This window comes from Lonchura striata, chromosome 12 (assembly GCF_050655825.1).
Source record: "Lonchura striata isolate lonStrDom1 chromosome 12, ASM5065582v1, whole genome shotgun sequence".
NCBI lineage: Eukaryota > Metazoa > Chordata > Aves > Passeriformes > Estrildidae > Lonchura > Lonchura striata.
In genome coordinates this window covers 19,134,174-19,260,441 of record NC_140714.1, presented here as the reverse complement: position 1 = coordinate 19,260,441, position 126,268 = coordinate 19,134,174, and the positions used below count along the sequence as shown (strand labels likewise).

General features: G+C 42.6%; 2 protein-coding genes across 6 annotated transcripts; both read left to right on the top strand.

Annotated features, from left to right (window-relative positions):
• The first annotated feature begins 18,716 nt into the window (after positions 1-18,716).
• On the top strand, positions 18,717-46,327 carry TAMM41 (TAM41 mitochondrial translocator assembly and maintenance homolog). 3 transcript variants are annotated; one of them, XM_085590767.1, is made up of 9 exons: positions 18,717-18,881; positions 19,911-20,090; positions 21,367-21,459; positions 23,774-23,924; positions 26,034-26,179; positions 28,223-28,388; positions 30,391-30,453; positions 36,698-36,795; positions 38,840-46,327. In XM_085590767.1, exons 1-8 carry the CDS (start codon positions 18,744-18,746, stop codon positions 36,772-36,774), a joined length of 1,014 nt encoding a protein of 337 aa, XP_085446893.1. In that variant the 5' UTR covers positions 18,717-18,743; the 3' UTR covers positions 36,775-36,795; positions 38,840-46,327. The 3 variants fall into 3 exon arrangements, with proteins under 3 accessions (XP_085446893.1, XP_021386136.1, XP_021386135.1); XM_021530461.4 differs by having other exon boundaries at positions 38,837-46,327; XM_021530460.4 differs by lacking the exon at positions 38,840-46,327 and having other exon boundaries at positions 36,698-37,915.
• A 1,890-nt stretch (positions 46,328-48,217) lies between these two features.
• On the top strand, positions 48,218-125,860 carry VGLL4 (vestigial like family member 4). 3 transcript variants are annotated; one of them, XM_021530466.3, is made up of 6 exons: positions 48,218-48,296; positions 55,222-55,298; positions 101,206-101,392; positions 116,745-116,967; positions 119,986-120,100; positions 123,018-125,860. In XM_021530466.3, the coding sequence occupies exons 2-6, from the start codon at positions 55,235-55,237 to the stop codon at positions 123,284-123,286; spliced, it is 858 nt and encodes a 285-aa protein (XP_021386141.1). In that variant the 5' UTR covers positions 48,218-48,296; positions 55,222-55,234; the 3' UTR covers positions 123,287-125,860. The 3 variants fall into 3 exon arrangements, with proteins under 3 accessions (XP_021386141.1, XP_021386139.1, XP_077642176.1); XM_021530464.3 differs by having other exon boundaries at positions 48,276-48,334; XM_077786050.2 differs by lacking the exons at positions 48,218-48,296; positions 55,222-55,298 and adding an exon at positions 81,085-81,462.
• Positions 125,861-126,268: the final 408 nt, after the last annotated feature.

Genomic DNA, 126,268 nt, shown 5'->3' with positions numbered 1-126,268 from the left:
CTAAAAAAGCCCTGTGCAATGGACATGGCTCAGCATTCATTGATATCCAAGTTAAAGTCATCCAAGCCAGGCTGACCGAGTTGGTGTCAAACCAATCAAAGCCATCCATGGTGATTGTCCCACTCATCATCGTTAGCTGAGCTGTCCTCATCATCATCATCCTCATCATTCAAGATAAGGTAACCCTTATCTGAGCTGCCCTCAGCCAGGAGAGATCCAAGCCAGCCTCTGAGTCAGCACTGGCGTGTGCAGCTCCCCATTTCTGCCATCCAAGTGATTGTTGTCCTCTCAGTCATCGTTGTCCTCATCGTGGACACCTGAGTCATTCCCTCATTTACTGTAACACTCCTCCTATTTGGAGGAATTTACATGCTAGTAAATTTAAATTAATATTACAGATTAATTGTATTTAATAAATTCAAATTTTCCTAACCCAAGTTCTTTTCTAACTTAGCCCTCTAATGGGTGTTTCCAGTATTAAAAAAAAAAAAAATGTGGCCTTTAAAGTTTGGTTTTGTGTTTTGGCTTTTCTTTCCCACAAAGTTCTAGCTGGGGACAGAGAACGTTTTATATTTATATAAGCTGCATATACTACCAGGATGAATAACCAGAAAGTTCTCTCCAAGTATTTTTAAAAGTAAATTATTGAGTCTAGCTGTTAATAATACAATAAGATTAAAGGACAAATAGAAGAATGAAAAATGAATTTTTATTAGAAAATCTGACTTCATTGTTGCATTCTAAGGAGAAAAAAGAGAGAAAAACAACTTCTGGATTAATCAACAAGAGACAGAGATTTTCCTTCTAACTTGAATACACAATGTTAAAGTTGTACTGCATTTCTTAAATGTTAACATGCAAGTTTAAACTAATTGTTTTAAGACAGACAACACTAATTTGATTCTCAAAGTACTGAATTAGCTCAATCACAAATTTCATTAAAATGCAGATCATTGTCAGTTAGGGAAAGGTACTGGAAGTAAAAAGGACACAGAAGAAAAAACTTCACTGTAACAAATAGCAACAGATTTCATAATTATATATTTCATCCTTATCTATTTCATACTTCCATTCTCCAAATTTCTTTATCCTCACCACTCATAAATGATAAGAAAGCTCAAAATAAAGACTATTTTAACAATAACATATGTTATTCAGCTATTGTGGGTAGTCATAAATTATGTTCCTTAAATATGCAAGCAAATAATTTAACTGTCAGGATCACAGTAAAAGCAGTCAAGTACACATTTCAAACAACAAGAAGTTTTCTGAGTAACTCTTAAAGAGCTGTGCAAGAACTCAGAAAAAAACCCCTGTGGATTTTTATTGTGTTGTTCAGATTTATAAATTTATTTTTAAAAATAAATAAGAAATTATGTATACATTTATTAGCAAACATTGGAGTCTTTTTAAGATCAAGACTGTTACAGACATAAAAGAAACTCTAGATGAATTCCAATTTATCTTCTGGATTAAGCAAGAACTCCTGGCTGCTGACCTGAAAGAGGAATATTTTGTTATTGCCTCCCATGTCCCACATTCAGGCACTGCCTGCCTGAGGCTGCCTGGTGTTTGTCCCAGCCCAACTCAGAGCAGAATTTGCAGGTCCTGGAGCTGGCCCAGCCTAAACCTGCAGACAACCCCAGCAACTGGGCAGGATCATAGTGAGGAACAAATGAGGATGAAGAAATCACAAGATTTTTTCCTTCAGTAAGGTCCAGTGCATCTCCATCACTAAATTACAGCCCTCTTTAGTGTTAAACTTCAGCTTTCCCCCACACTGAAATTTGGATCTTATTATATATTTTTTAATCATGTGTGTATCAAACTGGAGGTTTTCAGCTGCTAGAAACCTTGTCTTTTCTGTTTCATACTTTTTTTCTCATCTTGGACATATTGTACTGATGAAATTGTTAATACAGACTTTCAAGACAAACTATAATTTGGCAGCTGTGAATTGCACTGCAGCATTTACATTTAATTTTAGAAATGTTATTAAGAAAAGAACATAATTTTTTCATTTATCAGATGTTCGTGTGTTTCCATTTATTTCTATTTGCAGTTCGGACTTTTTCCTCTCTCCAAGTGAGAGCCCTTCCAATGCTTTTGGCTTTAGCAGGTTCATTCTCCACTGCTGTTCTACAATGATGCCCATGAGAAAAGGCAGTTTTTCCTTGGGTGTTTTGTTGTACAGGACAGGACAGCTGAGCATTCACAAGAATTTTGATTTGTCTTTCAACAAGGAGGAATTTCTTCTCCCAGCTATAAAATTAGAAGAAGCAAATGAAGAGACCACCTTGGAATACCAGGGTTCAACAAACAAATAAACACAACGGTAAGTATGACTTGTCAAGGAAAAATCTCAGACAACCAATAATTTTCTAATGCTGCACAAAGAACCTCTTGCCAGCACCTCAGTGTTTAAACACATGGCTCATGCTGTAACCTCCCCGAGCCAGGCACGCTGCCACCGCCACCGTCAGCTGCTTGGCAAAGCCAGCAGTGAGGTCAGGCAAGAGCTGCAATTCCTGAAACTCCTGCCAAAAGCAGGCAAAGGCACCTGAATAAAGGGCATTCTAACGCCTGACACAAGCTGTGTCCTCCTACAGCTCATCAGAGATGGGCTGGCTCAGAATCCATACTCCTTGTTTTTATCTGGTGGGGTTTTCTGAGGTTCAAGATCATCTCTACGCCGTGGAAGCTCCTCCAGACTCTCTGTGTTGCTATAGGAACAGATTATTTCACTTAGGCTGCTCTTTTAAGTGGTCAAATTGGGTAAATGCAGAAATCATCAGCTGCAAAACTGAACTGATTACTCTTTTCAAGTTCCTTCTGAGTATACCAAATTTTAAGAGAAGTGAATCAGCAAGACATTTGGCAACTGAAAGCAAAATCAGAGCTGAAGACAACTTTAATGGGTATCTTTAAAATATCTTTAAATAAACTACATAACATATTCTCTTAAATGAAAATGAAATTCTCTTTAATTTCTCTTGAAGTATGCTTGCTACTCACTATCTCATAATTTCTCATCTGTTTGTATAAATCTAGACTGGAAGAACACACATTCCCACCCCCTCTTACTGCTCAATGTATTTGATCACCCCTGATTTCCTGTTAAAATTCAGCAAGGAAAGGAAACTTTAGGAGAGGAAGCATTTTAATTATTAAATCATGCTGTAATAAGGATTGCATGGACTGACCACAAGGAAAAAGGCCCAAATTATATTTCGGTTGTAGTGAACAAAACAACTTCATATAGTCATCATTTGTGATATTGTTCATATATGATAAATAGAGTATGGACACTAAAATTGAGTAGGGGTGGAGGGAGAATTATGGTCATTATTCCACAGTCAAAAAGTTAAAACAATCTGGAATGCCACAGAAAACTTCATCTGCAAGCAAATCAACATTTGGGTTTTTGTGATGATAAAGGTTATAGACATTTTTTTTAATGGAGAGGATCCATAAAACTGGTATTAAAAAAAAATAAGGAAACAATATGTTTCTATAACACAGACAATCACCTTGACTGTCTTCATACATTGGACTTACTTTATGTTATCACTGGTATATCTGGATAATAGTGTGGTACATTTTTTTTTTTCTTAAAAGAACTTTTGACCCCTGAGTATTTTTTCATTGTGCAAGGGTTACTCAAATATTAAATGGCTTTCTGCTCTCATTTAAGAGCCACATTGCTGAAATCGTCCTGACAGAAGGAATGAGAAACCTCAGGAATATTCTATTTGGGCTTCGTATCTCACCTTTCTTCTTGGAAAGAAGAGTGCAGTAATTCTTTCAGAGCACAGAGCAGGTGGAGAACACCAAAGGATTGTTTTCATGCACACAACAACCCTGACCATTTCTTCTGCCTCACCCTGTGCATTAGCAAAACGTCCAGAGGGGATGGGGCCAGCAGATGGTGATGCTGCATCCCAGGGAACGCCAGACTCACCACCCTGCAGGGAGCCCTGGGTCAATGCCTTAGGATTTCAGCTTTTCTATTTTCCATCTATTTGCAATCCTGCAGCTCTTCAGTGTGTAACTCCAAACCCCACACACGGTGCCAGCTGCAGCTTTCCCAACAATTCCTCTCCAGGCCTGGCACTCAAGGACACCTCACTGCCTCAGCCCCAGGGATGGGAACAAAAGGGACTTGGGGAGCAAACCTGGGCTCAATGACTGCATTACCTGCAGCTGGAACTGGAAGATTAACCCCAATGTGCAAATGGACCAAACTTATAAAAGGATAAAAACCCAAAATGACCATGGTCCATTTTGGGTGTAGGCCCTGGGGAGCTTTTTCTGCCCAAAATGTACCTGGAGGCCCTTCAATAAATAGAACTGTTTTTTATTCCCTTAATTCTGTCTGGCCTCTGGTTTTAGTTAGTCACACCAAGGCATCAGGGCAGTGCAGGAGGCCCTCAAGGCATGTGGAGCAGCTCCAGGTGAATGTTGACAAAATGTGCAGGGCAAGATGTGAGAGAGGGAGCCAAGGCTGGGCTCAGCAGAGCTTGGAGAAAAGGCAAAAATATGGAATGTAACATTCTTGGGGGGAAAGTGAAGCTTGTGATAAACTCTGGAGATGAAGGGTAGGTGATGGTACATTGAGGGAAGAGATGGGAAAAATTAAAGTCCTGAAATAAAACATTGGAAACCTGATGTAATGAGAAATGCCCCAAGAAAAATCTGTACATGAACAATCTCAGACATTTGATTGAATTAAAGATGGACATTCGTCCATGAGTAAATTTGACAGGTATGTTCTTTATGTCAGTCTGAATCCCTGATCAATATTTACTACCTGCAGAAAACACTAGACTTGCATTGACTTGATGCTCACTACACTTGAATTTTTGATGCTCAACTGAAAAATAAATCTGTGCCTGCATTTAAAATTCTGGCTGCGCTGTAGATGCTCAAGTTCTTCTGAAACACTTTGACTAATTCACCTTCCTTTCAGAATAACACAAGTCCTTTCTTACACATTAGTTTATTATTCTTAATCCTACAGCTGTGTTAAAGATATGACTCACTAAATAATGAGCGGTTTCTCACATTTTAGTAATTTTCTAGCAGGTTAGATTTTAACTGTGTGTCCACAGATGTCACAGGCAGGAGAGGTTTGCTTTGCACACCCAGAGGCAGTGCAGACATTTGAATTATCCCTCTCTGCTCCCCAGCAGGTCTCATTATTGCAGGCAGGATGAGCTCCTGGTTCCCTGGAATTGATGGGCTGCATCTGTCCAGATCAGAGCTCCAGAAAAGCCACACTGTGAGCCAGCAGAAATTTCTACAGTCCATTAACAGTCTTCTACTGAGCAAGACCCTAATAATACTTCTCTCTGTTTATCCTGTGGGAAAAATCTTCTGGTATTTTGCAGTTCTATTTTTCTCCAGTGCTCTCTGTAAAGAGAAAAAAAATCATTTGCTCATGATTCATTTTTGTCTGAGAAGCTCTGCACATGTCACCATGTAAAAGAAAGCACTCAGTGCCAAGCTGTGAAGTATCCTGCATTGCCAATGTGCTTTTATTATTTGGTTACTTGAGATATATAGGGTTTTAGAATAAAAAATGAAATCCTTGCTTTGAATTCCAATCCTAAGATTGTCAGAAGGATCAGTCTGTTGTTATTAGGGAAGGAAGCAGGGCTGGTTTTTTTTAATAATTCCCAGAATGTCAACAGAAACACTTGACATTGATTCTTGCTCTGGAATGGAAGAGTCTTAAAGAAATGAGATCTGAGCCAGCTTAATTGGCTTGGATTCTTTACAAATCTGGCTTAAAGTGGGTGAACTACTCAGTCAATAGAGTATTTTGGGAGGCTGTGCATTTTAGTCTGAAAACACGAGCGGTGACATTTCAATTCTCTTAGAAGACAGCAGAAAAATAGATCTGAGAATTCAACCTCCTACGTGGCCAGAGACCAGCAACAGAAAGCACCAAGTGGCTGCTCCAACTTCTCCTGTGCTTCTGCCAAAGAACTGAGAGTCCACCTTCAGAACTGCCTCCTGTGCTGCCTGGTCATTATTCAGAATATAACAACAACCTACACATTTTATGGGGATATTCTTCCTTTGGATACGCACAAACAGCAGGAACTAGTCAGGAACTGGGCAGGTTCCACCTGGCCGAAGTTGGTCACCTGCCACGTGCAATGTGTTCCAGTCACTGCTCAAACAGGAGCACTGGCAGCTCCCTTGAACGACCCAGTTTATGTTCTACTCCTTAAATTCAGGCTACTTCTAAAGGTGAGGATATCTTTTATTTAACTAACACAGAAATCTTTTTCTCCTCAGGAATGTGTAATTAAATCTGCCAAACAGTGCTAAAAAATTGTTAGCTGCCTACTGAAATCAAAACCTTAAAGCACTTCCCATTCAGCAACTTGTAATACATGGGGAGAAGCGAATCTAGCACTGACCAAATCTCTAAAAACTGCTGTGCAAATTTCAAGAATATCAGAATTTAACTTTAAATTTGTGCATATATTGACTATATAATCATTATACTGAAGAAGGAGTTAACAGTAACATCCCACAGTCTGGGCTCAAAATGCATCCAAGGTTTCCAGCCCAGCTATACATAGAACAATTAGGTCACTGGTGTTAATGAAGGCAGCTACTCCTGAATTCTGTGGTGAAAGGCAAGCAGAGCTCTACGTCCTCTCCCGAAGGCTACAGGAGCAGCTCAAACACACACCTAAACCCTGACATCATCAGAGCAGAGAGTGACCCTTCCAGGAGCTGCTGTTATAAGCTATTTATCTTTACAGAAGCTGACCTGCATTGTTAGCCCAGACTGTTTCCAACAGGGCACTCAAACACATTTGAGCATTTTTACTTAGAAACAGTTGTTATTCTCATTTACTATGAAGATAAACAGCCAGTCCAGAATTCATCTGAATTTTCACTGTGTTTTAAGATGCTGCTAATTAGAACCTAAGGAAAGAACTAAAAATACCCAGAGATGCAGCTGACATCTCCCTGAGTCAACGTGAGAACCTTCTGTGCTAGCTGAGAGCAGTGACTAACACAACTGCTTCACTGTGTGCTCTGCCATCAACACTGGCACTCACTTTTGCCTAAATAAGATGGATAATTTAGGTGGGAAAAGTTTTTTTCCCCTGCTGTAATTATTAAGCTATTCAGGATTTCAGTGAACAGAGCAAACAGCCAAAATTTAATATATTCTGAAAGAAGTAGATACAAGTTGCTGGGAAAAACAGCTCCTGATCTGTATCTAAGTCCATCAAATGTAAATGATATTTTAAGCAAAAATTTTTTAGCATTTCCCAGACTTCTGGTAAAAGTCTGTGGTTTTGCTCTGACAAAACAGCAAATGAAAGGAGCAATAGTTCAAGGAGCAAACAAACAAATTCCAGATAATATCATTAATACTACCAGGTCAGAAACCATGGAACTTTTTGTTCTATGTTTCATAAAGCCCTTCAATATCATTGTGGCTTCAGATTAAACTGAAATATTATCTCAACACTTCTAGAGTTTTAGCCTGATTAGCATGGGATGACACCAATTTCCCAATTTTTACTAAAACAACAAAGAAGGGAATCAGAATAGAATCCCAAATTACTGAGCAAAATTCAGACACTCAAATATGTAGCCCAAATAAAGAGATACACTAGAAAAAGAATTAATTACAAGTTACTGGGCAAAATTAAAGCAAGGTCCCACTCCAGCAGAAGAAAAGTGCCTAATATTCTTGCCAAAAATTCACTTATATTATTAAATATATTTATTTATTAAATCTAATTTATTAAATAAAATAATCTAATTTATTAAATCTTATTTATTAAATCTAACAAGAGTAGTTCTAAAAGCAGTCCAAAAAGGAATAGGTAAAGTATTTGCATGACATGAGTCTAAGCAATACAGTCTATATTTGTCTGTTTAACAACCATGTATTTAAGTAAATATGATTTTTGTTACAGAAAGTATCAGAGCATTTTACATGCCTCTCAACAGACCAAGGTGATTTGCATCTTCATCTTTCATAGGTGTCAAAATTCCAGATTCTCTGATGACAAGTAGAAATAGTTTCCTACTAACCCTAAACATCAGGTAGAGAGAGCACCATATAACTGGTACTCAAATTCAAGTTATCCAATTCAAAAGTTGGCTTGGAGCGCAGAAAAAAAAATTAAATTTAAAACCATTTCAAGCTCCTTTAATAATCTCTTATTTTGGGTTGAGATTATTGCTTATCTGCAGTTTGCTTTTTTTTACTGGATGTATTAAGTAGTTCTCAGCCTTTGGAAGACAGAATTTTTGCAAAATAAATAAGAATTTAAGAACTAGAAGTAAGCAACACTTCTCTGAAATTCACCTTTATGTGCCTCCATCTCTGCAGTAGCTCAGTGCAGTTTGCACTGAATACGAGCCCTTCAGAGAAAATCTAACAATCAGAAATTACTTTTCTCTGGTTTATTATGAAAAAATAATTGATTTTGTGTTGCTTTCTCCGTGGCTGCACACTTGCATTCAAACAGGTTAACCTGAAGAAAAGTGGACAGTGATTTTCCTCCCTAGTTATACACAAGGTATATCAGGCCAAATTTCAGATTTTTGTATTTCTCTCCCAAGAAATTCTTGCTTCCTCTTGCTCCTCTCCCACCTTGTCTGAGAAAATTCTAAATCTGTGAAACAAAACTCCTTTTCCTGTTTCCTTGGGGAAGTTGTTAGGCCTGTAATAAATCATTTATCCTGAAATGCATTCACCTCTCTTCCTTTTTTAATTTCAGTTCAGCAATACTAAATCCCCCAACCACCTACCTGAATAAAAATTATATCTATCCATACTGTTTGATACTGTTTCCACCACAAAACACTTCAGAGGTTTTGTGAAACATCCTGATTTTAAAACATCATGCCTGATAATTTAATGCTTCCATCTAGACATCTCAAAGATTTGGGATCGATTCTGAAAGCGAAGTTTCCTAGGGAATTCTCTTTTTTCCTGTAATAAAAAGGTTTCTCCAGATTTAACTACCTATGATTAGTGTTACTTTGGACACAAAACAATTAAGATGAATTGTACAGATCCGTACTATTAATTTCTGGCTTCAGTGCTATGTGCAAGACTTTCATCAGCTTATCACAAATTCTTTAAAGAAACTCAACAGCAATTTTCTGTTTTATTTGGAATCTAAAGCAGACTCGAAATCCAGAGAATATTTTACAGAAACATATGTACAAACAGAGACAGACAGCAAAGTGTTTTTTGAGAATCGCAGAGTATTAACAAGGCTGAGAACATCTAAAAGCTTCCCCTTTGGCAACAACAAACCTTACACAGCTCTAAATCCCAATCTGCTTTATTGGCCACACTGGGATGTTCATGGTCTGCATGTGAAAGCTACTGTTTAGATCCTAAATGAATTAAAAGGCAAATGAATTCCAATAATTAATAGAAATGTGAGACTTCTAGAAAAATAGCAATAGTCTGATTGAGTTTTGATAACTGATACAGGGGATTTTTTCAGCACTGAAATGTCACCTACTTGCAGCTAATTAACCTGGACTGATGGAATGAGCAAAGCCAGGCTTCTCAGAGGATTTGAACTGCATTGCAGAGCAGCACTTACACACTAAATCTTTTTTTGTGGCATTTTTTTTAGTCTTGGACTTAGGAAATATTCAAAGTCCTGTGTTCAGCAAACATCTCCAAACCTCAATGCACTCATAACTGCATAAATGCAAAAGAGAACTTATTGAATTTTAACATCTGTTGAAAAGGTTTCTCTTTCCTTTTATGCAGAGGTTCAAAATTGTTGCAGAAATACCAGTGATGTGCTTATTTCCAGGCTGCCTTGTTTGTTTGTCTTATAGGATATCTTTATGATTGACTAATTATCTTAATTCTATATTGTGCTTTTTATAAGTCTAATTAACTCTGAGATTAATGTAATTTGTAACACGGAGTCAGGTAGCTCCACCACCCCAAGAAAAAGTTATATTCTTACAGAAGTTTAACAAAAGTTAAACTATATTCTTCTTATGTATTATCTATGGATGACACAATATATCCTATAAGACACACATACAAGGCAGCCTGCAAAGCTGTGGCAAAATAAACACACCACTGGGATTTCTGCAACAGTTTTGAACCTCTGCATAAAAGGAAAGAGAAACCTTTTCAACAGATGTTAAAATTCAATAAGTTCTCTTTTGCATTTATGCAGCTATGAGGATGAGAAAATTTGGAGATGTTTGCTAAACACAGTGTCTTGAAGATTTCCTAACTGCAAGGGAGACCAAAAGAAAAAGTATTCACCACAATAAAGATTTAGTGTGTAACTGTTGCTCTGCAATGCAGTTCAAATCCTCTGAGTTTCTCCTAAATAGGGAAAACAAAGCCTTATGCAATTAAATGCAGAAAAGGAAATAAAAGCACAGCTCAGGTGAAGTGCACATGTGGACTGCAAGCATTTCAGACAGAGCTACATAGGCACTTGAAGGAGCCTGAAAAGAAAAAAAAAAAAAAAGAAACATAAACAGAACTGATTAGCTATGTGAAAATGGCATTTTGAATATTTTTCATTTCCATTAGAGATAATAAAGTTTATGTGAAATGCAGATAAGCATGGTCATTTCTAAATGATTACAAAATGTCAAAAGATGCATATTCTCATTTTTCATGATCCCCATGCATTATTACCATGACATTATAAACTGCATTCAGTATTAAAAGCTCCAATTTTCACAGAATATGAATTCCATTGATGGCATCTTGCACTGCAACAGTTTCAAATAAATCAGCTTAAGTAATGGAAGAACAGCTAGGACTGCACTGATTGTATAATACAAGTGAATATTTTCATAAATGAGGAACTAGAATGGCAATTTTTTCTTTCATCTATGGAATGAGGCTGTTTATACCAACACAGAGCCTCTGGTTGGACTAAAACCTAGAAAGGATAAAGAACATAAAATAACACATTTTGAAGGACAAAAACTTCCTCCTTATTACAACCAGCCTATTTATAAAAATGAAAGTTTTTCAAAATGACATTTGGAAGAAATGGTTACCAGCTGTGTACCAGCCATTTTCTAGATCAACACCTTCCCTCATCTTTATCTCATTTTGCAGCGCTGTCACCTTCTCATCCTCCCTGTCTTGCCTGAAGGGCCTTGCCCAGCCCAGCCAGGCAAAGGGAAGCAGCAGAACAAACCCCTTGTTTGGCAGCAGAACTGCAGAAATGATTGGAGGAGGTAAACTCTTTGTGCTTTTGCACAGCCCACACAAGCATTAGCTTAAAATATCACTGTAATGTATTTTTCAGTGTCACTTGCTGTTTATTCTGCTTAATGATCCTTCTTATTCTTTCTCGTGTGTGCACAGAATTTCAATTCTGCTTTGGTAACTCATCATGGTGGAGAATATGCAGTTTGGTGGCTACAATTATTAGGCTAATAAATAATGTCCTGTATTGAAGCTGTATAACTGCCTTCCTTAGGATTTAAATATATTAGCATATTAATAATAACATGGGCAGTTAAATCCACTTTAATTCAGACACTTGAATTCAAACCGTTGTCCAATAAAGTTCCTACAACACACAAATTGTACAAGCTAACTCCTAGATCTCACTTCCATGAATATGCAATCATATGTGGTTAAGCTATAATTAACAGCTGATCAATTAAAATACACAGGAATACCACTGCAGAATCCATGGGGATCATTCAGCAACTTAAACGATCACACCCTCAGTCTAACACCCTTGACATGAATTATCACCATCTACACATATTACAGGAATGAACAAACATCATGGTTAATCACCCAATTACGTTTAGAAATACTCATAAAATTGATGTAAAAAATAAAACAAGGAAAAAATAAAGTAAGGAAGTATCCTGTCACAGTCAGTGCCCTGGAAAGCATTGCTGTTGTAGTAAAGTAGAAAAATCATAAAGAAAGGATTCATAAAATCAAGCCTGCTCTCCTAGAATCAGTGGCTGGCCTTGCCAAAGCCAGCATTTTGCAAGTTCCTGTGTGAAACCAATCCTGGTGTGAGCAGTTCATTAACATAACGATCTATTTCTGGGTGAAAAACAACTTACACCTGTATAAACTGGTTTTACACTGTTAGATAAAAATGAAAACTATCTCTCACAAGGAACTGTCCCTGCACGTACACCCGAGGGTTTGAGTGACCAATCAATTCAGAATAACAACTTGTTAATAACCAATAAAGTAATTGGCAAAAAGCTGCTGACCAACTGGAGTTATGAGGTCTGTAAAACTGTATAAAAAGGAGTTATGTGAATAAAGAATGGGTTTTCCCACCATGAATAAAATGGAGCCCGTGTGATTTATTCCCATACATTGCCTTCACTGAAATGATTTCTTTCTGGAGTCGCCTTCAGCTGGTGGCATCACTTGTCTCACAGAGCCATTGAAGAGCCACCATCTGGTGTAGCTCTAGGTTAATGCTGCTGGGAATGCAGGCGGAGCTCTGTTACCATTCCAGAGGCAGGGCTGTGAATAATTCAGGAGTACAGAGCTGAAATAGAAAGTATTGAACTAGGGATAACCTACCGCTTCTATTTGTTCCATCTAATAAGGGAACACCCTCATTTGTTGCTGCTTGATGTCTCCACGGAGAAGGAAAAAAACCATAAAATGTGGGTTTTTTTCTTATTTCTTATAAAAACTAAGATGTAACCCTAAAAGCTGGGAGGTGGGATATTGGTTTAAGGCATTCAGGAAGAAGAATGAGTGCTATTGATCACTTCTGCAAAACAGGAGCTCCCAGCTCCCAGGAGATTTCAGGTGCTCCCATAGAGAGAGGTCAGTTTTCCAGAGCTCAGAAGTTGCTGGGGACAAAATAAATCTCCCTGGCCCAGAATGGAGCAGCCTGCAGTGCACCACCTGCAAGGACACAGCACGATTTTCATCTCCCAGTGCTTCACTGCATCCCACAGAAGGGTGTGTTGCTGTGTAAAAATATGCTCTCTCACATGTTGCCAGTCTGTCACAGAAATCCCTTCCTGACTAGAGCAAGCAAAAAGATAGGACCAAGGCAAGAAGAAAACACAAAAATTTCAGTATTTAACCAACTTTTATATCATTTTTATTTCAATTATCTTGACTGCTATTCTAGCAAAAATCCATTTGTAGATTGATACTAACAGCCCCTGCTAATAAACTCTGGGTAAGAGCAGGAAGAGCTTGTGGTGATGGCTGAGCTGCTTTCAGCAACAGGTATGGAAGAGACACCTGGAAATACTCATCTATTTCTCTGTCCTTGCTGAAGGAAATACCCAGCTGTTTCTCTGTCCTTGCTGGAAAACAGTCCCTTGGACACTGATGAGCCATGGGGTCACAAATAATGCTTGTGGGGGCAAGGGGGAAAGAGCTGTGTTGCCAAAATGTAACATACAGAGCAAATCCCCTAATGCTCCCAAGTGGCTGCACACCACACCTTCAAAGCTGAGGAAAAGGCTTGTGTGCCACCCCTCACCCCTGGGGTTTGTTTAAAATGAGTATTTTCCAATCCAGAGGAGGATCTCCAGGAGGTAATTCAGATTTGGTACAGAAACAGAGGACACCTGGTGGTGTTTAGCTGTTAGCATATAAAAACAGCAATCCAAGTCAGATGTGTGTACAGCTGCACCAGTGACAATTACCAGAACCCATGCTTTAAATAAATAAAAGATGGAGTGATGGAGAATTTCAAATAGTGTAATCACAGAAACACACAGAAATTTCAAACAAACAACATGAGTTGTTGATTGCAGATGCTGCCACTACTTTACAAAAATGAATTTTTTAACAGTTACAGGCAAGAAGCAGCAACTCTACGCTCACAGGAGTCTGCCACCTCCACCAAACAGACACATGCTATGGAAAAGTAGAACAGATTCCCCACCACTGCAAAACCCAAGGGCACAACGTTGTCTGTTTTGCTGGAGGAAGATCCACAGAGGTAAGAGCAGAGGAAGAAGCAATTGAGCAGACCCCGAGACAGTAAAATCACCACAAGTGAGGTACCCAGCACCTCCCAAACCACAGCACTCCCCAGCAGCAGAGAGGAGCCACACAGCAGAGCTGAGCACAGCTCCAGACTGCCACCAACTCATGGGCTGACAGACTGTGAGTACTCAGATTCCCACACTAAGTTAGTGAAACTATTATTTTAATTGAAGATGCTGTTATTAAGATAAATCTGTAAAGACCCAAACTGGAATTTTCTGTCGCAGCAAATTACAAGCCCCCAGTCAGGCAATAATTAGCATCAACTCCATCATTCACAGAAGGCTGATCAATTTCTTTATTCAATTATTATTATTAAGAAACCCATTGGTTTATAGACAGTTACAATACAAGTAGACCTAATTGGTCCTCCAGTCCAAACGCCATCACCATTGGCTAATTAAGAAACCACCCCCTGGGTAAACAAATCTCCATAACGCATTCCACATGCTCACAGCAACAGGTGCAGCAGGTTAAGGTAACAATTGTTTCTCATTTTTTTCTCTGATCTTCTCACAGAGTTTTCCCATAAAGGCCTGGGAAAGTTGTCTGCTGCTCTCTGTGGCCAGAGAGCTGCTTCCATAATTTTCTATTGCACAATAGATACAGTGAGCTGCAAATATCTCTTTTTAGAGATATTCAGACACTGAACAGAGTCAACATCTTTGAGACTCCACTCTAAGGTGCTGGAGAGCACAGGGGTGGCAAGGCAGGGAAAAAGCTGCACATGCATTTATGTGGGAGCTAATCAAAGTGTGCATTTTATTGCCAAAAAACGAAATAAAGGCTCAAGGTCACACTCCTGTCACGCTCTCTGTAGCAAGTATTAGAACTTGGCTGGAAAGGAATGAATAAAAGCAAAAGACTGTGCAACATACATAATGTTGTTCCCTTCCTTATACAACTTTAATGCATGGATCAATCACAGCCAAGATTTTAAGTGCAAAAATTCTGTCAAAAAAACCCCAAACAAGTACTTTTCTGTTTTGAACCAGCATTGTCAACAGAGGAAGAGATCTTCTCATCTCTCCTGCTTATACCAACACAAACATGTGTGGTGAAGCACACCCGTGACCTGGTTAAAACTAGACTGGTTTACAAAGCCCCAACAACCCCAAACAGTTGGTTTTAACCCACATCAGCTCCCAAGTCTGTTCTGATCTGCAGCCACGCAAACACCTACACTGATAGAAGCCGGGAGAAGAAAACTGCTCCCTTTATCAGCAGTGCTGGCTGAGAGTGAAAATCAGACTGAAGACCTTCTGGTGCTTGTAGGCTTTCTTACCAAAGTTAGCAAAGCAAAACTTCCACTGAAAAACTGATTAGAGGCCAAGCTCAGAATCAGTATGAGACAAAATATAGCTTTACAGAAACTTTCCGATGAGCTCTGGGTTTTATCCCAGAGGACAATTAATCTCGACACTGCCTGTGCTGCTGGAAACAAAATCAATTTAAAAGTCAGCAGTAGATGCAAGAAACAAACTTTAGATTTAGCTTAAAATACATAAAAGTCAGCTAAGGAAGAATAGCAAAGAACAAGTAGAAAAATAAAGCCTTTAAATTTTTTGAACAAAATCCACCTTGGAAGCCTCAGGGAGAGAATTTGAGCTGGCAAGGTAGAGGTGGGGAGGTAAAAATGGGCTATTCTGCAATATTTGAGCAACCTCTTCCCCAGATTTTCTCTAATATCCAAGGAAAAATTCCCCAGATATCATACCCTCTCAAAAGTTTGCTTTGTTACCTTACACTGTTGACTGACATTAAAAATTAACTTCCTCCTGAAAGGTTACCTGCCTGTTAATTTTCCAAGAAACTTCCCCCTTTTTACTTATTTACTAGAATAAGTGCATTCTAGTTCCACACCATCCATAACAATATATAAGAAGGCCTTCAGCTTCTATTTTGATTTAATAAAATTAGACTTCTTTATAACAGCAAAGAAGGTGAATCGAATTTAGAAAACAAATTTGACCCATAAGTCAGTATAGATGCTTGAAACTTTGCATGAAGTTTTCTAAATAATGACAAAAAGAACCAGCCAAGCAGTACCAGTTATATCACCAAAATATTTCTTTGTGTACTTCCATAAATTGTTCTGTAGAGTTAGATTGTTCTCTCAGAAGTAATGCAAAATCTTTGGCTAACCTAAGCAGCAGGAAAAAACTTAAAATGTAAGCTCAACAAATCTGCTGTTCTTTATACTGTGTACCATGAAGTATTTAAATAGTAATTATTAGTTATAGTTAATATATATTGATGTAGCATTTAGTGTCAATGTGTTATTAATACCTTTAATAACTAAAATACTTTTACTAAAGAAGCAACAAGGTCCACGATCTGACTTATGAGTAGTTAAATCAGTTCAGAGACATTACTGGGCACTGAATCACAATCCTTGGGGAGAACAAAAGTCTCCAAACTCCAGTCATAATTGCACCTTTGAGACCTTATTATTCAGAATAATAAAAATTCATTAACTATAATGTGATTGTTTCTAATATAAACACATCCCTCCTAGCATGCTGTGGTTTTTCCTCTGAAAGTGAATATTCAGAAGGGTCTCTCTGACTGCATCATTTGATGTAGAAAAACTCAGAAAAGTAGAAGTCTGGTGCAGTTTTATGGTGGAACCTGCCTCACATCATTAAAGTTTTACATTGTTTGCCAATGCAAGTTTGTTCTCTTGCTTCAGGTGCTTTCTCCCAAAATTCCCAATGCCCATTTATCATATATTTATCTGTCTTCAGAATAATAATTGCATAGATGATGACTTAGCTGTGTATATCAAACTTTCTTGGGGTAACAGTTAAAGAACATTTCATATTTGTTTTAATCAGATACTATGAGCCCAGTGATGTCTAAAGATCTTACTGTGTTTGGAATTTAGTGAGAGCATAAATTTATCTCCTACTGCCAACCTTCCCTCAGACCCCAGGTAGGTAATTTTGAAAGCCATAAACCACAGGAAAATAAAATTTTGGGTACCAGATGCAGACAAGTGTAAAATCCTGAGGAAACAAGGCACACATCAATTTCATGAGACCCATTTATACATTTAGAGCTCACTCAGAGCCCAGACAGGTTTATTGTGTAGGACTTGAACATTCAAACCAAGGCAGGCTCAGCACGAGGAGAGCGTGAGACAGCCCTGAGCACAACCACGATGATTAAACGCTGTGGGTTTGTGTTTGTGTTCCCCGGGGGATGTGTGAAGAACTGGAACACCAGCAACAAGTCCTGAGGAAAGCCTCGGAACAGCATAAAATACGAATTTAAAAAAAAAAATTAATGAGGAGGAAAAACAATTGAAGAAGGGGTGCAGAACTGTGATGACCTAAAAAAATTAGGATGAAGCAGTGGTGGCGGGGAGAAGACTAAATGTTAGGCCCATGTGCTGAACATCACCTCGCTGTGCTTGGTTTAGTGGGACAGTGCAGCTCAGAGGCACCCTGAGGGGACAGTGAGGGGACATGCAGGGAAGCCTGAAGGGACAGTGAGGATACAGCGAGGGGACAGTGAGGTGACATGCAGGGAAGCCTGAAGGGACAGTGAGGGAACAGCGAGGGGACAGTGAGGGGACATGCAGGGAAGCCTGAAGGGACAGTGAGGGAACAGTGAGAGGAACTTCAGAGAGGCCTGAACGGACCATGAGGGGACAGTGAGGGGACAGTGAGGGGACACTGGGGATACCCTGTGGGGAGCACTGAGGGGACCATGAGGGAAGCCTGAAGGAACCATGAGGGGACAGTGAGAGGACCTGAGGCCAGCGCTGAGAGAAGCATTGAGGGGACAGTGAAGGGGCAATGAGGGAACAGTGAGTGGAGGGCTGAGGGGACACTGAGCACTGAGGGGACACTGAGTACTGAGGGGACACTGAGGGGAGCACTGAGGGGACACTGAGCACTGAGGGGACACTGAGCACTGAGGGGACACTGAGCGCTGAGGGGACACCCAGCACTGAGAGGACACTGAGCACCGAGGGGACACTGAGCGCTGAGGGGACACCCAGCACTGAGAGGACACTGAGCACCGAGGGGACACTGAGCGCTGAGGGGACACTAAGCACTGAGAGGACGCTGAGCACTGAGGGGACACTAAGCGCTAAGGGGACACTGAGCACCGAGGGGACACTGAGGGGAGCACCGAAGGGACGCTGAGCGCCGAGGGGACACTGAGCACCGAGGGGACACTGAGCGCTGAGGGGACACTAAGCACTGAGAGGACGCTGAGCACTGAGAGGACGCTGAGCACCGAGGGGACACTGAGCGCTAAGGGGACACTGAGCACCGAGGGGACACTGAGGGGAGCACCGAAGGGACGCTGAGCGCCGAGGGGATGCTGAGCGCCGAGGGGACACTGAGCGCTGAGGGGACACTTAGCACTGAGGGGACACTGAGGGGACACTGAGCGCTGAGGGGACACTTAGCACTGAGGGGACACTGAGCGGACGCTGAGCGCTGAGGGGACACTTAGCACTGAGGGGACACTGAGGGGACACTGAGCGCTGAGGGGACACTGAGCGCTGAGGGGACACTTAGCACTGAGGGGACACTGAGCACCCGGGGCCGCGGAGCGAGTCCCTGCCAGGGCCGCCCGGCCAGCCCAGCCCAGCCCGCGGAGCCCAGCCCAGCCCGCCATGCCCACGCCGGGCTGCAGGGGGCGCAGCGCGGCGCGGGCTCCGCTGCCGCCGCGGGTGGGCGGGAGCGCCGGGCCGGGCGGGCCCGGGGCCGCGGCCATGGCGCTGCCCGTGCTGTCCAGCTCGGCCGTGAAGTTCCGCCGGGTCCTGGCTCATTTCCCGCAGGAGCTCAGCCTGGCCTTCGCCTACGGCTCCGGGGTGTTCCGGCAGGCGGGGGCCTCGGCCGAATACGGCGAGGTGAGCGCTCGGGCCCCGCGGCGTTCCGCGTACCGGGTCCGCCTCCGGCCCTGCGGCGTGTGAGCGGCAGGGGCAGAGACCCCACCAGACCCCCACCAGATCCCCACCAGACCCCCACCAGATCCCCACCAGACCCCCACCAGATCCCCACCAGACCCCCACCAGATCCCCACCAGACCCCCACCAGACCCCCACCAGATCCCCACCAGACCCCCACCAGACCCCCACCAGATCCCCACCAGACCCCCACCAGACCCCCACCAGACCCCCACCAGATCCCCACCAGACCCCCACCAGACCCCCATCCCCGCGGGAAGAGCGGGGCGGGTGGCCGGGCCGGGCTCTCGGCTGCGGCGGTCCCGGCGCTGGGCCCGGGGTCCCTCTCAGCACCGTGTGTATCGACTGCGCCTCAGGTTGTTTTCCACCGCTCTGGGAGAGTTACTACAGCTTGTCCGACTGCTGTGCGCTGAATGAGGGGAATTTCAAATATATTGCCGTAGTGAAATGGCAGTCTGGGGGCTTCCTCATCTTCTGAGGGCCAACTTGGAAGTAATGTTTATTTTTATTTTTTAGGTTTTGTTGACAAAAGGAATACACTACAAAGGAATTCTAGAAATGCAGTTCCTTGCTGCCAGCTCTCGAGTGGAGTGGCGCTTTTAGCTGCCCACATTCCCCCATTCATGGCCAAAACGTGCTGTTCATTAGTGCTGTAAGCTGTTCCACTGAGCTGTGAATTAGGCTGGTGAAGATCTCACACCTGCTCCCCTGTTTTAGAGGGTTGAAGTTTGGTCTTGACCAGGACAGGAAAATTTTGGACTGTCTGATATACTTGACAATAAACATACAACTTCACTGGAACCTCTGAACTGTATCTGACATTAATACTTGTGGTTTGGGTTCTACTTTTATTTTCTTACTCATGAAAAATACTTAGTTTGAAGTTTGATACTGTGTATATATCTTAAATTGTTATGATAACATAGTTTCTTCTTGTCATTTAAACCCCACCCCTCCTCTTGTTATCCTCAGACAAATATGCTGGACTTCGTGTTTGCTGTTGATGACGTTGTGACCTGGCATATGATGAACTTGTTAAAGAACAGGAATCATTATTCCTTCCTTAAATTTTTTGGGCCCAAAAAGATAAGTACCATACAGAGATATGGAGCAGGAATTTACTACAACACCTTAGTGCCATGCAATGGCAGGGTAAGTACAAGCAGTCTGAGTGAATTGAGTCAAATATTTATGTCTGTGAAGTATTAAAATGATTAGCTTAAAGCAGATTTCAGGAAGCAAATATTGCAGATTGTAATTGTAGATTAACTCGTAGTATCTTCAATATTTATGTATCAAACTGCTTCACTAACAGCATTTTAATTAAAAAGCAAACAGAGCAGCCTGTCTTGCACCTTAGAAATGTGAACAGTGTTTGGAACTTAGAGCTAAAGCATTTCAGGAACTGCATTTATATTCATTATTGCTTTCTGTCTGCCAGTTTTGGTGGTGCTTCATTTCAGCAGTTGACCATGTAGTAGCAGCAAAGTGGGCTGTTTGATATAAAATGCAAGTTACAACAGCAGTTTGCAATTGACATTTGTGTTGTCTCATATCCTGACCTGTGATGCTTGGGGGTAATCAGTAATTCTGGTGAGTGGTTCTTGTCCAGCAGTCCTGTTCCTGCACCTCTGTGTTTGGTAGGGAGAAGTGAGGGAAACACTGTCAGTCTTGATGTTCTTGTCCCTGCATGATATTTTGGGGTTTAAGCCTTATCTGTGTGATGTAAAAAGGGATTTGTGATTTCATTTGGAGGACCAGTGGTGTTTGCCATGACATTGTGTTCTTGGCTCTTTATGCCCTGGTCTTATGTTCTAATGACTCAGTCATATCAAAGGCTGTGGTCCTTTGGTATCCAGAAATTCTGGAGCTGCCTGCCTTGCTGTGTGATAATCTTTGGAAATTCAGGTATTGCAGATTGGAAACAAACTGTGGAAAGTCCCATGTTTTTTTCCAGTTACCTAAAATAAGCTGGAAAATCACATTTTTTTCTTAACATCAAAGAGCAAAAGAAAAAACTCCCTGATACACACCCTACCTCCCAATAACAGGATACGTAAGTGTCTGGAGGTTGTAATTTAAGTCTCTGACAAGCTATTGCTTGAGGTTTTTTAATATCATAAAGGATAATGTGCATTATTCCAGCTATTTTAATATTTGGCTGCTTACTTTGTTGCAACCTTGATTCTAGAAGACAACTTAGTTTTTCAGGCATTCCATTCTTTCCCTGCAGAAGTTGGAATGGAAATAGGAGGTTTTTCTTTTACCTCGTGTGTTAATTAAAACATAAAAATGTTTTCTAGTTTTTATTGGAGGTATGTGTGCCTTAGGATTAAGAACAGTTATAGCAAGTAGTAAGTTCCATATAGGGAAAACAGTGCAAGGATAGTTCTCTTCAAAAGCCTCTATTTTGCTTTGTTTTTTCCAGATGATAAAATATGGAGTAATTAGCACTGATGCCCTGATTGAAGATTTGTTGCACTGGAAAACTCTCTATGTGGCTGGGCGCCTCCAAAAGCCGGTAACTGCTCAGTTTTCTCTCTGGAAATGCAGGAAATTACAGGGCTGGAAAAGAATCAGTTAGAGTTTGAACTTTATCTGTGAGGGATCTGTGCAGCAGTGCTGCTCAAATAATCTGCCCTGATTTAGGGGTGTAGCCCCAGAGGGATAATCTCTCAGAGAGGAGGTGAAATGTAGTTCCTCATGATGTTCTCTGGAAAAAGAACCCTAAAGGTGAGTGTATTAATAACAGTTTTCTGCCTGTAGTAAATCTTGAATAACTATTAATGCCAAGTCCCTTTAATGTTAAATGTATTATCTGCCTTTTATAACAGATTATAGGGGTGCCCAAAATTTAACACAGCTAAAGAATTGAAATCTTTAAAGATGAAAACAGCTTTGCTGTGCAGTTACTGTCTGGTTCATAACTGAATGAAACATGGGTTCTGCATGTTGGTTTTTCTCCTCTATAATGGACCATAAAAAATAATCTTTACTTTCCCCCTCGTGCCTGCCTCAGTTTGCTTTCAGCAGATGGCAGCAGTGCTAAGGGAAAAATTGTTATGAGGGGAGGGGGAGAATTAGAGGAGAAATTTCTTCAGGTCTTGGAAGAGAAGTTAATTATGCTTTTAGCTAAAAAACTTGGAGTGAAAGTTTGAATAGATTGTCTCAGACTGCTGGCTTTATCTCCAGAGATGCACTACAGCATGATCCAGGTTAGAGCAGCTGTTATCTTTGTAAAGGATGAAACTTAATCCATTGAGAAAGATAACTGAAGGGAGAGTTCTGGATGTCACATCAACACTGAATAGTGAATAGCTGTTTTCAGTGGAACTGCATTTGCTGCTGCTTTGATTTGTGACATGGTACAGTGAATATAAATTCTCTGTACTGTGAAAAAGCCTCCTTAACTGTGGGAGCTCTGTCAGATTTAGCCCAAGAATCAACATTCATGTTTTACCAGGGTGATAACCATTGCACTCAGACTTCCTGGGAGATTTGCAGCTCTCTAAACCATTGAAAATTTGTTCATAAATGCTATCAGTGTTTCAGGCATTCTGATTTTGAAGCCTGCTGTATTATTTTCTTTCAAAAAAATCCTGCTTTGTATTAGGAGGGGTTTTAGAAAAGGAGGAGGTTATTCCTTTTGCTTCTCTAAGGCAAGGCTGGTGTCTTCCATGAAACTCATCTCTGCTGAGTTTCATGTTTTAAAAGGCTCTAACTGTGGTGTCCTTAACAGGTCCATAACTTGCTGATGTTTCCATGGCAAACCTAAGGTATTGCAGTCACCTGTGTGACTGCTTGGGGTGCCACAGATTTCTCTGGTCTGACTTCCCTTAGATTTCCCTGTAGCATCAAGTTAGGAATGTACATCTAAGTGAATTGCTTGATGAGATTGGAGAAAAATCAAGGGGGGTACCTTTGTTCAAAAAGATGTTGTAGAGCAGACAAATATTAAAAAGCTGCCTTTTATAAGCAGGACAGAATTGCTTAACCAGAACACATGAGAAAGATAAATTCACACCAAGCAGGGATTTCTAGGGGAGTTGTTTCTGGAAGTGCGCAGTTATCCATCTCCTAAACCAGCTTCCCTTCATTTGCCAGTGTGTTTCTATCTTCAGTTCTCACCAAAGATCTGCTTTTTATTCCAGTATGTTTCCATATCCTAAGTGATTGGATTCTCTAGTCGGTCTTGAACACTTTCAGTGTTTCCTAAAAGTAAACACTTCTTGTGGCAGGTAGAGGCATTCAAGTGATCTGTTCCTCCTGGGTAAGTGATCCCCTCGAGTTCACATACTGCTCATGCAAAGTGCAAAAATAAAGCCCTGCTTCTTCTAGGACAACCCCTATCTGAGAAACTACTTGAAGCATTTGATAGGTCAGTCCTCTATTAAAAAAAAAAAAGGAATGAAGATGAATAAGAAAATTTAACTCTGTCTGGTGTTCTGTTCTCTTTTAGTATAGCCTTTTTTCCTATTGCACAATCACATGTGAAGTATTTCTGTTGATGCATTCATATTTCCTGTTCTGATTAATCTTAAATTTACAAGTATGAAAAGGTGACTAGCTCCTCAGAGATTAGCTCATGTCTGGTGCATGTAGCACTTCCAAACCTGTGTGTTTGAAAACAGCTTTTTCTAGCAGAGTGTTAATTCTTAAAAACATGTTCCTTTCTCTCACATGGTGGGGATACTCTAGTACTTGTTGTACCATGCTAGAAAGATCTACTCTTAAATTAATTTCTTACTCAATCTGGCATGAAAAATAACATTTCTAGCTCCAGCTTCAGTAGCACTTTGCTGAAGTCTTGGTTCCAAATGGCTCTGCTTTTCCAGGTGAAAATCCTGGCCCAGAATGAGAACAGCAGGCTGCAAGCTGCTCTTGTCAGCAACCTGAAGAGTGCAGTGACAGCAGCCTTCCTCATGCTGCCAGAGAGCTTCTCTGAAGAGGACCTTTACCTGCAGATTGCTGGACTCTCCTACTCTGGTGAGTGTGGGGGGTCTGAAGTGGCTGAGAAGAGCTGCAGTTGGAGCACAGTTGGAGTCTCATGTGTGATTAATCATCTCCCTTCTTGCTTTGGGCCAGCACTGCTGCATGCACCAAGAATTCTCTCTGAATGGTGGTTACATAATATCTCCAGTAATTGGGTTTATTCACAGGAAATAGGTGTAGCTGCACCAGCAGTGCTGCCTGTACCTGCTTGGTTTATGAGCAGCTAAGTGTGAGTGATTCGATATGATGAAATAGTGGGGGTTCTCTCCTGTTTGCATGGACTGTATTTTGGTGGAATGTTTCAAAACCTTGGGGGGAAAAAAAAAATCTTTCCACTCAGTGCAATGTTGAGTCATCTGATAGTCTGACTCATACCTTGTCATCTCTTTTTGTGTGTGCTGTGTTTAAGGTTCCTATATAGTTAACTTAAAGATCTTGATTATGATTCTTTGATTTACATTTAACACTCCTGGTTTGTATTTGTTGAGTTTGTTTTTTTTTTAAGAAATTTGTAAGGAAAAATATTGAACAAACTACTGCAAATGGTTTTCAATATAAGATGTAATTGTTACAATTTAACTCAGCACTGCTTTTTAAATGTTGACATCCTTATTGGAATTACTGTGACAGAGTTTGGTTGGAGTTGTACTTTACACAGCACTTCCTTGGCTCACTCAGAAATACAATTTTGGCTTTTAAGGGAAGCATAGGAGGGTCTAAGTTTGGCTGTTCTGAGGAGTGTCACTGTTTTATGTAACACTTCTCAGGGCAGTTCAGATTGCAGCTCACTTTTCCAGAGCAGTTCTCTCCTGAAGTGTTGCCTGTTTTAAAGCATCAGGAAGAGGGTGCTGACAGTGGGATTGCCAGCCAGAAATGTTCACTGCTTATCTGCCCACCTGAAACCTGCCCACACTGGCACTGGATTCTTGCTGAGCACTAGTGACCAAGATAATTTTTTTATACTCTTTGAAACAGTGCAATTAAACAAAAGTCAGGAAAATGCTGAGACTGGCTGTGCTGTGTGAACAAAGCTGAAGCAACACAGCTCCCATCTGGGAATGTACAACAAAAAGGTGGCTTGTGGATATTTTGCTGCCATTTTGTTAAGTCTTTCAGAAGCTGTACTAGTAGACAAAATTGATTTTATGTGTTACTCTAATCAGTCTCCTTGGAGACTGCTGAAAAGAGTTGTTAATGCTTTAATTTAAAGAATGTTTATCTTTTATTTTTTCCTGCATTTTTTGAGAGCACTGAGTCAGTACCATTTATATGCGAAGTGTTTGTTTTGTGGCTTGGCATAAACTGAAATAAACTAAGGAAGGCTAGCAAGTTGGCACCTTTCAACAACATTTATCTCCTGAATGTGGGAAGTGGGAAAAGGAATTGATTCAGAATTTTGGTTGTTGATACAAGCTACACTGAGCATCCAACTCCTGGCTGGAAACCCAGCAAGCAGCCAGGCTGGTACCTAGGAGAGGAGTGGAATGCTTTCATATAAACTCACTGGCTTTTCATTTATTCTATTTGAAACTTCTCAGTCATGTATCTGAAAAGAAAGTGTAAAGGCCAGTAATGTAACAGTGGTGTTAAAAGGAATTGCTTTTTGAAACTACTAACACAATATATGGCTAAACAGAAGAGTGATCCAGGGATCTTACCGTGACTGCTGTTAGCTGAACTCCAGGTACTGCACTTGGAGTGTGGAAACAATGCAAATTATTACCTTTCAAATTGGAAAATGTTAGCTCATTGGCTTCTGGATACAAAGTATGAGGAGTGAGCAATTGAGGTATAGTGCAGACTGTTACTGTTACTTGACAGCTGGAATTATTTTGCTTCCCAGTGAAGATATAGACACATAGGCTGATGACATTTTATCAGAGGCCACTTAACCTTTGCCTTCAAGGACATTTTTTCTGTGCTTGAAGGTGTTTGAATAGTTTTTTTGACTCTTAAAAGATTATTATTGTGGATTATATTGGCATACACAATATTGGAGAATAGAGTTTTAGATGGCAGCTCTGTACTATGTTGATTTCTATTACATTCTCCTTCGTTTTTTGGGGTTTTCCTAATGTTTTAACTCTCTCTTTTCCTGCCTAGGTGATTTCAGAATGATAATAGGAGAAGACAAATTCAAAGTGCAGAACATAGTGAAACCCAACATTGCCCATTTCCAGAAGCTGTACAGTACTATACTCCAGGACTGCCCTCAAGTGGTGTACAAGCACCATCTGGGAAGGCTCGAGGCAAGTATTCTCCTTCTAAACAGCTTTAAAACAAGCAAGTGCTTCATCACTGACAGCAGGCAGGAATTATGCAATGCACCAGGAGAGCAGTTGTAGTCTCTGTGCTTGCTGTTTGTTATGTTTCTGTTCTTTAGTTAATTCTGCAACCAGCAGACTCGCCTTAAATGCCAGGTTTTTCATATGGAGGAACTACTGCTCATTTTCTCTGAGCACAGAATAGACTCCAGCAAGGGAACCAGAGCAGATCATTGTAAAATGTGTGTTCTAATGGCTTCCACATGGGAATAACAGACTAGGAAGTGAGGAATAAACAGATGGTTTGTGTTAGAGAGATGAGGCTGTAACTCAGAGGTGCAACTTTCTACAATTAAAACTGCATCTCACAAAAACACCTCAAATTCTATCTTTGAAGATTACCTGACTAAACCCAAGTGAAATTCTGGAATTAATACCCATACAAAACCATTTTCCCTTAGCTTTTTGGGAAATCCAGAGTGACCAGTATCTTGAATTCCATCTTTCTGGTGTAACATTACAGTTAGGGGAGAGATGCCAGTCAGTAGCAATTTTTCCCTTTTGTAATCTGCATGTCCGTGTGTGAATATTCAAGTGTGATATAAACCTCAAATAGCACCACTTGTCTCATGGATATGGGCATCTCTTTATCCTCAAACCTTGGTAATTCTCTCCCAAATGCCACCTTTTAGGATGTGTTTTTGTTAGAAATTCATTTAACTGCAGGCTTGAGTACTGTAATCAGTTTCACTGCAATGCTTTGGGGTAAAACACAGGCAAACCTGTATTATCCTGCAGCTGTCTCCGTGTTTTCTTATTGCTTCTGAACAGTTTGGTGGAAGCAATATTTAAATGAATTTGGGAAATAATTAGTTACACTTCCTTCAAGAAAAAAATTCCTTTAAACAAATCCTGGTAGCATACTGCAAATTTATTGCTGCATAATAAATCTCTCCACAATCCCATAACAGTCATCAAGACTGCTTCAAATCAACAGCAAAATGAGGACATTTAATCAACAAAGTGTTTAATACTTTATTACTCACACCTTCCTGTGGTTATTGGCAGTTACTGCCCAGCCTGAGGTGGCTGAGTGCTGTTGGGGATGCAGTTAACAGAATAGACCCCCCCTTCTCCAGGAGATGCAGAACTACAGAGAAAATTCCTTTTTCCGGGGTCCCTCAGAAGCAAGGGGGGCAGAGCCCAGCTCTGAGCTCTGCTTGAGGCATGGATTCCTCCCACACAGTGCTCAGAGCCACTCCTGACAGTGCCTCTGCAGTTGTGGCTGACTCATCTGGAGATCATTTTCTCTACGCTGACAAAAGGGAGTGGAGAGGGCAACCAGGCTCCTGCCTGATGGCTCCATGAAGTGGCTAAAACCTTGTGTGGGAGGAATGGAGCTCTTCAGATTTTCCTCCTTTGGAGAGCTCTGCCCCATTGTGCATTGCATTTTGGAGAAATCTGTCCAGGCTTGCATGTTGGTATCATTGTATTCAAAAAAGGCTCGCTGGATTTCTGATTTAGATTGCAAAATGTGGGATGAGTGTTTTCTTCAAATTATACAAACCAGATGTGCTTTGGAGTTTAAAGCAGAGAAAATGGTTTTCAGGCTAAACTTGAATGTGTGTGTCTGTAGTTTGATTATATTCAGGCAGAAGAAACTCAGCTGAAGGGTCTTCTGGGAGCTTTTTTTTATTGTCCTGTACTTATGTTACCAAAGGAAATTGGATACAACAGAAATTATACAATTTCAATGAAAATTTACTTGCAGACACAGCAAGATCATGTGTGTCTTCCTTTGAATAAAAACCCTTGCACTGAGTCATTCTTCAAGTTGGAAACTGAGATGCTGCATTTCCCCGTGCTTGGAAAGCTTTTATTAGCATTGTCAAGGGGCTTTTCTAGTGAAATGGATCAGGTTCTGTGAGGTATTTATCAGAGGTCAATTTTCTGACTTCTTAGGAAAAAAAAGAGAGAACTGAATGTTTTTAATGTCTGTTTTTAATGTCTTACTTTTATAACATTTAGATTGATAAAAGTCCAGAAGGTCAATTTACACAACTTATGGCTTTGCCAAAGACTCTGCAACAAAAGATAACTGCTATAGTAAACCCTCCTGGAAAGAACAGAGACGTGGAAGAAATTTTACTGCAAGTTGCCCATGACCCTGACTGTGGATTTCTGGTGCATCAAGGTAGGTCTGGAGCAATGTCTGTAATCTCCTTTAAGGCATGATAGATACACAATTCTATTGTATATGTTCTTCTATTTCAGGTGGGTTAAAGAGAGGGAGATTAATCATGAAATACATTCCTGAAAGCCTGCGTTTGGATTTGACTGCAGACAGGTTATCTGAAATATTATCAATAGCACTCCTAGGGATACAGAAAGATGTGTTTTGGAAAAGAGGCAGAATTTAATGGATAATAGTGCAGCCTGCTTAGATCACCTAACTCTGGTGCTTCCATCTTCAGGCAAACTTCATCAAAATACTGAGCTTTATATCCTCCCAGTCATAGATTGCAAGGCTGAGGTAATTTTCTGACTTGCTGACATTTCCCTTGGCAGTCATCGTGGTTAGCCCAGACATGTGAGCCCTGGCACAGAGCTCCCGCTTAGAGGGAAAAGGCTGAGGTGCTTCTCATCAGCACAACTGCTCTGAGGCAACATTATGTCATATGAGCAAGTTAAAGCTGATGCTGCAGACACCAATGTTCTGCCACGCTGCAGGAAAATGAAAAAGTTTAATACTTGGGGTCCTTTATGCATTTGAAGAACCTGGCACATTTTCTGTTCCAGGTAGTAAATTTTGCAAGCTCTCTGAGCACAGCAAAAATTCCCAATAAACCTGTGAGTCACTAGACACTAACCAGGGAGCTGAGGAAGCTCTCAGCCTGATTTCTGTTGGGGAAATAAAGTTCCTGGGTGCTGCAGGTCTCCATGGGCAGCATGGGATGAGCTGCACCTGGACATGGAGGAGTTCAGCTTCTTTCTTGGGCTGGTCTCAGCCAGTAAAGGGCTAAAAGCTGGTCTGGGAGCAGGGAGCAGTGGTTGAGCTGCACTCAGAGCTCTGCAGGTGTTGTAGCTGTGGCTGGACAGGGAGCAGCAGTGCAGCAGCAAACTGGACACATCTTCCCAGGCACTTTAAACTCTTAGGAGAACACATCAAGATACTCTTCCACTTTTGTGGCCACAGCATTTTCCTAATTAATCAATCTGGGTAAGGGCCAGGCCAAGCCATTTGGGAATCCTACAAGACAGAGCTGACTACTCAAGCTGAATTGCATTGTCCCAAGATATTTTGCTACATCAAAACAATTTCTTCCTTTCCCTTCCCTATTCCTACCCCTCTAATGATTGTCCGGTAGAATATTGTATCCTTACTTATACATGGATTATGCTTTGTTCTTCAATATGTAAGCAGGATTTAAAAATATTTGAAATTATATCTTATGGGTCAATGCAGGGTGTCAATTTGGAAAAATAGCTCTGAGACTGCTGCATTTCTGCATTTTTTTCAAGTATTTAGTAATGTGAGTAATTTTAAATAAAAGCATACATATCAGTGCTTTTATATGTGTTAGAACAAGTAGAACTTAATAGTTCTGAAAAAAATGTAAGATTTTTTAAACTGTTCTATTACGAACCCCTGGACAATGACAGCTGAATGTGTCACAGTGCAAAGTGGTAATCAAGCCTTATCTCCAAAAGCTGTAATTTAGAAAAGCCAGGGAAGAGCTGCACAATAGAGGTATCTCTGCTTGATCAGACAAGTGCCAAATCCCAATTTTATGTTGAAGTAAACAGGGAGTATCATTTGTTCTGCTCTAGAATGTTAATTTACCAGCACTTAGATGAAACAACTCTGAATCCTCTGTGATTAATCATCTCAGTAGAGAGATAATGGGAGCACTAAATAAATGGATTTGATCAATTCCTACTGCTTGTTGTCTGTTTTAATATTGGTATGGATTTTCTTCTGTATGTTACATATAAAAGAAATTAAAATAGTTTGGAGAATACTTTTAATTAGTATGAAAAAGCAGAGCAAACCCAATTTTTCGCAATGTATGTTTTACTTTCAGGCTAGCTTGATTGTATAACTGGAACAATATTTAACTTGCATGGTGGAGGGGAAAAAAAATCCCCACACAAGTGCTGAGATGAGTAACATCTGTGTGCTTTTCCCTCTGCAGGCATTTCAGGAATTGTGAGATCCTCCAGTATAGTGCAGAGTGCTAAAACCATCCTGACAGCTGGTAAGAATGTGTGGGATTTCTATCAACGTGAGCCTTCTGATTTCACACAGAAAAAACTACTGTCTTGTTTACAGGAGTTTAAAGAAGAAATTTTTTGTGTATTTCGCTAAAAGTCCCCAGAAAACAAAAGCATTTAAAGCAGAGGCTTTCTTGCAAAATTATGAAATGCTGAAAGGGACTGGAGTCTGTGTGACTCTTAAAATACCAAACAACAACATCAGCTTTCATTGTCTCTGCCTCTGGATCTGTCCAGAGGAAATTTTGTGGAGCAAAATAATTGGAAGGGAGGGGTTAAAAACAGTGTTATTCCTGTTGAATTTGAGTTATTCTCTCTACCTGTGGGGCAGAGCTGGGTAAGTGCAGGAGCAGAACAGAAGTGGTTAAGCTGTGGGGATTATTTGTGCTCTGTTCCTCCTGTTCTGATGGGCAGCAAATCTCCTCTAGGGCTCCGTAGCTCCCTGTGTGAGTCACTGCAACCTCTCCTGGCACTGGCACTTTGGGGGGTCCTCATGGATCTCTGAGTAGCCCTTGGCATTTTTATCAGGGTTTCTGCCTTGTGCACCTGAAATCACTTATTTGGGAAATGTCTCTATTTCCCTCGGTCTTAACTGCTTTTTGCTTTATATACAGTGGCTTTTTTCTCTTTCAAACAAACTGTAGTTTCTGTCTAATCAGTTATGTAGAGTTGTATTTAAAAACTATTTTCTACTAGTGGTTTTTGTAGTGGAAACATATTTTTGTGAATTGATTTAGGTAGAGCAAAACAATTTTGGGCATTTGCCTCCAGCACAAGCCAAATTTGAGCAAGGAGGCTTGGGGGCGTAGATTTTTCTTTTTTTTTTGCATGATTTAGGTTTTTTTCGGGGGGGAGGAAGTTTGTTTTTTGTTTTTGTTTTTTTTTTCTTAATGTATTTACACTTCTCTGCCAGAATCTGGTCAAAACCATTAGTGACAGAATTCAGGTGTGAAATTTACGTGCTCAGGGATGTCACCTCAGTATTTTTGAGGTGTGATGTTTGTGTGATCTGCCCTGGAATTGAGGAGGGATGGTGTCCATGGCTCTAGAGTTAATTAGCAAAAACCTTTTGCCCTTTTTTTTTTTAATATTTGTCTCCAAACACTTATGACTGAGTTTATATTAAATCTGTCAGTATCTTCTAATAAAGATTTTCTCCCGGTCATGGTTTCTTAATTGAAAATGCATCACTGGGGCAACATTCCTGGCTGTGCCATCTCTTGAGGCTCTCCATGTTCATAGGATACAGAATTTACACAGAGAAAACAGGAATGTTGCTCCTGCATGGAAATATTTGCTTGACTCAGGAAGGAATGTGTTTTACAGGAAAGTATGGAGCTTTACATTCAGTCCCAAGGATGCTGCATTTCTTTCTTTATTCCTTTTCCAAATCTATTCTAATATTCTGTTCCCCTAAGACCTATTTTCACACTTTCTAGTAGAGACTTTAGGAAAAATATAAGGCTCTGACTTTCTGCAGTGTTTCTGTCAGGAGTAGTAGCTTAAAATAATTATGAAAGACAATCATGAAATCTGTGGTTCCATTAAGTTTTGACTTATTATTGCTGTTCCTAATAACTGTACAAATACTTTGCTTGCAAAAGAACATTTTCATTAGCTGGCCATCACTCTTTTTGGAGTGTTCTAGAGGACGCATCTGTTTTCTTTAGCTGATTGTTTTATCTTAAGTACACCAGCAAAGGTGAGATGCCTACTCTGGTCCACAGCATGGCAGTGCGATGTCCAGCATTTCTAAATTAAATGGTAAATTAGCAATAGCTGTGCTGATTTGCCATGCTGGGTATGAACATTACTGGCAAGGAGCACAAGAAGGAATTTCAACCCGTTTAAGATAACTTTTCTCATCTTTCTCTGTCAATTTGTTTTTCAAGTGGAGCCCCAGCTCTGTGTTTTTGTTTGTTGTTAAATGCCCTATTTAGTTTTTGAAAATGTGCCTTGTGTATTTCTTTGAGGCTGTGGTGAGGTTGCCTCTCTGTTTCCCATTAGAGATGGCACCAGGGTTTGATTTGTTTTCCCACATAGCCAGAGCCTGCCTGAGCTTTGGGAACTCACTCTGCAACTCTTATATTTAGCTCCTCTGAAGCTTCCTTCTTTTTATATTTTACTCAAGCAATGCTGCAAGCTTTGAAAAGTTTTCTATAAATACAGTCTTACAGGTTAAATCATCAATTGCCCCAAGATACTTTTAAGTTAGCACAAATGTTCTAAATATTATTTGTTTTCACTCATTCAAATATTTTTTTTAAGTAGCAAGTTTCATTTGTTCAATATACTTTTAAGTTAGCCAAATGTTCTGAATAGCATTTGTTTTCAAGGATATTTTTTTTAAGGTTTGCATATCAAATATTCTGGTTTTGTGATAACTACTCTCTTCAGCTGCCTGATCAGATAACTGCTGGCTTCACTGTAAATATCTGTAAACACGCATATATCTGTGCATGCCACACTACAAATACATAATTATTTCCTCCGCATGACAGCTGTCCATCCATCCAAAGGAAATTCAGGACACTGCAGCCAGGCAAATCTAGCAGGACACTTTGGGGACTCCCAGCCAAACCCTGTCTTACAGCACCAAAAACCCTGTCTTAGAGCACTTGCAAAAAGCTCAGCGTGGATCCTTAAGTGAAACCAGAAACGGGTTGTGTTTACACAAACGCTGTGGGCTCGGTCCCATGTGCATCACGGCTTTGTTCTGTGTCCTAGAGTGAAAAAAACTAAAGGGGAGGTGGAACCACCGAGTCACAGATTGTGAGCTGCAGTAAAAGACTTTTTTCATGTGGTCCAAGTGCTTCGGATTCTGAGAGAGAGATGTAATTACAGCAATTAACTTTTCCTGCAGCTGTGATTCATCAGCCCGAGGCTGCTTTGGGGAGCAGCTGAGCTGGGTGGACAAACCTGCGCTGGGGAAGCGGGGCCAGCAGCTCCTTCTGTGCCCTGGGTGGAGTTCAGAGGGACCAGAACGATGGGCAGGTGTGCAGGCTGGGAGCAGCAGTGTGTGTGTGCAGGATGAGAGCAGCAGTGTGTGTGTGCAGGCTGGGAGCAGCAGTGTGTGTGTGCAGGCTGGGAGCAGCAGTGTGTGTGTGCAGGCTGGGAGCAGCAGTGTGTGTGTGCAGAATGAGAGCAGCAGTGTGTGTGTGCAGGCTGGGAGCAGCAGTGTGTGTGTGCAGGATGAGAGCAGCAGTGTGTGTGTGTGCAGGATGAGAGCAGCAGTGTGTGTGTGCAGAATGAGAGCAGCAGTGTGTGTGTGCAGGCTGGGAGCAGCAGTGTGTGTGTGCAGGCTGGGAGCAGCAGTGTGTGTGTGCAGGATGAGAGCAGCAGCGTGTGTGTGCAGGATGAGAGCAGCAGCGTGTGTGTGTGCAGGATGGGAGCAGCAGTGTGTGTGTGTGTGTGTGCAGGCTGGGAGCAGCAGTGTGTGTGTGCAGGCTGGGAGCAGCAGTGTGTGTGTGCAGGCTGGGAGCAGCAGTGTGTGTGTGCAGGATGGGAGCAGCAGTGTGTGTGTGCAGGCTGGGAGCAGCAGTGTGTGTGTGCAGAATGAGAGCAGCAGTGTGTGTGTGCAGGCTGGGAGCAGCAGTGTGTGTGTGCAGGCTGGGAGCAGCAGTGTGTGTGTGCAGGCTGGGAGCAGCAGTGTGTGTGTGCAGGCTGGGAGCAGCAGTGTGTGTGTGCAGGATGAGAGCAGCAGTGTGTGTGTGTGCAGGATGAAAGCAGCAACGTGTGTGTGCAGGATGAGAGCAGCAGCGTGTGTGTGCAGGATGAGAGCAGCAGCGTGTGTGTGCAGGCTGGGAGCAGCAGCGTGTGTGTGCAGGCTGGGAGCAGCAGCGTGTGTGTGCAGGCTGGGAGCAGCAGCGTGTGTGTGCAGGCTGGGAGCAGCAGTGTGTGTGTGCAGGATGAGAGCAGCAGCGTGTGTGTGCAGGATGAGAGCAGCAGCGTGTGTGTGTGCAGGATGGGAGCAGCAGTGTGTGTGTGCAGGCTGGGAGCAGCAGTGTGTGTGTGCAGAATGAGAGCAGCAGTGTGTGTGTGCAGGCTGGGAGCAGCAGTGTGTGTGTGCAGGCTGGGAGCAGCAGTGTGTGTGTGCAGGCTGGGAGCAGCAGTGTGTGTGTGCAGGCTGGGAGCAGCAGTGTGTGTGTGCAGGATGAGAGCAGCAGTGTGTGTGTGTGCAGGATGAAAGCAGCAACGTGTGTGTGCAGGATGAGAGCAGCAGCGTGTGTGTGCAGGATGAGAGCAGCAGCGTGTGTGTGCAGGCTGGGAGCAGCAGCGTGTGTGTGCAGGCTGGGAGCAGCAGCGTGTGTGTGCAGGCTGGGAGCAGCAGCGTGTGTGTGCAGGCTGGGAGCAGCAGCGTGTGTGTGCAGGATGGGAGCAGCAACGTGTGTGTGTGCAGGATGAGAGCAGCAGCGTGTGTGTGCAGGATGAGAGCAGCAGTGTGTGTGTTTGTGTGCAGGCTGGGAGCAGCAGTGTGTGTGTGCAGGATGAGAGCAGCAGTGTGTGTGTGCAGGCTGGGAGCAGCAGTGTGTGTGTGCAGGCTGAGAGCAGCAGTCTCTCCCTGCAGAATGCAGTGCCTGCACCATTCCCTGCAGTCCTGCAGCAGCTGTGCTGCAGTGGATATGCCACATGCTGCACTGCACTTCCAGAAGCACCTGGAGTTCATTGGAATGGCAGGGCAGCAGTTCCTCTCTCAGAGGGGCTGTCTCCTGCAGTTTGGGCATTTTCCCAGCCACACTTCCGTAATTTTAACTTCTGTCATTTGTGCTGTGCCCCAAGCTCAGCCTGGCTTTGTGCTGCTGCAGGATTTGTTGCTCTTTGTGCAATCTCCATGCAGATTTGTCAGCCACTTTAGGATTTACATGGTTATTTATATGTTATTTGAGATGCTGCAAAGCAAAACCTGTCATGACTTCATTAGTGTGCTTGCTTTTGCAAAAACCTAGTAAGGATGGAAAATTTGGAGCCTGCATATGGGATGCACATGGGTTTGTCCGTTCAAAATACATGTATAGATTCTCTCCTACCAAAGGAGAAGTCGAGTTTATTTAAATTGCAGTTGGAGACATGAGAAGTGCAGACCTGATTTTCTGCAGTCTTTGTTATCAGAGGCTTTCTTACTCTGCTACTTTCCTTCAGAAATGAGTGTGTACTTTTCCTTCTTGCTGCCAACTAATTTGTCTTCTTGCAACATGAATTTGAATGCATCTATCACTTAAAATATTATATCTTTAATAGATTTCTTTCTTTCACTTTCCTTTTTTTTTTTTGAGGTCTTTCCAAATCAGATATTATGATGTCCCTCCCACTCACCCCCAGAAATATTTAGGAAATCCAGTGCAGCACATGGCTAAACTTGTGTTGACGATCCTTGTTTGTTGCAAATCTTTCCTTGTGTTCCTTGTGTTCTGAGCTGTGACTTTTGGCTAAATTCCTTGTGTATTTTTAGTCTTGTCAGGTGTTCAGTTCAGTAAACATAGGAAAGAATGTAGTAAATGTAATCTAGTACACCTTTAATCTGTGCATGTGTCAAAATTAGAGCTTTTTCTGCAGCACTAAAAAGTTGCCTTTTCAGTTCTGAATTTCGAAGGGTGTGATTAGACTGTGCTGTAATCTGAGCAGTGACTCTGTTTTGGGTTAATTTGTTTGGTTTGGGGTGATTTTTTTAAAACAAAAAAGGAAAAGCAAGTAGCTGCACTGGCTGGGATCTCAGAGCCCCCCTGAAATGCAAAGACTAAGAGTGTTTTGTTTTTAAATTTACAAATACTCTGTGTCTAAACGCAGCAAAAGGTTGTGGGTTTTTTGCTCTAGGTCTGTAAGAGAAGGTTTGTCTCTGCTAGAACTTCAGAAACTGTTTAACTCCAAGGATCAATTTTACAAATTTTGTGGGAGTCATCCTTAGTCCATCATATCTAAAACTCATAAATGCTTGGAGGCAACAACTGCTGCTGGACCTCTGAAAATTGAAATGTCTGCCTTTATTGTATGCCATGGCTTGGTATTTACCAGAATTCTGCACTATATGCTCTGCTTTGATAGCATTAAAAGTGTTTTTGGTGGCATTATTTACTGTGTTCTGACTGTGACAGAAAGGTTATTTGCATGTCTGCCTGCAGGATTAGGCTGTCGTTCCCCCAGGGAAAGCCTTCATTTAATGCACTAAGCACCTTCTCGCTGAGTCAGCCTTGCTAAATGTTGATCTTTTTTCTCTTTTTCCTTCTTTTTTAGGGGCAAAGAAATCTGTTATTTACAGTTTGAAGAAATTATTTAAGATGACAAAGGGAGGGTTAAAGAAGACATCTTGAGTCTTTACATACTGTGTATGGGTAAATAAATAGTACTTTTTCTCTAAATATTTTGCAGATGTGACTTTGCATACTTGAGAAGGTTACAGTGTATTCAAGATGTCTGTTCTGATGATTTACATGCCCAATTTTCTTAATGAAATAGGGACTTTTTTACTGGGAGGTTTGTTGGCAATAGGGCAAAGGAATTATACTCTGTAAATACTGAAATGAATTTTCCTGTGTATTTTGAAGAACTCTAAGTAAAAAAGATGGATTAAAACCCAAAGTGACTAATCTTCTATGTGTTGGTAGCTTTACTTCCCAAAGTACCCTCAGAGTCTCAAAATGATCAGTATCCCAAATGTAGTTCTTTGAGGGGTTTACAGAACTGGATAATTCATTGAGTTTTCAGTAGATATGAAACTGCCCTCTGACATTCCTGCCCTAACAGGTTCATCCTTGGAATTCCTCTGAGGATGCTCCCTGTGGCATCTTGAATCCCAAAAACTGCCACAGTGACTTTCACTGGGGGAGAGGGAAAAGAGCAGCTTGGCAGGTGTCACATCCTTTAATAGGGATATTTAATAATATTAACAAATAAGGATATTTAATAATAATAATAAAATGGTGTGTTCCTCTTGTGAGGCTGAGATGAAAAGTGCCCAATTCATGGGCATTGTCACAAGGGCCAGAGTTGGAAGGAAATCAGAATTCCAGGGATCTCTTTGGGCAGATTTATGCAATATTTGTTGTTTGGCAGAAGATTCCATCTAAACACTTGAAAATTTGAAATATTATGAACAAAAGCACAGGTTGGTTAATTCTTTGATTATCTTTTTTTTTTCCCCTTAAAATACTGCCCACAAAGATGAAACTTGAACTCTCTTTAACTTTGCTAAACTAAAGAGAATTGGAGTTGTTACATTAATCATGCAATAAAAAAAGTGGGCATTGCTAGCAGTATCCATGTCTGGTGCAATAAGTTGGAAGGATCTTTTGTAAATTGAATATTTTTCACACTGACTCAGGTGGGCTTGCTAATTTGGGAAATTTTCCTTTATAGAAATATACTCAGCTAAGATTTTGTTTTCCTTGTGAAAATGTCAATGATACAAATAATTTAATGGTAAAGAAAGGAAATAAAATGTATCTTTCCTGATCAGTATGTTTGGTTTTTTCCTTATGTATTATGTGATCATCAGGGCCATCTCTCAAGGTACATTTGATTTAGAGATCTTGCTTCAAAAAAGAAATTATTGCAGTGAAGTTGTCTGGTAATTGCTTCCAGGGAGAAGTTCAGAGCATAAATTTAAGACAGAAAATAGAAAATACATTGTTGTATGTAATAGGACTCAATCACAGGGACTTGGTTTAATCCCAGGGAAACTTTTAAATATTGATTATTTAAAAGTATTTGAATTTGAAATTTTAATCCAGACTCGGGAAATAATTATTGTGAAATAGGAAATAAATAATTGGGAAACTTTCTAAGGTCTGAGGCAGGTTCCTCACACTTTGCATTATCCATTGGTGATAGAATGTGTAAAACAAATACCCTCAAATGTCCCTTTGCTGATGCTACAACCTTTTTATGGGGGCAAAGAATGTTTGTATGGCCCTGGCATTCTCTGGCCCTATTAGTAAGAGGCCAAAGTCCCAGTTTGTAAAGTGTTTATTATAAAAAATGGAACTAGGGGATTTAAGCCACTTCCAGGTAAATCTGGAATTTTTTAATAATGAAATGCAGTTGCTAGCATTTCAAAGCAGCTTTCTTGTAAAAGCCCTTTGCAGTAACGTTAAAGAGAATATTCTGAATGTTACAGATACACTTGAAAGGAAGGGGGTTTGGTGTTTCTGAAGGTGCTGGCCACTGAAGTGGTGGTTCAGAACATTAGAGGGCAGTGACAAATCAGTCTGGTGTGAGATGAGCTGGCCTCACTCCCACAGTGGAACCCCAGGCTCCATCCTGCACCTTGCTGCCTGACCATTTATCCCAGAAATAATGTTCTTGTGGGGAGGAGGAATAAAAAGTGAAGTACTGCTGGCTGTTTAGCAGCTAATTAACTTTTTTTATGTGCAGCAGCTGCCTGTGGGTCAGGCCCTGCCCGGCTCGGAGCTGTTTGTCACTGTCACTCTGCCAGAGGATCCCTCTGTCCCTGCACAGGTGGGACTTTACTGCACTTCCTGGAACTTGAGCTGCCTGTGTTTGGCTTGTGTTGCTGGATACCCACTGCAAGGCTTGGTTTGGCTTTATGAACTCTGTGTACAGCAATATAAGAAGTCATTTCTTGCTCTTTGGAGTGAGTTTTGCAAATCCCAGCTCGATAGTTCCCGGTTCCCTCCATCTGTTGTTGCACTGCCAGTGTCCAAGTCTGTGCACTAAATCTTTGGGAGATGTAAAAACGTCCTTCCTCCTCATCCATATGGGCTGAAAACTCGATTCTGCTCTGTAAATCATTCATCTTGTGCTTTTTAAGAGTGGCCTACCTCTCCCCTTGGGGCCACTGGTCTTGAATGTATTTATTTTTCTGGCAGAGAGCCACGAATGAATCATAGCCCTGAGCAGCTCGTTGTGAACTCCTCACCATTGTTAAGAGAGTACTTGGGGCAGTTGTTACAGAGCTTTGCTATGTAAAACTTTTAAGAGAAGAGAGATTGATTTCAGCCTTGTTAGCTGCTTTTGAAGTTCCCACCAGTTGTGTGGAAATGATTTCTTTTGCTCTTACAGCTGTAATCCACTAAAATAACCGGGGATTGTTGCACGGGAAGCGGGACATGGGAATATGTTACTGCCTCTTTGTGCTAATGAGGTGTGGTTGTTCTTTCACCAAAAAAAGTCACTTCAGCCTTTCATTCCATTTGTAACTTTCCTGTTTATACCTTCCTGCTCCATTTCCATACTTTATTGTTTCTCTTCTTGACTTAATTCTGAAGTCTTTCATTCTGTTCTTCAGACATCCCTCTTTTCTGGCTTGGCTGTTCCACCATGGATATTGTTTCATGTTCCCTCCTCCTTTTTCCTGTGTAGCAGAGCTTTCATTAAAGGCAACCAGGCAGATGATTTATTTCTGATGTCTGAAAAGGCTTCTTTGTAATGAAGAGCCTGGACCCAATCAAACTGCTGAGGGTTTGTGTAGGTGAGTCAGCAGCATGGGCCTCACTGCCTCTGAGATCCACAGTGCCAGAGGAGTGTGGAACAGCCTCCTGCTCCAGAGGGAATGAACTGGATGACACAGGAAGAAGGGGAAATCAAAAATGTGACTGCCTACATAATCATTTGGCTGCTCAGTTTGGGGAGGGCACAAAGCTGAACCACACAGGCTGCTGACCTCCATCAGCACATGTATGGCATGTTCCTCCTTGCTTGCACGTTTCCCCTTTTCCAAGTGCTGGAACAGGGAGTTTCACCAGGTGCCTGACTGTGGGACCCTCCAAATTCCAGCTGTATCTATCTGTAGGTGCAGAGCCTGCATTTCTCACCTGTGCTTCCCTGAGGCTTCTCTTTAGGTTTTGTTGACCTTCACTGTCAGCAGATGAGAGTCACTGAGCACAAGGAAGGTGCCCATGAGCAGCTGAGCTGGGATCCCTTCCTGGCAGAAACACTTTGCAGCATCCCTGAGCTTCCTGGTGTTTGCAACAAACAGCTGTGCCAAAATTGGGAAGTGCAACAAACAGCTGTGCCAAAATTGGGAAGATCAAGATGGACACAGGCCAGGATTGCTGGGTGGCTGAGGGAGCTGAACCTTGTTCTTCACTCTGAGGTGCTAAAGCAGGAGCCTGCTCTGGCCTGGGAAAGCTCAGAATGAACACAGCCCTTGGTGAGTGTCCAGTGCAGGGGGATCCAAGCAGGGTTGTGACTCATGCCTTTTCCCAGCAATTAATTTAAAAATAGAATTGAAGTTGAAATATGCTCTGAAGGTCAGAATATCAGGGCAGTGTGTGCCGGATGGTTTTTCCTGGGTAAGGTGTTGGGAGAGGACAAAGTATTCTTCATTTTCAAAGTCATTCTGCTGGCCACATAGTCTGTAGAAAATGAATTTTCTTTGTATTCCCTACTGCAGTAACAAGAGACATTATAGCTATTTTCTCCGTATAGCTATTTTCTGCTCTGCTTTTTTGTTTGACTCAATAGTTGCTCTGTCAGTTTGGTACTGTGATTTCACAAAGTTTTGCAGTGACCTTATTTACCTGTTTTTCTAGATAAAAATCTTCACCACAGTTGCTAACTGATCCTGAACTTAACGACTGCCTTAGGGAGAGTCAGTAATCACTTTACTCCTGCATGTTTTAACCTCTTACTAAGCCTGCTTCAATCAGAAATGTTTAGAAATGGATTGAGTTTTACTGCATGAACAGGAAGCTTCACACTATACATTCTGAAATAATTCATGCAAATTCCAAATATTTTATTCACCTCTTTAGTCTAAGAACTTCCATGCAATTTTTGCCTACATAATCTGGTATTCTGGCAAGTCCTTTCCAGTAGTGGTGGGACTGTTTGGATGGTTATACACATTTTTTTCTGAGAAATGAAAGGTCTTGCAGCTGCAAGCACAGACTGAAAATCTCTGCAAGTGTAGTGGGTATAGAGGGTTCTTCCCCATTTTAAATTTTACTAAATTTGATCTTGAGTTTGCAGCCACAATGTCTTTTAAAGCAAAACAGCAAAAACTGACCAAGAACAAACACTCTGTGTTTTGGTTCCTTCATTTCCCTTTGTTGTAGTGATACCTTCTTTAAAAGCCCTGAACCTGGTAGTTAAGATACTTCCCCTAGTGAATTAAATAAGCCAAGTAAATAGTAAAACATCTCATTATTGAATTAATTTGTATTACTTCTCTACATGGGATCTCTTTAGCTCCACAGTGCACTTGGTAAATTTGAAAGCTTGTGTTCCCACACAGTGATTATTTGCTTAATCTCTGCCTCCTGCCCAAGCTTCTCCAAACCTATTTTAAAATTCAGAGTGAAGCATGGGAGGGGAGCATTCAGTGTTTTGTTTTTTTTTGTTTCGTTTGTGGTTTTGGTTTTTTCTTTTAATATTGCCATCCTCAAGTTGTCTTGCTCTCAGCAGTGGTGAAGGGTCTGGCTCACTCTCTGTACAGCAGTGAGAGCCAAGAAGTTTTTCCTTTCCTAGGATGCTTCAAGAAGGGCTGCCACAGAGCAGCTCCCAATGTCTGCCTCATGATGCTGTCACTGTGCTTTGGCTTTACAGCCCAGAGCAAAGCTTTTTAAAACCAAATTATTTGCACAAGAAATTCTAGACAATTTTTTTTTTCTGTTTCTTTCCCCTCATTGCCTCCCAAGTCTGGGGTTGGGTGAGCTTGTGCTCATCCTGCACACCCCTGTTAACTCTGTCCCTGCAGGCCTGCCTGAGATTCTTGCCAAGGGGGAGACTGAGTCAGCAGCACTTTGGCAGTTTGAAGGTGAGTTCCCTGCAGATAACAGTAGATGATGAAATCCATCACTGCACTTTTAGTTCTTACAGCATTTTTAAGTGGACTATATTTAAGGGTTGTATTCACACAGCTGCTTTTAAAGCAAGGATTGGTTTATTTTGCTTTATGTTTTTGTTGTTTAAAGAATGTCTCCTCTGTTGTTTATCTGTGACTAATTTAGCAGGATTCCCTTTCCAGTATAGAATTGAAAACTGGTGTGTTATTTTTATTAGAGAATCAGAGGATAATTCAGGTTGACAAAGCTCTCCCAAACCACTGAGTCCAGGCTGTGCCCAATCCCCACCTTGTCCCCAGCCCAGGAGTGCCACATTCAGGAATTCCTTGGACATCTCCAGGGATGGCTACTCCAAAGCCCCCTGGGCAGTTCCAATTCCTGAGCACCCTTTCCATGGGGAAATTCCTGCTGGTGCCCACCCTGAGCCTGCCCTGGCACAGCCTGAAGCCTTTTCCTCTTGTCCTGTCCCTGGGAGCAGAGCCCAACCCCACCATGAGCCAACTGGGGAAAAAAACCTGGAAAGGGCACACCTGGAAAGCTGAGGAGAGAGTCCCCTTGTCCTGAGAAGATGGCTGACCTTTGTCCAGAAAGCCCAGTCAGGAAGAGTCCCAGGTCCTCAGGAATTAGCCAGATCAAGCTGTCAGAGCTGCAGAGCGGGCCCCAGGAACAGGGTGGGTGTTTGCATCCAGCAGATGTGACTGAGCTTGGTTCTTCCAGAGTGATTCCATGTGCATCCTTAGCTGATAGATGGATATTCCAAAGGGCTTTGGACACCATTTGGTGCCCAGTTCCTTTTCTCCAGTGACCTGCTGCTGGTGGCTTTGGTTTAGAAAAAATCCTGGTGACTGAAGAGCCTTTTCTTACAGCCTGCAAATGTGGAAATTGTGTAGCTTATCATGAATTGATGTGGAAACTCTGAAAATAATTTTTCATCTCATCCTTAGCTGCAACCTGGATTTGATTTTAATGATCCCACTTGAACTGAAGTTCATCTGGTCCTGTGTGAGACAGGATGCAAATCAAATAGGGAGTGAAATCTGTTATGTGGATGTTTACTGCATAAGGAAAAAGTGCATAATGAAGAGGTTACTCTGCATATTTAACCTTCAGCTGGGGATCATTGACTGTACTGACCTTTCCTTTACACTAAATTTGCCATTTGGAGTTCTGCTGTGAACTATCAGTGGTCTTTTTACCAGTGTTTAACAAAACTTTAACAAATTAAAGCCAGTGGGTTGTGGTCAGAGGTTGCTTTTAATTTGTTAATCTGACACTCCTTATGTATTTAATTTTTTTCAGTTATCTTGTCTGTCTTCATCTTATGGGAACCTCCATGGGGTAAAATCTTTTCTAGAAAAAAGCAAGCAAAAGTACCTGTGGTTAAATGTTCTGAAAGAGCAGAGTTAGTTGTGTTCATGTTCTGTGTGAGTCTGAAAATATCTCATTGTTTGCTTGAAGATGATGCTGCTGTTCTGACCCTGCTCCAACTGAAATTATTCTGTCTCTTTTCATCTTCCCTTGGAAGATGGGGCAGACAATTATGAAGAGGGCAAGCTTTGTCTTGAAGCAGGTAATAAATAACCATCTCCATCAACTCACAGTTTGGATCAACTTGTCTGGCTGGAATTACTGCAATTTAACACATTGTGGTGTAATGAATAATAAACTATCTTCAAAAAAATTAAATCAAATTTTGGGTGTGTTTTTAGCAGCTTTGAGCTGCAGTGCAGCTGAATGTGGATTTTAGCAAGGAAGAGTTTCAGATTCAGAGTTTAGTAGTTTTTCATTGCTAAAAGATGTTTGCTTCTGAGGCCACGTAATTTGTGTGTACTAAAACGTGCTTTGAGATTGATTTTAAAAGCTGCTGTCACTTGGTGTAAAATTAACCTGTTTTATGAAAGAAGGTGTGGATAGATGGAAGCATGCACTGTAATTGCACTGACAGAGATGGCAAAGCACTGCCATGCCTCATTAAACCTGTGACAAATAATGGAGAAAATGTTTGCTTTTGGCACCAACTGCATCATCTTTGTGCAGAGTTTGGTCCTCACTAAGCTTCCCTGCAGACTCCAGGGAACTTCAGGCATTCCTGGCTGATGGAAAAGAAGTATCTGTATTGTTGCTGTTTGAAAACCAAAATGGGATGGCAGTAAGAAGCTGGCAGAACTTCAGTAAATTCATTTTTCTTACATGTGGTGATGCCAGCTGGCAAATTCCTTCCTTAGATGGGCAGCTAAGGAAAACGGGGCTTTTTGCAGCTCTACACTTGCACTGTTGATTGAAGCCACACAACCCTTGCTCCCTGCTGCTGCTCTTAGAAATCACTGAAATCCCTCAGAAATAGTTCAGCAGGACAGGTTTGGGTCCCCTGGGGTCCTGTGGCAGGGAATGCTGTAGTCTGTCCCAAAAGTGAGGGATGCCACTGCTGGGGCCATGTGGAGGCAGAAACTCGCCCAAGGCATTTTTAACCAACTCTTACTGCGATGGCAATGCTTACTTTAATTGTTTGGTCATGAAACTGATGTCAGGCAATTCCAATAGGAATTACAGATTCATGCTTGATGTGGGGCTGTAGGATTACAGAATTCACAGAATTCCCAGAATGACCAGGTTGGAAGAGACCTCCCAAGTTTATTGAGTCCAACCCAGCCCCAGCACCTCAACTCAACCTGGCACCCAGTGCCACATCCAGGCTTTGTTAAACACATCCAGGAATGGTGACTCCACCACCTCCCTGGGCAGCCATTCCAGAACTTTATCATTTTTCCTAACATTCAGCTTAAATTTCCCTTGGCACATCTTAAGATTGTGTCTGGTTCTGTCAGTGCTGCCTGGAGAAAGACCCCAACCCCACCTGAGCACAGCCACCTTTCAGGAGCTGTAGAGTGATAAGATCACCCCTGAATATCTTTTTAGAGAGATTTCGCCATGGGAGCTCCCTGCAGACTGCAATTTGCTAGAATATGGGGTTTTGCCCTCTGGTTTCAGGACTTTCCTGCCTCTACAAAACAAAAAAAGAAGTCTTAAAATGTGGTCCTGAGGCAGCTGAGATCCACAGCCAGCCACAATCCCAGCTCCCTCATGCAGGGGTTAAACATTCTGTTGCATTTGCCATACTTTGTGAATAATGTGCTTAACTTTTGGTGATTAATGTACATTTGGAACAGGGGTGGCATCCCAGAATTTGCATCCTACTATCTTGGTGAGGTTTTGGGTTTCAGAAAAGTAAATTTTTGCTGGTATGTGAGTCAGCAAAGAGCCTTTGATACCATTGGGTTAGAAAGTTCCTGCTAAATGAAAACCAAATTTTAACACCCGAGCAAAAGAAAATACAGCTCATCACCCAAGATTGGGTTGCTTTCCTAATGTGTGAATTTGCCTGGTGAGCATCATGTGTTGAGTTCAGCAATCCCACCAAAGTTTTTTGTGCTGTGTTAAGATCTGTTTTCCAAGATTCCCAATGTTTGACAAACTTGCACTTCATTTTTTTTTGTTTTTTACAGATGTTGTCACCTCACTGCAGTAGAAGTCGCTCTGTAGGGAATGCTCGGGGTCGCTGTTCCCAGCCAGCTGATGCTCCTCAGGCTCCTGAGATGTTTAATAAATACCTTGTTCTAAAACTTCTGCTGGGAGCTGCAACAGCAGCTCCAAAGGATCAGAAGGTGTTTTGACCTCTCCTTTCTCAAGCTCCTCCTCAGCCCAGGAGCTTTGTCTGGTTAAACAAAGAAACCCTTCCCACCTCTTCCCTGCAGCAGTTAGAAACAGGAGTGGCAGACTTTCTTCTCAGAGATACACATTGAAAAGTCTTGTAATTAGTCTGCAACAATTAATTCTTGTGATATGTACCAATATCTAGTTCAGATCTTTTCTCAGTGCCTGTGGTTTTGTTTTCCATATTTTACCGTGTTTTTCTTGTCCAGTATCTTGTTTTCTCAAACAAGTTTTACATTACTGTTTTGACTACTTTTTTCCCAAATGTTAGTTCATCGAACTCCTCTTCTTGCTTGCTGGTAATGAAAATAATCTCCAGTAGTATGTTAATACAATAGCAATTTTAAAATTATATTGTTATAGGGTTTGCAACATGTATAAAACTAGGTTCATGGTTGTTCTGACACTACATGCATTTAATTTGTTTTATCAACTGAAGGGCTCCTATTAGATATCCTGAGTGTGTGGAGTCTAAATCTGGATTTAATTTAGGTTTGGAACGTGCTTTTGGCTAGTTTTTGGTGGCCCGGAGATCTCATGACCTGTCCTTGCGAGGGTATGAAAATACTTCGGTGTCAGCATGATTTTGATGGAGTTTAAAATGGGAACTGGCCAGCACGAAGCCTTGACGGGCTCTGGAGCTTCCAGGGAATCCAAGTGCAGGGTGTGCGGGGTCATCCCGGCCGCTCCCTGCCCTCGCTGCTGCAGGAATTCATTTGTATTACTTGCGGGGAGCCGTGCTCCCTCCACATTCCCTGCAGGAATCCCACTCCCAGCACCTCAGACAAACCCCGCTGTGCCCTGCTGCTGCTTTGCCTTGAGCAAACATCGCTGCGCTGCCTTTTCTGTTCTTGTGCCTTTATTGTCACAGCGAGAGAGGAGGAGCTGGACGGGGAAATGCCCTGAGCAGAATTCCACACAAACACTCTCTGTTTCTGCTGCCCTGTGCTCTTTTTGGGTTCCACCAAAAAGCTGCAACCCTAAGGCTCTTCAAGGGGCTCAGGTTGATTTTTTTGTCCTTTTCTTTCCCTTTGCAACGCATTCCCAAGAGGAGCTTGAGGCCAGCTCAGATCCCTGCGAGGATAAAATGCACCGTTCTGGGACCTGTTTGGTGACTGATGTTGAATGTGGCCACCAGGAGATCACTGCAGCACTTTCCCACATCGTCTCCTGCCCTGGAACTCATTTCTGCGAGCCCGGGAGCAGCATTCCCAGGTTCTTCAGAGCGCCTTGGAGAAACCTTGGCTTGGCTTTGGGGCAGTGGCTCCTCCACATGCGCGAGCTGCACGACAGCTTGGTTTGGTAACATTGCTAAAAACAGGCAGAGTGTTAGCAAGGTTTGCTGCTGCATTGCTGGACATGGCACCCTTGGCGTGAGCGCTGCCGTGGGAATGCCCGCGGCTGTGCTGGCACGATGGGAACCGTGCGATCCTTTCCCAGCAGCGCGGTGTCCCAGCACCCCAGGGGCGGGATGGAGATCGGAATATTCCGGGTTTGTGCAGCGGCGCCGAGGGCTCCTGCCCTGCCGGCCGAGGGGAGAGGAGCAGTTTGGGGGCCAGGAGGGCTCAGCTTCGCTCTGGCTCAAACCCGGCTGCCGGCAGCTCCTCCCGGCTGAGTGAGTCACGTCGGGAGCAGGGATTCGGTAAAACCCCGCTGCAGAGCGAGCGTAAACAGGAAAGCGCCGGAGCTGCTCCCAGCCATTCCCGTCACATCGTGCGGAGGACGGGGATGTGACCCCAATCATTCACAGCCAGCTCTGAAACTCGTCACTCGTGCGTGTGTCCGTGTGCCTGGGGACACCGAGCCGCTGTCAGACAGCGCTTTAATTCGAAACGCGCGCTTCTGCTGCTAAAAAGTGCTTCGCTCTCGAGAGAGGCTTTTTTGTTGTTTTCCTGGAGGTTTGGTTTAGTGCCGTTGCCCTTTAGTTTTTCCTGCGGGGGGAGGAAAAGGCTTAGGGTTAGAGCAGGGGAGCACAGAAGCAGCGTTGTCCCCGCCCGTTCTCTCCCGTCCCCGCTGTCGCTCCGGGCCGTCCCGGGGCTCGAACCCGCGACCCTCCGTCCCCGCGTCCCTCCCCGGCGGGGGCGGGGCCGGGCCGCGCGCTCCCTACCTGCGAGGATGTGACGTCAGCGCCTCATTACCCTAATTGCGCTGACGTCACGGCCGACCGGCCAATGGGGGCGGGCGGCGCTCCCCACCTGCTCGCCGCAGAATTCCCTCATTCCTGGGATTCCTCGGCGGGCCCGCGCAGCAGCGGGGCCAGCGGCGCCGGCCCAGCCGCGCCTGCTCCGGGCCCGCTCCGCACGGCCCGGCCCGGCCCGGCACGGCCCGGCCCGCGGGGCACCGCGGCCGCGCTGCCGGCACCGCCCGGAGCGCCGGTGAGAGCGCGGGGGCAGCGCGGGGACAGCGCGCACAGGTGGCCGCGGGGGCGGAGGGAGCGGCGCTGGCGGGCGGGACGGGACCGGGACGGGACGGGACGGGACTGGGTTGGGGCTGGGACGGGGCTGGGACGGGGCTGGGTCGGGGCTGCCCCGGCCCGTCCTCTCCGCGCTGCCGGGCTTTCCCCGCGGGAGCCGCGCCGGGCCGGGCGCTGCCGGCGGCCGGGGAACCTCCGGCGGTGTCGAGAGCCGCTCCCCATGTCCGGGAAGGATCGGCTCTCCCCGGGCCGGGGAAGGTTCCGCTCCCCCGGACCAGGGGAGGATCCTCTCCCCGGGCCGGGGAAGGTTCCGCTCCGGCGGCTGCAGGCGCGGCTCGCAGGCAGCGGGAGCCGCAGGAGCTGCCCCGGCAGGAGCGAGCCCGGGGGTATCCGCCGCGCCGGGACGCTCCCGCTGTCTGCAGCTCGCAGCTTGGCTCCCGCCCATCGTGCTCTTCCTGCAGGGAAAATCCCCGCCGCCGTATCGGTAGCAGAGGTGAAACCTTCTAGAACGCGTCCCAAGGGCGCTGGGAAGGCTTTTGGCGCTGCATCTTTTATATTCCGCTGGCAGGGGTTTTTTATGTAGCCTTTAGCAGCGTGGTGTCACGCTGGCCGCGTGTTCCCCAGATGTGATCAGCAGTAATTAATTCCGAGTTAAGCTGTCCACACTGATGCCAGTACATCCCTTTTCTGAGAGTGGATGAACGGGAATTTAACACCGTTTCCACTGGCAGTGGAGAATCCATAAAACCAGCTTAATGCCTTTCTGCTGTGTTGGTGCTTCAGGATTGTCAGAAACAAGAAATAATGAGCATTTTTTTAATTACACCAAAGAGGACTTGGCTGATCAAGAGTTCCAGGATTTCTACTGCAGGGTCATTTATCTGGTTAGTTTTCCTCTGACTTTAGAACAGAGTTGTTTAAAGAGTATTCCTCCCAGAGAAACAAACTGCAGTTTGGGAAACCTGAGTGAAGCTCTTTGCAGGGAGTGCTACTGAGAGCCCTTAGATCCAAACCCCTATAAAACTGGGCAGCAATATTCCCTCTCCTGCCTTAATAATAAACTTTTTTAAGGTTCTTCTCCAGACTTGAAGGCCCTTTATTTGTGTTTTCCTATCTGTGAACTTTCGGTCTTCTAATGTGGAATGCATTTTGCTTAAATTCTCTACATCTCTTCTTCTGGGTACAGTTATAATCTGGTTATTTGGGATCAGGCTGGGAAGCTTTTGAGGTTCAGTTACAAGAACTGCTTTGATTCACAAGTGAGATACAGATCTGACCCGTTAAATCTTGGTGCATTTTGGGCCTGCCTGTTGTAGATTTGCATTTTCCCAATGAAGTGCCTGGGCTGGAGCAGGTGCTGCTGAGCCCCCAGCACGCTGTGGGCAGCAGGGATGGATGTTTTGGTGCAGGATGCTCTTTCTTCCCTGCTCAGGACCCCCTCTGTGGGATGGGCTCAGATTTTAGACGCACCCTAGAGCAAGAACTGGGCCAGAGCTGAGCACTCAGGAGTGCTGCTGAGATCTTAACAGTCTGCTATAAAATTGGCCTGGTAACTAAAATAGGATAGAAAATATCTGTACAGCCCTTTGGGGCAGGTTAATTAAGAGCATCCACATCACAAACCATCCGTTTCTTATTTACATACCAGCAGCTTTGATAGTCTTCTGAGCATCTCCATGCTGCAGGGGTTAATTGGTTTGCTTCCAGACATACCTGGGAGTTTTCTGTTGGAAAAGGGAGCTTTGGAACAGTTCTCTTTACTGTGGTTAAATGTTTCATAATTTGTTTGCAGCAGATTGTGTAACGTGTAGGATGCTCTGAGTGATCTTGTAGGTACAAGACAAGGTCAGCTTGGACTTTCCTACCTTAAATTTCTGAGCTTCCAAAAATTATTAATAGCTTACTTCTTAAAATGTTGCCTTGTTAAGGGTGATTTATGTAACAAGACAACAAAAAGCATGAGGTGAAATACCAAAGCTCTGCTTTGAGCTTATAATTTTCTGTGTGATGAGTTAAATCATTGTTTCTGGTTGAAGATTTGCCTGTTCAAACACATTTTCCATATGCATGACAAGGATGGTTTAAAAAAATCCCCAAAGGAGGGGATAAATACATTTTTTAAAAAGTGGTACTTAGCCAAATAGGCTGAAGTTACTCTCAAGATGTTGAGTTGTAAAAAGGGAATGATCAATGCTGCTTGGTAATCATGCTCTAAAGTGTACATTGACATATTCACATTCACATTTTAGCATTTTACATGGATATCTCAACACAGGGCTTTTCTGTCCACAAATAGAAGCTCTGGTCCAAGCATAGCTGAGGAAATTTGAATGTGTTGTGCCTATTTGAGAAAATTATTGATTACAACGTGTCTATCATTGTTCTCATTCATGGGGCAAATATGCTTTACTCTCTCCTGTCATAAAAAATAAACTGTGTTTACCTATTCTGCATCAAACTTCTGCTTTATCCTCCTTCCCTGTGTGGATTTACTGATTGTGCTGATCAATTGTGTTTGGATTTCCTCTTCAGTTTCACTCTCTTCCATTGAAATCAGCAGAGTTTGTTTCTTCTTGGCATTTCTGGGTATGAATTTGGGCAGTTTTGGGGCTGTCTCTCCCCAGATGGGAGCTGCTTTTGACCACTCTTTTCAATTCATCTTGTTTTCCCTGCACTTGTGTTTATCTACACTTTGGCCTTAATGGTTTCTCAAGTGTCTTGTTACTAATTAATTGCTTTTTCATTGTTGTAATTAGTGGCTTTGTTTGTTAATCCTGCTCTTCTCCCTCCAGCCTCAGCTGTGTGATTTCTGCAGATGGGAATTCAAGTACCAGGCTTTGCTGTTCCTCCTGGAGGCTTCAGCCTTTCTCTCCTGAGGGGTGTAGCTGTGTCCCAGCAGGTTTGGGGCAGGTTTAGCTGTTCCTCAGGTGTGCTGCTGTTCTGTCAGTCCCACTGCAATCCAGGCATTGTGACTTCTCTTTGGGATTCCATTCCAAATTGTATCCAAATTCTTCTCATTTGTCGTGCCTGCACTCCTGTGTGTTCCCATCACCCAGCTTTGGCCTTGGTCAGGTCTGTCCTAGACCCATCCTAACTCTGTATGAGATCACTGCCCAAACGTCGTCTTTGCTTCTCTTTCCTTCCTCTCCCTTTGCCACTTCCCCTTTTTTTTAAATCAAATGTAAAGTTCTTCTTTTATGTCACCACTTTCCTGACATCCTCCACCGTGAGTGTGAACTTCGGTGGGATGAAATAATTGTCTCTGTTTGGGCTGAGTGAGTGGAGCTCTGCTGCCTGTGAACTGAGTGTCAAACATGCAACCTCAGGGTTTGTCCCTTCCTGATGCTTGGAAGGTGCTGCATAAATCCCTGAGAACACTGAACTGTTCACTTTCTAAAGCTTTTAATTTCTCTATAGCCTAAAAATAAATAAATAAACAACAAAAAAACCAAAACCAACCAACAAAAAACCCCCAAAAAACAAACAAACAACAACAAAAAAAAAAAAAACAAAAAAAAAAAACAACCCCAAAAACTAAAAAACCCAGGATTAGCCGAGTAAAGCTGAGAGTACTCTGTGGGTTTCTGGGTCTTGCAAAAATGTCAGGAGAGGGGAAATGAAGTGTTGTTTCTTTACACTAATGGGTATTGCGTGCTTTGGGTGTTGCATAAAAAATTACAGGTGGGTCAGTGTTTAGGTCAGTCTTTCAGACATCTCAGATTTCCCATTTTATATCTTTACTGTTTTCCAGAATGTCTCTTTGCTGCTGTGCAGGGGAGAGGACAGAATAGGGCAGCAGTAGTGGGAGCAGTAACTGATAAATAAGAGCACTCTGGAAGATATTAAACTAATATTTGAAATAACACTAGATAAAAATATCTTGAATGCTTGTGCAAGTGCTTTTGGCTCATGTCTCCGGAATCCAACATTTAAAACTTTGTAACCAGTGAGATTGGTTACAAAGAGATTTGTGAGATTTACTTGGGAAACTGTTTCCAGGGTGTTTAAATCAGATGTAGCCAGGGGAAATCCAGTTTTATCTTGTGTTTCACTCCTCACTTGCTTTCCCTTACCAAGCTCTTGCAGGGAGCTGTGCTTTGGTGGGGACACGTCCAAATTCAAGGTTGGGTTCTGCTGCACACACAGGTTTGTATCACACTGAGAAATAGCTGGGGTTTTTTGGATTTGTGTTTGGTTTTTGTTGTTTGTTTGTTTGTTTCGTGTGGTTTTCTGTGTTTGCAGTTCTTAAATTTTTGTTTCTTTACAAATGTTTCATTTCTCAGAAGCCTGGAAAGTGTTTCTGGTCTTTTCCTTTCTGAAGTGTGGCTCCCCCTGGGTGCCTGGGCTGGCCACTCCAGGCAGCGTTTTCTGACCTGTCCTGACCAAATCAGGGTTTTAAATTTGGAGCTAAGAGAGGATCCCTCTTCTCTCTCCTGGGCAACCTGCATTTCTTTCCTGAACTGTAATCACTGATTTGTTAGTCTAATTTAGAGATAAGAAGATATTTAACACTATTTGAAAAATAATCTGGCAGTGTACAGCTCCTTGCAGGTCATCTTTGTTCTCTGTTTCAAAATGCCAGAATATCTGGGATTTGACGCTGGGGATGGCAGTTTTTGAATGAACACGAGGCCCTGATGCCAGGGGAACACCTCAGCAGCTCTCTCATGATATGAATTTAATAATGCACAAAGCTGCAAAGCTCTGTTGAGGCCACTTTTAGTCAAGTTGTTTTTAAAGTGTCTAATTTCCTGGACTGCATGAAGACTTGGTTCCTGTTTCCTTCTCCCAGTGTGAGTTTCTGTCACCAGTTAATTCTTACTGGGAGCATGGTCCAGGAAGGGATTGGGCAGCTGTTACTCCCATTATTTAAAAATTACTGGAAAACTGAAAGAAAAAAAAAAAAAGTACATTGAAAAATGTACAAAAAAAAAATTCTTGACTACATTAAGAACATTAATGTAGTTAATTTGTTTCTAATTGACCTTTTGCTATCCTTTATGATGTTGTTTATCAAGAGTTGGTTTTTTTGTTTGTTTTTTTTCTAAAGACATGACCAAAAATATCTGTATTACTGTCTTTGAAGTGTAGGATGAATTTAGCTCTAATCCTGAGTTATCTCAGTCTGGTGTAGCTGCATCTCCTGATCAGACAAAGCTAAATCAATTTTCCAACTGAATTTTAACTCTGTTGGGGAAATTTGTGTGAGAGGGTCAGTAAAGTCCAAGAAAACAAAAAATATGAAAGAAATGAAGCATCAGGGTCTTTGGGATGCAAGTGGAATGCTGCTGAAGGGTTTCAGGGAATGCCCTCTTCAAATCCGTGCTTTGTTTGGAGGAGGATGTGGCCAGGTGGGAAAGGAATAAATGTTTAATGAAGACAAAATCATAAAATAAGCTAAGATCTTGTTTACTGAAACCTCTTGCACACACATATTTTCTTGAAATTAAAGAGTTTTAATTGACTTTATAAGTTCAGTTAAAACATTCTTGAGCAAAAGCTGATTCTGGCAGAGTGGGAGGAACATGTTTTAATCCTAAATACACTTGGTTATTTCAAATTTATCTCTTCTTACTTTGCTCTATGGAAATCCTACTGGATTTCATTTTTTAAACTTCAAAAATATAAGCTTTAAGCTTAAAAATACATTTTTTCAACTTACAAATGCTTTAAAATCCTTTCTTTTATGCTTTAAAATCTTTGATTAAAGTCTGACTTAGAAGGAGGGAGTGAGGATGGTGAGGTTTATTGTTTTAGTGCAAAGTCAAGGAAATTGCTTCCCAAACATGTGCTTGTTGTTAAGTCAATGTACATGCTGGACATGTGTTTGAGATTTCTGCAGTTGCCACTACCTTTTTTTTTTTTTTTTTATTTTAAGATCATACTGTAAAATAAGTTACAGTAAACAGTTCTTATGGGAGAAGTTTTTCCTAAGTTTTTTTGTGGAAAAACTTCAGCAAGATTTGGTTGTTCTGGGTTTTTTCCTCATTCTCCATTTTTTTTACAATTCTGTCTGTGCTGTTGCCTTTTTATTTGAAACATATATAAGTTGTTGGCCTTGTAGTAAAAAAACATCTTGACAACGTGTTATTCTCTAATTCTCTTCCTTCCTTTCTTTTCCATATTTTTTGAATTTCATACAGAAACATCTTTTTATTTTTAGGTTTAAAGCCAGTCATGTGTAACTTTGAGAAGCTGCAATGTGATCCTTGGTTTTATTGGAGTTTGTTGCTTGGTGTAGCTCTGGAGTAGGCATTTTTAATGTGGTGGGAATTAATTTTTTAAATTAAAATTTTGTGCTGTAAGGGGCAAAATCCAGGGAAAAGCAGCTACTGAGGTGTGATTAGGATTGGAAAAAATACAGTTCTGTGTGTGTGCTTGTACACACACATACCCAGAGTTCAACTGCATGCTTATTTGTAAAAAAAACTTAATAAAATGATAGAATTTGGATGATTCTCCTCTGGGCATGGGAGAGGGTGTGGAGGTGGATTTTCTGGAACCCTGAGGATCTAAAGCAGCCCATGGCTGTGCAGGCAGCCAGGCCAGCTGTCCCTGCACTGCAGGGACAATATCTTAATGTTCTCCACAGAGCTGTTTGCTAGCTACAACCACTACAACAGGGAGTAGATTACCCTGCTCCACCGTGTACGAGCAGTGTGGCAGCTCCAGCACCTGGGAATTTTGTTCTGCAGTGTTTGGGTGGGAAAGGCAATGCCAGCATTTCTTCCCCTGTTCTCAGCAGTGACACTTTGCACAAACTTTGGATTTTTGGTTCTTTCTGCTGCCACGCTGCTGTTGTGCTTTACTCCTCCTGTAAGCCTGGGGGGTGTGTGTGCTCTGGGTGTTCAGTTTGCTCTCTGAAACCTTGGTTCTGAATTTTGCAGGATCCAGAGAGGAATGGAGACTCCCTTGGATGTGCTGTCCAGAGCAGCATCTCTGGTCCACGCTGATGATGAGAAACGTAAGTTCCCTGCCTTGCTGGACCCTGCTGCTTTGTGTTTGCACTTTGGGTAGTTAGTTTTGGAGCAGCCTAGAGGCTGTTTTTATCCAGATTGGAATTCTACTGAGCCCAGGAAGTATAGGAAACTGTCTTCAGGCTCGTGTAGGTGTGTAGGAAACCCTTCAGAGATCATTTTCCTCAGGTGCAAACCCAACACCTTGCATTTAAATTGGTCAGTGGGCAGGACAGAATTACTGGATTTTTAAAAATTATTTTATACATACACTTATGGAAATATAAATAATATTTTAAAATGTATTTAATTCATGTCAAGATGCCTCTCTTTTCACAGCTGCATTTGCATTGTTAGCAGAAAAAAAGTTGTGGTGGAGCTGCTGTCAAACTTAGGCCAGGTTGAGAACTCAGACTCCCAGATAATTTTGGTTATATCTCATTTAAGAACACAGAACTGGGTGGGCACCAGTGGACTGTGAAGATTTCTGTTAATAAAAACTCTCAGGATGACTTTTATCATTAGTAGTGAGCTCTACATTTGCCTTTCTCTGCCAGCAAAAGGGAATTATTGGGTTTTAAATAGTCAGAGGCTCATGTTGCCCATTATTTGGGTAATATTTTGGTAATATTTTTGGTATTATTTGGGTAATATTTTTGCTGTTACCATTCATGGTTAGAGTTTCAGATGGGCTAACCCTTGTTAGAATAATATTTTCATTTCTGTCAAGCTGCAGTGCCAGTTCACAGATCAGATTGTTCCATGCATGCTCAGTAAGAAATGTCCTTGGTGCTTTCTGAGTAGTGTGTGCACTTTGGGTATCAACTTCAGGAGAAAAATGGCATTTTGGATTTCTGACTAGAAAAATGGTATTTTGAATTTCAAACTGTTTTTGCAAATTGTTTCTGTATATAAAATCACCTTTTAAGATGAATACAGCTTTTCTTCTTTTGTCCATTTGTTCAGTATATATTTTTGAAAATGATTTGCCTTGGATATTGAATGAAATAATTGGTTTGCTGCTGTAAATCTGCTTTGTAAGGAATGTTGATTATGCTGTTCTTGCATGTTCACTTTGCTGCTGGATAAGCACCAGGTTTTCAGTGGTGTCACTCTGGAGGGATGATTTGGTTAATTTGCCCCAGTTCTTGACCATTACTGGTAAAATGAACAGCAGTGGAACTCCTTGGGGAAATAATTTCAACCCTGATTTTGACCTGGGGGGGGGATTTCTTTTGGCTGCATTTAAAAAAGTATATTTTGAATTTATACTCTCAATTTTCTTGAGCTTAAATGCATTCTTTTTGGTTAACTATTGCCTAAGACTGTAGTTTGATTTTGAGCTCCACAGGGTAGGAATGCTGGATTTAGAGAATCCAGAGGAAGTCTGATTCAGTGCAGCTCACATGTGAGGGAGCTGATGTGTATCTGGTTCTAATTTACATTCCTTTAGTCTTACCACTTAGACTTAATTAGATTTATGCCACTCTGCAGCTTCTAACTTGTGCTGTCTCCAGCTTGCCCTGTTCTCTCACACCCCAAAGTGCTGCAGTGGCAGGAGCTGCTGGCAGGAAAGAAATGAGCAGGGCTGTCCCTGAGCTTGTGCCTTTCTCTGTCAGCTCTTGGAACTCGTTCTGGGTAAAATGAAGTTAGTTTGGAAGCTAGTTTTAATCTTGAATTCAGCTATTATCCTTAAACTTGTTCTGGGTAAAAAGAAGTTAGTTTGGAAGTTAGTTTTAAATTTTGGATTTAGCAGTTATCCTTGAACTTGTTCTGGGTGAAAAAAAAAGTTAATTTTAAATCTTGAATTTAGCTGTTATCCTTGAAGTTGTTCTGGCTGAAAAGAAGTTAGTTTGGAAATTAGTTTTAATCTTACATTTAGCTGTTATCCTTGAGCTTTCAGTGAAGTTCTGGCAGTGGTGCTGTATGTATTTCTCTATCCCCACTCACTTTGTCTAAAACAGAATTCTGCAGTGTTTCCAATATTCCAGTAAGGACCAGGAGTGCAGCAATATTGCCAGTATTTATTAATTTAATGCTTTGAAATGTGAAGGATCCTCTTATCTCCGTGGGCACTCACTGCAGGGCCAAGTAATACTGAAGTGTCTTTGTGTACACAAATCATGAGCTGTTTAAAACGAATACTTTTCAACTTAGGAGCACTTAAAGAAATGAGTTTAACCTCAGCCAGCAAACAAGTGCCACACAGCTCCTCACCTGCCAGCCCTGCTGGGATGGGGAGAGACATCAGAAGAAAGGTGAAACCTGGAGGTTGAGATAGAACAACTCAATTACTGAAATAAAATGCTATATTTATGATAATGCAAAGAGAAAAGGAAAAGAGGGAGGAATGAAACCCAGGACAGAGGCACTGAGTGATGGGTGGCTCCCAGTTGATGCCCCAGTTCCATACTGGGCAGGATGTTCTTGGTTAACCCTGGGTGCTGCTTTCAGTCTCATCTCTGGTTTAACTCAGGAGCTAGAAACTGTATTTCAGCAGCTCCCAGTTTAAATCATCCTGCACTTGTTAGCAATGAAAATTTATGAACCACATTTGTGTAACTGCTGTGTCACGGGAAGGATTAATTATGGAGCAGGAATGGCTACTGCACTTTGGGATTTTAACTCCTGCCACGGAGATGGAAGCAGTTAGTTAGGCTCATTGTACAGGGGAGCTGTACTTAAAAAAGCAAAAGAAGGCTGAACAAAAGAAGACAGGCAATGATGTCATTATTAGTCAGACATGTTAAAGGCTGGTCACTAATTTCTGACTTGTCAGTAGTGGAGGAAAGGCCATAAAAAAATCTGTTTGCCCTGATAAGGAGCTGTAGGCAATGTGCAACTATTTCATCTGTAAGTGGCATCTGGAAGGTTTTGCTGGGATCTTTTCAGGGATTGCATTTAGAACAAGTAACTATCTATATGATGTGCATCGTATTGTCATCACAGCCTCAAACCTTACAGAACATGGGTTATTGTAAACTTGATTTTTGCTGTTTCCAATGAGATGCTTGGCACTCGTTCCTCTTCTCTCCCTGCACTGTTCTTCCTGGGTTGGTTCTGGTTTCTCATCTGCTCAGGGTTCAATTTGGCTGCTTTTGGAAGAGCACAGGATGAGCTGGTAGGGTTAAAGCAAGTATTCAAGCAGTGAGGAGGATTATAATTTCCTATTTATCTTGTATAAGGGGTTTGGGAACTAGTCTTTAAGTCATAAAGAGAGTTTTAAAAGCATAATCTTGACATTGAGAGAACAGTGAAGGAAAACAATGATCAGGACCCGTGCCTGCAGACTTTATTGTGAGCACTTTGTACTCAGTGTGTGTGGATTTATAGGAACACTTTATTTACACTTCCCTCCAATATGCAAGCCCAGTTTAAAAATGTGGTAGAGAATGAGAAATACCGTATCTTTTCTCACTCTCTGAGGATAATATAGTGAAAAGTCTGCTGTGGGCAAGCAGGAGAAAATACACTTCCAGAAGGAAATTAAAGGTTTGGGAACAACTCACAAATAGCACCACCAATTCCTGGGTAAAACTTTTCATTTTAATGCTTTGGACAAAATCCTTACCTGTTGAGCTTTGATTTATGCTTTGCAAAACTGACAGAGAACTACATTAAAAAGAATAAGAATTATCTTAGTGAATCCACGCTCCTTGCACATGTGCCATCAGTCACATGTGTGCAGGGAAGCCTGGAACTGCAATTCCACACTCCTTGCCTGTGAGCACTGTTATTGTTTGGCAGCAGTAGCTTTTATGTGGTTTAGTTTAATCCACTTCAAATAATTAAGCCAGACCATATACTTGATATTTCTAGTATAGAAAAATTATTGTGCTTTAAAATCCCTGCCCTAATCTGCTTTGTAATAAAATCCTGGTGTAGACAAGAGCCACCAAGCAGTTTTTACTGCTCATCTCTTGTATCAGGAGTTCATTAGGAGCACAAATTTTGTGCTGGCTGCCACCCCCTCATGAATAAATATGCAATGATTATTTGTTTTGGGTAGCTGATCCCAAAAAAAATCTGCTTCAAGGCTGGGTTGAGAATTTATTATTTTTTAGCATTATTGAAGAAGATGGTGGCTCTGTAAGCTTATTGTTTTAAATAAAAAAAAACAAAACAACAAGCAGTATTTATAGCAGAATTAGACTCGAGTGCTGTTATTTGTGTTGAAGATATTAATGATGAAATATTTCCAGCATCACCAGGACTTTCCACCCACACTGCTACTGTTTGTTGTGTAAATTTATGGCAAATTATGGGCAGTGAGCCTGAGGCAGGATCTAAAATCAATGTTTGCAGGACTTTAAAGAACTTCCATCCTTCTGTGGGAGCAGTTACATCAGCACTGAAAGTACCCCAGCTCCTGGAGGTTTTCAGAGTAACTGAAGTGAGGAATTGGATGGAATTTGATCTGTGAATGCACTTGATACAAATGCAGTCTCAAGGATCATTTGCAGTTTGGTTTTAGAGGATTGTGAGGCTTTTCCAGCATTCATTTGGTTGTGTGGGTTTTTTGTTTGCTTGCTTTCCTTTTTTTCTCTAGAGATTCATCTGCTTCAGAAAAATGGCCAACAAGACAGCATTTTTGCACAGATGTGAAACAACAGTTTCATGTCACAATCCTTGTGTGTTTTCTGTTCACAACTTCGCCCCATTCCGAGTAGAACTGGGAGGAATTGTAGTGTAAGGACAGGAAATATTCTGTAGCAAAATATTACTCAAAACAAGAAAATAACTCCAGTAGAACACAATGTTATCATGTGATGTGCCCTTTGTATTTTGTTTGTACCTGTAGGGGAAAAATAGCAAATTTTGTGACAAAGAAATAAATGGAAAAGATCTTGGATTGTGAATTAAGAGAAATTTCAGTATTGCTGCTCATCCATTAACTTTTGCTTCATGGGTGGAAGGGAATCAAATTGGTTTAATAAGGGCATTCTGGAGCATGTTTAGGGATCTTCTGACATCTAAAATAAGTTTGTGTCCTTCAAAATTCCTTGCTTTGGAGAGTGTTGTGTTCTGTTCCTCTACCTGGGAGTCATTGCAAGGATTGACAAAATACCTGTCTTGGCTTTTCCCAGTGTAGCCTAAGTAGGAATTTACTTTACCGTGGAAAGGTTGTATATGATGCTTCTACTAAAAATCATCCTTCCTGTGACTTCCAAGACTCCTCCAGTAATGCAGTTTTTTGTTTTGTAGGACACAACCACTTGAATTCAGATTTTTTTTCTTGCATTTTGTACATAAATTTGACAGTATTTTGTATGTGTGTTTTTTTCTGAGTGCTTTCAGAACTTGGGGTTTTTTTATCAAGGTCTGTCAGCTCTTGGGTGCTTCTTACCAAGCAACCCAGCAGAAATTTTCATTTAGAGCTTGGTAACTTCTTCAGGACTTTGGCTGAGGGGAGGGTGAGAAGCTCTCCAGGATCACTTCTAATATGACTATAGATGGATTCACCACATGGATGTTTGTTTCTTCTTTTATGGCTAATTAAAATATTGACTATGTTGTCTTTTTGCCAGGCTGGTTCAGAGAAGAGGCAGATATTTGATATACACAAAAAGTTGCCTTTAAAAATTAGGGATGTGATTAGACTGGTGGTGTTCTGCAACTCACTTTAATACCCTGGATCCTTCCATTGTGAAAATTATTGTGTAGCTCAGTAACAGAATAGTTGTTATGATTTAGCAACTGTGCTTGTGTCAGAGCTTATCTGTGCTGTCCAGCAAAGGAGAAACTGAAGTTTCCTGGAGGAAAAGTTCTGATTTCTAAGGAGCAATGTCAGCAAAAATGTGTATTTGTAATCCCTTAACAGCTATGAGAGGTGTTGAAAGTACATTTATCAGTTTGTCATGTAAGTAATGTTTGATCAATGGCGGAGGGAATCCAGTTAGTTTTGGAGTGGAATTTGTGACATAAATCATCCTTTTTTTTTTTTTTTTTTTTAAATGGAAGGGGGAAAAGTATGGAAATGGGATGTTTCAGCACAGTAATAATGTGATGAAAAAACAGAAGTGTTTCAATCCTTGAGATGCAGCCTGAATCATCTGATGTTGTATGAATACCAAAAGCTTGAAATAATAAAACTGAGTAATAACATGCAGAGTGTTCTGCTTTTAAATTGATGAGCCCCACAGAAAATAGTAATATCTTCACTGTTTGAAATATCAGTAAAGCTGGTTCTTAGTAAAATATCTGAATGGCTGAACTTCTGACCTTCTGCTTGTTGTCTTCCAAAACCTTTAGCTGTTTGTATCACTCAGGGTCTCACAGAGTAGCTTCCTGTGAGTGCTGTCAGGGCCATCCCATTAATTTTAGGATTTTCTTGGGAGCACGAGTGTTACATAGGACAACTGCTTGCTTGGCTTGTTTTGTTTAAAAAAAAACCCAATGAATTATTCTTACCCCTGGAAAGTTTCACCCTTTCTTTTTATTCCTCCGAGTTTATTGTAGCAAGAAAATAAAAGGATGTTTTCAACGTGTTAAATAGGTTGGAAAATGGGGCAATTGTCTGCCTGGCGCCTCAATGTGTTTTAGTGGAGGGGAACCCCATTAGCAGAGCCAGTGCAGGGATGGAAATTCCTGCAGGAACAAAGGGCCTGCGTGTTCCTTTGGAATTAATTTTTAAAAAGTTCAGCTGCCTGCAGTTTGGAAACAGTCACAGCATCCTTCAGGCACCCCAGATGTTCCTGAGCAGTGGCAGCCACACAATTGTGGCTTTTCTTCCTCAGCCCTTCTCAGTTCATTTGGGATAAAATATGGGGGCTGCTGGCATTCCCTCCCTCCTACCACAATAAATGGTGTTTGCTGAAATTTTATCTCTCTAAATGCTGTCTGGCAAGTGGAGGGGGAGGAATCTCCTTGCTGGGATATGGAATTTGTCATCAGATCCCAAGGAGTGCAAATCACAGCTGGCTGAAGGAGGGGGTGGCCCGGCCCATATGGGATTTGTCAGTGCACACGCTGCTGAATGATTGGCATTTCTCAGATTCTGGCCTTGGGGTTTGTCTGGTTTATCAGATTTGTCTGTTTTACCAGATTTATCTGTTTCTCTGTTTTACCAGAACTCCTCTTTGTTACAGCCTGAACTCCCCAACAATGCAGGGAAATTATTCCTGGATTAGGGTTTGTCTGTGCAGCTTTTCTGGTGGGGATGGAAACTGGAATAGTGGAAATCTGATCATTCTTCCCGTGGTACATATTATTTGGCATGTTTAATTTGGTTTTAGAAAGGGAAAAAAAAAAAAACAGTTCTTTGTTAATTAGAAGTACTGCAGGCTGGCTAGAAAAATGCAGGGTGCTTTGCAGGATGTCCTTTAGGAGCACAGAGGGCACACAGAGCATTCCTGGAAATGGCAGCAAGGCAGAACTGGGGACAGGAGTTAAAATATTGCAGCAGGACTTTGCATTTGGCATATTTATCACTTTCTCCACTCTTTTTTATGTACTTGTTTCTATAGGTACTTATTTCAGCACTTTATCAAGTGTCTAGAAGGGTTGGAATAGAACACTTTGCAACTTCCTTGTTGCCTCTAACACTGTCTTAAACCAGGCTCAACATTATAAACCCAATTCCTTCAGCAGCAGTTAAAATTGCCTGTAAATTAAAAGTTCAAAGTTAAAATTGAGGTGGTCCTATGCAACCTTCACTCCTTGTTCAGTCACACAGCCTTTAGTGAAATGATCATAGAAATTTTACAGTCCTGTTGTAAAAAGCAACATGCAAGTTCTTAGTTAATGAGCATCTGTTTGGAATTTCCATTTTTCCCTGGCTGGGAACCCAGACTTTATTTATGATATGCCATTCAAATCCTGACCTGGAGGAGGAGGGATCTGCACATGGATTTTCCAGTCCAAGGTGAGTGTCCTGATGGAATGGCTTGTGAAACAAAGAGAGGATACAGTCAATTAACACTCTGCTTTACTGACTTCTGCCTTTTGTTCTGCTGCTCAAGAAGGAAAAAAAGCTGCAGTGCTTTGCTTCAGCCTGAAGAGAAACTTACTTTTTCTCCAAGAAGCAAACACCAAAATGACTTGCTTTTATTTTTTGCCCCTTGTTGGATTATGTTGTTGTTTTTTTTTTTTTTGTCTAGGAGATGAGGTAACTGAGAGGTATTTGAAAAGCTTTTATTCTATTTTTAGTTTTATGTGAAGGGTGAGCCAATACAGATGTTATAATTCATGCTTATGGCAATTAGAAGTTAACTATTTCTTAATTGCAATATATTATAATTACAATATATTGCAATAATAATTGTTAATAAATAATAATAATTACAATATATTATATGTTATAGTCTTTTTATCAGACTTAAAATTCTCTACAAATCTATTTCTCACACCCCCTCTTTTTCTGCTGACTCAAAAATCAATTCCCTGTGAAAGCAGAATTCTGGCTATAAATCTGCAGGGCAGCTATAAACAATGTCAGTACAAAAAATTCTGTCATCCATGAGCTTAAAAGAGAAATGCTTCTTATTTAGCAAATTGAAGAGTGAAGAGTGATTTATTACTCTCCTCTGATTTTTTCCCCCTTTCTGTTCTGACTTTAAGTTTAATGACATGTTCATGGAAAGGTGCCCCAAAACCCTCCAAGAGTATTTCTGTGCATCCCCTGCAACAGTGAAAATAATCGCATAGCACTGAAATAAATGTGCTTTAGATACATATTTATTGCTAATATTCTCAATTTTGTAATTTATTTCTAAACAGTTAAATAGAAGCTCTAACCAGCTGGGCAGAAATGGCCCTTTGAGTTTTTCTTGTTTCAAAGGGAACAATTTTAGCACAGGCACTGGGGTTTTTCTGGAAGCATGCCAAGAGCAGTAAGTGCTTTTATTTTCTGGGTCATGCCCACGGTGTGTGTTTGGTTTGTGTGCAAACATCTGTGTGCTGCAGCTGTGACTCCGTTCCTGGAAATCTGCATTATTTGCTGCTTTGGGGCTGGGGACAGAAAGTGCCCCAATCATCCCTGGCTCCCTCTGTCCAGTTTGTGCATCCTGCTGCTCCTCTTGCTTAGCCTCGAATAGCACTGGATTTTATTAACCTTTTATAATGTTTATTAACGTTTTATTAAAGTATTATTAACGTGCAAAACTTGTGCTTTCCATTTGAACTCGCCTCCAAATTGTGAGGTCTATTAAGGATCTCTTTCAGTTGTTTTTATCCTCAGATTTTCTTCATCAGCACACAATAGAATGGTTTTCCTGTAGTGCTCAGGAATTCCAATATGTTCAGGTTGAGCAGTGTTGAAATCTGTGATCTTACTGTGCAAGGCTCTGTCTTTGGGAGAATTTCAGAATATATATATTTTTATTCTGAATATATATATATTTCAGAATATAGGTATTTTTTTCAGAATATATATATTTTCAGAATATTTATATTTTCAGAACATATATATTGTTTTCAGAATTTTTTTTCTGAATACTTTTTCAGGATTTATTTATTGCAGAATGCTGGTACTTACCACAATTACATAATCTTATGCTACATTCATACCTACTCCAGTTATTCTTTTAGTCCAAAACGATCAGTTCCAATTTTAAAAGTATATTTGAATAGTTGCTAAGCTTCAAATACATTAACACTGATAGTAGTCCTTAACAGAATTATCAATCAATAATTTATTCATATGTTGAATATGAATTTAATTCATATTTTAATTTCATTATTAATAGTTTATTTATAAGTGAAATAAGAACATTACTTTTATGGTTGAATAAAATAGATATACAGCTTATTAGGAATGTAATTTGTCCATGTTTATGAAGGAAAATAATGGGCTTTGCACTGTTGTCTTCTGTGGAAAGCGAGAAGGATTTGGAAAATGTAAAAAGAATTAGGTTTTTATTTATGGCATTTTTTGAGATGATGGTTGCTGGTGTCAGTGGGACGCTCTGAGCTGGCTGGCCGCTCCTGCTCCACCAGCAGCAGTTCAGTTCCTCCTGTCTCCTCCCAGAGGTTTTGTCTTTAAAGGCCGCTGGAACTTTGTGCCAGGCTGGCTCCTGCTCCCAGCAGAGCTCCCAGCTGGTGTGGGCTGGCACCAGGAATGGAATCTCATGGATTTCCTGGTCACTTCCCTGCTTGTCCAACCCAACCTCACCACACCCCTTGGACAGTGGGCAGGGCACAAGAGCAAATGGGAATTCCGAGAGAAACTGGGAATTCCGAGAGCACATGGGAATTCCGTGTCAGGACAGAGCTGCTGGGAGCAGCGAGGGCCTGCTGGGGTTCTGGATGGCTCCAGACACAATCTGCAGTTCTAAGTGTGGGAATCCAGAGCTTCCCTCTGGCTGCCCTGGCAGGTCTGGGACCCTGGCAGGGGTCAGGAACCCCCTGGACAGAGCCCCCAGAGACACTGGCTGTGATCTCTGGCCATGGAAAAGAGTTTTCAATCTTACAGCATGAATTACCAGCTCTGAGTGTTTGATATGAGTAATAATTAAGTGTGGCACGTGTGCAAAAGTAAAATTTTAGGATTCTAGATGAGGGGTCCAAAGGGGACAAGATGGAGGAAATTGGGTGTGCCTTGTCCTTTTTCTCCTTCTTCATGCCCTCCATGTCTCACTGTGGTGTTGGCATTTTTCTGTTGGTTCAGGCTGGGGACACACTGTCCAACGTAGGTGACAGATATTGGCACGTTCTTGTAAATCCAGCCCAGGGAGTTTCTGGTATTGAATGTTTGTCACATCCCACTGAGGGCAGAGCCCCACACGCTGCCCTGCAGGACAGAGCTGGGCAGGGCAGCAGAACATGTGAGAGATAAACAGAATAAACAACCTGGAAACAGCACAGACCAATTATGGCTTCTGCTTTGGCAGCGGGGCTGAGAGACAGAGACTTTCTGCAATCTCAGAATCATCAATAGCTCAGATTCTGACACTAAGGGCTTGATTTCTGCAAGAATTCAAGATTAAATTCAAGATTAAACTTGATTGATCCAAGATTAAATTTATCCATCCATAGGTAGAGCAGAGGCAACTTGGCAAACCCATGTGACAACTGCAGTATCATATTGTAATAAGATCTTGAATAAAACAAAACAAAAATTGTAATAAGCACTTGAATATTTTTATCTGCCTGTACTCTGGTGTGTTCCCACCGTTTTATGGTCATCTGTTCAGGTTTGCATGTCTGTGTCTGTCTGATCATCTGGCAGCTCTATCCTAATTTTTCTTCTTCCTTCTCAGAAATAGGGCCCAGTGGCATGATGAGCTGTTCCACTGACCCTAATGCAATCCCACTAATGCCACTTCCCCCTCTGTCATACTCAGATATTAATCAGAAACAGGAAGAAGGCTGACAATAGAAAAATGTAGATTTTTACCACTGCTTTTGGCTTCCCCTGATCTGTTCCAAACTGTGCCCTTGTGCTTCCCTCACAATTCCAGGTATTGATAACAGCAGGTTCTGGTGGGACATCAGTAATTCCAATTCATGTGTAAAGTACTAAAGAAGGAGTTTTGTGGAAGAACTTTTATTTATTTCTCAGATTGGATTCTCTCCTGGGGTTTGGCTGGGAGAGAGTTTTTTCCTTCTGACATGACTGATTCCAAATATATTTTTACAAACTCCTTGTTTCCCTTTCCTCTTTGGATTCCTGTTCTTCATTAAGTTGGAAAGGGATTATAATTTTCTTTTTTAACTGGCTGAAATTGCATGTTCACTGAAGTAAGGGGAAAATATTTATGCAAATGATGCTATCTTGTGTCTTCTTTTGATTGCCAAAACACAGAGAAGATAAATAATTTATCTGGTACCTGTAGAATATAACTGATGTTTCCTTTGAGAAACAGAAGCTCTAAATGAGGATTTTTTTTAAGGTCTCTCAATTTACTCTCTGTGTTCTCTGAGATCTTATTTTTAATTTTCTTTCTACCTGCCATTATGAAGGCAATAGTGTGTGGGTAAGAGATTGGAGGTTGCAAATGAGTGTGCAGTTTACTGCTGGAATTAAATTCCATGGGCCAGCTATTTAATTAAATGTTTCGTGTGAACTGGCATCCTTGATTTTGTATGGCCGTAAGGAAATCCACATCATGTCATTTGTGAAGTAACAGATTATTTTGATTGCATAGAAATCAATTGTTATTAATGTAATGAAACATGTAATGTATTTAATGCTTTTAAGCAATAGTTAATTAATTTTTAAAATGGGAATTTCTTTGCATTTTGTTGAAATAGCAAGAAAAAATTGGAAGGTACTTTTATTTCAGTTAGAGGTTTGTGTTGCCAGCTTTAACTGAAATGTACCTCTGCAATTTGATAGCTGCTCTTCCAAAGGTGGAAAATCCTAACCGTGAGTGAAAGAAGAGAAATGGTGAAAAAGGAGCTGAAGGAGGGATGAGGCTGTCCTGTGCTCCAGCATTTTTAGCACAATTTCTTTGCCGTTGTGTGAATCGTTGTTTTAGCTCATAATTTGTAAGAGTTTAGACAGGTAGATATTTTATGAGGTTTAATATACAGGTGCTTCTGAAGTAAATGTATGAGAAGGAAATTGGGAAAGCACAGGGAATTCTATAGGGAGTTAAGCTGGAGGTTGGGGAGAAAGGAATTGACAACTTAAAAGTTCCTTTAAGAGCTGCAACATCATTTCTTGAAGTCTGCTGCAATATTTTAGCCCATAAATTAAAAAAAAAATATAATAAACATAATGTCTTGAAGTCTGCTACAATTATGTTTTAGCCCCTAATTGTTTTTCAGACTGTGGGCTTGGGTTTGTACTGTTCTGAGAAGGAGCTGTTGAATCTGTTGTGATTTAAATCAGTGACAACAGTTTGTGCAATATCAGGGGTAAAATAATAATAATATGAGGGATGGAATAGCAGTGTGACAATGCTGGTGGCATCAATACATCCCCTCCAGCTTGTTCTCAGTTATAGGCTGTGTATTATCAATTTTACTTGGAAACCAACTTTGGGAAGTTCTCATGGCCCAGCAGCACCAGTTCAGTGAGTTCCCTGATGTGATTAACCCACACTGTGGCCATATAAATGATTTTAATTTATTTCAATCTTCAGAGCTCTTACTGCAGTTCAGTCAGATCAGAACAAGATTAATCTTTATAACTGGGACATTAGAGGAGACATGTGAGTGTGTGCAGGGGAGAATTTGGTGTTTCTATTAGGATTTGTGTGTGCTGGCTGTCATCTGCTGACACCCTGCATTGGGACCTGCTTGTCTGCAATCACTGCTGTGCTGAGCTTATCCTAAACAACATTGCTCAACTCTGGCATCCAAAGGTGCAAGATTTATTTTCAACCTTTGTTATGCAGCACAGCAGATGACTTGTATCTCTTTTTTATAGTATTTTTTAATTATTAAAAGTGTATATATATATATATACACACTGTATGCATTTTAAAATATTAAAAGTATTTTAAATATTTAAATATATATCGTATATATACTATAGGTATTAATATATTTAATATCTATTCTATTAAATATAGTATTATATATACACTATGCATATAGTATAGTATACATATACTAGATATATAGTATTATATATTATAGTATTTTAATAATATTTTTAGTATTTTAAGTTATTATTAAAATTTTTTAGATAGTATTTTTAGGTTTTTTTCCCTCTGAAACTTTGCAAGCTTGTTGGGTATTTGATAACCTCTGGCAGTGCTCAGATATCACTCCTGATGCTGAATCCTGATGTGGCTAGTTGGTTTCTTTGGGATTGTCTTTAGTGCACAGACATTCCTGACACAATTTCGATCCTCCAGGAAGCAAAGGAAAGCTAAATGGAGCAGGCTTAAAGCTGAGCTGGTTTGCATGTCTGGGGGTAGAAAATAAAGCCAAAGTTGGCTCAACAAAAATGGTGTTTTTAAGTATTCTGGGCTGTGATGGTTGTGTCTGGAGTTGGTCTGACTGCAGAGAAGCTTCAGCACATTTCACCAACACTTGTGAGGCTGACAGAGCTCTGAGGCTTCAGTATTTGTTCAGTGTGTGGAGAACCTGAGGAGAAAAAGACAAAAATTCTTATTTACTGCCTATCAGTAAATAAGAATGATCTGAGAATAGCGGCTGCAGTGGGAGCAGTGGCACTGCCAGGCTGGGAAGGTTGGGTTAAACTTTAAAAATTCATGTTCCAAGTGTACACAGAGGGGAAAAAATTAGGAAACGTTGAGGTGGGATACAGCTCACCAGAACTGGATTTTCTTGGTGGCATAAATTTCCATAAAAATAAAAATTCAGGCAGAAATTTTGTCAGGGGTGATGTGTGTTGTTCCACACTGGCAGCACAGTTGATCTCTTACTTTCTTATTAGTGACATGAATTTACTGGTGGCAAATCTGCTGCACCATGACTAAATAGAAAGAACTTACTGGCTCTGGAGCTGGGAGTGTTATTTGTTCAGGAAAATCAGCAGGCAGCTGGTTTATGTTCCTTTGGTGTTGCCTGTGGAGGTGATGTGTGCACAGGGAGAATCTGAGGGATATCTGATGGAACTGACGGTGACTTTCCCTTTGGAGCTGCATCCTGCTGCTGATAACTCTGGGAGGTGAACTTTATCTTAGGATCATCTGCACTGCAGATTTCTTACTGGGGCTGCTGCCTTGGCAGGGCTCATTCCCATGAACAATAATTAATTCTAATTATGGTGAGGTTTGTGGACGTGGAGTCCTCATTTTTATATTTGATCAGAGAAACTGTGTGAGGACATCTTCCTGAGCCCCAGGTCAGGCTGTGGGGGTTTTTTAGCTGAAGTTAAGGAGCAGACTGTGCTCACTGAGACATGTGAAGGGTCACAAGTAACCCCAGAATGTCCAAGATATGCAGCTCACCCAGCTTTTCACAAAAGGCAAGGTTTTGGTTGCTGCAATGCTGGGCTTGCAGATGTACAGGCAGGAATTGGCTGCTTCTCTCTTGTGTGGAGGGCAAATTCTTCACTTTCCTGTGAGATCAAACTTCCTCATGGGCCCTGGGAAAATCTGAATTTGTATCCCCCATCAATAAAGGTGAAGAGAGGGGTTTGTATGGAGTCTTTGTTTCTTTTTTGCCAGGGTCGGGATTAAATGCATCAGACAGTATTTCTTGTTGAGAGTCAGATGTTTATCAGTTCTTATCTATGTCACAGTCTCACAAACCCTGAGTTCTGCTGCCCTTCACTCTAACAAACTAAAAATGGAGGCATATCTCCCTCTCTACAAGGCTTTTTAAGGATAAATTGTCCAAATAAGAAATGACACCTAAATTATTTTTACTTTTAATCCAATCACCAACCACCCATGCCCACAATGGACACTTTTTTATCCAATGACACAAAACCACCCAAACCCATGGAGAAGAAGGAGAAGGAGAAAAGAAGAAGAAGAAGGTGAAGAAGAAGGACCAGCCTCCACCCTAAAACCTCCATCTTGCTTTATATCTATTACTGTATTCTAAACCCTTAAACTCTAAGTTTCCCACCCTGTGATATCACACACTTCTAGTCAAACTCCACCCCCGCAATCCCAGTTCTGTCATTCCATTTTGGAAGCTTCTCCACGGCCTCAGGTCAATGCAGTGCTCTCTTAGGGGTCAGTGCCTGGCAGCACAGAAAGTCTGAAATTCTCACTGACCAGGGTTCCAACACATCTGCAGCCTGAGCAGAGTGTGCGGGAGGAGGTGGTGTTCCGCCAGGGTTCCTTTAATAAGGCTTCAATAAAGGCTGCTGCTGTTTAAAATCCATTGTCAGTGCATTAACAGGTCAGACAGGTTCTGCCTGAAAGGACTATCCGGAGCAGGAGCCGTTTTATTTGTAATTTTGAGAGTGGTGAAAGCAAGGCGTGGTGCTTGGAGAGTCGGGATCTGCCTGGCTTCTGTGCCTCCAGGGGAGTCTCATGTCCCCTTCCTGCCCGCATCCTGCAGCTGCCACACAGCTGCATGCGTGCCTCGGGTGAAAACTGAATGTCTAGCTGCAAGGCTCCTTGCAGATAGAAATTCTGTGCTCATAATGTTTCTATTCTCTTGTCTGGAGGAAATGTTGGAAAATTCACCTTTTAGAAGGCAAAATACTGATCATGTGGTTTCGGTTTAGGTGCGTTCTTGTCTTCATGTATAATAAGAACTATGATAATTTGTTCTGTTGTGTTGTGGGGGTCCAAGTATGTGACTTCAGAGAAAGCTCAAGGTAGGGAATTTGCTCTGAGACAGAAAAGCTTGACATGGCTGAGTGCATGTGATGGATGGGACACCAAAGGAGAAAATCAATTTTGACAGTCTTTATCCATCTATACTTTTAAAAAGTTGTTGTGTTCTGTGCAACCCAAACATTTTGGCACTTCATGATCAGCCTTCAATAATGTTCAGTTCAAAAGTTTTCTCTAATTTCCAGTTCAGAGCTTGTGGATTCACTTTGAGGCCTAATTTACCTTTTTTTTGTTGTTTTGTTTTAAATCTGTTAGATTCAAAAGCTGAAAAGAAAAATTGTGTGTAATATTTTCAGGTGCCTATGGGAGAAATGGGCCTTTAAGAAAAGCATCAGTGTTGCAAAATTTGCAATATTATGAAGTTTGAACATAAAGAACCTAGAGAAAGAAAAAAGAGCAATACTCTTTAAACATTTCTCTGTTTTAAAAAAATATATTACAATATTTATCCTGAAAACTGATTCCTAAGGCATGTAAAGTGTCTCCAGCTTAGGATTTTGGCCTTTTTGTTAAATTTATTTTATTAATAAATTACAAACTACTGTATAAAATATATCAAATTTTACCAAATTAATTTAATTTATTAAATTATTTATGTAATTGCATATAAATTATTTATATAGTTTATAATTTATATTTTTATATATGTTCAATAGATATTATATTTATAGGTATTTATAGATTCATTAATAAACTTATATTTGAATATATTTATATTTTATATTGATATTGTACAATTTTGTATATTTATATATTTAGTAATAATTATATATTTTATATATTTATATTTCTTTTATATATATTATATATTTAATATAATTTATATTTATATATTTATTTATTTTATATCTACTATATAATAGATAGTATCTATTTTTATTGCATCTATTTATATAGTTTATATATTTTATAATTTTATAGTTTATTAAGTTAAATGCTTTGCAGCCAGCTTTTTTGCTGCTGATTCTTTTCAAAGGGAAGCCCAGCCCAGCAGGGAGTGCAGGGAGCAGCAGTGTGTGAATTTTGGACTCTGGAGCAGTTACCCAGGGCTGCTCACACACCTGGCAGCCAGTCCTGCTGCAGGCCCACTCCCAAGGCTGACAGAAACTCAGTATTAAGGTCATAAACTGGGAGCTTTTGCTTTTGAGGCTGCACCCCCAGCTTTGATGCCTGCCTGGAATGCTTGTCGGTGCATGCTGTGTCTGTGTTTATCATCCTGGCAGCAAATCAGCGCCTCACACCAGGGATGTGACTCCTCCTTTAATTGTCCTGGCCCAGCCCCAGCAATCATCTTCATATGACACTTCAGTTCCTCCAACTTCTGCAAGCAACGAGCCCAGAATTTTTGGCAATAATCTGATTTATGTAATTAGCCCAGCTCACCGCCTACAGCTGATTTTTTTAATTTTTTTTCTTTTTCCTTGCTTGAGAGTTGGGGTTTTTTCATAGGGGAATTTTATCTCAGTGGAGAGCTGCTGGGACCATTATGACGTCTTCCTCATAAGCCACCACTCCTGTCACAAAATAATGCCTGTTTTCCCCTTTGCTCTGGAAGGAGGTGGATGTGAACTCCAGTACACCCAGGACATCTGTTTTTACAGCTTTTTGGAAAGGTGGAATATTACTGGGTCAGAGAAGCAAACACTGAGTTCATGGGTCTGAGAGCACCTGTAGCTCAAGAGAAAGGAAATAAAAAGTCAATAGGAAAAGAACCAAGACAGGGAGAGTCACCCAGAGAGTGTGATCTGCCACTTCATTTTTGGGATTTCAGGATCCCATGACTGAGTATCTTTTGGTGCTGTGTTTGCCTTGGCCTGTTCTGTGCCTAATCTGGAAGGAAACAGGGAATTTTAGAGCCTGGATCATGAAGAATTAACCTTTGATAGGGAAATGGTGAGACAGGATGGGGAGCTCTGGGTGAGGTGGGATTGATGGGTTCAAGAAGAGAGGAGTGGGTTCAGGGTGGTTGGAGAGCACAGCTTGAGGAAGGTGTTGAGATTGTTGGAAGGAGAGAGAGAATTTCATGTAGGTGAGAGAAAGGGGATGTTAAGATGGAAAATATTTTAAAAGGCCGAGGAAATTTTGGGGATGTTGTGGAATATTTGTTGTGTTTGGGAACACACTGAATTTCAGGAAGTGAAGGGGTGGTGGACACCAGCCTCGGGGAAAAAAGCCTGATATAAAACCCACAAATCTGCACAGCCAAGGATTTTTTTTGTGGTTAAAATTTGATAGCTGTGATCCTTTCCTCTCTGCCCCTGGGTTAAAAACAAGCAAGTCCTAAAACAGGACAAAGCTCAGGTTGTGGTCACTACAAATTCCTGCAGCACCTGGGATTCCTCGTGGCCTTAAGGACAAGCTGTGACATGGGCAGTGCTCACCAGAGGGAGATTTTGATGAATGTTTGGTAAATTAAGAGAGATTTTTGGTAAATTAAGGAGATTTTTGACTTTTTGGTAAATTAAAAGCCAAAAATTTGGTTTAAAGAATAGTCTCTGCTTGTAAAGGTGGTGAGTGATGGTTGTGTGATCCCTAAGAAAACCAAGGTAGAGATGGCAAAGGGGAAGTGATGGGAAATGTATGTATAGATTTTACTGGTTTATCAGAAAGCTGGAAGTTAAAAACAAATAAATGTCTTTTTTAATCCAAAATATGTAAAAACCCTTTATTTTTTCCATTTATTTTTGGAGTGAAAACAGCAAAAGCACAATTAAAAAAGCTAATGTTGATTCCACTGAAAGAGAGTTTTGGTGGGGAATTTTCAGCATTCTCTAGGTTTCATTTTTGAAAGGAAAATGTACCTGTAGAATTGGAAATGGTAACTTTGATCCTTTGGCAAAAGGGTTTTATCTTCCATTCACTGCCAGTCCTTGTCCTGGCTGGAGACAAGCAATGTTGGAAGGTTGTGCTTTGGAACAGGGAAGGCTTTTGTGACTGCTTTTGAGAGGTTTTTCCTATTATTTATCTGTTTCTGAGACCTGAATTTGTACTTCTGGACAGCAAGAGTGTTTTCTGCAGGATTTAGTGGAATTAGGATAATTTATAACATTCCACTTGTGTCCTACAGAACCCTGCATATATCCATGTGTCTGAGTAAATAATATACCATATTATATATTTATATACTAAAACATGCTCTTCTTGCATTAATACTTTAAATAATCCAAGGCTGTTGTTCTTTTTCTCGTTTTCTTTGTTCTTTTTTCCTCCAATAATCCAGAGGACACCCCCTCAGCATCCTGAACAAAGGTTTTTGAATGGCTGGGCTTTTGTGAGCACTAAATTTTGGGATAAGTGAGAGTGTCTTTAAGGTTGGGTTTGCTTTTTGTTTTGGCTTGTTTGTTTGGGTTTTTGTTTTGGGGTTTTTTTGGTTTTTTTTTTTTGTTGTTTTTGGTGTGGTAAAAAAAAATATTAAGGTCAAATACTTTTGAAATAATAGAGAACAAGACCCTCAATTGGAAAGGAATAGCCTTAGAGCTTGAATGATATTTCATTTTAATTTAATCGAATTGGTTGCAAGTTGCATAACTGGGTTTTGCAATAGCTACTTATTAATATTTTAATCTTAAAATTTAGGATAAGTAATTGCTGTGATGTGTAGAAGCCAAAATTATTCCATTCAGTAGGAAAAGTTGTGATTGATTTTAGTGCATGGGACAGCATTGGGAATCCTGGTTTTGTATCATTTATAAGGTGATTATAATTATTGGAATATTCAGCCTGTGTGCAAGCAAGGTCAGCTCCACAGATTTACATATGTTAATACCTAAACTCAATTAGGCCATACATATATATATATTTATATTAAAAAAGTGTATTTCATGTCTTGCCAAGAGAGCTATAAGGGGAAATGTTTTCAAAGACTTGAGCAATCTTAAAGCTCTCTGCTTTATTTCTAAACCCTGTAATTAGTGGCTCCTGGAAACTGGATTTGCTTCTTCCCAAAGCTGAGGGATACACATGGTAATTTTGAAATCTAACCTCTAAACACAGTCTGGCTCCTAATTTTCCTAAGTTAAAAGTGGTTTAGATGCCTGAGCATCAAGCTGACTTAAAATTGGCATTTTTTCTTTAGTAATTCTCTTTTTTTTTTTTATCCTCTCATTTCTCATATTGGAAGAATATTAAGTAATTTTTTTGCCCTGCTAACACAAACAGGGCATGGCAAGGTTTGCACCTCACTGCTTGCATCTGGAGGCTCTGGTGGTGTTTGAGACTCTTTGTAGTTCAAGTTGAATTATGTTTGTGATTATCATCAACCCTTCAGAGATTTAAAATAGTATGCAAATAGCAGAAAATATTATCAAGTTTTTAATTAGCACATAACAATTTTCCCACACAGATAAACTAGATTTATCTGTTGTGTGCTTTAGCTGCACTTTTGAAGTCTTCTCAGCCCAGCCTAAGAAAACAAAAGGAGAAAAACACCAGCAAATTGAGAGCTGCAAGATACCAGTGAGAAATGGAAAATATTCTTGATGAACCAGAGGCCTCGCCCAGCACCTCTGTGCCTATTTTATATATTCACTCAGAATTAATTGTGGTTTTTGCAAAAAAATCCTACAAGGGAAGCTCTGTCTGTGCCCTGCCAGGGATTCTGCCTTTCCTGGCCCAAATTCCCACCTGGGAAAGGCTGTGGAAGGACAGCAGGTGTGTTTAGTTTGGGGTGGGAGGTAAATGATTCCTGCTGCTGGGGGCAGGTTTTAATTCACCAAAAGCTTTTTGAGTTGATAAACACATTGGAATTTTCTGATCTGATATGACATAGATGGTCCTAAATTGCTCAGTATTTGCAAACAAGTGATCTGAAATTTTTATTTACCGCCACGGTGAGATGCTTTTTGCAATCTGTGTGTCTTTAAAGAAGAGAGTAGTACTGAATAAGAACTGCAGTGCAGCAAGGCATTTAAAATAAACCTTAAAAAATCAGTCCATCTGCCCGTCCAGACAAGCCATTACCATCTATTCCTGGGCCTACAAGTTCTTGCAATTCTAGACACTCTTAGGCATTGCTGTATTTTTAGTTTCCCTGGCATTTTGTTCACGGGGGATTCCAATGTGAGTTGCACAGCACTTTGTGACACTCACACACTCATAAGCAGATTTCCTCACTAGATAATGCTGTGTTTGGGTTTTGAAAGCAGCATTCCCTATTTAGGTTATGACAAGAATGATAGAATGCACAAATTCTTTCATTACAATATTGGGTGTAAACTTCCCTATTTCAGGCTTGAGAAGCTCCAGTGACAATTAAAAAGGCATATTTTTGTTCTATAATATCTGGCATGTTGTTGAAACCTTTAACTAGGGGACAGGTCAAAAAGGAAGACACAGCTTGAGCTCAGAGATGCCCACCCTGATGGGGCTTTCCTTAGTTATTGATTTATCTTAAGGGAACAGGTAGCTGGATGTGATTAAAATCTATTTGCAATGCAACTTCATGATTAAGAAAAAAAGGTGGAAGAATGCACATGGGAATGATGTGTGTTTTGATATCTTCTGTCCACTGGTGCAGTTGAGTGCTTAATGCGTGTGTAAAGTTATTATTGTGCTGTCTGTCTCACCAAGGGAAGTGTTTGTTGCTGCTTGTAAGGAACTTGAAATGTCATTTTCCTTGTCATCCATTTCTGGGTTTGCTGCATGTTCAGTCCATTTTAACTGTATTTCCTCATCACACCTGAATGGATTTCAAAGCAAACACCCCATCCTGCTTCAAGGGGAATTTTTATTTTGCCTTTTTCCTGTGCAATGCATTCTAACAAATGTAACAACAGGGATGTTGAGAGCAGCTTTTCCCACACACTGCCGTGGAGTGCATGGAAAAAGAAAAGCCTTTTCCTTCAGGCACATCGCCACCTAGCAACCCTCAACTCGAATTTGCTCTTTTCTTAGGGCAACAAAAAGGGTAAAACCTGTTTTTAAATGTTCTTGCTTTATTCCTCCACCTCCTCCTCAGTGTGCATTGAGGTTTCAGTAGGTGCCTGTCTGACCTGAGGAGCTGCAGCTGACAATTATCTACTCAAAAATGGAATTAAGCTGAGCAACACTGTGTGGCCACACAGACACAGCAGAGTGTGTCCCACCTCTATAAAGACTATTTTTTCTCTCGGGTACAGAACTGGTCACTGTTTCAATAATTGCTCTCTGCTGATGATCTTCACGGGTGGAATTCCAGCTGTCTCCTATTGTGGGGCTGGTTCTTAGCCAGTGTTGCCCATATTCTCCCTGGAAGATGTGTTGGAGTGCGGGCACCAAAGGCATTTTGTTTTCTCACGTTCTTCAGCACTGCCTGAGGCAGCAGCACATGTGAGAGAGGAGAGGGTCGAGAAGGGCAGAGAAAAGACACAGAAAAATGCAGCTCCCTGTATGTTTGTAATGCTCTAAAGCAGCTCAGTGCTTGTTCAAATGCTCTAAAACCCATATAAAATCTCACTGTCAAATCTGATATCACAGACTTGATATATTAAGAATATAATATACAGTCGAATAATATACAGTTGTAGGGATTTGCTTTTATATTAAGTGGTGATTTACAGAGGTGATTTACCTGCTCTTTTTGCTTTCCTTCCTTTGCTTTTTTGTCTTGTGAGGCGGTGAGACATTGCTGTGTGCAGACTGAATTTGCTCTCTGGGCTGAGGTGAAGCAGATCCCTGAGAGGCTGAAGGCTGTGCCCTGCTCTGTGGGGTCATCAGAAGAAAATCCATGTCAATCCCACCGGAGCTGTGCCTTTCCCCTTACCTCTAGAGGCTGCTGTTGTGTTAAATTAAAGTTCAGCGCTCTCCCAGCGGATCCCAGCTCTGGGGTTCAGTGCCAGGAGCAGGGAGTGTGAGACCCTAGAGGAAATAAATACTCCAGCCAGCGAGAGGCAGGGATGCCTCAGCTCTCAGGGAGCAGAAGGAGCTGATGAAAAGCAGCCTTTCCCCAGCCCTCTGCTGCACTGATGATTGGTTTCTGTTCAGTGGAAGGTCTCTCAGACCGATGAGCAGCAAACTGAATTGAGAATTTGCTGACAGGAACCAAGTACTATGCAGTGACCCTGTCAGTATTTGAGGTTAATGTCTGCTGGACTTGGGTTTGTTGAACTGATAAAATTTTCTTTCAAAGAAAGTTTTCCTAAGAATGGATTTTGGGTTTAAAATGCAGCGTAATGGATATGTTTACATTGATAATTCTCCCCCATTCTTTCACTAGGCATTGCCTTGTTTGCAGCACAGGTATTTTAATTTAGAAGTTCAAAAAGCTCTTGGTATTTGGTACAGTTTTTTATTATTTATTGTAAAGCACACTCATTATGCAACATTTGACAAGTTCAATCAGAGTTTGTACTGAAATGCTGAAAGCCATTCACCTAACAATGATCATTACTGCCTAAAAACCTGCACACCAGTGACTACTGGTCTAATAAAGAAGAATTAACTCCTTTATTAGTGTCTGGACAGCGCTTCTGAGTAGTCAGTGGTTTCTGGACAGCACCCAATCATGCTTTTCCAAACAGCTTGAAGAAATATGTAACTTTGAATATAGAGAATTCAAATTGGACTGGGAATTATAATGGCCATGTGCACCCCTGTCTATTAGAGCACTGCTCTAAAGGAGTTTAAATAGTGTTTTCTTCCTCATCACCTGCACCTCCCACAAAAATCCAAGTATTTCAAAGCAAAAAAAATCAAATACTTATCTTCTTGTCCTTCCCAAGCACCCAATAAATGTATTGCATTCATGTGAATTCAGGGATGCTCTCTATATGCATATCAAAATATTGTCCCCAAAATTGGTGAGGAACTTGTGTTTCATGCTGAAGAAACATGCCTTTCTTTTTTAATGTTGGAGGTGTGGATTTTTATTGTTGTTTATATCTTAGAGGGCTCAAATTTCTCCTGATGTCTTTATTAGATGGCTGTTTTAATTTGATGGATTGGTGTAGAATATCTCTGAGTATGTACAATATGCAAAACTTCTCATGCCCTGCTTAAAAATTACCATACACTACTCTTTATTAAAAATGTTTATCTTTCTGGAAAATAGCATGGGATGCTTTGGTCTGTGTGGTTGCAACTTTTGCAAAACAACTGCAACTTTTTATTAGATACCAATCAAGAAATGTGTTGTTACCTCAACATTGTGTATCTGCACTGAGAATAAACCTTTTTTATGTTCTAGGCAATCTTCCTTAGAATATTCAATGGACACCAGCAGTAAATTTAAGCTACCTGTTTTTACTGGAATACCCAGAGCATTCAAGCAGTAACTCTCAAAATGCCATCACAAAGTGTCACTCTGTGAGTTGCCTCTGTCATGTCATCCCTTCCCCTTCTCTAGCAGAGGGGAGAAGTTCTCAGGGTGGAAATTGAAGTTTTTTACTGCTACTGCCCTTGTGTGCACCATGAAGATTTCTCATCCCAGATGGGCAGGGATGATCTGTGCTCCAAGCTGAAGCGGGCAGAGGGAAAATTAGGTTTCCATTGGCTTTTTTTATTTCTCTTTTCCTATCAGCCCGAGACTTGAGGCGCTGATGACCCACAGCAAATGTGAACTGATGCCCACCAGGTTCGCACACCTGCCCAGATGTTCTGCCTTCTCGGGATGAGGGCACACATCTGTCTGAGCAGCTCTGAGCTCCAGGCTGGGGCTGCAGAGGGGCAGCCCACATCCAGGGACGGGAGAGCTGGAGCAGCACCGGGCTCCATCGCCTCTGTCAGCTCAGCCAGGGATTTGGCAGCCACGGAGTTCCCAGCATGGAAATATTGTGCTGTTTAGTTCATTAAACACATCTCTGATTTTGGCCTCCTCTCTGGGGGAAGAGAAGAAATGGTGATAACATAGATGGGATCTGCCTTGTGGGCAGCAAATTGTCCTTCTGCTGGGGCTGGGCTGGCAGTGGGAGAGCTGGAAGTTCTCCCATTAGCTGTCCAAAAGTGAGGCTGTGCTGCAGGCCTGGCTGTTTTCTCAAAGGTGGGGTGATTTATTTTGTGTTGTGAGGTTGGTGAGCACAGGCACAGGTTCTCCAGAGAGGCTGTGGAGTCTCCACCTTTGGAGATGGTCAAATCCCACCTGAGCATCCCACCCTGCCTGAGGCTGGTTTTGAGCAGGAGGTTTCCAAATGACCTCTGAAGGTGCCTTTGTAGCCTCCTGGAGATTTCTGCGCACTCATGTAATTAAAACAGCCACAGCTAGGAAAAGATCCAGAGCCCAGAATGTTTAACCACGAGCAGCCCTTAAAAAATCCGATCTGGCTGTGCCCTGATGGAACTGCAGCAATGTGTGCGATGCCCGTTTATATGTAGAGACAGAAACCTTTTTAAACTATTTATATATAAACTAAATACACGGAGGCAATGGCCACTGCATCACGCCTTTTATTTTAATTGCCTCTCTCATTCCTGCGATTCCACTGATCATTCCTGCGATGCCACGCCGTGATTCCACGGCTGCTGTCGCATTGCTTCCCGCAGAATTGGTTTCAAACAGCAGGCTCGGCACCCGCCCCCCGAGCGCGGAGGAGGCCCCTCGGCGCCGCTTCCTCCCCTCGTAGCCTCCTCCTCCTCCTCCCGCAGCCGCGGCCGCTTCCTGTGCGCGGCTCTGACGCGGCCGCTCCTCCCCGCGGAGCACAAAGCGGCCGCGGCCGGCAGCGCCTGCGCGGCCCCGGGCAGTGCCGGGCACTGCCGCTGTCAGCGCCGGCGCTCGCAGCGGGCTGCGCCCTCCTCCCCGCCGCCTTCGCTTTGCTGTAGCGCTCTTCTTTTTAATTATTATTTTTTTAAAACTCGGAAGAACTCTTGGGAGGGCTCCCTCCCCTCGCGCTGCCCGGGCTGTCGGAGCCCGCTGCCCCTTCCCGCCCCGCTCCAGGCTGGGCCTCGCTGGGGCTGGGAAGCCGGAGCGCCTCGGCACCGTCTGCCTCCCCCGCCCGGAGCCGCTCGCCTCCGCCAGCCCGATAAATGCTGTTTATGAGGATGGACCTGTTGAACTACCAGTACTTGGACAAGATGAACAACAACATCGGCATCCTGTGCTACGAAGGTAACAGTGCCTCGCCACGGGGAATGAGCGGTGCCCTCGCACGGGGGGAAGGATCCCTCGATCCCTCGCACGGGGAGGGATGGATCCCTTCCAGGATGGCTCCTTCTCCGAGCGGCGCTCGCTCTTGTTTGTCAGCGGGGATGTTCTTGGAGATCGCCGGTGCGGGACGCCCCTCGGGCTGTTGTCAGAGCTTTGTTACAGGGCAGGGATTTCTTTGTGATTTTTTTTTTTCTCCCCCTGTTCTTATTTATTTATTTATTTTCACAACCCGCGTTTCCAGCGCCTGCTTTGCTTTCCCTGGCGGGCGGCGCTGCTGGCACTGAGGCCGGGCTCTGTCCGTGCGTCCCACGCCGCGGGCGGACACGCGTGGGTCCGGCTGCCGGCGCGTCCCCCGGGCCGGGCACGGTCCAGCCCGGCTGCCGGCGTGTCCCCCGGGCCGGGCACGGTCCGGCCCGGCTGCCGGCGTGTCCCCCGGGCCGGGCACGGTCCGGCTGCCGGCGTGTCCCCCGGGCCGGGCACGGTCCGGCTGCCGGCGCGTCCCCCGGGCCGGGCACGGTCCGGCTGCCGGCGTGTCCCCCGGGCCGGGCACGGTCCGGCTGCCGGCGTGTCCCTCGGGCACGGTCCGGCCCGGCTGCCGGCGTGTCCCCCGGGCCGGGCACGGTCCGTCCCGGGGCTGGCCGCCCTGCCCCGGCAGCCCGCGGAGCCCTGCTGGGAAGGCGCCCGCGGGAACAGGGCAGCAGCGGTTTGTGAATCCGCGCGGCTTTCTCTACGTGCGGCTGCGAGAAGCGGTTATGGCTTGGCTTTGCCTGGAGAGAAAGGCACCACTGAGCTAATTCGGCTTGGCAGCGGGGCTGGTTTTGCTGGAGCCACACACAAGCGCCGCGAAAAGCTTTTTTTTTTTTTTTTTTTTTTTTTTCTGATTCAGCAGAAACGCTTTCCACGTTCGTTGAGAAAATAAACTTGGTGGAGTTGTGAGGAAAGAAACAATGAGGAGCATACACAGGCCAAGGAGATATCTGTTCACAGTGCTCAGGAAAAGGCCAGGCCAGAACGCAGGCAGCTGAATCTCACTTTGGAAATCACAGTCTTTTCTATCCCTAAGCCAGCATGGCCTCATTGCTTCCCTTCAGGAAGTGCAGGGGCTCCCTGTTGTACTGTTAATATCTTTGTTTCTCCTTTTTTCCTGCCTTTTCTTTCTTGGACAAATATGTATGTATATATTCATTTGGATTAAGCTCTTTTACAGAAGATGAGCTGAATAATACAGAGCTGGGGTTCTGTGAAGTTCAATTCCCAACTTCTTTCTTATGCTATGCTTTCTTTGTTAGAGCAAGAAAACTGGTTTAAAAGAAAAAAAAATAAAAACAACTTTCAGGATCCTTTAACTTTTTCATTTCATGATCCTTTAACTTTTTCACTGCTCTCTGCAGTAATTAGTGTTTTCTTGAGAAGCAAGTGATAATTATGAAGACCATGGAATTTTATGCAAAGCTTTATTTACATAATACACCTTTCTTTCACTAAGTTTTGTTGCTCTGTAGTTTTGGCTCGTTACTTCAATTCATTGTAATTATGCCTTATATTTATGGAAGATTCTTTCCAGTCCCATTTTTATTCCCCACCCTCTTCTCCAGTAATTATTATTTAACCATATCTTAGCTTTAATAGTACAAAAGCAAAAGAACAGCTTAAGGAATACACTCTACTGGAGCAGTTTTTGTTTAGATTAAACATCTGTTGCTATTTTCCTTATTCTGGAAGTTAACATTTTTAATACTAAAATAAACACACATAAAATGAAGAGAAGAAAAGCAAAACTTCAGTGGTGTTTATAGTGAGGTGTTTATATCCCAATGATTTAAAAAGTGTAAACACTGGCAACATCTGCTCTGAACTCAAAGGGTGTTTTAGAGATGCCTACAGATCTTCCTGGCCTCTGCCATAGTATTTATTTTAGAAGTGAGTTGTGTCAGCGGTGATGGATCTTGTCTTTCCAGGGACACTGTTGCAGTAGTAACTGCACTGACAACAAAACTCCCTCTCAAACTCAATTAATTAGGATTTACTGAAAGCCACACTTGAACTACTTATAAATGGATGCCTTCCTGAAAAGTACTTCTAAAGATGCAGGATAAGATAAAAATAGGTTTGAAATTTCAGAGGAAAGAGTGATGGGCCTATAGGCCACAGGAAATAGATGGGTTCCTTGTTCCCCTAGATTCGTTCTTGAAGCATTTGTTTTTTGTTTTTGAGATTATTTCTATGCTGGTGAGCTATGGCAGCATGTTTTATGAAGTTTATTGATGGTTTTACTCTTCTGGCACTGGAACTGTTGGATTTGCAACAGCCTTTGGATCATAGATGTGTTGATCCCTAAGAAATAGGAAAAGATCCTCCAATGTGTGTATCTGTCAACCCTTAAATTGGACATGGAGCAGAGGAGTGTGATTTGCATCCTGAGCATGGTCCTGCATTTTCTTGCCCAGCTAGAGTCCCGGACAGCAGTTTGTTATCTGTGAGCTGAGTTAATGCCAGCCTTGGAGAGCCTTTTCTGCCTGGGAGGAGCAGGAATCTCCCAAGAACTCAGCTGTGTCTTCATCTCAGTCTGCTCCTAAATTGTGCCATTCGTGGTCACAGTCCAGCCACGGAGTTCCCAGCATGGAAATATTGTGCTGTTTAGTTCATTAAACACATCTCTGATTTTGGCCTCCTCTCTGGGGGAAGAGAAGAAATGGTGATAACATAGATGGGATCTGCCTTGTGGGCAGCAAATTGTCCTTCTGCTGGGGCTGGGCTGGCAGTGGGAGAGCTGGAAGTTCTCCCATTAGCTGTCCAAAAGTGAGGCTGGGCTGCAGGCCTGGCTGTTTTCTCAAAGGTGGGGTGATTTATTTTGTGTTGTGAGGTTGGAGAGCACAGGCACAGGTTCTCCAGAGAGGCTGTGGAGTCTCCACCTTTGGAGATACTCAAATCCCACCTGAGCATCCCATCCTGCCTGAGGCTGGTTTTGAGCAGGAGGTTTCTAAATGACTTCTGAAGGTGCCTTTGTAGCCTCCTGGAGATTTCTGTGCACTCATGTAATTAAAACAGCCACAGCTAGGAAAAGGATTATAACCAGAAATGAGGGGAAAGAGTTTTAGAAAGGTGGTCCATAACTCTGAAGCACAGGATAAAGCCATTTCTTTTCCTCAAGGTTGTTTGTTTTACACTGATTATTTGTGTCCTTTGGAGGTTTCTCTTAATCTCTTTACTAGCTTTGAACCCCCATGATGCCCCATGGTAATCTCAAATCCAACTGATGCTTTTGGAGAAAAATCTGAATGTTAATGGGTTGGGGTTTTTTTTAGCAAGTTGCATAAAAAAGACATTTGAAAGAAAATTTTTAAATCACTCCAGTGGGGATGTGTAGTCCTCACCAGTGGAAAAGGACAGTTCTATTAGTGATGATCAACCACTTCAAGTAATTTATTATAATAGTTTTGGTGCAATAGGAAAGTAGAAATAGAGAATTGTTGCCTTGGCATCTGGATGCTCATCTTTAGCGTGAATACATCCGATATTCTTCTACTCAACATTTGCTGCCAGCGATCAACAACGGCCAGTTTAATGAGTGGTGCTTTCAGATCATTATTTTGCTTTAATGAGCTGAGGGCCATGAGGAAGCTCCTGGGAGCCCTGGCAGAGGTGCAGAAGGAGCAGCAGCATTCTGAGGCAGGCTGGCATTCCCAGTGCTTCCTATCGAATGGCAGCCACTTGATCCAGCCAGGTAATCCGGGCTGGAACATCTGCATCTCGTTTTGTGGTGGAAACTCACTTAACTCTGGCTCAATATTCCTTCTGAGCCCGCTGTTGAGGTAATGGAGTGCTCAGAGTTAAACAAAACAGAGCAGAGCACAGGTGATGCTGCTCTTTGACTCCAGGGCTGTCCAGCCAGTTCTGGCTCCTGCTTTCCCACGGAATATGCATGAGGAGAAGCAGTCTCCAGGCAGATCCCTTTCGTTCTGTTGTTTATCACAGATGGTGCTGTGTTGGAAGGCAGATTTCTGCCTTCCTTCCTCTCTCTCTCCCCGTTTCAGATGCTCTGGGTTATTGCTGCATTCTCAGGGCTGGAACTGCTGTGCTGGGAAAGGTATAAAGAAATGCAATAAGATGCTAAGAAATCCCCCAGGCATGTTACTTGGAGCACTCAAAATAGTTATGTAGAGTTCTCTGGATAGTCTAGAAGACTGGGATTTTTTTTTTTTTTATGAAGAAAATTGGATCCAGATTTCTATCAAAACACCCCTCTTTGGTTTCAGGACAGCTTTCATTAGTTAGTGGCATATTACATAATTATTTCACTGACTTCCTGTAAGGCTGGAGCATTCCTTGGCTTGCAGAGCTGGGTGTCCTCTCAGGGCACTGCAAAGCATCCTGAAAATGTCTGTGTCTTCCCCAAAAGGCCACTTCAGATGTTTGCTATCAGAGGCACAGATCCTGCTAACTTAATTTGCTTTTTGACGAAATGCAACATGTTTTCTTAAGTTCTAAAGAAGAGTTTCCATCAGCTCTCTCTGCTGACCTTGCATTTTTCTCTTTCTCTAACATCAGTTTCTCCTATTAACTGCAAAATTCGGGTTAGTTTCTAAATATGTAAAATGACTTAAGCACTATTCTGCTAAGAATTGGATAAGAATCTCCTTCATGGCAAATTAAGTGTTCTTATTTGTAACACAGTGTAAAAATTCTGTTCAAAGCCATGTAAATTAAGATGCATCTACAGAGCGGTCCCCATTTATAGAACATTCAGTGGGTTTTGCATTTTCAATCTCTTTCATCTTCAGGAAAAAAACAAAGAGCCCCAGCTTCACAGTTGGGCTTTTCTTGCTCATTTCCTCCTAACATGAAGTTGGGAATATCCTCTTCAGGACTGACAGCAAAATTCAGTTTATTTTCCTCCATCATCAAAGGCAGGATAGATTTAGGTCATGCTTTAACTTTTTTTTTCCCCCTCTGGAGTTCTCACCCTGGATGCTAGTTCAGCATTTGTACTGAGAACTCAAACAAGGAAATTAAAAACCCAAATATAATAGAGTGTTATCCCACAGCTTTCTGTAGATAAGATAGGCAGCATATTTTTTTTCCTGAGATAAAAGGTAGTGAGGTTTGTAGCAGTAAGTTGAATTCTGTGTTAATGAGCAATTTGCTTAAAGGCTGTAACTTGTTACTCACAAGTCAAATTTGTTACAGTGTCAGCTCTCTTTGGATATAAATCCAGGGATTTTAGGAGACATTGAAAAAGCTTAAATTGCTCCAGAGTTTGAACAATGCACTGCATTGTATGGAGAGCTGTTAGAGAAAAAATAAAGCTTAAACAACAGCCTTCATTGTGTGGCATCTAAAATTATGAATGAAAAAGTTCATCCATATGTATTGGCTTTGCCTTTTTTAAATATCTGCTTTGCATGAAAATAGTAGTCTATTAATTTCTTCTTGAGGTTTAATACAGATGGGCCTTTATATTTGATTTTGGCTGAATAGACTACAGAGTTTGAACATGCTGCATGCAGACAGAGTGCCAAGCAATTTAGCAAAGTTGTTTACACTAACAATAATCCAGCAGGACAGAGCCTGTAAGTTCTCACTGATAATAGTGTGAGGTAGTGGTGAACACAAGTTCCTGGAGAAGTGTTTACAAGAATGGCTTTATACTTCCTCAGCCTTAGAGAACTGGGAGGGCTTTGGGATTGAATTCCTTCTTTAAAGGCAGCCAGTTTTTCCTGCAGCCTGGATCATCCCTCTGCAAATTGCTCTCCAGATCAGCATGGATAGCTGCACACACAGGGGCATTGTTTGTCCCGGCCTTTGGGGATAACTGTGGGATGAGGCTGAGGGGCAGGGACAGACACCAGCAGTGCCAGCAGGCTCCCTTTGGATTTCCTGGGGGCAGATTGTCCCTGGTGCTTTATCTCACAGCTTTTTTACTGTTCTCACTCTCAGCCTGTGTCTGCCAGTGGGATCAGCTGTGAGTGAGGCTCAGGGAGCACTGGTGTGTGTCCTGGGAGGGATGGGGGGACGTGGAACCTCCAGGGCACTGAACAGGCAGTTGAGCTCTTAATTAGGGTTATCTCTGCCCACTTGTAAACCTTGTGTTATGGATGGATGGAGCTGGAAGAGGTTTGGTTTTAGTAGCAGAAGTAGCTGGCACTGATTGGAGGGTAAGGCAAGCTTGGGGGACTTCAGTTCGCAGGATCACAGAATGTCCTGAGCTGGAAGGGACACACAGGGACCATGTGTCCAACCCCTGGCCATGCACAGACACCCCAACAATCCCATCCTGGGCATCACTGGGAGCTCCTGCAGCTCTGGCAGCCTGGGGGCTATGCCCATTTCCTGAGCAGTGCCCAGCACCCTCTGGGGTAGAACCTTTCCCTGAGATCCACCCTAACCCTCCCTTGATGCAAGTTGAGGCCATTCCCTTAGAAAAGGTCATTCTTGTTAAGAAATGTCTCAGTACAGCTTCTTGTGCAACCTTGGTGAAGTTGAGGTGCCCGGCTCCACCACAGCATGGGTTCCAGCCAAAGGAAAAGTCACCCAGAAACCTGGGTGAGATGATGGGGCTTCATCAAAGATCTTCAGAGGTCCCGTTTTAATAGGAATGGCAGTCCTTAAATCTCAGGGTGATAGGGGTGGTAGGGACAAAAGTGTGGAACTGAGGTTGGAATCATTCCTTATCTAAGTTTCACAGCACTGGCTGGTATCAGATTTATTTTTTTTAACAGGAGTTTAGAGTGTTTCCTTGCCTAAATTTCATGACACAGTTTGGTAACAGATTTTTTTAAGTAACACTTTTTCCCTTTTCTTTTAAACTTGGTTGTTGCTAGTGTTAAAAGCAAGAACTTGTTAAGCATAGTACCACTTGGTGCAGCCCAGCTTTTCCCCCCAAAAATGTTGTGTGCTGCTTGTGGCTCATTTTGGTTTTGGAGAAAAAGCTCATCCACAGGTGGTGTTCATGGATAGAAGCAGATGATATTTGGGATAAAGTGGAATGTTGCAGCCTTGGTGGCACACAGAGAGGAAGAGAAGTTGCCTTCAGCAGGCAGGTGCCAGCTCAGTTCCCTCACAGAACCTATGGCTCCTGTCCTCTCCTAATTCCCCTTGTTACAAGAGTCTCTGATTATTTAAAAACATGCTCCTTTTCACTCCTCATCACTCTGGAGTGTTCCCTGTCAGCTGTGAGAACCAGGCATGGTAGTGTATAACTTTCCTCCTATTCTTCCAAATGTTGCTAGCAGGTTCCAGGAAATATATTTGCTCTCCCAGGGAAAGTTTGGAACCAGTTGTGTTTAAAAAGCAGTAGATTTTCCTGGAAACCCATTTGACAGGGCAGGCATGGAAACCTCTCAGCACTGCACTTTCCTGCTTTGTGAGGTTTAATATTTATTTCTCAGCATGCAGAAATAGATTTTTTTTTTTCATTTAAATATGGGTTGTAGTTAGATATAAGAGAGATGTAGTCAAATTTTTTTGCCCAGGGTAAAAATGGCACTGTTGTATGGGAATAGAAACGAATTTGGAACTTTTATTGTGTTTTGTTTTAACTGAAAATCCCAGAACAGCAGATTGGCAGTACCCTTTGTAGTTACAACCTACAAAGTGTCCAGCCTAGCCATCTTTTGCATGAGAAGAGTGAAACCCAAATCTGCCAAATGGATCTTTTTGAGTAGCTGTTGGTCTTTTGGGAATGAATGGAGATTTATTTCTTTTGCAAATGGTATCAACACACTGTGCTTGCACTTTAGAGATGATATTGAGACTTACAGTTTTGTTATTTCATTGCTAATGTTTACTAGGTCTCACTTCTGAAAGTAAATTATGTTTGTGACAGTAGCAGGTTTGGACATTTTCAGAGCAGAACCTTTCAGAAAAGTATGATTTCTTGGCTCTGGATTACAGCATTGTAGTTGTTTTCTGTGGTGCTCTGCTGATTGTAATTAAATGTCCCTGTAAAGAAAATTAAATTGTCTCTGCAAAGGGAAACTGTTCCTGTGAATCTTAATGGTCTGGGAAGATCAGTAAACGCTACACAAGAGCTAGCCAACTAAAATAGGACTATTCGGTTGTTCTGTTTATATTCTTTGGAAAGCAGCATCTTCTAAAGCAGCTCGACAACAACTGCTCTTAGCATAGAGAAAAAGAAGCTGACACAAGTGGGGCACCTCCTCTGTGGTGCTTTTACCTAGAGCACATGAAATGAGGACGGGCTGAGGGAAGTGCTGTATGATTCATATAAGGCAAGTCTGAACTCAGCCAGTTCCTTGGATGTAGTATAAATATTTATGGCTTTGAAAGGGATTTTTTTTAAAAATATTCTTCCTCATGCTCGTGATCCTTGTTAGATGTCTTCCTCAGCCATGTGGTGTGCACTGGTGCTTGTTTAACCCCCAGCCTGCAGTTTCCCTGCTGGGGCATCTCGCAGCTCTCGCAGCCACTCTGTGCTTGGCGTGGATGAAACCTCCTCAGGCCAGCTGGGGCAATGCTGACGTGCACACTTTTCCTGCTGAACACTCTAAACCCAGAGGTGAACACTCTGCTCTTGTCCTGCTGCAGGCATCACACTGAGCCATTTACCAAAGGTAGCAAAAATAGGAATTCCAGCATTAGCAAGGATGTTTACAGAGCCTTGGCTGGGTTCTCTAGCTTCAAAAATGCTTCTCTCACTAATGTTACATAACCCATGTATTTAACTCAGCCTGTCGCTTAAAAAAAGTTATCTTTCTTTAAACACTCCTGAAAGTCCAAATATGTAAGACTGTGACTGCTTTGAGATACATTGTTTTCCTTAACAGCTGATCCGTGGATGTTCAGAGTTTTGATTTGCAGTACAGTAAATTGAACACTACCCTGTTTGAGTTCAAGTGTTTCTCAATTGGTGTGTTTAGCAACAAGTATGACAACAAACATTTTAATGCTCACATTTGCGTATATTTTTAATCCTCTCTGCAGAATCCTTGCTCTCACAGAAGCCCAGTTAATTCAACTTTCAGCCAGCCCTGTGAAATAAACAATGACTGTTATCCTTATTTACAGTGGGGAATAAAGAGCTGTAATTGGTTGAACTCACAGAAGTCTGGGATAAAGCTGACAGCAGCATTCCAAGTGCCTCAATTGGACCATTTTGCTACAGCTGCTAAACCTTACTGTGACCTATTAGTAAAGAAAATTGCTTTTACCCGTTTGAGATGTTCAGATAAAATATGTCATTAATCAGCTAAGCAGGTAAAAACAATGATTCTTGGACTGATGCTGTATGGACTTAATCCTTATTTTGTGCTCAGCAGTCATGGAGGGAAAACAGAAGCTTTTGGACCAGATTGTTGTGACTTTGGTCCCTCTGTAATGCATCCCACCCAAACTGAGGTGATGGAATCTCCTTCTGTGGATGTAGTTAAGTCTTTTTAAGTGATCAAAGGAATGAGGCCCTGCAGACAATGCTGGGAAGAATTTGAAGTTCCCCTGTCTGGGCCACAGGACCTTCCCAGGTCAGTTCCTTGAGATCACAGCCTGTTGAGTTGGATGAAAGGAATGTACCCACAGATGTTAATTTTTATATTCTCTTTGCAGGATGAGTTGGGATCAGAGACTTAATGAAATAGCAGTTCAGCTGTGCTCCTGCAGTGCAAGCCAGCCTGAGCCCATTTATAACCTGAAGCAGGGTTTCCAAACCTTTTAATTAATAATGCAGTGTCTCACTGCCCCCAGCACTGCTGTTTGGTTCCATTGAAAACTTCACAGTTAATACAACCCTTGTTTAATTATGGGCTGGAACATCTTAAATGTGTGATGAAGTGGTAGAGATCTGCAGAAATGTTTTTCAAATGAGATGGAGAAGGTTTTAACAGGTGATTCACTGGGGAATTATATCACAGTAATGCAGTGAGAGGTGTGATTTCTGGCTCCTGTGGGAACAGTGTGATGTGAGTGGTGGGTCACAAACACACAGCTAATGTGTTTTTGTTACCTTTGTTCCACCAATCCATCTGCACTTCCCAGTCTTTCTGGGTTCTGTCAGGATTGAGTTGCTTCTGCAGCTCTGAAATGAAGGAGCCTGGAGTTGTCAAAAAGGAGATTCAGCTAAGGACTAGTAGGGATAGGGCAGGAAGACACAGCTCTGATTGAAGGCAGAGTGTACCTTTGGTGCTGCTCACCCCTTCCAACCCCATCACTGTCAAGATAACTTCAAAAATAAGAACCTCTGCTTGTTCTTGTTTTTCCAAGAGTTCTGGAAAACCTGTCCTCAGTGCCCAGAAAACTGTGAGAAAGGCTGCCCAGGCAGCATGTAATTTCTTGGTAGCAAACACAATCCCTCCCTCTATCTGCCCTGCCTTCTCTTCCCCTTGGAGAGAACATTGATTTGGAGTGACCCTGCAACTTGGCCCCACGAAGCCAGCCCTGCTTGTGAAATAAACAGCCGGGCTCTGAGTGGCCAGTGCTGCCATCCATCCCCTGGCACCACGGGACTGGCACCATGGGACTTGGTCCCTTTTATCCCTGGGACAGCCTCCAGCAATCCCAGTGCTGCTGCTGGCCTGGCTGGGAGTGCCTGAATTCACATCCACCACATTTAGTCCTTCTGGGCAGGGGTTCATTCTGTGCTACCAGCTTTTTCACAGCTAAACCTTGCAGTGGAGCAACACTTTGAAAGCCTGTGGGCTCTGTGGTTAGCTAATTTTTTTTTCTGTATGTCTCTTCATAGGTATTTTCTTTTTCCCCATTAAAATCAATGTAGTTGTATGTCATGAACCCAAGGTTAAAAACTGCTCTGTCAGAGGCACAGATTTAGTTTTATCTTTTTCCTTAGTGGTGCTGTGTGCCTGTTTATCTTGGAAGACAGTCCTGTCAGGAACAGTGGTGATATTTTGGCTTTTATGTGTTTCTTTATACCAGCATCCATAGCCCTGGAGAAATTAGATGGAATCCTTTCCTCTGAATCTCGTGAGCTGCCTGTTCTCTGGGCTCTTCTAGAGGCCTTCAGGAGTTCCTGGGTAATAAAACACTGCATGAGAGCAGGGAGTGCTGAGCTACACCTCAACACAAATCCAGAGGAGTGAAGGTCCTATGTTCAGCACCATCCAGGGCTTGTGCTGAGCTGAATTTGCTTTATTTTCCTGTCTGGGGCAGTGGTTGGGCCCTGTCTCAGCCCTGCCCAGGAGGAAGGGCCAGGCTGGCACATCCTGCTCCTTTTCCATGCTCCAGAGAGGATCTGGTTTCCCTCTGGAAGGTTCCCCAGCTTTGCTGAGGATTCCCAATTTCCCCCTGCCCCGCGCACTTCTCACTGCTCCCTCGCTCTGCTCTCCCTCTGCACAAGGGATTTTGGAGCCTCTTCTGAAGAACAAAGGGATTTTGTTCTCCACAGTGGATTCTTTGTTGGAGATGGGTTGGGATTGTTCTGCTGCTCAGTGGATTAAAATCTTGGATATTCTGATCAGTTTGGCTGGAGGGGCTCATGAGTGTCCCTCTCATGGGAGACCATGGGGCTGCACATCAGGTAGCAAAACCAAAGTGGAAATCCAACCTTTTCCTGTGTTTGTGGGGCCAAATGTGATTTTTGTTCTCATTTTGCTGTGGTTTAGGAAGAGAATTTGGTCACTTGGATGCAAATCCCAGGGATCCCCTCTGGATCTTGCACAGTGCCCTGAGCAGTGACCCTGCTTTATTCCAGATCCGTCCCAAAGGCAGCACCTACCTGTGCTTGTCTTTTCCTAACATTTTAAATCCATCTGCTTTTCTGTTCATATTTTAAAGCATTTCTCTCCTCTCTTGAGGGTCATTTTACCTTCCAGGTAGGGAATTTGGGGGGAAATAAAATGGGAATAAAAGAAACATTGCTGGAAAGTACGATATCAGATTTCACAGCTCTTTTAGAGAGCTCATTTTCTTGATGGCCTGAATTTTTCCACATGTAGCAAAGGGAGAATAATGTGAGAAAAGGTGTTCAGAGCATGTTTATTTTAAACTGCAATAAACTGTAGTACTTCTAAAAATAGGCTCCAGTTGAAATAAGTGGAATATTTTTTTACCTTTCTGTTCCACCTTTTGCTTCAAATCCGTATGAAGGAGACTGCACAATTTATTGGATTTACTTTCAATATGACCCTGTTGCAAGTGAACATCTCAGAATTAATGTGTGAAGCACGGTTGCTGTAGCACATCCTGACTGTTATACCCACAAGGGACACTGAACACAGAATTTAATTTGTGTTACAGGATAATAGCCATGGAATATCATTCATTGGAGCAAGGGTGTGGTTACACCTGAGTATCCACAAACAATACCCAAAAAACCCCAAAACCCAACCAAACAGAGGGAGGGTAACAAATATTTTCTCTTTAGGGGGAATTATTGAAATCTGAACTTTCATGAATTGAATTTGTCTCTTTTTGCCTTCACATTACAATACAGATATAAGGTAGGATTTAGTACATTGAAATACTGCTTTAGCCCCAGTTTTACAATTTCTTCTGTCGTGACCTTGCCGTGACTTTGATTTAGTTTTCAAATAGATGACAGGGCTTCTGGCTTGGATTTTTTTCAGCTGGTCTTTGATTAGTTTAGCTTTGTCATCTTTTATGTAACAAAGTCATTTAAGACTCTCAGTCTTGGTGACCAAAAAAAGAACATCTAGATCTGAAACCACCTTTGGTTTGGGAAACAATGTCTTCAATATGTTCCCTTAATTATATTTCATTTAAAAAATGTATTGATAATGCTTTTACATTTTCAATAAAATCACATTATCACGCATGTCTTTTGCTGCCCAGTAAAGAGGAATGTCATGTTTGCTAAGCAAAAAAGAATCTGGAATTGACTGTTTTCTGCAGGGAGTGTAGAGGATTCTTCCTTTGTCTCCCTTCCTCTCCTCCTATGTTGGGGATACCCAAACTGCTGCTCTTGGCTGGACTCAGCAGCTGGGCTTAGCCCAGAGCCTGGTTCTTCTCTGAGCAGAGACAAAATGATAATTGTGCTAACTTTTCATCCCTCCTGACTTTGGATGGTTGATGCAGGTTTTTCCTGGGAGAGCTGGCAGAAAGGCTCAAAGGTTGCTCCTGGGGTGCAGCCCTGCTCCTTGAGCACAAACCTGTCCTCTGTCAGAGAATTTCTTTCTGACCCTACAGCCAACCCTGGTGTTATTTATCTGGGGATCAGTGTAGTTTTACCATTTACTTCATCCAAATCATGCCTGCCACATAATTGAAATCTTGTTTTAGCCACAATTTGCACGAGTACAGGTAGTCTGAGCAGAAAAAGGAACAATTTTTTCAGAGTTTTGTAGGAGTTACCTAAATGGGGCATGATCTTAGTGAGAGCTGCAAATTCATGAAGTAATCTCATGGTCTAAAGTTAGACCCAAGCCTGAGTTCATTGTTGGGCTGGAAGTGAACACAGCCTCACAGTCACAACTGTTGAGGTGTGAAAGCTGCAGTTTGACAGAGGAAATATTAAGGAGCTCTGCCAGACCACAGCATTAAAATTTATTCCACCCTGCTTTCTATGTGGCAAATCTGCTGCCCTGTTTCTTCCCATGCCATCAATTCTTGCCTCCTTACCAAGGAGACTCCCTCAGCTGGTACCTGGTGTTTTTAGGTGCCAGGGAAAGTACAAGGTACCTGAATTTTTCAGGGAAAATGTTCAGCCATTGTTGAAGTGTTCAGCAAAGACTTTTTTATTTATTTTATGTATTTGTGAAACAGTTTGTGGGACTGAAGCACTTCCCCAGCCAAGGCAGTTGAGGTAGCCATGGTATTTTGTACAGCTGTGCTTTTACAGCATGAGGGGAGAGAATTTCAGATGAGTAGTCAGTTTTTCACACTACCTCTGGAGGAGCAAATAGGGTAATACTGGCTTGGGGGAAGGAAATTTGCCATTTTATGCCCGTTGCACTGTAGTTTTTGGTACATAATGCAGCATTTTCAAGACATATTAAGTAGAAATGATCTCTAATTTTGATTAACAAGATATTTTTGGAAGGATCCTCTAGCGAGCCTGCTGCAGGCTGCCAGTGATGCTGCTGCACCAAATTCTGGTTCCTTTGTGAGGCTTTTGAAGGGAAGAGGAGGGAAGTGGGTGGAGGTGATTGAAAGCAGAGGTCACTGTTTAATGTCCCTGCCTGCAGTGAGGAGCAGAACGTGTCCCTGCTTGGCAGGCAGGGGCAGCTGGAGGAGCCAGCACAGAGCAGTCACTTGAATCACTGATTTTGGTTTTGGCCATGGGTTTTCTGGCGTACAAATCTCTGCACAGTGGTAGCCAGAGCTTGCTTCCAGGAGTAAGTGCTTTTCATATGTTTTGTAAATGGAGGAAAAGAGGCTTTTTGCCAATTTTTTTCCACATGTGTATGTGACTTTCTGGTTTCCTAAATTAGTTTTTTGTTATCATAGCAGAAAGTCAATAAAATATGTGGCAGATAAAGGAATCAGTAAGTTGGCTGCTGAAAGAAATCTGTCAATTATAATAAAGAATATTTCCAAGATCTGATGTCTTAGCAGCATGTTTTAATCAGGCTGTTGCCATTAATACTTAATTTTTTGTTGTTCTGTAGTTTGCTGTTTTATTATGCTCTCCAGATAGGCCTGTTTAATGTACTCTAAAGAAAATACAGACTACTGTGACTCTGTTTACAGTGGTTGATCTACTATTTCCCAGAATTAAGTCCTATTTAAGCTCATCTTAAATCATCTCTTCTGTAGAAGCAACCCTGAAATAAAGTAGTGTTGCAGAATGCTGGTTTTTGGGATAAGGGATTTTGTTTGTTTTTTCTGAGTGAGGGTTGCAGAAGTGATCAGCAATGATACAAATAATATAATTAGTAATTCTTCGTGGCATGTCTCTCATGGTGACCCAAGATTTCCTCCCGAGAATGGATTAATTTATTGTCTTTGGTCAAGCAAGTGAAGCAGATATGCCTGGAACTGCACACTTTTCAGATTGCCTGCAGCCTGTTTCACACAGATTTGATTTCAGCAGAATTTCCCAGTGCCAGGGCTGTCAGTCCTCTCCCACTGTACAAACACCCAGAGCAGGCAGCTGGCCACATCTGCACAGGGACTCGGTGCTGCATTGCAATTCTCTGCTGAGAACTTGTTCTGATGACTTGTTGAATTGAGTAATTTGTGGTGGCTTCCCTGCTCAGTATTTGATATCTCAAATCATGTGATTATTTTTATTTTGTGCATGAACTGGAATTTTTATGCCATTTATCCCAATTTGTGTTGGCACACACTGATTCTTGTGTTTGCCATAGTGGAATAAAACATGCAATAGTTTAGAAATTTCTTCCAATCTATTTGTTATTCAATTTCCTAATGATTTTTAGAATATAGTGATAGAAAATAGAATAAATTTTATTTTATAGTATCTTTTTCACATCTGTATTGCTGTTGTGAAGATCTTGGCTTTTCAGCATATGCCATGAAAGTAAATTTTGGTCTTCAATCAATAGAAAAAGCTGCCCTTGAAGGTCTTCATGTCCTACTCATTCCTGGAAATTTGACCTTAAGAACATAAGGCAACTCCTCTCACTAATGAGAGTTTGTCTGCAGGTATTGAAAAAAGTAATTAAAGGTGTGATGCCCATTAATTAAAGTCTGTTTAATGCTCTTGCCCATGATTTTTTTAATAGAGTGGCCTGAGGTCATAGTAATTCAATCCAAGACCTTAAAGGTAAGGACCTTGATGACAAACACCACAACCGAAGAATTTTAAGTTGGTTTTTTTTCCCTAAAAGTTAATAAACTTGTCAGGAACTCACTCTCGTGGGTAAATTCGTCTGTCAGATGAAGAACAAAAACGAGTGAGGGCAGTGCTGGGATTTTCTTTCAAGGAATTTTATTCTAACCTGCCCAAGGTCTGCACCATGTCAGCCTTCAGCTGGCAAGACAAAGGCACATGTGGGTTTCTGGGCTGTAATTAATGCTCAGACTTTGTGCATTACAAGCAGGCAGCGGGACAGAGGAAATTGGGAGGGGGGATAGGATATGGCAGCCCTGTGTCTGTGCAGCCCATACCGAGTCACAGGAAGGAAGCTTGCTGCCAGAGTAGTGTGTATTTTGTTTTTCCAGTCTTTGGTGACTCCTGGAGCTCTCAGACAGATTTCAGACCCCTCTGGTGTCTCTATGTTAAGGCACACTTGTTAAAACACGACTTTTGCGTTGTGGACGTTCCACTGGGGCCATGGCTCCCGCTGGCCAGAGAAAGGCAAACAGAGCTGGACATCCTCTGTTTACCCAGAGCTGTCCCAGGGCTCTGAGGGGCTGGGAAGAGCTGCTGGCCTGACAAACCTTGTGTTGAGTGGAAGCACTTTCAGCCAGGCTCCTAAGTGGTTAAAATCAAGCACATTCCTGCTGACTGCATGGGCTGGTGTCAAGCGAGAGCGGAGCTGCTCTATAGGCAGACGCTACGTCACGGTGTTATCTTTGTTTAGCTTGTCTGTGCTCTATCATGTTGCCCAACAGTTTTAATAAAAAAAAAGAAGGAGGAGGAGAAGAAAAAAAAAAAAAGACTAGTATGAATAGTTGTAAGTAGAAGTATCTGAAAGCAGCAGATCTGGAGTGCCTTCCACCAGCTGCTGGCTGAAACAAAGAGGAGCATTGTGAGAAGCACAATAAATGTGTTTGCTATCTCTGCTCTCAGTTGCAGGGCAGACACAAGCCGTCACAGTAATGAATTTTGAAGCCTGGAGTTTGGACTTGGGGAATTTATAAAACACAGTTGTTTTATCAGAGTGTTGCCTTGCCAGCTGTGTGATGGGAGTCTGGTTTCCATGGAGTGTGGTCAGCTGGGGGAGACAAATCTAGTCCCTGAAACAGCATTTGGGGCCATAGTCTCCTCTGTGGTTTCTCTCTCTCTGCTTTAAATTCATGTTTGGTAAGGAGGGAAGTAGTGGGGAAGGAGTTTTATTTAAATGAAGAGCACTTTAGCCCTAATCAAATGTGCAGGCCCCATGCAAACTCAGGATGCTGTGCAAAACCAGTAGAGGAATTTGCATTTTATCCCTCTAAACGATGTAAAGAGATTGTTTCCTAGGTTTTCCCTGTTGTCTGGATTCTTTTTAGCATTGTCCTCCTGCCTGGTGTGGGCAGGAGGGGTTGTACAAACTAAACTGTCCTGTCTGTCCTGTAAGAGACTCTTACTGCTCCCACCTGTTCAAAGTTTGGTTAATTTGATTAATTTTGGCCCAGTGGTGCTGGTCAGATCCTAATATGTTTAGCTGAAGTCTTGGTGTTCCCTGCATAATCAGGAAAATGCATTATCAAATTGGATAGGCTTTCATTAGAAGCCCTTTCTTTCTTTGCTAAATTTCTTTAAAATAGATTTCTTCCAGCACACAATAGCATTTTTACCAGATTTTATACTCAGTCTGAATATCAATATATAAATACTGTTCTTACCATACATAGAAGAAATGAGTTTTTAAATTTCGAAATAAAATGTCCCAATCTTGGTAATTGTATAGTATCAGGTCCTGTTTGGGGAAAAAGGGCAGGTTTCCGATTTACTGGATTGAAGAATGTCTAGAGAAGAGATTTTTTGGTGTTTTGTAACGCCCAGGTTAGCTTTACATAGGTATTTAAACTGCCCAAGGCACTTCGGAGTTGCTCAGGAGTCAGTGGGAGTGAGGTGCCCACGTGTAATTTGTAATTGCAGTTGTGGAATTTTGTGTTGGAGTCCCCAGAAGTAATGGGAGATACTGCAGGGAGAAGAGTGATTGTGCATGGGTGGGAGGACACAGCCTGCAGCCTCAGGTGCTGAAAGCTTTATCTTTTGACATTGCTTTTATATTATTCCTTTTCAAAGACAGGAGTGAGGGAGATTCCACATGGAGAGGAACTGGTGTGATGTGGTTTCCTTTGAAAGTTTAGAACATGAACACTCTGTAGGTGGGGGTTTCTATTGGCAAAATACAAAGGAAAAATGCACAAATGTACTGATCTGAAAACAATTTCCAAAAGATGTGTTGATAAAAGCTTTTTTCATGGCTCTGGGGTGGTTGTGGGTGCTTCTCGATTAATGTTTGGTTGGAGCAGGAGAGCTCTGGGTGTCTGTCCCAGTGCATTTGCAGCAGGGCACAGTTTTTGCTATTCAGGGCTGAGATGGAAAGTTCCTATTTAGATTTGGTGCCAGAGTCTTTAATAGAAATCATGGCTTGTGGTGTATTATAGGTCAGCGTATATTTGCTAGTTTATATTATGCTGACTAAATTGGCAGAATGCTTATTTTTACTGGTAAACATTCAGGAGGTTTTCTCCTTGCTCCTTCTTTTTCCAACAAAATGTTATTTGTCATGTGTAGGAATTAAGGCAGCATTTTATAAATCATCTGCCTCGGTGATGATGTGAAAATGTGTGGTGGCACACAAAGATTTCCATTGTCAGGTACCACAGGGCTCTAGATGGAGTTAACTTAGGCCTAATTTTAGATCTGGAAATTATGGCTGTGTAAAAAACAAAATGCTTCTGGCAGTGTAGGAAAAATACAAATTTTAAACTCCAGCAAAAGCAGCTATTTCAGGGATATTACCAGAATAGGTAACCCTGATTAATTTAGCTCCTCTCCAAGCCCCTGATGGCGCCCCAAAAGCACTTTTTTTACACCTTTAAATCCCTATGAGGTCTAAATATGACCTGAGGATGTGAGTTCCAGTGAAGTCCATAGTGGTGAAGTGCAATTCTGTGCTCCAGGCTACAGGAGTAGTGAGACATTTAATTGAAATGGGAAAAGCCCTGGTCACGCTTTAATGCCTGCTTAGCAACGATCTGTCCTGTGCTCTGCACAGCCGACTGTAGCATTGCTTACACACAGCTCCCATGTGCTGGCTATGGCTTTTTCTGGGAAATGTGAGATTATATAAAAACTTACCATCTACTCAGTCTGCCGCCAGCTGGAAATTAGCATTTCTGTGATTCCTCTGCTGAAGAGTTGTGCTCTTTTGTTCGTCGATCCAAACGTAATTTTAAAGTATAGAGAAAGACATTTAGGGACATACTTAAAAGTTGAATCAGCAAGTTCCAGTTTCCCCCCTAATTTTCCCCTTGCATAGTTATATACCAGACAAGCTTGTTTTGGACAGTGTTTTATAAAGGGAATCATCTGAGAATCTGAACGTTTATTCAGTTTTAGATCTGAAATATTTGGCATTAACATGAACTGTAGCCCTGGAATTTATAACCGCGACTGTAAGAAGAGGAACAAAGCTTTTATTTCTCTGTGAATAGTCATGGTTTGCAGAGTGAGGTAATCACAGCCCGGTGCTGGGACTGCAGCCTGCCAGGGGAGGAATCTGAGTGAAAAAGCTGAGGGGGAATGTGAGTGAAAACACTGAGGGGGAATCTGAGTGAAGAAGCTGAGGGGGAATGTGAGTGAAAAAGCTGAGGGGGAATCTGAGTGAAGAAGCTGAGGGGGAATGTGAGTGAAAAAGCTGCTGCAAAGATGGGTTAGTTCAGCTTTTGGGATCATCTGGGGTGAGCTACCCCTCTCCTGCTGCCTTTTCTCAATGTTTGTTCCAGCATAAAGCATGGCTTGGGATGCCTTGTACATCCTACAACAGTGTGCAGTCTGGGGGAGGGTACTGGGGAATTTCGGGGGGTGTTACTGGGGAATTTTGGGGGATGTTAGTGGGGAGTTTTGGGGGGTTTTGCTGCGTGCTCCCAAGTGGGGGATGGTTGTCGCTGTTGTCCCCGTGGCGGTGACCCTCTGTCGTGTGTCCCCGGCAGGTGAAGCGGCGCTGAGAGGGGAGCCCCGAATGCAGCCCCTGCAATCCCCCGCGCTCAGCAACCACCGCACGGGCCCGCCGCCCATCAGCCCCAGCAAGAGGAAGCTCAGCATGGACCAAGGGGACGAGGAGCTGGACTGTGAAAACGACCACGTCTCCAAAATGAGCCGCATGTTCAACCCGCATCTGTAAGTGCTTCGCGTCCGTCCGCACATGGAACTGAGCGCTGCATGCTAAAATCTGCTGAATTCGTGTCCTGGCTCCAACTTTGTGCTCGGTTTTCTCCCTTTGTTCCAGCTTGTGTGGGAGATCTGCACAAGAGCCGCCATGATTAGATGGGTTTTCATGTTTTCTTTTGTTTTTGTACAGTGTGAAGTAACAGGAATTAGCTCAGCCTAACTATTTATAACACGCCATACGTATTCACCTTGCAATTTCTGCAGTATTGTTCCCTCGTTCTTTGTAAGGCGCTCCTTTCACTTCCCCCCATTCTGAGGCTCTGGCTGGGGGTGGGGAGGCAGCAGCAGCAGGAGGAGGAGGAACACAAGTGCTTTGCATTTTTCCAAGGCCAGGAGCTCCGAGCCAGCTGCTTCCTGGGCTGCCTTGACAACTGGGCAAGCTGCAGTTGTTGCTAAACATTCCTGCTCTGACAGTCAGGTGTGGAATGTGCTGGCCAGGTAAGGCGTTGATGAGCTGTGTTGGGCAATCAGCAGATGCCATTCCTGGGAATGTGAGCCTGGCTGGCACTGCTGGAGAATTCCTGTCATTCCTGCCTGGAGGAAGCATGGATGGAGCTCCTGTGGCTGCTGCCTCAGCTTCTGCAGCCCCGGCATTCCGTGCATTCCACAGTCATGGGATGTGGACAGAGGGATTTATCCTGCCATAAATCACCGCAGCCTTACTCACAGGCTGGGCCCGCAGTCTGCAGCCTTGGAATTTGTTACAAATCCGGAATCCAGCACTGAAGTAATGCAAAACAATAAAAGCTCACTTCTCATTTACAACATACCTCCTCCTCTCCCTAAAAAAATTAACTATTCATAGCCTTGCTCTGGGGCCAGCAGGGCTTGGATAGAACCGTGTGCTGCATTTCTGGATGCGTGACATAACTGAGGAGATTTATGGCATTTTTGAAATGTTATGTAACTTTATGGGGGAAAAGTGTGATTTTTTTTTTTTTAAGGCTCATTTTCTACTGATAAAATAAAACACAGCTGGCAGTTACGTACATTATAACACTTTATATAGCGGAGGCCATAAAAATAATGAAGTCTGAACCAACAGGCTCATGTGCAACCAAGGTTCAAAACTGAAAGATGCAGGCAGTTATTTCATGTGATCCCTTAGCTAAATGTCAGAGCTGTCTCATATTTTCCAGTGTGGTACATTTTTATGTTTTTTTTTTTTTTTTCAATAGATTCTTTCTGTGATTTTATATATGAGACATGCGTCTTTTCTTCTTGTAATAAAAAGCACAGGTTTTCTGCCCAGGGTTCATGTGACTTAATCTGTTTCAATTAAACTATCTGAGGCAGATGAATTATAATCTAAAATAGCATCCATGAGGCCATCTCTTTTTCTGCTTTATTTTGTAAGTTTGATCTGGCCATACAAAAGTATGCTTTCAATGGAATATTATAAAAACTCAAACATTTATGATTAATCTGAAATAGCTGGATTTCTGTGTATTTCAGATATATCAGGAAAATTCACAAACATTCTCTGAATTGTATTGTCATTTCCCTGCCTCAAATGAAGTTATTTTTTTGACTGTTTTTAATATTTTCCATCTTTTTCTGATTCTGATGTTCTGGTTTAACTATAGAATTGGATTACTCAAGCCCTGTGGATCTGTCCAGAGAATTTTATTTGGGAGGTGGAAAGTGTGCTATGGAAGCTTGATTTGTTTGCACCCAAGGAAACACAGTAGATTTGGGGAAAGAATTATTTTTGGAGCACAATAATGGCAGCCATTGTAGTGACTTGGAGGTTCTGGAAGTGTAAGGCTGACAATGTTCAATTTAGAAATCCAAATGTGTGAGAGATGTGGATTGTAGTGTGGAGATCAGGTGGCATGGTGTCTGTGGTGTCAGCAAAGACATTTCTGTGACTGGAACTGTAAAGATTAGTTTGAGGCTGTGTATTTTGAACTTTTCAGGGCCAAGTTCCCTGAAAGCACAGGATGAAAGTGTTCCTGACACAAAACCTGGGCATGGCTGACAGAAGTCTTTATAACCTCCAGCAGCAGCTCTTGTTCAGGCCTTTGGGTCTTTGTGATGGTGCTGGTAGAACTGGGAAGCAGTTGTGTATTCATTCTCTTAACACCAGCATCTTCTGGCTGGAAATGCAATTAAATAGGCCAAGAATTGTGTCTTTGGTTCATTATAAATGGTGGAACCTTTTCATTAGCAATTTGATCTTAACTCTGAGGTAGCAGCACCTCACTGTGCTTTAGCGGGAATGAATCCATTTGGATGTGTTATTAGAAATCCAGTTACGTCAGCCTTTTGTTGGGAAACTGAGTGCTTTGAGACATTCCCTGCTCAGGTGTAATTCCCTGAAGGATCATTTGTGAGCTGGACTTGGGTATGTTTACTTTTATTGTGGAAAAACACAACTATTGGAGTGCAGTCTCTGGAGCAGAGTGAATCAAATGCCCTAGCATGCCTAGCAGGATCCTCAAATGTGTAATGGAATTAATGTGCAAAGAACACTATCAAATATGCTTTTTCAAAGGAGAGAATTCTCAGTGTTAGGATAATAACATACTTGAGAACTTGTGGATTATTTTTTTAAAAAAACATGATGTGACACTGCCTCCCTTTCATGTACTTCTATAGATTCTGTTTTTGTGGTGGTAGGAGTTTTGAATACCCATAAACTCCTTGGCTGGGAAAAACAGGTACTTCCAAATTAAAATAAAGTGACAGTTAATATGATATTCCCTTATTTGAATTTCACACTTTCTGGTGTGTCCCTCAGTTGTTTAACTTGAAATGCACTCACTGAAGTTAAAAGTCTTGCTGAAGTAAAAGGTGCTTTTGGCTTCGTGCTGCTCTGTGGAGGAGGAGGGAGCTTGTTTTGAGGCTCGGCTTGAAACATGGCTTTATTTTCCCGTGAATTCGCTAAAACCACCGCGGTTTACAGCAGAGTGATTGGGAAATAGGATTACACGAGAATTCTGTGCGGTGCAGGGGCGGGTGGCTCCGTCCGGGGCGGGGAGCGCTTGTTGCAGCGCTGCCGGGCCCGGGGTCCTCCTGCCCTGTCTCCCTCCTTCCCGGCTCCTGCCCTCTCTCCCTCCTTCCCTGGGTCCTTCCCGGGCCCCCTCCTGCCCTGGCTCCCTCCTTTTCTCCTTCCCTGTCCCCCTCCTGCCCTCCTCTCTCCCTCTCTCCTTCCCTGTCCCCCTCCTGCCCTCCTCTCTCCCTCTCTCCTTCCCTGTCCCCCTCCTGCCCTCCTCCTTCCCTCTCTCCTTCCCTGTCTCCCTCCTGCCCTCCTCTCTCCCTCTCTCCTTCCCTGTCCCCCTCCTGCCCTCCTCTCTCCCTCTCTCCTTCCCTGTCCCCCTCCTGCCCTCCTCCTTCCCTCTCTCCTTCCCTGTCTCCCTCCTGCCCTCCTCTCCCTCTCTCCTTCCCTGTCTCCCTCCTGCCCTCCTCTCCCTCTCTCCTTCCCTGTCTCCCTCCTGCCCTCCTCTCTCCCTCTCTCCTTCCCTGTCCCCCTCCTGCCCTCCTCCTTCCCTCTCTCCTTCCCTGTCTCCCTCCTGCCCTCCTCTCCCTCTCTCCTTCCCTGTCTCCCTCCTGCCCTCCTCTCTCCCTCTCTCCTTCCCTGTCTCCCTCCTGCCCTCCTCCTTCCCTCTCTCCTTCCCTGTCTCCCTCCTGCCCTCCTCTCCCTCTCTCCTTCCCTGTCTCCCTCCTGCCCTCCTCTCCCTCTCTCCTTCCCTGTCTCCCTCCTGCCCTCCTCTCCCTCTCTCCTTCCCTGGCTCCCTCCTGCCCTCCTCTCTCCCTCTCTCCTTCCCTGGCTCCTCCCGTGCTCCCTCCCTCCTTCCCGCTCTCCTGCTCCCTCTATCCCTTTTCTTCCCTCCTTCCTCTCTCCCTCTCTCCTCCCGGTTCTTTGCCTCCGCAGGGCTCCCTGTTCCCTCCTTCCCTCCCGGGCTCGGTGGCTGGTTCCCTCCCGGTCCCTCCCGTTCCGTTCCGCGGTCCCGGGCACACAAAGGCCGCCTTGTCCCGGCCGCCCCGCCGCCCTAAGAGTCCCCACTGCGGCCAGCGGGCACAGCGCTGCCCCTTCCAAAGAAATGGCCTTTGGAATTCAGCCGGGGACCATTATTTTTGTTCCTTATGCCGAGTACGTCAGCCTGGAAGCTGGCGTTTGGGGTTTGGGACTGCGATGGCAATTTATTTGTGTATAAAAATCTTCCTACAGCTAAATGTTTGCAGCTGTGAAGTCGAGGGAATAATTGTCTCGGTTTGTGTGATAAATAATTTGGCTTTTTCTTGTAGTAAAAGGTCTGCACATGAATAAGTTGCTTTAGTGTGTATCATATAAAATGACGTGTAGTTTCAGACTCTTCAAATTCTGGGCTGTCTTCAGTTTTGTTACACTGAAGAATGATGTCAATCCCACCCAAAACACTCCAGAAGCTGCCTTACACCACAAGTTTTTTACCATGAATATCCAGTGGCATTTGCTCACTTCAATGACACTGTGATAGAAATTAATGGGGCATCCTTTAAAAAAGTGGTAAAAGTTACCTTTATTTGAAGACCGTGGAATAATTCAGGCTAGAACAGACTATTTCATCCAACCTCCTGCTCAGAGCAGGCTCAGCTGCATCTTCAGCAAGTTTAGAGCTGCTCAAAGGGAGAAATTTTGAGTAAGATTTGAAATATTGAGTTCCTCATTAGAGGGGGATTCTTGTCACCTTCCTCCTTAGCTTCCTTGAGAACACAGGGTGGAAATGTTCTGCAGAAAATCAGTTCCCTGTTGTGGAGGAACGTGGCTCCAGCAGGGCTTGAAAAGATGCAGAACGGGCTCTCAGAGGTAGCGTGGGAGTTGTCAGAAAAGATCTTTGCTGCTCCTTGGGTTCCAAATTTCATGTGGTATTGAGAAATATGTTTCCACTGTCATTTTATTGTGACAAATTGGAGTTGGGAAAAAAACCCAGCACACAGTTGAGAACACTCAAGTGTCTCTCATCTGCTGTGTGAAGTGTCTTCACCCAGTCCTCGGCACAAATGTGCCCTTGAAGGATTTTGGGGTTCACCTGGGGCTTTCAAAGGAGTCCTGTTGAAGCCGAACTCCTCAGTGGAACTGAGCCCATGTGGCTCTTGTTGATTAAGTGGACAAACTGCTTTTACTAACTTTTTTTTCCTTTTGTTGTCTGCATTGCTTGAATGATGGAGTGAATCAGACACTTTCTTATTTATAAATGGAGATCACACAGTGCACAAAATTAAATTGTTTTCAAGGAATATATGTTAAATGGAATCTTCAGAGACAGACTTGAAAGAGCCACCATATCTGAGTTAATATTTAACACAGAGTTGTGCAGTTCTTAGCCACGGGGGAGTTTCAAAAAGCACTCCAGTCCCTTTCAGTTGAAGCACATGTGAAAGGTTTGTTAGGAACAGTTTCAGTGCTAAAAGCAATTTGATTGATAGCTTATCAGTACTTCACAAAAAGACCTATCTGTCAAAATTTGGGTAGATGTTGAGGTACTTGAAAAACCAGGCAATGTTAGCTCAGGTGTCTCCTCCACTTGCAGATAGAAGGGGTTTGTTAGCCAGTCCCAGAATTCTGCTTTGATATCATGTTGTGCACTTTCATTTTCCCTCTTTTGTGGAGGAGCATGACCCTTCCACGGTGTGGCAAGGCTCCAAGTGCCTCTCAAGGGCAAAGCTGTTTTAGTATTGCCCAGAGGGGTTTGATCACCCACTTAGGGAAGGCATCTGGGGTGCTGTGCACTCAGGGATGGAGTGGGAACCACAATCACAGAATAGTCCAAGCTGGAAAGAATCCACAAGGATCATTGAATCCAACTCTTAAATGAATGGGGAATCCCTTGAGCCCTGATGTTGGATTTTTACCCCAGGGTAAAAGAAAAATTTTACATTGTGTGAATCAACTTATGTCTGCAAGGGGTGAAATTCAGCACCGATCCAAAATCCTGAGATCTTAGAAAGAAGCAAGGAAAGAACCAGTAACCTTTGCAAACATTCTTTGGATGTATATCCAATCCCATGGAAACAAAGGTTTAATCTCACTTCTTTCTATTTAACCATTTTCCCAGATGTTTCCTGCAGTTTGACAGATGTGCCTTTTACTAGAAAGTTGTGCTCTTGAGAATGAGAGTGTTATGGACACAGTTGCTATAGACAATGACTGTATGAGGGTAAGGTTTGGAATAAAACCTTACTTTAATTTCTACTTGAATCAGTAGTTTTGTTCCCCAGGCTGGCAGTGCTGATGCTGTAGGATGGCAGACACAGCCTGGCAGGTTTAACTCCTTCCTGCAGCATTGCCAGGTGCTGGCAGACTGCTGGAATTCCCAAACAGTGATCTGGGGAGGAAGCTGAGGGATCCCAGGGAATCCTTGAGCTACAGGGCTGGGGGTTGTGGCATGTCCCGAGGCTGGGCTGAGGCTGGGTTGGTTTGAGGATTGGCCTCAAAGAAAGAGGAAGGGAATAAAGGGGCTTAGCTGCCACTGGGGCCTGGAGGGTTTGATCCCAGTGCTGGGGTCTTTTTCCCAGTGGGAATTGTACAGAGATGGATCCCATGTGGGAGGAGCCTGGTGTGGATGAATCCCCAGCTGGATTGGTCCCACTGTGGATGATGGACCCCCTGTGGGTGGGTTCCAGAACCACAGATCATTCCAAATGGAACAGGACCCACAAGGAGCATCAAGTGCAGCTCTTCAGTGAATGGCCCAGAGGGGCACTGAAGGCACAGCTGTGGTGGTGTGAGGTGTGAGTGGATCCCATGGAGATGGATCCCCTGTGGACATGACTGACAGCCCTGACAGGAGCAATGTTCTGCTGCCCAAATGATGCTTCATAAACCTGTGTCACATTTTTAATCAGCAACTGGCATGATTCACAAGCCATTACCTTCAAAAGGGAGTAAGCAAAATCCCCAAACATTTTTGCTTGTGATTTGCTTTTCTAATTAAGTCTTCCCTAAACCAGAAGCTTCTGTGAGAGGAGACTGTTGATTGTATGGTGTGGGGCGCCTGAGCTGCAGAAATTCCCTCCAAACACTCATCTGTTGCTGCTGGGGTCCATTTGGTTACTAGCTTTTCAAGGAAATATTTTACTATATTGGTCTGAATAGTTGTGCAATATACAATGAAGCTGTTACTGTTTTTATAGTGCTTCTAGAGTTTTCGGTAATTCAGATTTTATTAGCAATTACAAACAGTTTCAATAAACTTTTAGTGAAATGTTTATTCCTTCTTTAAAACAGCCTGTGAAAAAGTCTAATTTCGTGAAACCAGTTGTTTAAACACTGTTCTTGGTCTAAAGGCCTAGAGCCTGGGTATTTTTGAGAATTTTTTAAATGTCTGGAAGTGAGTTACTGTAATTTCTCAGCCTTTCCTGCTTCACCTCTGCTAATGTTACAGGGTGTATCTGATAGATAGAGACCATAATTTGTAAGTTTTAAGGATCCCAGGCCCTTTTCCCTCTTTCTCATTAGACCCAGTGAAGCTGGAAGGGGAGGCTGTGTAGTCCCATTTTCTCCTGATGATTTGGCACAGTTAATTCCAGCACTGTGACCTTATTTTCAGAGGCTGATTTGTGTTGTTAAAGCTCTTACCAAATTAACTGGCCATGCTCATGCTGTTGATATCTTTTACTTCCCCTATCATCTATTTGAAGAAAATTATTAATCTTCTCTGCTGTAAAATTCAACTTCATGCAGGCTTTTAGATGGTGGAACTAGGGGAAATCCCACAGACTTGTGAGAATTTGGGGTTCATGGACTGATTTAAGCTTTTACCCACTTCTACAAAAACAGTTCCATGACAGGCACTGGGTGACGATGAAAAGTACTTTATCAAAATAAAAAAAAAAGTAAAAAGTATTGCAGGGAACAAACCAGTGAATCGTCTAAGAGAATGTAATTGGCATTTTGTATTTCCTTTAACACTCCTGCCAGGTTTCACCACTGAGTTTGAACAGCAGCAGGTTTTCCCAGAGCCTGCAGGACAGCCAGAAGGGCCCTGGCAGTGCTGAGTGCCCGTGGCTGATCCTGGTACCCTGGGACATGACCCACTGCAGCATTTGATGTGCAGCCTTTGCCCTGACATTGGCCCAGGGTGTTCTCTGGGTGATCATAAATAGTTTTTATGGTATTTTCCAGTGACTGGGTATAGAAGGCTCATTGCATGTGCCAAGTTTGACTTCAAAAGGAATTAAAAAGCTGCACATGAGCCCTCTGATGGATGGGTAGAGTGCATGAGGACGTGTGCCAGAGGTGTTTGGGTGGGCTCTGCAGTGGGTGCAAATGAATCCCTTCACAGACTCTGTCCCTCTGACCTCTCTGACCTTGGAGATGTTTCCATTAAAGCCTCCCTGCTCTTTCCTTACACTCGGGTTTTCCTTCCTGCTTGTTTTAAATCTGGAGTGTCTCTTCTACCTCATGTTTTTATCATTTGCTCTCCTGGAAGTTCTCCCCTCCAAGCATCTCAAGTGCCTTAAGCACTTGCAACAGCTCAGAGTTCAGCAAGGATCATTTAGTTTCCCTTCCAGCAGTGATTTGATGTTCTAGATCCCATCCTGGTCATCCCAGTATCCTGCCATGCTCCATCTCTCTGCTTCACCAGCTGTGTTTGACTGCCTCAGGTACCTCAGAACACCCAGGCACTGTGGTGGCTTCTGCAGGGTTCACTTCTGAGCTGGAAGGGAAACCTGAGTTCTGGGCTGGGTTGGCAGCTGTAGGACAGAGTTCCTGGCATGCTTGGATGTGTCAGAGTTTTGCTTAAACTGCCATCCAAACAAAGGCTCTCCAAAGTGCAGTGGCAGCATCTCCCAAGGACAGACCACATCCTCTGCAGGGCCTTTCTCAGCTTCCCAAACACTTCTGCCTCCTGTCATTAGCTCTTCACAGCTGGCAGAAAGAATTCTTCCATGCAGCGTTTTTCTAGTGTGCAGTGCAGGATTTTCCAGAGGCAGCTGGAAAATGGTTGTTCTCTGAAGAGAGAGTTATGGAGAGGTGGCTGGATCAGATAAATCCCAAAGAGTTGGTTGCTTGTCCTGTCTCCTGTCCAAGGACTGCTCTGCTCCTGGGCAGGAGCTGGGAGAAGGAAGATGGAAATGCCCTGGTGCAGGTTAGAGGATCAAAAAGTCTCTCCTCTTGGATTGATGGGACTGGTGAGGAGCTGAAACATTTTGACTTTTTGTCTTCAAGTCTTGAAAAGTAAGTTAGATCTGGTGGGAGCTCAGCTGCTGATTCCCACCTAGTAAGAGTTAAACAAAACTTTGAAGATGTGGAAAAGGGTTATGTTTATTGTCCAGAAATCACTGTGCATTTTAGGAAAATTTTGCTGCAATATTCCTTTATACCTAGACACTTTTTGTGGTAACACTGAAATCTGGATCTTTCTCTTGTTCTAGCTCCACTTTTTGAGCTATTAATGATTTTTAAATTTCCTTTACAGGCTAAATTTTATTAAAGCTACCTCAGTAGAATTAATGACATCAGTTACCATTTCAGAAGTTTCCTGGGTATTTATTTTAAGTTAAATTTTTGTTGTTTGTGTCTCAGGAATGGCCTCACATAAAGGCTTTTCAAAAAATGATGGAAATTTAGAATGAGCCATCAAGTGTTCCAGGCAAAATAGAACCCAAACATAGGAGTTGGAGTAGGTTTGGAGTTGGGAGTATATTTAGAGCTGTGCAAGGCAGCAGCAGTGCAGAACAGAGAAGTTAGTGAGTAATTTTTCTCCTTTTTAAAAAAAGTTGAATTGCAGGTAATTTGGAGTCTGTACCCATTGCAGCGAGATCACTTTGTCATTGTTTCTGCATTGTATTTGTACACATGTTCCAGCAGTAACAGAACTTCTAATTTAATAAATCCCTGAGTTGTACTGTTACAAACCAACCAGTGGTGTCTTCTAAAATGATCCTGTGAGTTTTGGAGCAAAGGTGGCCAAACATTAAAGAAGAATCCTGTGAGAAAAATGAGTAGGATCTGAGATGGTGTTAATTGATTTTACTGTACATTAGATTCAGATTTCACTTCTGTGGGCTTGGCTTTGGACTGAGGTCTTTGGATTGCATGTCTCTGGCATTCTTTCATACTTGTAAGTATGAAGGCTTCAGGAAGGGAAATTCATCTGTATCTGAATGTTTGTACTTGGTGCAGGCTGTAATGGGACACTCCTTTGTGCATTTCACAGCTTATTATTGATTTCTTTCTTCTACTGTGAAATCTGTTCTCCTGGTTGATTCCATTTGCAAGTAACTGCCTGGTCCAAGGTTTATCTCTGAAAATCCTGTTTTGGTGAGGATAAATATAGAAAGTCCGACTTGTGTTTGTTTATATGTGAGATTATCCCATTTCTTTTCAGTGTTTTTTTTTCTCAATGGTTTAGACTTAAAGGTGTTTCCTTTGAGGGAGGGTATTCATTCTGTTTCTCAGAAAACCATACCTGGTTCTGTGGCAGGAGTGATTTCTGCAAAAAAACAAGGTTCTTTGCAAGTTTTGGGATGGAGTGCTGAGCCAGAAAAGAAAAAGGCTGTTCAAAGGAACTGCGAAGCATATAGCTGGTAAAGTGGGATGGAATGGGGTTTTATATTTAAATGACAGTCATTCAAGAGGCATTGGGCTGCTTGGAGTATTTTTTCATGTTCTGAATACTACAGATAATTGGCTGAGACTCAGAGCAAATTGCTGCTGCTTTCAGGTTTTATTGGGGATTTTGTTTGGTTTTTTTTGTGAATTTGTATAGCTTAATTCTGAGTTAAGGAACTCTTAGGATTTTTCTCCCTGAATGTATATAATCACATTGTAGCTTTCCCACCTCGCAGTAACAGAATTAAAGTGTGGAAGTAGATACTTTGCAGGAAATGATACTCATCATGTGGAGCAGATATTCTGTATCAGTGGGTTAGAAATCCTTAAGCAGCCTTTAACAAAAGCAGCTGCCTGCCCTTTTTCAGACCTAGTGAATAAAGGCAGTAGAGGATGTTGGAAAACAAAATCATAAAGATGCTGAAAACGTTTAAATCATATCAGAATTAGGCTGCAGAAACTAGAGCTTGCTCTTCAGCAGGCATTGTGTTTGTGTGAAGAAAAGGGGATGCTTGTTTTTTGTGTGAGTGAAACTCCTCTGGAGCTTCCAGTTCAAGCCAGCGCTGCGGTTCTGCCAAAGGGAGTGAGAAGCGTCTGCGATTCCTTGCCTTGGAGGTACAGTAATGCTTTTGGCAGCATTCCTGAGGGCTCTGCAGGCTGGAAGTGAGTGCAGGCAGCGCTGTCCCCTTCGTGGGCCTCTTTTTTCCCTTTTCCTGCAGCAGCTGGCAGAGGCTGCCTGTTGCTGTGGGCCGGCTGTGAATTCCCCCCTGGCGGTGCCAGCCAGCAGAACAGGCTGGGCTGAAGGACCTGCGGCACAAAACCCTGGCAACGGGGACATTTGCCATGGGTGTGCCTTTGGTGACAGCCACCCCAGCACACGATGCTTGGTAAGGGCTCTGATTCCCTGGGGAGCAGCTGGAAAAGCGTGGCTGGTGTGTAAGGGTTGGAGACGTTCCCTGGAGGTTGGGATCGGGTCTCATTTTACTAAAATGAAGCTGGGATAGCTGTGTGAGCAGGGAGTGGGGGTGGTGGGCATGGATCCATGTGCTTGGCTCTGCTCTGGGCTCACCCATGGGAATTGCTGGGTTTTAAACACTGGAATTGCCCTGGCATCGTCCTCACTGCTCATGGACTCGGGCTTGGTAAAATATGCTGATTTTTAAGACAAACTGGAGTCCAGGGATGGCAAAGCTGTTTGAACAGCTGGATTTGTTGGTAGTATATATTTTTAAGTTCTTCTCCAAGCTTGGTCAGAAATCCTTCTTTGTGATTTTGGGTCCTTATGTTTGATTTGAGAGATGCATCTCTGAACTTGTCCGGAGTGTGGGGATTGTTTGAGCTTGTGGAGTTCAGTGAAATTTGATTATCTTCACACACTTATCTTGTGATTGCCCCTTCAGATAAAGTCTAATAGCAACACAAGATAACAACAAATTTTCCATAGAAATTTTTTTTTTTTAAGTGACGCTCTAAACTAAATTACTTAATAACATGAAATTGATGAATGCCCTGTAAATAATCTTACAATTGCCTGAAAAAGCTGTAGGATTTGCTATTTATGTGAACAGGAGGGACTCACAAATGCTGCTGTATTTTCACAAGGACAGAACTTTCATGGTATTGTTCTACATGGTGCTGGTACATTTCCAGAAAAAAATATTTGATGTGGAAGTAGGAACTTAAGGTGTTTTTCGTGTTTTCTGGAGACTTTGTGATTTGAAGGTGGATGAATTGAAGAGAGGCTTTTTAGGGAGTGGATTGTAACCAGTTCCCTGCCCGGAAGAGGAGTTGTTCTAATTTAGGAAGAGAGAATTATTTGCCTACAGAAGGGCCTGGGGTGTGGTCTTCTGAGATTGCTGAGATAACTCAATAATTTTAGGTTTCATTAGGGAAGGTCTGCCTGCTGGGCTTGTTCCTGGAGACAAGCTGCTCCCATTGCCCAGTTTCTTGGTTCCTTCTTCCAAAAGTCTTCAGGGAAAATTTTTGATGTTTTTTTCCGTGTTATAATTTTTGTCAGGATTGGGTTTTTGTTTGGGTTTTTGTTGTTGTTCTTGCAGGTTTGGTAATTTTTTGGCAGAAAAATTGCCTGTTCAACAATATTTAGAGCTGTGACTCTTCATTTAAAGTGAGGATGAGTGAAATAAGTGCTGTTGTGTAAAATGGAAAGTTTATTTTGCTTGGGAATTTCAGTAAGTTTGTTCATCAGTCGTCACTTGACAGGCCCACCCCCCCAGTAAATGCAGCACTAAGTTGTTGAAAAGGGAGTTCTAAGACAAAAAATCCCAAACGACTGGTTTAGGTACATGTTTTGTTTCATTTCATAAGCGTTTTTTGGGGAGTAAACAAAACTTTTGCTTTGAGAAAAACAGCTTATGCTTACTAAAACAAAACAGAATACTTCTGGTTAGAATAATTCTGTGTGAAGCATTGAGAAGTAGGAATCTCCTGGAGCTCTTGGTGGTTTTGCAGTTTCCAAATTGTAATTTCAATTGTAGTAGCCCAGCTAATATTCAGTTGAATAGTGAGAATTTGGCTTGCAGCCACCAGAGGTTCTTTCTGCACAGCAGCACGAAGAAAGAGCATTTGCTGAACAGTGATTTCAGCCGTGGTTTTTGGGGTTGCTGTTTCCCAGGATATCCCAGGCTTTGTCCAGGCTGTGTGTGAGGTTCCTGCCTGTGTGCTCAGTGCTGGGCTCGGATCATTCCTATGTCCAGGAGCTGTTTCCATGCTGTAATCCAAGAGGAGCTACTGTAGGTTAAATATAGAGCCCCTTGTGCTGCCATTAACTCGCATTTGCATCAGTCATTAGCTCACAGTGCTGCAATTCCAAACTTTCCTGCTGAGGCTGCTCCTGCAATTGAATTCTGCTGGACCTGAGCTGGGTCAGTGCTGGGACAGTGATTCCTGGGGAATTGTGAGCTGCTGCTCAAATCCAGCTTGGACAATGGGCTTGGGGAACACACAGGACCAACTGTGAAACCTCCAGGGTTGGATTTTACGGTGGATTCTCCTAATCTGCAGCTGCTAATTTGTAATTAGTGAAAAGGGCCAAGGGGGTGCAAAGGGTTACAGATTGTATTGTTGTGCTGTTGGCTCTTCCTTCCCCAGGCTGCCAGGGGAATTTGGCACTGAATCCCTGTGTCCTGAGCTTCCCAAGTCACTGGTTGCCTGGCATCGTGTTAACCCAGCTTCTACCACGATAAATGAGCTGAGATTTGATTCAGGAGCAATAATTTCTGTACAGCCAAGTGACTCTTGAGCAAGCTGGGGAATAGCACAGAATTGTGAGTAGTTTAGCCAAGGTGCTGTTCCTGAATGCAGCAGAGATCTGGATCCTCATCTCCAGAAAGGAGGTGACTTTTAGCTCTTACTGACAGGGCCCACAAAGATGACAAAGATACAGGTTTTATTTGAAGAAAGTATTACTGGAATAAAAACTTGCTGAAGAGATGAACTTGGGAGTGGCTGCAAGATGATGAGAAGGGAGCAATGACTTTGTCTCTCTCCTAGTTCAAGAGTCAGGCCTAGGGCAATTCAAGCCACTGGATTTTAGGTTGAAAAGAAACAAAAAGAGCCCATGAAGAAAAGGCACTTTAAAAAGTGTATCGTTTAAAGCCTGGAATCCATGACCATGGGATGTTGAGGCTAAAGGATTTAGGGCTGGGCAGGATCACCATGGGACATCCCCACACCCCATTTTGGAGCTTTAGGAGTTCCTTATTTCCCTTGATTGGTAGGACTTTTTTCCTTCAGCCTTGCTTGTGGAGAGATTTCCTCAGAGGTTGAAATAAGCAGTAGCTTTTTGGACTTGTAACTTACTTCAGCATTGAATATTGATTCCTTTTCTGTCTCTGCCTTTCATCAGAGCCTTTTAAAAGGTTATTCCTGCATATTAATTTGCCATGATAGGCTTTAAAAAGCGGGGGGAAAAGCCACCTTGAATTTCACACACTTATAGAAAGACACAGAGGGCATTTCACTGGTACTCAAGAATGGTCCAAAGACAGGTTGTTATTTTCATTTGCTGTGGAGCCAGTGGTCTCCTGGTGCTTTTGCAACTGGAAATTGCTGGTTCCCACTGCATTGTGTGAGCTTTTTCTGCTGGCTCCGGGCTGCTGGGGATGCTCACATTCACCTGGTGAGGAGAGAAGTGCTTTTCCCTTCAGTCACTGGTTTGCCATTAATGACAATTCTGTTGTAGTATGGAAACTGAAATCCCTCATCCACAGACACAAACCCAGCTTTCTTTTCATTGCAGTGAATGATGGGCTCATTATGTGAGCACGTCTACAAGGATTTACTGTTCAGGAGTAGCTGGAAAGAGCAGTTGTAAATAAATGGTTCTGAGATAAGTGCAGTGTAGGTTGCTTTTCTTTTTGCTTCCTGTCTTGCTTCCCTGCATTTTTGCTAGTATCACCCATGTCTTTTCAGTAAAATAAACTTTCCTTGGGCTTCAACAACGCTTAGAGAATATTGCAGTGTTAGATGGAGTGGGATTAATAGTATGGTAAAGAGGAGGAGTCTGAGGTTTGCAAATTTGTTTCTTGGTGCACATGCATGAGTATCTGAGGAAGTTCTAGGCTGAAGAGAGGTGCTGGTTGGCAAAGCTGGCAGGTGTGGAGGGTTGGCTTCTCTTGGGATATCCCGCTGGGGGTTCCACCTGGCAAAGTGCATTCCTGCCAGGGCTGATGGAACGCTGCATGTCTCGGGACAGCCTGGAAGCACACGAATCCCTTTTCCCTGTTTGCTCCCTGCCAGAACCAAGACTGCCAACGGGGACTACCGGAAGGAGCACCGGGAGCGGAGCCGCAGCCCCATCGAGCGGGCGGCTGCCCCCACCATGAGCCTCCACGCCAACCACATGTACGCCTCCATCCCCAGCCTGAGCATGGAGCAGCCCCTAGCACTGACCAAAAACAGCGTGGATGCAGCCAGGACAGTCGGCATCTCCCCCAGCCTGAGCAGCGTGGAGCGGCAGCAGGTACGGCACCCGCACCGGCACCGGCTGCTCCTCGGGCAGCACGGGGTTAAAAATGAACCCCAGCTGGCACAGCTCTCCTGATAGCCACTGACATCCCTGAGCTTGGGAGTGCAGCAGTTGTGTCTGGCAATATTTGGGAATGCAGGAGTTGTATTTGGGAATATTTGGGAATGCAGGAGCTGTATTTGGGAATATTTGGGAATGCGGGAGTTGTAGTTGGGAATGCAGGAGTTGTATTTGGGAATATTTGGGAATGCAGGAGCTATATTTGGGAATGCATGCACTGTATTTGGGAATGAAGGAGTTCTTAGTTGGGAATGCATACACTGTATTTGGGACTGCATGAGTTGTATTTGGGAATATTTGGGAATGCATGCATTGTATTTGGGAATGAAGGAGTTCTTATTTGGGAATGCATACACTCTATTTGGGAATGCATGAGTTGTATTTGGGAAATGCATAAGATGTATTTTGGAATGCATGAATTTTATTTGGGAATGCGTGAGTTTTTATTTGGGAATGCAGGAGTTTTTATTTAGGAAAGCATTTGTTGTATTTGGGAATGCATACACTGTATTTGGGAATGCATGATTTTTATTTGGGAATGCATGTGTTGTATTTGGGAATGAATGACACGTATTTGGGAATGCATGAATTTTATTTGGGAATGCATGTGTTGTATTTGGGAATGTGTGAGTTTTTGTTTGGGAATGCAGGAGTTGTATTTGCAAATGCATGAATTTTTATTTGGGAATGCACGAGTTTTATTTGGGAATGCATGTGTTGTATTTGGGAATGAATTATATGTATTTGGGAATGCATGAGTTTTTATTTGGGAATAGCTGTGTTTTAACTGGGAATTTGGGGTGTGGCTGGTTCGGGGAGGCCCCACACTGGCTAGGCAGTGCCTGGGGACATCCCCTGTGCCCCTCCTGGTGATCCTGTGTGCTCCCCTCTCTCTGTCCCAGCTTTCTCCACCCTCAGGAAGGGGTACAGCACAGAAGGGACAGTTTGACACTGGGTGATCTTAGTTGATTTAGCCAGCCAGAAGCATTTGCTGTGTTGTTCAGAGCAATGCTGAATCGCTTTCCTAAAGCCAAGTCATCATTTTTGATTATTTTATGCTTGATTTCCATGTGCTGGAGTGGTTGTTAAGGTTTTTTTTTTGTTGTTGTTGGTTGTTCTTTGCTCTGCCATCTTGCTCATGGCATTTGTTTTGCTGCAGAAGTGCTGAAGCTGAGCCATTTCTGTAGGCAAGAACAGTTTTCTTGTGTGTCAGACTCACTTTATCCATCCTACAAGTGGAAAGACAAAGCAGGAGAATTGAGCTGTGATGAGCTGCAGCACTGAGAAATTAAACTGGCCTATGTACCCAAGCTCTTAATTCACTGGATCCCTCTCTGTTCTCCTGGCTATTTTGAACCAGATTGCAATCATTTTTCTTGGGAAAACTGGATGTTGTGCCTTGCTGAGAGCACAGAGTAGAAATCATACAAAATAAAAAGTGTACTGAAAAAAAAATCCTAGTTTGATAATTCTTTGTTTTGGGGATTTTTTAAAAAATTTAACTTTGAATGAGATTTCATCTCACTCTCTAATAAAACAGGTAGGAGAAGAATATATTATTTGCAGCAGGACAGGGTTACTTGGCTGCTGTAGTTAGTGATTGTTACTAAATTCTCAGTTTATCTCAGTATTTCTATGCAAGTTTCTATATTCTGTGCACACACAACCATAGCAGAGGATTCTGCAAGGTGCCTTGCTGGGCTATTCAAGCTGGTGGCACGTGCATTTCTGAGATATTATTACCTGTCTCTCTTTACTTCCCACCTCCTGTGTGTCCAAAATACTCTTCTGAAGAGAATTAAATACATGCCTTTCTCTAAAACCACTTCAGAGAGGCACAAAATCCTGGCCCATATAGAAAATAATTACTCCCACATGTGAACTGTTTACAGAAAAATCAAATTAATTCTTCTGTTTTTCTTTCTTTATTTTTTTCTTTGCTGCCGGTGCAGTAAGATGTAAATAACCTCACTGCTATTTTGTCCTGGCAAAAATCATGTTAAACTTCCCTAGAAAGCTCAGGTCTTTTACTTTACTAGCCTTACTCTTAATCTGGCTAAAGTACCACCAAAGAAGGGAGATTTCCCCCATCCTCCCTGACCTTGTATGGGGGTAGGTGGTGTTTTTATGTGTAAAATGGTCAAGAAATTACGTAAGTTCTGTTAATCTTTTGAACACTTACTACTTAATTTGCAGTTAGTATAATGGACTCCTTGCATCATCAAATATATGGAATTTATTCCAATACCTGTGTTATTTCCCTTCAGTCCCTGGAGAAACTGGGGCATTTTTTCTCCCAGGGCCTTGTGTAAATGTCCATAGTAAACAACTATGAAAAGAGTATTTTATGGTTACACTTAAAGTACAGATGGTGGAGTTCTAATGTGTAATGTAGCTGTGAATAGACATTTTGGGGAATTTGCATGTGCTCAGAATGACAGTGAAGTTAATTAAATATTAAGTATAAATTAATTCACCTGCTGGAAAGGCAGGTGAATTCCAACAAGAAAGGATTTGTGGTCTAGACTGGCTCAGACTTCTTCATATTTATTTTAGATCCCATGGGATTAGGATGCACTGTGGAATACAGAGGTAGGGCTAGGAAAACTCAATTTCTGTATAAAAATTAACAACAAGACAACACACACCTGAAAAATCTGCAAAAACCCCTTCTATGTGTGGCCATAGAACGAAACAGACATTTAATATGTTGGCATTTAGTGCTGCATACAGAACTCAGTGAAGCTGACACAGTCCCTGTAAAATCACCTCAAAGATTTGCTTTCACATTGCTTTTTTTCTGTTCACTGAAATAACCTCTATGGAAATGTAGTGGATTTTAAAAATGGATTTTTATTTTTAATCTAACGAACAGCTGAATATTTGGGGGGTTAATTTGCAGTGGGTTGAGCTGCTGCTGCTGAGTGTGCCACTGTGCTTGTGTCCCCTCAGAACCGTCCCTCTGTGATCACCTGTGCTTCTGCCAACAACCGCAACTGCAACCTGTCCCACTGCCCCATCGCCCACAGCGCCTGCGCCGGGGCTGCCTACAGGAGACCCTCCAGCTGTAAGTGCCTTGGGAAGGACAGGGCTCTGCTGAGGGAGGCAGCAGCCTCCCCTGAAATGGAAAACACAAACCCCCTCCCTCCAAATTAGTATAGTTTTAAAATTAAGGGGCTCTCAGGCAAAGATACGGGAATAGGAATAACAGTTCTTCATGCAGAAATACAAAACAACACTGGCAGAGTCAGAACATGCCTGTCCCCCTGTGTGTCAGGGAGGTGGCAGCAGCCCCATCCCAGGGTGGCTCAGCCCTCCTGCAGTGCCAGCTGTGCTTCTGCTGGAGCAGGATCCTGCACAAGGGGGGAGTTTTCCTTGGAGCTCCAGGGCTGGGGGAGATGGGCCTGGGCTCCTCTGGGAATGCAGGGGGAAGAAAGCTGCTCCTCTGGGAATGCAGGGGGAAGAAAGCTGCTCCTCTGGGAATGCAGGGGGCAAAGGCTGCTGTGGTGTCCCAAAATCTCAGATTGTATCCAGGTAGGAATGCTCGGCTCCTCCCCTGGGCAGAGCATCTCCCCATGGATGATGGAATTTTCTCAGCCATGCAGGGACACTCAGTGGCCATGAACAGCAGAGATCTTCTAGAGGGAGGATTGGCTGTGGGAGAGATAAAGAAAACTGCCCAAAGAAGAGCAGAGAACTGCCCCAGCTCTGACAGATGGGGATGGAGCACACACCCCCAGCCACATCTTGCGTTGCACCCTAAGGCAGTGTCACCCTCCAGCCTGCCCTCACTGGGGTCCCAGCAGAGCAGAATGATCCCCACTGTGCCCATACTGACAGGGAGAAAAGGAGGTGAAGTGATGGACAGCCCTTTGTCTCCTGTGCCACAGCTGGGGGTACTGCTGCAGAACTAGAGAGAGAGAGGTGTTCTTGTTTTGAAAAGCTTATTTAGGAAAAAAAAAAACAAGCATCCCACACAGACAAATAAGTCATTATGTTTATTTTAATCCAGCTGACAACCAGCAGCCAGGGCCAGCAGATCCCCCCACGCTCTTTTTTAGGAGCTGTAGTTTCCCCTCCTCTCTCAATGGCCAGGAGACTCTTGTGATTCAGCTGCAGTCGCAGAAATCTTTCCTGCAGCCACAAATACCCTTCCAAAGCCCAGACCCTCCACCCTGCTCTGCATGGATAACACAAAAACCTTTGGAGGGCAGTTGCTACAGCAACCCAAGCAGGGAGCTTTAGCTTTGTGCCTTCTGTGCAATTAGCAGCACTGCTCATGAAATCTGCTCAAGCAGTACTTGCTGGGAAAGCTGGGTTGTTCCTGTTCACTCTCACTGCACAGAAAGCACAGGGGGAGCTCAGCCCTTCCACTGCAAATCCTTTACCTGCTAGGACAGAGCTTTAACCTGCAGCACTGCCAAAAGCTCAGGGCAGTGGGGCTCCAGCAGTCAGGATGTGTCCATGGAACAATACCAGTATGATGTAGGCAGCAACCTAAAGCCCATAGCAGGGTAATCATTAGCATTTTGTTATTAATAGTAGTTTATAATTATTTTTATAAAGATCAGTGTACTGTTGGTAACTAGAATTGGGACCTGAAGGAGACCTTTAGACTCTTTGAGACATCAATCATTGGGGAGCTCAGATTTTGCAAGTTTTCTTAGAACTGGTGCTACTGGTCCCAGGAGGGCTGCTCCAGTGGGCATGGGAACAGGGCTGGATGTTTCCAAAAAAGATCTGTCTCCTGTCAGGTGAAGAGGTGTCTGTGCATGACACTCAAGTTTATTTTAGGATCAATCAAGCATTCCTTTAGGATCAAGCAAGGGGGTTGTGCCTGGATCCCAACAGTTCCAAGTATTTTTGGAAAGACAATTCTTATTGAGACACACAAGTACTGATTCTAAATTGTAGAACTGCAGTGCTCTTATATTTAGGCTGAGGAATTACTACAGTTCTTGTTCAAAACCTGCCTTTTAAAGCTTTTGTAATAGTCTTACAGCACTTACTGCAGTACTCCTGATTCATTTAGTTCTGACTGCTCCCAGCACAAGTGTGTGGAGTAAGATGAAACCCTGAGCTCAGTTTCTGGCATGCTGCAGTTTAGGATGAGATCTCCTCACACCTGACTGCTATCAGCAGGCTTGAGAGCTGATTCTAAATAATTATTTGCATCATTAACTTCATTTAAGCCTAAATATAAGTTCTGTGTGATTGTTTTGGGAGAAGGTTTCCATAGAATTGGAGCTGGAGCTGTTATTTGCCTGAGGGAGAAATACAATTACATATAAATGCTCACCTGTTCCAGGTCACAGAAATGCATAAATATTTAATTGCATTGTTTTTTTTTTCATTTTAACTCCTTCCTTCCCACCTTCTTGCCCACCCCTTTCACTCCCAGGTCTGTAAGGGTGTGAGGAAGGCCATCTTAGTGACAGGGACTTGTAGTGACAGAGGATTAAGCTACAGGGGAGATGCTTTGGGGGCTGGAGCCCCTCTGCTCTGGAGACAGGCTAGGAGAGATGGGGGTGTGTTCAGCCTGGAGAGGAGAAGACCCTGGGGAGAACTTAGAGCCCCTTCCAATTCCTAAAAGTGCTCCAGGGGAGCTGGAGAGGGACTGGGGACAAGGACCTGGAGCAATGGGATAAAGGGAATGGCTTCCCACGCCCCAGAGGGCAGGGATGGCTGGGATATTGGGAAGAAATTCCTCCCTGTGAGGGTGGGCAGGCCCTGGCACAGGTGCCCAGAGCAGCTGTGGCTGCCCCTGGATCCCTGGCAGTGCCCAAGGCCAGGCTGCACAGGGCTGGGAGCAGCCTGGGACGGTGGAAGGTGTCCCTGCCATGGCAGGAGTTGGAATGAATGGGATGGGCATTAGGATCCTTCCAAAGCCAAGCCACTCCAGGATGTGTGAGAGCAGGCAGGATGGACGCAGGCGGTGATGCAGTGCCAGGGTTTGAAGTGCCCCTCTGCTCCTGTCCCCACAGCCACCGCCGCGTGTGACCCGGTGGTGGAGGAGCACTTCCGCAGGAGCCTGGGCAAGAACTACAAGGAGCCCGAGCCGGTGGCCAACTCGGTGTCCATCACGGGCTCGGTGGACGACCACTTTGCCAAAGCACTGGGGGACACGTGGCTGCAGATCAAGGCTGCCAAGGACGGCGTGGGCAGCAGCCCCGAGTCGGCGTCGCGGCGGGGCCAGGCGTCCCCTTCCTCCCACATGGTCAGCCACAATCACTCGCCCTCCGTGGCTTCCTGAGGACAGCACCTTCCCGCTGGGAATCTGCATGCCTTGACTGAGCTTGGAACAAGTGCTTCAGTAGTGCTGGGGGAGGGGAGGTTAGTTTTCAACACATGGTTTTGTGTACTCACTTTGTTGTTTTTTTGTTGTTTGTTTTTTTTTTTTTTCGTAAAAGGGTGCCCTTAAAGACGATAGCAGGAACTATTTCATAAAGATTCATATGATGTAGCATCCTTTTCTTCCTGCCTCAATTACCAAAGAAACCTCTGATGCAAATCTGCTGCCCCTTAAAAAAATAATGCACGCTAATCCACAAAAGCCATTACACTTAGTTGGTTGACCCAAGTGCTTTTTCGCTTTTCTTAGCTTTTCAAGACTAGAATTTGTCTGCTTTGCTTACGTTGCTTTTTTTATTTTTTTTTTTTTCTCTCTGTGAAGTAATTTTGTATGTATATACTTGAAAAGAACTGTCATGTATGATTTGCACTATTGGAGGAGGACTGAAGTTGCACAGCAACTTTCTGGAAGAGGCTAATATTTTGAGGGCAAACTGCTGAAAAAAAGGGTTTAAGGATGACATTTCTATCAGTTTGATTTTTCTTAGAGCAAAACAGCTTTGGAAGGGGAAGTCTCATACAGGTTATAGGTCTTTCTCTCTTTAGATTTCAGGTGCTTAGTGCTTGCAACTGGACTGCATAATTTACAGAACACGGGCATTTTTTCCTAAACACTGCAGTTTGTTAGAATAGAGCTGAGGTTGGAGGGTTCCATAGTGCTTAACGATGCATGTTTTATGAAAAATAGCTGGTATCTATTAATGTATAGACAGTAAGAATCATAATACTTATTAGCTTCTCTTCAGAATTAGTTTATTTTTGTCAGTAACAACCCTAGATATACTTACTGCTGGTACAGTTGTACTCTATGATATTTGTATTTGCTATTCACTTTAAGTGGCAGCAGCACCGAGGGCAGCTCAGGACAGGCCTCGTGCAGCACTGCTGCTTCACAGGGATCTGCTTCCCAAACTCCAGTCTGTGTAATCCACCCTGAACTAGCTGCAGGAACTGCTACCCTTACGGATCTTGGCTGGACAACAGATTGTTACAGTTTGTGAAAGATGATCTTTCAGTTTGTTTATTTTATTTGGGTTTTTTTAAGCCTATCCATCAGCCTACGCCAAGTCGCAGCATACATTCCTCCAGTAGATTTTATACAGGTATTACTGCATTTATTATCATTTGCTATATTAATAGCTACTAACTAGAAATTAGGCAGTAGAGGCAGGCATAAAACCACAGCTGTGCTAGTGCTAAGAGCTTCTCTTCTTCTTGTTAAGTGTAACTACTCTCCCCAGAACATTCCATCTTCCCAGGACAGTTGCAGCCAGGGCTTGGTTTTTATGCTGGGCTCCCTGAAAGGATGGGCTCAGTGTAGGAAATGAGAACTGGTTGGAAGATGAACTCCACGTGATGTATTATGGACTGTGTTACAGTATTGGGTCCATTGTGGCTTTTATTTTATGCTTTTTGTTTTGTTTTTTTTTTTAAAGTTAAGCTATTTAATTTGGAAAAGGTGCAGGGTAGAAAGAGATTGGGAGATTGGCTCTTACTCTTGGTGAGAAGGTGGCTGCTCAGTTTTCTTTAAAAAAATGAAAAAAAAAACACAAAAAAAACCAACCCAACACCTAAGCCCCCCAGTTTTACACATTTCACTACCATCTTACTGGGTAGTCAACGCTTCCTTGCTTTGGCATTCAGTACCCTACTCTCTGTAGGAAGATTGTTAAAAGAACACTTTTTTATATAGGTAACTTTAAGACCATCGTTACGCTGTGCGTAAAGAATGTACAGAGAAATTTGTAGGTATTTTTTGAGGAACAATTAATTTGTTAATGATATGTAGCTATTTAATTTTTCCCTTTCCTTTATTGTAATCATTCTTTTTTTTTTTTTTTGTTCGTTTGTTTGGAGAAAAAAGTTGATCTTTTTTTTTTGTTGTAGATTTGTCTGTAATACAGTAAAAAGTGCAGGAACACAGTTATTCTATGAGGACACTGCATTAGCATTAATAGCCACTCGTTTGTTATTGCTACAGGCTACTGAGCAGTATAACAGTCAATACTAATACTGTAGATGGACTCTGTGGAAAATGTGACTCCTCTATTTCTTTGTAAACACAAATAAGATAATGTTTTTAAAGCTAATATTTTCAATAATAGCTGTTTTACAAGGTTACATTTACTTATCTGAGATAGGTAAATGGATTTGAGGGCAATAAAGATTTAATGTGCTACGTCCAGTAAAACAGATGCTGGGCACAACAATGTCACGAAAGCCAAAGGGTTGGGGGGAGGTGGAAGGACACTAAACTGAACTCACCATCACGAGACGTGGTGAAGTTTCTTCACAGAGCCAGGTTATCTACAGTTCAGTTTGAAAGATTCTCTCTGTGTTTGTAAATCTGTAATATACCATTCTTTTGTGGCCTTGTTTCACCTGGAAAAAAAAAAAAAAAAAGGTTTGGCAGGCCATCTTTTTTTTTTGTACTTAAAAGTAGCCTTAAAGAACAATAAAGTGCTCTTAAATCACAGGTGTGTTCCTAAGCCTCTGTATTGCCTGGTGAGAGAGGAATTGGTGTGAGGCAGAAGCAAACCTGTGGCCACATCCTGCCTTCCTTCTTTTCAAGCATCTCTACCTTTTTTAGGACCATAAGCCCACTGAAGGGGCTGCCACAGCCTCAGTCTGGAGTTCAGGAGGCTTTTCCCTACAAGAGTTTGTCCAGAAATCCTTTACAGCAATAAAAACCCTGCTGGGCTATGAGGAACTCATCAGGACAGGGACTGGTTTGGAAAACACCAGCTGGTGCTGCATTTCTGTTCCTGAAAAGACCAATTTTGTGGCATTTTGTTTGTCCCTCAGCTTCTTCAAGGAATCCCAGCTGAATTTCAAATGTTGATGTCCACCAGGTGAGCAGCATCCCAATGGCACTGGGGATGGT

Excerpts from the sequence above, each read along its gene's own strand:
- TAMM41 (XM_085590767.1), top strand. The coding sequence starts at position 18,744 with ATGGCGCTGCCCGTGCTGTCCAGCTCGGCCGTGAAGTTCCGCCGGGTC. Across the intron at positions 18,882-19,910 it reads CCTCGGCCGAATACGGCGAG|ACAAATATGCTGGACTTCGT; the intron begins GTGAGCGCTCGG and ends TGTTATCCTCAG. Across the intron at positions 26,180-28,222 it reads ACCATCTGGGAAGGCTCGAG|ATTGATAAAAGTCCAGAAGG; the intron begins GCAAGTATTCTC and ends TATAACATTTAG.
- VGLL4 (XM_077786050.2), top strand. The coding sequence starts at position 81,381 with ATGCTGTTTATGAGGATGGACCTGTTGAACTACCAGTACTTGGACAAG. Across the intron at positions 81,463-101,205 it reads CGGCATCCTGTGCTACGAAG|GTGAAGCGGCGCTGAGAGGG; the intron begins GTAACAGTGCCT and ends TGTCCCCGGCAG. Across the intron at positions 120,101-123,017 it reads CTACAGGAGACCCTCCAGCT|CCACCGCCGCGTGTGACCCG; the intron begins GTAAGTGCCTTG and ends CTGTCCCCACAG.